A 136,537-nucleotide genomic window follows, 5' to 3' on the forward strand; every position below is an offset into this window, starting at 1 on the left:
ACAGTTAATGGCTCTCAATGGTTACATGGTAACCAGGCTACAGCGTGGGTGACAGTTTTATATCGTTAGATATAATTTAGATAGGATCAACGGTTATTAAGAAACACACAGTTAACCTGTCTAGTGTAGGGTTTAGGTACCTCTTTGCACCTTTGCACGCAGCTCCTCACGTGGTTGCCCCTCTTGCATGTTATAAATGTTAGACGAACACGACTCTCCACAATGGTATGATATTGTCCACTTTGAGCATAAGCTCTCATGGCTTTGCTTTGGGCTTCCCAAAAGGCCTCATACCAATGGAGTTAGTATTCCTCACTTATAAACCCATGATCATTCCCTAAATTAGCCGATGTGGGACTTTCATCATCCAACAATAAATACTTTTAAAAGATGGGTTAGCATCACACGATTAATTATATCAAGCTTTCGTTCATTTCTCCTTACTCGACCGTTCGTAATCGAGTTCACCATTGTTTGAAAACATGAACGAATGTCAATTGTAATTGTACGTCCATTAGCACGTGATTGGTTCTTGAGGCAAAGTAGGGACATCCTGCTTTAAAATATACCATCATGCAACAAAAATGTTAGGGTACGAAAATTTGAACCTCTACTCACCTTCAACCCGGACATATAGAATGGTTTCTATATGAAGAAAAGACATAGGAAAATACAAAACAAGACAGGATCTCAACATAATCTTTATATCCCTATGCTACCTTTTCATGCATGTGAGAGAGAGAGAGAGAGCACGTGTGTGTGACTATGAGAGAGATACACACACGTGTGTATGCTTTTCAACTTTGATTAAAATTAATTAAAAATTACTATTTTATTGTTTATCTTAGAACTCTAATTTCAACATCCATCGGGTATATATTATATTGTCCTCTTTGTCCTCTTTGACTTTTCCCTTCCAGATCCATCGCTAGCATCGCTAGCAGATATTGGGTATATATTATATTGTCCTCTTTGACTTTTCCCTTCCAGATCCATCGCTAGCAGATATTGGGTATATATTACTAGCAGATATTGGGTATATATTATATTGTCCTCTTTGACTTTTCCCTTCCAGATCCATCGCTAGCAGATATTGGGTTTCCATACCCTTATAAATGGGTGGGTATATATTATATTGTCCTCTTTGACTTTTCCCTTTTCAGATTCATCGCTAGCAGATATTGGGTTTCCATACCCTTATAAATGGGATTTTTGTGACTCAGATCCACGGCTATGTCCACTTTGGGGAGCTTTCCCTTTCGGGCTTCACCTCAAAGCTTTAAAACGCATTTTAGGGGAAGATTTCTACTCCCTTATAAAGGGTATTTTGTTCTCCTCCCCAACCAATATGGGACATCACATCTTAGAACCCTAATTTTTTACTCGTTCATGCTACTTTTTTTTAGACCGAAGTTAAGTTGTACGGTCAGAGCAAGAGCATATACTAGTTGTATGTTTATAAGAGCCGAGATAGATCCGAAACTTAGCATATATACATGATTAGTGATGTAATGTTAAAATTTATCGAAACGTTTTAAATTCTGTATAAATAACGATTCGTGACTCGAGATTAAATCTAAACATAATTATTTAGACATTCCAACAAAGTTACAATAATTGTAAAATATTATAAATTACTTCGAAACAATATCTTGGAAAAATAAATTTAAATCCTCTTTTATTATAATATTTTTATAATTTAATTAAAAAATTAATCATAATATCTTAATCAAATCCATAATAAAACGCCAAGGGTTGCAAGTAAAGCATAAAGTATGTTATCGAAATGATTATTAAATTACATTTTAGATGTAATTTCATATTAATCCGCTCATTTTAGCCTCATTTATTCATTACGAGAAGGTCACCTGATATAAAATTGTTTCAAACGTGCACTTTATTGGTATAGATAGATATCACTCTATTTCAAATGTGATATCGGTTCATTCATGTACCCTTCATTTACTCGAACATTATATATATTTCGTCACGTAACAAAATTGTATCATACTCTAAATTTATATTTAATATGTTAGGTCGATTTAATCATTGATTTTCCCTCTTCAAGTAAGGGATCAATGGATTGAAATGAAATGATCCCTAATAAGGCTTGTTTTGGAGAAAAAGAACAACACTTTTTTATTATTATTATTATTATTATTTTCAATTATTCTTGCTTCTAATGTCGTCATTGGAACCATTAATTTTTATGATAAAAAAAATTAAAAATTGTAAAGATGTTTTTGAAATTATTTTATTTTTCTTATTTATGATGTAATAAATTTTATTAATTTATTTTTAAAAAGTAATTAATTAATATGGAGATTTAGGGTATTTTTTTTTTCTTTATTTATTAAGCTTTAGATATGCTTTATTGACCGTTGGTGTGATTAATTATTATTTTAATTAAGGTAAAGAAAGCCTATAATAAGCTTTATTAATTTAATTAAAGCCTTGCGGCATATATGCCTAGAATCTAGCTTTTTTTAATTGGGTGGGAAATGTTTGGGCCACCAGTAAATAAAAAGTACATAAATATATAATATTTTTAATATTTGATTGGGTAGGCCGTTATAGTCCCTGGTGTATCGTCATCAGTCTCACGGTTTTAAAACGTATATGTTTCTAAGAAATGTTCTGTTTCGATGTGAGATTTTATAATTCACCCTCCCATGGGGACCCACTATCCTCGTTGACACGCTGCCGAGTGTCAAACTCTGATACCATTTGTAACAGCCAAAGTATATTGTTTGTAGATATTGTTTGTTTTGGGCAACTATGTATTGTTGTTAGCCTTATAGTTTTAAAACACCCTTTATAAGGGTATGAAAACTTTCTCCTAACAGACGCATTTTAAAGCCTTGAGGAGAAGCCCGAAAGGGAAATCCCAAATATGACAATATTTGCTAGCGGTGGACCTGAGTCATTACAAATGGTATCAGAGTCAGACATCGGACTATATGCTAGCGAAGAGGTTGTTCCTCAAAGAGGATAGACATGAGACGGTGTGCCAATAAGGACGTTAGACCCCAAAGGGGTAGATTTGGTGGAGGTCCTACATCGATTGGAGAAAGGAAAGAGTGTCAACAAGGACAATAGGCCTCGAACGGAGGTGGATTGTGATGTCCCACATTGGTCGGGGAGGAGAACAAAACACCTTTTACAAGTGTATAGAAACCTTCCCGAGCGTTTTAAAACCTTGAGGAGAAGCCCAAAGAGGACAATATCTGCTAGCGGTGGATCTAGGCAGTTACAACCTCTTATTTACTCGGGTGTTACATCATATTTAGCCACATAAATCATTGAAATATTATAAAAATAGTAAGCAAATTGGAAAATAAGCCAAATAAACAACATGCCATATTTTGTAAAGAGATATAAAAAAATAATTATATTCCTTTTCAATATCATGTTCTCCCTCTCAACTAAAATGTGAACTACTTAGCATATTTATATGCAAATAATAATAATAATAATAAAATAAAATAAATGTCTGTCATAGAAACGTCTTCAAAATATATTTTACGAAAACGAAAAAATAAAAATAAAAATAGATAAATTTAAATATTTTAATAATTAAAAGGATAAATTAAATATACTGAAATTTATAATTTTGATTAAATAAAAAATATATAAAGAGAATAAATAGAAACATATATACTCATAGGATTCTTGTTTGTAAAAGGTTGTCACATCGACCAGGTTGGAAAAATAAAACAAGGTCAGTGATGGATAGTGACTCACATCAAATATACATTTAATTTGTTTATGTTTTTAAATCTTGTCTTTACTCTAAAATAAATAAATAAATAAATAAATATTTCAATAAAATTAACATAATTTTAAAATTTATCCAACTTGTTCCAATGCTTCCAAATTTATTTAAATTTTCTAAAAATTGGAGGGAAAATATATATGATGCAAGTGGAAAAATTATATGAATAATTCATTATTATTTGATGTCACGTTATGCAAATGGGTTGAATTATTTTCATGCATGTATCAATCTTTTATTTCTCATAATTTTCACAAAAATGAAAATTTATTTATTTATTTATTATTATTATTATTTTAAATTATATGATATTATTGATAGAGACACCTTAATTATGAGGATATGGATTCTATTATTTATTTTTTTTATGTTTTATTTAATTATTTATCATTTTTTTTATTCATCAAAATCTGTAATTAGGATTTAGAATTCAAATAAAAAATAAAAAATAAATTATTTGATATTATTTGCAATTTTGGGAAGCATGATATTAATAATTTTAAATATTTCAATAAAAATTTACAGAATCTAATAATTTTTTTTTATGTAATTCCTATTTTTTATTAGGTATTTGAATAATTTATATTTAGAAACCAATAATTTACTTTTAATATATATTAATTTTATTTTTCAAATCTTTGTTTTATGTATTTAATTTTTTAATATAATGATTTTTTTAATTAATAATTATTTTATGTCTAATAATTTGTTGTAAATCAAATCATGTGATATATGATTTTTTTTTAATTATTTGTTATGTAAATAGACATGTTCAGCAAATCAAATTAAAACATAAGATATTTTCACTTAATTAATAAAAATAATTATAATTCTAATATTTTGGTGATATTTCTACAATTATTTATATAAATCAAAATATTAAATAAATAGAAATCAACCGTTGATTTGATGACATCAAAACATGGGTATCCGCGAATATCCTTAAAAACATTTATAAGTATTTCAATTAATACAATAAATAATTTACACATATTAAATAAATTATAAATCTCATCAATCATATATGTTTAATTTTAAAAGGGTTTGTATGTGATATTCTGATTTATAAAATCAATTTTTTCCGTTCAACAAAACCTTTCTCGTTTTTAATTTTAACTCACACAAATCTTAGACACCACTGTAATATTTTAGATATTTATCGGATTAATCATTTATGTAATAATTTTATAAATTTTTATCGTAAGTTATAGTTTTGAAACGTTTATAAAAAATAATTTCATAGGAAATTTTGTATTTTTAAAATTATTTTATTATATATAATTTAGTGTTGGGAAGAAGAAGAGAGAGAGAAGGGGGAAGTGGGAACTCCATCATATCCCACTTCTCCCGTAAATCAAACTGTCCACTTTTATTTATTTTGATTAAAAAAAAAAAAAAAACTGTCGTTACTTTTCAGAAAAAATAATAATAATAAATCTAACTGTTTGACCCTCCAATTCCGCCGACATTATCTCCTTTATTCTTATTTTCTATTGCCCTAACTTTTTTTTTTTTTTAATTTCTAAAATTAAAATGACATTTTCTCAAATATTATAAGATTAGAACAGTGAATGATGCTAAAATTTGATTTAAATAATTAAGAAAATTAATTAGAAGAAAAATTAGGCTGCTGGAAAACTAACTTAACTGCAGGGTTAAGATGTGAACCTGAGATGGGTTACATGTTAAAATTAAAAGGAAAATAAATAATAATAACAACATTTTTTTCCTTCCAAAAAAAGAAAAAAATATATTTATAGTCTCTGAACCCTAACGGCCGGAAAGTGGGCTGACGGCGGGGGGATTTTTGCATGGACTCGGCGGCAGGCTGCTCCGCCCTGAAGCCACCAGCCGTTGCACGAAGCTCTCAATTCTCTGACCGTTACTCTCCGTTAGTAACCGCTTCCCGCCAAACGGCAACGTTTCAACGCATCTTTCGTTTAACACCTCACCTTCTTTCACCAAGCCGTTTGCCTGCACGTTATTGTTAACGCGTTATGAAAAGAAGAAAATAAATAAATAACAGATTAAAGAGTATAATTTAATTTGATGATTTTAAAACCAACAAAACACTCAATTTTTGTTTTTTTTTTTTTTTTTTAAACTTAAAATAGATTTATTAGACCAAAAATAGAGAAAAGTAAAAAGAAAGCTAACTCCGTTCCTTACTTTGGGGTCTATTTTCTTGGATTTTCTTAGCAACCAAACAAACAAAATCTTTGCTGTCGGAGAAAGTAGAAATTCAGATAATTCAATTATACCTGAATTCTCACATAGTCCGTTCGATTCCAGCAAAAAGCATTCCCAAGCATCTGATCGACGGTGTCGGAGACGCCGTCGAGAACAATGCCGATTACGGCGGAGGTCGAGCACTCGCCGTTACGGCGGACTTTGCCATTGCAACCGCTTGCTGGTCCGTTACCTAACGACAGCACAACCAAATCCTCGACGCCATTGACGGACGGGAAATCGCGCTTGTTGTGAAGTACGTGCGTCACGGCGGCGGCGGTCGGGTTGTTCATCACCAAACCGCCGTCGACGGCGGTGCAAGAGGTCTTTCCGTCGACGGAAGTGAGATGAAACGGCTTAAACGAACTCGGCGTCGCTGCCGTGGCATGGCAGACCTTCCAGAGATCGAAGTTGAAACTCGCCGATTCAGAAGCATCGGCGCGAGAGAAGACGAACGGCGCTGAACTCTTCAAATCAAAACACGGAACCAAAAGCGGCCTACAAGTATCCTTCAGAGTTAAATCCTTTCCATTCTCGCCTCTAAACAACTCCTTCAACACTCCATCAATAGACCTACCAGAAAACCTCCTCCGTCCGCAAAATCCACTGCCTAATTTCACTTTAAACATCTCCGAATTCCTAAGCGAAATCGCACTCACAGCATCCCTAGCGGAAAACAGAGGGCGTCCAGAGCCATCGTCCGCCACAATCATCGATGCGAGAATCGCTCCGACGCCTGTTCCAGCAATGAGGTCAAAGAAATCTGCAATGCGAGCGTGAGGATCGCCAGTCCTGAATCGGATCTGGTCTTCGAGATGAATTAGCGAGACACCTGCAACGGCAGCAGTGGTTCCGCCGCCGTCGATGCAGAGAATCCGTATCTTTTTGGCGGCATCGCAGTGGTGAGAGAGCCATTGCTGCTCGAGCTTGGTGAAGATCTCCAAGGTTACCTTGCTCAACTCCATAATCAGGAACTAGGATAGAAGGAATTGAAGGCGTTGAGTGAGAAATTGAAGGAAAATAGTGAGAGGAAATGGTGGAATTGAAAGAAGTGGTGGATTAAGGTTCAGGATTTGTAGGTGGAAGCCATTAATGGCGGAAGGAAGAAAGTTTAGTGAGTTTTTGAGTTACAGAGGGGGGGGAAAAACCCTAATGGGAAGCAAGAGAGAGAGACGGGATATTCTCGCTTTTATTGCCTATTTATATATAATTAATTTATTTTTTAATTATATATATTATATAATATTAGGATGCAGTGGCTTAAAACGTACTAATCGGCGTGTGTTTTCTTTGAGCTAACACGGCGCCAATTTCGGCTTTTTAGCCGGCTCGGCTTCTTCCTTTTTTTTTTTCTTTTTTTTTTTTCTTTTAATATATGTAATAACTTTTATTTGAGCTAAATTAAAATAATTATTTGTGTATTTATGCCTCAATTAACTTACAGTGTAGTGATATTGTCATTTCGTTTTCTACGATCGACACTCTCGATATCCTATCATCATGTGATATGGATGTCTCGAGCCAATTGATATTAAAAAAAGCAGCATAGTCACTAACAAATCATTTAAAACTCGAGTACACTGAACTACTATTATGTTATTTACTTATTAGCTCTCTAGGTTTTATTACGCTATAGCGAAATACTTGACTTCATAACATTTTTTCGCTTCTACTCGGTAAGTAAAAATGACATATAATTGAATAATTTAGCATGATGTAATGAACAAAGGACAAAAATAAGAAAGCAAAGGTACAAAACTATACAAATAATTTGATATGTTTCTTCCGAACGAAGCGAAGCGTGTCATTTTCTTCTTGCTGACTTTAATTATTATTTTTAGAACGTAAGTTGAGCGTACAAAAAAAGTTTTTAGAGATGTACACGGGTTGAGTTGGAAAATTATTTTGGACCAATCCGACATTCATGGTTAGCCAGGTTGATAACTAGAGCAACCCACTAAATCCTCGTGTTTAGGGTTTAGTTGGGTTGGAATGTCAATTTTATAATTTAATTATCTAAAAAAAACGTACTTATCTACAATAAATATTACCATAATAACTAGAATCTTGTAAATATCAAATATCAAACATTTACGGGTCACAGTTACAAAAGTCAAATGAGACAGTTACAAAAGTCAAATGGAACAGTGTCGGGTTGAGTTGTAACTCTATTTTTCAATTCCTCAAATTGACATAGTAAAAAAAATGTCAACCCGTGAATAGCGTGGTAAATAATTTTGAAATTAGAGGACTCGGAATTTTATTAGAAATAAAATAAATAATAAATAATAATAAAATGGGCATTAATGTCAATGACGCATTGTATTTAATTAAAAAGAACAACAATGGCTGTAAAATCAGCTTTAAATTTAAGATTTCAATAAGTGAAAAGACCAAAATACCATCACAATAAAGATGGACGAACATAATAAATTTATAATAATTAATGACTTCACTTGTAAAGGCTGAGTAAATAATTGAAAGAGAGAGGAATCGGCTATTAAATTTTAAATACCAAAATAATTAATACGAAAATATAAAATCATTTTATTTATTAATTTATTCACAATATTTATGTCGGTGATACTAATTTTAACGTATGATTTCATATTTATACAGTCAGCATATAAGAAAATTATTTTTAATTTCCATATATATATATATATATATTCAATTATTGATTTATTTACCTTTTTCTTATTTAACAAAAATGGTAATCCCTTTTGATATAGGTCATTTTAAGAACATTTGTGTAAATATATCTTTGTAATAAATTAAATATTTATATTATCAATTTAAGCATAGTTCCACTCATACTTTAAATTAGGGATAACGTATTTATTGATGCGAAAGTTTTTAGGTGGATAATTTCAAAAGCAAAACCACGCGGGTTTACGTCCAAAGTGGATAATTTCATATCATTGTGAAGACGTGTTAGGGTCCGTTGTCTCTCTAACAAATGGTATTAGAATCACGACCTTGACTTAGCCATGTGGGTAGAAGAATCCTTTAGTGTAGACGAAAGAAATTGATGAGTTTAGAAAGAGAAGGCTTAGTATACATCGACTAAAAACTGTGAAGATCACGAGTATATAATTAAAAGACAATTTTGAATAATTCTTAGTTGAACGGTTCGGTAACACGATCAAATCTTTAGTTAGCCGGTAAACACCAAACAAGGAATGAATTTGGATGGGGAAACCCTAAAACTTTTCTTGCTCTTCAATAACCGTTTGACTTTTTCATCCCAAAAATCAAAATTTTGAAATATGAAAATTCTTTGAATCTACGTATATTGTGTTAGAACATCTAAATAATTTGACTCGTAAATATTTGATATTTTAATTTTATGAAATTTTAATTATTGATATAACATGTATCGTGGATAAACAATATTTTAAAAAAAGAACAACTCGACAACTCAACCTAAATCAACCCAAAAAAAAGGGATCGAATAGACCATGATGTGAGCTGGTGGGCTGAGATTGGATAAGATGTTGGGCCTATGGGCCTATGCACAAGTGGGCTTAGTTTAAGACAATAACAAATGAATTATGATATGTTTTTTTTATGCTAAATTATATATATATATATATTTAATTCATTTTTTATTTTTATGTATTATATTGGCACTCACCAATTAAATATTTATTTTTATAAAATAAAATGAATAAATGAGAAGAAAAATAGTGGAATTAGAATTTAGACGTAATTTTAAATTTTGGTGGGGGGCAAAGATGGCCATTTCAATCAAATTATTATTTATTTAATTTTAAAATGAATATTTTAAGGCTACTTGCCCCATCACCCTGTGCCTTTAAATAGTAATTTTTATTTTAATATTAATATATGAAGAATATAATGTAAAATAATACCAATAAAATATATTATTTGAATATGTAATATAGCCCATATCCCAACTCATTGCATACCAACATATTAAAATAATAAATTGCACAATACTTTATTCTTTTATAATTTTTATTACAATATTTTATTTAAATAAAAAATTGTTATTGAATTTAATAATTATTAAAAAAGACTGACACGTTAACATTTATGGTTTAGTTAATTATCACATGAATATTAAAGAATTCATGTCTTTTTTAATTAATTAAATATAATTATAAATTCTATATTATTAATTTATACACCCTAAATTTTGGATTAAAATTATGTTTAATCAAACTATTAATAATATTTACCCTTAACACGATAAATAATTGAGTACACCAATGAACACACGACACATCAACCTTTGATTAAATATCTAACTAATTATAAGAGTTGAAATTAGTGGGGCCCACGTGAAAGAGTAAGAAGTATTCTCTTAAATTTTAAGGAGAGACTTTGCTTGAAATTTATTTTCGAGAGTGATTTATTTTTTTACGAAATGAATACTCAATTAATGTGCGGCAACAAAGAAGACAAGGCTATGGTCCAATTAATAATATTAAAAGAATTTAATAAGCTATGCTATAGTTTCAATTACTTTAATATTTTTTTAATGAATATTATATGATAATGGTGAATTTGTCTCCATTCACTGATATATAAAAATATTTAAATGTCCTTCTAGTCCTATATATATATTAAATAATATGCCAACCAAACTTAGGTCAAAATAAAATAATTGATGATTATATTATTTAAATAATAAACAAAGCAATGACATTTATAAATAACCACGTTTATATGGACTGAAATCTATTATTTAAATATTAAATATGATCAAGATATTTATTTAAAATAATTGGTAATGACTTTTTTTATAAATATTCACCTATTTAAATCTAATCAAGAGGCGTGTATATCTATATATATATATTTATAAAATGAGATTTAAAATAATAAAAGATAAATTAAAAAAATTATAAAATGAGAGGGAATGGATTATTTTGTTATTATTATTTGATAATTAAAAATTATCAAAAAGCGTTATGGATGTTTTTTTATATATATATATATATTATTTAGAGAGGAAATAAGGTAAGAGAAAAGATAATGTTTTTACTTTTAATAATAACTAATCAATAATTTTTTTTAATATTTATATTAAAATAATATTTCTTTGGCCACCATTTTTTATTGCCCAAGAGACAAAAGGAAAAGGATAATATTATTTTAAGATAAATAAATTGTCAAAGCTAATCTTATTGATATTTTTTAGTATTTTAAATATATATATATATATATATATATATATATATATATATATATATAAATTAACTATGACTTTGTTTTCTCCGAGGCATATTTTATGGCGAACAACTCCTTTATTTTATTATATATTTTTTTGAATTTAGTTTAAATAATAAGAAAATAGTTGTTCAATTACTCTTGAATTGTTTTATTTTATTTTAAAATTAATAAATGATTTAAATTAGGAATTTGAATATTTAATATTGGTATCATTCGAGCATATCCCGTATAAATAAATATTGTACTATTTTATAATTAATCTTATTAATATTTAAATTTTAAGGAATATTTATAGTGACGTGGCAAGTTGTATTTGAAGAATTTAAATAAGACAAAAGAAATGGAAGGCGGTTGATTAAATGAATGTGAAGTATGAATAAAAAAAAAAAAAGTAGTTTGAGAAAATTAAATAATATTTACACTCCACTCAAGTAGCTTCCATGCTGGCAAAGCGACACGTCGTGATTGACGCCTCGGTTCCCGTCGCTTCTTCCACAGCGATTCTCTCAACACGTCACGCTCAATCTCAACCGTTCGATTGAGATTGACCAACCGAAAGTCAAAACTGGTACACGGAGCCAAATGTTCACGCCCGCGGTGTATGATTACTCTCTAGCATGTGCCCACGTCAGCATTTGAAGGCGCGTGAGTACAGAGGGTGACCAACCGGGACCCACGGTTTTAATTTGATTCACCGAGGAGGCGGGTGGTTATGGCTGCCAGTTCACAGACCTTTCTTTATTTTATTTTTTTTAATGTTTTGAGATATACCACGTAGGATTCTTATCGTACGGTTTGGAAGTGGGTTATATTAATACGAGCGATCATATCCGTTTATTTAATGGTTCGTCGGTGGTCCCGCTTGCATGTAATTAATATTTGTCGAGTGGGGATTTTGAGAATGGAATTGACTGGCTGGATCGGTCAGCTGGGCCCACTTGATTATCTCTGAGTGGCTTGTAAAAAAACTTGGGCTACAGGCTGCGCCTGTTTCCTATGTCAAGATATTTGTTGGGACTGAGGGTTGATTTTCAAGTCACGGATGTGATTTAAAAAAATAAAAAATAAATAATTTTGACGGCAAATTTAATTGGGTCGATTTTATATATTTGAAATTAAAATTTAATTTCTTTTGAGAAATGCTTGAAAAAATATAATAAGTAGACATTATAATATGATTTACTTTTAAAATAGTAATTGAATCATTTTTAAAATCATAATGTTTAGACTATTGGATTAAATTAATGAAATCAAATCTTAAAATCCATATTTTCTTATTTTTTTAATATATATAAATATTTTAATTATAGATAGGCACTATGAGTGTTTCATGTGGGGCCAAAAAATTCCCAAATTCCTATATATTCCATTGCAATTAGCCATTATTAATTATTAGTTAATTGGGGATATTTTTTAACCACTAATTAATTCACTTAACATTTGACGTCACACAAAGATTAATTTACTTTAAACACACCATTAAAAATTATTAATTACCTAATTAAATAATGTTTATGTACTAAGAAGCAAATATTAATTAGATTTTATTCCGAAACTTTTTGAATTATAAATTTATTTTTAAATATATTTTCTAATATTTGAATACAAAATTCAGCTAGTTATTGACAATGATAATTGATGTCGTATTCGTTAAATTATGTAAATAATTTTTTCATAAATAATTTACGTCACCATTACAACTAAATAATAGTAAATTATTATAACACTTTATAAAAGTTATCACATTACCATTTGAATAATGATATTAATAATAGTAAATTATTAGAAATGTTTTTAACGTTTTAGAATTTTATATAATGATATAAATAAAATGATTATTATGTTGTTTAAAATTTAAAAATTTTCATTAATTGTAGTAATTTAGGCTTAAAGAATATTAAATTTTTAATATAAAAATTTATAATTATATTAATTAAATTTCTATTAATTTATTTGTGAAAGTTTAAAAGGGTTGTTCCGATAATTGTAGTCAAAATTAAATATTTATAGAAATGTTAAATTTTAATTAATTAATTTATTAAAATAAGTTTAATTAATGTAAATTGAAAAAAAAAAGGAATTGGTGGTCTCATCAACTCAGATACACGTCAGCAACTGTGGGACCGTCCTCGGACCGAATTTGATAGGGAAGTGAGAAGTGGAGAGATTATCCGGTCACGCATTTTGAGGCGCGTGGCGAGTGGAGTTGGAAGAAAGAAAAAGAAAATTATTTTTCGATTCGGATAACGAAAAAAATCAATAAAATAAAATAAATTTACACGTGGCTTATGTGTGCGAAGTGGCAATATTCCATCGAAAAACGACCTCTTTGCCTTTGCCTTTGCCTTGCTGGCGCTGGCCAATCATAGCCGTTCGATTCATTTTCGATTTCCATGATTTCACTTAGTTAGGCAGCCCCCTTCGTTGAATCTCAGCCGTCCATTTACCAAGCAGGTTTTGCGTGAAAGTGTAAAATTCTCCCAAGCAATTTTTTTAAAAAATATAATAAATAAAATAAAATAAAATAAAATAGAAAAGTAAAAGAAAGTGATTAGATTAAAAGCACATAAAAGCACACAAAATAAACACCGAAGAACAGAGAGAAAAGAGGCCGAGGATTTTGCTGTGCGTTTCATCATTCGGGAGTTCGCCGGAGTTTATTGTTAGTTCCCGGCGAGGTGGATTTGATTTTACTTCACGAAGTGAAGGGAATCATTGATTCATTTCTGTGAGAGAGTTCGAAATTTCATGATTGAGACGCATGATCATGGAGAAAAGCAGAGAAGCGAGGACTCCGTCCAGTACAGTGGCTGCAAATGGATCCTCACGGCGACGTAGTAGAGCTACGGCCTTCAGAGATTTACCTGGTTTGAACTTTGATTATTTTCGTTTCTCTGACTTTTTTTTGGTTGTGTGATTTCTTTATTGACGGTTGTTGTTTGTTGCAGAGGAAGGTCAGGTGGCGTTGCAGGAGACGGTGAGGTTAAGGGATAAAGGAGGGAAGAGGGATCGGGATCGAGAGTTTGCGAGTCGGAGAAAGCGGAGTAGGGGAGGGGGAAATAGAGAAGAAGAGGTGGACGAAGAAGGAGGAGATACCAGTGCTGAAGATATTGTTGCTGATGGAGATAGTGATGAGGTTGAAGACGGTGGAGGAGTTTCTCGGATTCTTTCTTCTACTACGGCTTCTTCTGCTTCGAATCACAACCTGAGGAGAAACTCTCTTCCGCCGAGAGTTGCGAATCAACAATGGAAGGTTGCTGACGACGCGATGATTGGCGTTCCGGTTCCGAGAAAGGCACGCTCAGGTATAGCATAAAGATAATTAGACGATTGGTTTCTTATGTGTGTATTTTGTTTGGAATCATGATCTGGTTCATTATGGTGAAGTTTGTTTTTAATTCTTTCTCTACAGCTTCTGTCAAAAGATCACATAATTGCACGGTTTCAGGAAATAGTGGTGTTGGTGGAGCCGGAGAAGACATTGCCGACGACCACAGCAATCGGAATCAGTCCGATTCTCCGGCGAGGTCGTCTGCTGAGGTCGTTTCGCCATCGACCTCCATTATTTCGGCTAAGAAGAAAATGGTTAGTTCATTGCCTTTTCTTCATTCTTTTCTTTCTCTCTTATTATCATTATTCAATGCATATGTTTTGGAAATTTTGGTGAGAGTTTTGTCATTTTCTTTTCTCGCGAATTTTCAGAAATCAACTGGACCTAAGACTCGATCGATGAAAGCGTCCAAGAATTCTTCAACCTCTGCGAAGGAGGGGGATATTGAGATTGAGATCGCTGAGGTTCTGTTTGAACTGAAGAAACAATCACAGTGCTCAAGAAAACAAGAAGTTCATGTGAAACCATCATCGAACCAAGAAACAGAGAATTCCAGTGTTCTTTGTGACGGTGCCAAGTCTTCAGTTACATCTACAACGGCGAACTCTTCACATACTGCCTTCCAGAACTCTATTTCGCTTCAGAAGAATGGTGCCACCTCTGATTTGTTGCTTAATGTTGGTGAGTATTCTAAATCCTTGAGATCAAAGCATATATTTCCGATTGGAACTTCTATGCCTTTCTCTATTCCGATCCTGTACTCATAACGTCAATTTCCATTGTAGCTGTGGAGAAGAACAAAGTAGAGAGTTCCTCTTCTCTGGCTCAGAACGATTTGTCAGAAGCTACAGCTGAAGGAGAATCAGAGCAACCTGCATCTGATTTTAGTATGAATATTGGCTCTCATGAACGTAAAACTGAGGAAAGTAAACCAGCGCAGGAGGTCTGCACTGATGGAGATGAAAATAAGAGGATTAAGAAAGGGAATGATCCTGAAAATTCGCCACCAACTAATTTGTAAGCGAAATAACATCTTCATATCCATCAATCGTTCCTGAAACAATCTATTTGAATCTAATTTTGTGTGCATTCTTAGGATTCCAGAGGCTGAGACCCAGAAAGAAGAGAAATTCAAAATTGATTTGATGGTCAGAATCTGCAGTTTTGAATTTCATTTTAGATTTCCTCTGAATTTTTAGTGTGAAATTTCTAAGAACTGCCTTTGTTGAACAGGCTCCTCCGGCTCCAACATCGCCAGAAAGGGATGGGCTGGCTGATATGGTATTGGATGCTAAACCTTTGAATCTGGAAATAGAAATGGTGGATTAGCAGTTTTTTTTTTTTTGAACTTTTGATTAATGGGTTTTTTTTTTTTTTTTTTTTTTTTTTTTTTTTTGCTTCAATAAATCTGGTGTAGGTTGAAAAGGAAGTAGAAGGATTTAAGGAAAAAGAAAAAGTGATCTATGAAGATAAGATGGTGACAAGTGATAAAAAGATTGAATTCCTTAAACTGGATATGGAGAAATCACAATTAATTAGCAATAATAGCATCATAATTCAAGAACAGAGTCACAATCAGCAACCTAATGGAGCCGCCAGCACAGTTGAAAAAAATGGTACCCATCATTTCATCTTGAAATTGTATTCAATATGTTGAACAAAACACAATTATATGGCTAACTGTCCTCTCAACTGTTGTGATGATTGTTCTTTTCCACAGAATCATCCACTTCAGTGCGCTCGCCCATTATTCTGGGTGGCTGGCCAACGACCGAAATTCCTCCTGTCGGGTTAGAAATCACTTTAGAACTTTGTATTGAAAGCAATGGCTTGGTTTATATGTATTTTGTTGAAAGAATTTTCCTGTGCACATTTAAGTGAGATGTGTTCGTTTTTTCCCCATATAATTCAGGTTCAGCCCACATTTCCGGACAGTTCTTCCTTTGGATAGTGTTGACAAATCATCCTCCAAACTACAGGTACTTTTCAGGACTGGTAAAATCTTTGTTCCATCTGTGGATTCATCACTGAATTTGCTATTGTATGTTCAAAACTTGCAGCATCCAAATTTCATCCTATCACACCCTCGGCCGAAACGATGCTCGACTCATTATGACATTGCCCGAAACATTTACTTACACCAGCAGTTTACAAAGACGAACTATTTCCACCTAGCTGGGGATGCTTCTGCATCTCTTACAGAGGCCAAACTCAAAAGCATGTCTTCAAAAGAAGGCATGATTTTGAGTAACCCATTGGGTGGTGCAAATCATTTGGATATGAGCCTAAATTCTGTGCAACAGAGAGAGCAAACTGGAGGTTACTTTTCTGGGAATGTGACTATCGATAAAAGCTCCGTGGCTGCAAATTTTGCTGATATGGCTAAAAGCAAGCAGCTTGTATTTCAGCAGAGACAGGGAGCATCTTTTGGTAACTCAATGGTGGTACGATCTTGTCGACTATTTTCTTGACAGAATTCATGTAATCTATTTAGTTTTCAATTTGTGGATCTGTTCATGACAGCGAAAATTTTATTCTCTTTATTTTCTTTCTACTGCAGCCTGGTTCTGGATTCATATTCCCTATTGGTCAGTTTCAAGCCCCGACAGCAGCCACTGGAAATCAATCTGGGTCCGCCAAATCTAATAAACAATTGACATCACTGTTCAACAATAATCCAGAAGGTGGAACACTCGTGAACTTTCCAGCATTACCTGCAGTATCTAGTAACATGAACTATAATCATCCAAATGTGTTTTCGATTGAAGCTCCGTACTTGGCAAAGCTTCAGAACAATGACTATCCATTCACCTTTCCTACTGCTGCAGGAACTACTGCAACATATAGAGCAAACAGTGGCCAACCCTTGCCTTTTTTCAATGGTTCTTTCTATCCATCTCAGCTGTTCCATCCATCCCAGATTCAGCCAGCACAAACTCAATCTCATCACCAACCAAGTGGCTCCCATAAACAACCACAAACTCAGCAGCACCAATGGAGTGTGCATATACCTGGGAACAATTTAGTGCCATCAAATGGTATGCAAGTAAAGCAGTCGACAGAACAGCATTTGTCACTCTCTAACCAATCTTGCAAGCATGAGAGTGAGGCCAGTGGAGAAGACGCGACATCGCTTTCTGACAAGCGGGCAGCTCCGGTACAGAAAAATGCTCATGAGCAAAACTTCATTTTGCCTGTTCAGGCACTGGGATTCACTTTGATGCCGTCAGCGACATTGAATATTGGCAATGGTGGAAACAGTGGGGACAAGAAACAGTCTCATCCACAGAATTTGAAGAACACGGTTGCCTTGGTTCCTTCCCAGGGACTCACGATGTCCTTTGGTTCATATAATGGAAATGGTACCCATTCGAACCTCAACTTCACGCCGATAGCACAAAATACAACTGTTTTTCAGAATCTTCCTGATGTACAGAGGGCTGCACCACAAGCTACAAAGCACAAGAATCACCAAAGTTCTGATGGAAGGAATGGATTTGTTCTGTCGGGTAATATCGATAGGAACACTGGGAATTCTTCTGCAAAGCCTTCTGCTACTTCAGGGCAGACTCTGGTTTTTGGTAATTCTGCAAGGACCCTTAACTTCATGACATCTTCTGCCTCTGTAAACTGGCCATCCCCTTCCACCAAATCTGCTGCTTTAACAACAAATCGACCTGCTGGTATCCAACAGCAACAAGCAACCATGTTGTCTCGTATGGCACCTCGTACTAAAGTACCAACTGATAGTAGCTTGCCCTCATCAGCTACAACCAAGTTTTCTTGTAATCCCCCTCCTGGCTTCTCAAAACCATTGATACAATGTGACAAATCAATCCAGTTGAACTCGGGAAGAATGGTGGCCTCTGCCGTCCCTACAACATCCCTCCATCTTTCTTCCTCTACTGCAGTCCATAAGAACTCCAGTCAGCCAAAGGGAAGTACTCTTCAAGGCCAGACCCAGATATCGTTTCGGGGAGATTTCAAGCCAGCCTTTACTCAGATGCAACACATTCCTACTAGCAGTCACTCTTCATCTACCAGTGGAAAATTAAGAAACACAAGCAGTAAAACCAGTCCATCAGTTGCTCCTGCGCAATCAAAGCAGGACGAAAGCTCATCGACCGGAGCTGGACAGAAATCATCTCCTGTCTGTGGTAGAAACGTGCCTTCAATCTTGAACACATGCCCCAGTCATCTCTCAGAACTCAAATACTAGACCCTTTTTGTTCCAGCAGTTTTGAAGGATGATCCCAACTCTACAAGTGGTGGGCGCTCAATACCAGTGGAATTGAACCTCGTATGTGGTTGGTTTCTAAGGAGCTCCAACCATGATGCTTTCTAGACTTGCCAAAAGACACGATGCACATTCTCGGGGATCGAGGGCTCAAAAAGTTTGCAACCACCAGGACATTTTGATGCGGGATTCGCCAGAAGCATGTCGAGGAGCATAACGATAAATGGGCATGGATTTTTGACGAAGAAAATCATGAAACTTTGAAGTTTAGGTGTAGTGACTAGAAGTTGGTTAGTTAGGTGATGTATATTTTAAGTCATTGCATATTAGTAGGGCCATTTTTTGGGTTAAATATATATATATATTGTTTAGTGATAGAGATAGAGTTGTGAATATGATATTATTATAGTTGAGAAATCTATTCCTTGACTCAGAATTATTGCATTCAACAGACAAATATCTGAAGGGGAAGAAGAAAAGAAGAAACAATGAAAAGGTGAAACTTTTGCTCTTAAGATTCTTTTATTATTATTATTATTATTATTATTATTTTATAGCATAATAATTATTATTATTATTATGTCTTTATCCTTTTAATTAAAGTTTACCAAAAGTTAGTGTCTTTTATAAAGAATGACAAGAATGGATTAGAATAAATGCTATTTGAATGTGTGTTCATTGTATTTTTAAAGTTTAGCATGTAATAATTTAATTGTATTATTTATTTATTTAGATATAATATATTTTTTTAAATTAGTAAGGGACTTATGTTTATAAAATAAAGTCTATGGAGATTAAATTATTATAAATCGACTTTAAATTTATATATTAAATTGTTATAAAATTTAAATTCCAAAATATTAGAAACTAAATTGTTAATTTCACGGACTATAAGAATTTATTTAATCTTTAATTTTGTCACATTTAATAAAAAAAATTAAAAATGCAATTTGACAAAAATATAAATAATCCAACAATAATTAAAAAAAAAAAAAAAATTAGTTGTGAAGAATAGAAGTTAAAGCTTGTTTGATGTCTTGTTTGGCTTGTTTATCAAATGGATCTTCACCAATATACAGATCTAAAATGGCTCTGCACAGTAGTTCGCTCTCGATGCTTCCCACTTCCTTCCCATCAACTGCAAAAATTTTAAACATAAATGCACAAAATGATAATAAACTTGGTTCATCAGTTGGTTAGCTGATGCATTCAGACATGTTTTTGAAGCAACATTTCAACTAAACGCATGTAGATAAAGTAATGTTAGGAATTACGGCCCTCTACAATGGTATGATATTGTCTACTTTGAGCATAAGCTCTCATGGCTTTGATTTTGGTTTACCCAAAATGTCTCCTACCAATGGAGATGTATTCCTTGCTTATAAACTCATTATCATTCTCTTAATCAGTCAATGTGGGACTACTCCTTTCAATAATCCTCAACATGTAAATCTTCATGGGATGTAATTTATCGTCTAGAATCCTCTATTCCTTTCTCTTATTTTCTCTACTACCTTCTCTTTCACAACAAATAATGTATAGAACAATTCATCATTGCAATAATAAGAATTGAAATCTCACTGATTGTGCGGAGGACATGGCCTCGTTCTTTGGAGAGATCGATCACAGACCCTCGAGGTATTTTGTACTCGTCTTTGAATTGGGAAGTGAATCTGCAAAGAAGCATGGTTTAAGGATCAAGAGTAGGGTATAGAGTGTGTGCCTTTTACATATATTACACTAAGATAATGACTCACTTGTGAAGCAATTCTTTGTTGTCTGAACCCCCAAACTTCTCGAGTCGACTTCCAACCGATTCTTCAAAAGCACTTCGAACGGATCGGATGCTCAGTCTTCCGTAGACTATTTGAAGTCTAACAGTCATGCATATATCAGCTTCCATGATATCTTTATCAAAGTTCTTTTCTTGTAGTTCAGAGACCGAGAGTTTTCCATACTTCTCACTCAGTGATTCTTTTATGTCATTGTTATCAGCATAAACACCTACAGCCAATCATTTGAGTAGCTTAACATGGAAACTTTTTCAATATCACAAAGATAGAAAACATATTTACCCTTCCATCTCGGATTTCAAAACATAACTTTGAGATTCTACATCGGTTGGAGAAGGGAACGAAACATTCTTTATAAGGGTGTGGAAACCTCTACCTAGTAGACGTGTTTTAAAAATCTTGAGGGGAAGCCTGAGAGGGAAAGCCTAAAGAGGACAATATCTGTTAGCAGTGGGCTTGAACCATTACAAATGGTATCAGAGTCAGACATCGGGCGTTGTGCCAACGAGGACACTGGGCCCCGAAGGGGGGTGGATTGTGAGATCCCATATTGGTTGGAGAGGCGAACGAAAAATTCTTTATAAGGGTATGGAAACCTCTCCCTAGCAGACGCGTTCCAAAAACCTTGAGGGGAAGTCCGAAAGGGAAAGCCCAAAGCGGACAATATCTGCTAGCGGTAAGCTTGGGCCGCCGTTTATCTTTTAACAAAGATTGTAGCTCATGAACTAGGGCGAATCTCAACCACCCACTATTACCATCTTCAACCCAACGGAAGTTCATTCCATTGTTTTATCCAAACTAAGTATTAAAATGAACGAATTCCTGGGTAGATTTGGGGCAGAGCTAGAACTATAAGATGTTGAGAATGCTATAATTCATTAAAAGTAAAGGTTAGCATAAATTTGAAGTCTAGGCTGAGTTCATTTCTGATATCAATTGGAAGCCCAAATGAATCCCTTTGAGTTAGAAGCAATCAATCTACAGCTTATCATCATAGTCATCAAGAAGATGATCTGATTGAACTGGAACTTATCACGTTCCACTCTTTTTTGAAACATTCTATCTGTTTTCTTTTGTTCTTCGCTTTGTTTGAACTTTTTTGAGAATTAATGAAGATGCTACACAACTTTCAAATTCAAATCATGACTTCAAGTGGGAAATAACATCAAACTTTGGATGGGCCATCCAGTGCCATTATTAAGAACAGATTTTAACAGTCTCCCAAAGCCCTAGATGATTACTAATCAATACTATTTACAATCTTCCTGATACTGAAAATCCAATACGATTCACAAATGCCGATCTCTTCATTCAATCAGCATAAATTCAACATTCAATCAAAATATAGAAAGCTCGCTTAAAAGTGGAAATGTGGAATGATAACATACCATATGCATAAACATTGATATTCTTCAGCCCCAAAATCGCCTTTCTCCGCAACCCAATTCCGAGAAGCTGCAGAGAGTCTCCGATTACTGACGGAAATGACATTCCAGTCTTCGAGTCAACAACTGAAGAGGTGGCTGAATTTTCCGCCAGAGATAGAGAAGCCCATAGGGGCGATGAATGGCTTCGGAAGAGCAAATCTAATGCACTTTCGAGAAATGGGGATTGTTGGTTCGTCGACTTTATAGTTACAGCGACGAATCCGGCTGCTGCCGCAGCGCCGCCGGCCGCGACGACGGCGTAGGAGGGGCGGAGAAAGCCATGGCGTGGAAGCTTTGGCGGCTGAGGAAACGAGAATGGAAATCGGAGAGATACCATTTTCTTTTTGGCGGCCTGATAGACAACAATGTCTTTTTAGCAGGAAAAAAAAAAAAAAAAAAAAAAAAAAAAAAAAATGAAATTGAAAAAATGCGTTAATTACATATTTTCTCAAGCTCGTATAATTTTAGAATTTTTAGAATTGAAAAGATTTTTAATTTTGTGTTTCAATATTTTAAAAAATTTATGAACCTTATTAGTCTCAAAAATTAAAAAATTTTAAATCCTTATTTGACACTTTATTCAATTTTTTCTAATCACTCAAACCGATATGAAATTGAAAATTTATTAGACAATTTTCAAAATTTATGAGAAGTATTAAAAATTTCTATTAAACACAAAATTTAGCTACAAAAATTTACATGAATATATAAATTAATTAAACAAATATTTAAAATTTCCATAAACGGATTTAATGTGTATTTTCTGACAAGACTCACATTTAACGGGGCTGGCCCATTATGGAGAATCAATGGCCTGATGAAATATGGGCTGGCCCATTTTGGAGAATCCATGGCCTTATGAAATATGGGCTGGCCCATTTTGGAGAATCAATGGCCTGATGAAATATGGGCTGGCCCATTTTGGAGAATACATGGCCTTATGAAATATGGGCTGGCCCATTTTGGAGAATCAGCAACATCTGAGGATATTAAAGTTCTTCTATCTTGTGAAAAAATAGCATTCCGACGACATTAGGTGATCACTAAAAAGGAACTAAATGAAATTTAACATTTTCAAGTTTATCTATATTGCAAGTAAAAGGTTTTAGACAATGTGAGTTCAGAAACATATTTAGGATACACATACATGACACAACCTGTTTTCAAGATGATTATCCCCAACTCATGAGCACTTGATGTTTCTTCTTCGTCAAAACTCCATTTATATGTAGTTAATCGTATTCGAGCTCGTCGGGAGTCACTGGCCTTTTAAGTGGGATGATGGACTTCTTATTGACGTCCCGCGATAATGCTTTCCTCATATCTGAATATAAACCGGAATAGGGTTAATTAAGAGATTACGTAATAACTTTTCGTTCGTTCTTTTAGGTAGGGTGGACTCACCTAATCCATCTTCCTCCCCTGAATAATAACGTAGCACACGCCGATAGATAACGTAGTCAAGCTGGTTGAAGAGGAAAACAACATTAAACATGTCAAGGTAAGTATCACCTTGCTCAATATGAAGATCTAAAAACCATTTCAACAGTGAAATAATTACGAAATTTAATGTAGAAAAGCTACTGAAACATATGACCATATTATCCATGGCAGAAAAGCCAAAAGCTTAAGGCCGGGGGGGCAAGATACCAAAAAGAGCCTAGAAATACGTTTAGTTCCAGGAAGGACTATCTATATTTCTCGGCCCTTAAAATAAACAGAAAAATGTTTTTTCCATTACTAAGCGTTAGAAATTAGGGTATCAGAAACTACAAAACATTCGGAAGAACTCTACGAGGACATTGAAATGCTGGAATAGACCTGATGCCTCTTGCAGAAAGTTCGAATGGAATAGCAGATTATCCTTGAACGAAAGGATACTAGAAGATAGAATGAGGCAATTGGTAAATATCACATTTCTAAATTTACTGATGCTTATTTTGACACTGAAAATCATTGCCAGGCAACTCAAAAAACGTACATCAGTCCACGATTTCCTTGAATGAATACTAGAAGATAGAACAAGTACAATTGAATTGGTAAATTGTTATCACATTTCATTGATCAGTGCTTATTTTGACACTGAAAACCTTTTCCAAGCAATCAAATGCGTGCATCAGTCCACTATTTCCTACTTTCAATCAGTTTTGGTTAAGCAAATCAAGGAGTCAATCCTTGCGGCTAATGAGGTTGTTGATGATTGTAAGAGTTGAGGAAGGGAAATGGTGTTCGAGCTTGATGATAGTAGGAAAGCTTATGAGAAGGTCAACTAGAACTTTTTAGATACTATCACAAGAGTTTGAAGTTATGGAAATAAATGGAAGAAATGGTTTCTCGGTGGTGTTTCAAACACAGAGATCTAGAGGTAAGATCATTGCTTCCAAAGAGCTTAGGCAAGAGAGGCCACTTTTTGCTTTCTAATTTGTGTTTGGGCTAACTACCTCAACTGGTTATTCAAAGAGGGTATAGATGGCTCCCATACTTTACTGACAATACCCTGTTGTTTTTCATTAGTATCAAACCAAGCATTAATTATTATTGATTATATAATAGAGACCGCCCGAATTGGTAAGGGAGGTAAAATTTGGAACTTTGTTGGCCACTAACCAGCAAGACATCGAAGTTTGGAAGTGATTCCTTATTTTCACCAATCAAGACCTTTTTTTCCTGTATTCAACGAAACTCAGAGGCAGGTATCCCTTCAAAGTTATGTCAGATTATATCATATGGAAACATAATTACCTCAAAGGCTAAGGTTTTGACACGGTGTCTTTTGCTAACACTAGCAGGCATCAGTTCTTATAACAAAGCTCAAGCAAGGAATTCTAACTTCCTTCTCCCACATTGGTGTAGCCTGTGTATGGAGGTAGATAAGACTATTGATCCGTTGATCTTTTGGAGCCCTATCAAGCTTGTAACTATTTTCAGCCTAAATATGGCATTCCGTCGGTCGCTTAACAACTTTATTTCTTTGATGCTTTGTGTTAATCTCTGGGGAAGGAAGGCTGAAATGGGTTGGGCAAACACTACTAAACCGACAGTATATGATGTTTGGTCCAGGGGGAGGAGAGAGACAATATATGTTTGGATGTTTACTGCTTTTCTAATCTCTACTCGTAGTAGTGTGAACAGCCTTTTTTATAGTTACGATCTTTCTTTGACTTATGCCACCTGAACCTTTTGTACCCCCCGAACATTTCGTACAGATGAGATACAACTTCGACAGAACTGAAGTATTAATAGACTTATTAACTCTGAAGTATCATAGAATCAATATTTTGCGGTTGGAAAGGAGCCAGAGACTTTTGATTCCTATAGTAGAAATGTACATCTTACTGCTTCTCTTTGGGGTACAACATAGGAAATTCTTTCGTAATTACAACCTTTCTAATATTGTCAACAATTGGAAAGCGTTCTTCTAGGTTGTTTTGGGCTGGGGTTCCCGCAACCCCAATCGTCTAAGTTGTATTTCCCCTTCTCTTTTGAATAAGTTTTGATTCTTATATATATATATATATATATATATATATATATATAAAGTATCAGTATTTTGCAACTCCACTAGCACATTTCTTAAAGAAGCATCAAAGATTGAACAACACTGCAAAATAAAAAAATTTACAAGACCAGCATGGTTGACTGCCCGAAGAGAAATCCTACCTTTTCATACATCTTGATTGCAGGGGTGTTCGATGCCCTCACAAAAAGATCAACAAAATAAGCTTTATCACTGCCAGAAAGCAAAAAGCCTCTCATTAAACATAAAGATCAAGGCGGAGTGAAAAACAATATTAAAAACTAAATTTTAAACCAGAATAAGTGTTTTTTCAAGGTTTAATTGTACTACCACAAGATATATAATCAAGTCCATCTTACATCTTGTCACTAGTATCCTCAAGCAGGTTCATAAGCTTCTTAGCTAATTGTTGCCTACGATATTCCGGAGCAACAGTTACAGCAGTTACATGACCATGCCATGATTCGCCTTGCCCCTCAACTTTTCCCATGACTGCAATGGAAAATCATACAAGAATCAACGAACTTTAAACGGCATGAAATTATGAAATTTGGTTTCCACTGCGATATATCTATCTCGTTGTTTCTTTTATAATTTGGTGTCAACCAAAGAGAATAAAAAATCCGTATAAGGGTGAATTGACAATTCAATGATGAGAATGAACATGATAAGTTAAATAAAATTAACAGGAGTTTTAAAAATCGAATTATTCCATAATGTTTCGGCTAGAGTTGCTGTGTATGTGTGTGCCTTAGATCATTTAATAAACCAACTCCACACCTACACTCCAAACCAAAAAGAAAGTTCCAAACCCATCCTCACAGCCGGTACTCAATAATTCTTCTGTCCTAGCCATTATGCTTCTGATTAGAAACGAACAATTTAAAGAAGCCACCGGCTAAAATTTGAAGCAACGTGTGCTTCGGTTGGTCGATAGTTCAGCCTAAAACAGAGTATCTAACAAAGAAACCAATCCACGCAAGAAGTACAGAAAGAAACAAACAAATAGCGATACTCACTGTATCCCATTATGCGGCTCCCAGGGGCCTCGGCGACATGGAAGTAGTCAGGCCATCTAGCCAAGTAGGTCATGTAGAAGGACATGTTGAACTGAGAAAAATACGAAGAAGATTGCATCAACACTGAATCAACAACAACATTCAGAGTGCGATAAAAATGGAGAACTGTAATGATTTTGAGAATCAGAAGCAAATTAGAATTCAGACAGAGAAACTTACGGTTTCAGTGAGGTGATCAAGATTGACGGAAGTGAATCGAAGAAGATCATTGCAGCAAAATCTGCGCAACGTCGTCATCGCTTTTCTCTCGCTCTGTGTGCGTCTGTCTGCTACCCTTCGCTGCCTTTCTTCTTCTTCACAAGACGGTAGTTTCTTGAAAACGGGCCAAAAGCCCATAAGAAAATGGGCCCTTTTTTGTAGATGAAATTCCTTTCTTGTCCTCGCCTCTAAAAAGTATTAAAATTTGTCGTGCATTATAGAAAAATATTAGATCAATTTCAATTACAAATTTAAATCTGTTTTTAATTAATTTTTAAATGTTTTTATTTTGTCATTAAATCAAACCTATTTTTTATTTTCTTTCTTTTTTTTTTCTATTGGAAAAATTTATTTATATTGTAAAATGAGTATAACTTAAGAATAATTATTCTCTATTTATTTATTTAAAAATTACTTAATTGCATTTACCAAACTTAAATTTATTAAAAGAATTTTACATTTTTTTCTGATAAATTTATTGGATGAATTAACGAAAATTGATTAAAGAATAATAATAATAATTTTAAAGTTTAGTTTAACGAACTTCAAAGTTGTTGAAATAGGATAAATTTAAGGATAAAAATGAATTTTAACAATTTGTTTTAATAAAATATATAAATATCAAGAAATTGATGGCTTATAAATATTAAATTGAATATAAGGACTAAATTGTAATTTCAAACTCATATTTTAAACTCAAGTTAGATCGAAGCGTTCTGAATTTCAATAGAGGTTTCCCTTTCCTTTCTCCTCCCTCTTTGAAATCAGTTCTGAAAGTAAGCCCTAACAGGATTCCGGGGAGGAGAACCAGAGCAGAACCAATGGATCTCCTGAAGCAAGAACTTCTCAAGAAACGTCAATCCCTAGCTACCGCAACCGGTGGCAAACGCTTCTTCAAGCGATCCGAGATTGAACAGAAGCAAATCCAGCAGCTACGCGAGAAAGAGAAGCGCGAATTGGAAACCAAAGCTCTCCGCCAATCCACCAGCTCAGCCGCCACCGCCGAGGCCAACTCCACATCTTCCAAATCCAATTCATTAGCTTCCGCCTCCACTACTTCCTCTACCACTATTAACTCCGCCGCCACCACTTCGAAATCGCTTACGGACGAGCAGAACATCGACAACCTCGTCCTTCCTAGGCAGGAAGTAATCAGAAGGCTCCGGTTTCTGAAGCAGCCCATTACGCTATTCGGGGAAGATGATGATACTCGGCTCGACCGTTTGAAGTATGTGCTGAAAGCGGGACTTTTCGAGGTGGATAGTGATTTGACGGAGGGGCAAACGAACGATTTTCTTCGGGATATTGCAGAGTTGAGGAAGCGGCAGAAGACGGGTATTTTGAGTGAGAGGAAGAGGCAGAAGAAGGAAGACGGCGCTGGAGAAGAGGGCGAAGGGGGTGGGGCTGACGAAGAAAGTGCCGATGGAGGGTCGAGTGGGGTCGACGCTGATAAAGATTTGAAGAGAATGAAAGCGAATTTTGATGAATTATGTCAAGAAGACAAGATACTAGTATTCTTTAAGAGGTTGTTGAATGAGTGGAACCAGGAATTGGATGAAATGCCCGAAGCAGAGAAGCGGACGGCGAAAGGGAAATCTATGGTAGCGACGTTCAAGCAGTGTGCTCGCTATTTGCATCCTCTGTTCAAGTTTTGTAGGAAGAAGGTACAATTTTGTCCCTATATACTTATTCAATTTGGTGAATGTTCCATTTTCCCTTGATTCTGCTTTATGTTATCTTTTGACTTCATGGTAGATTAGAGAATAGCTAGAGCTTCTTTTTCTGTCATTCCTTTCGCTCTGCAAGTGCTCTGATGGAAAAATGGGAAAATGTTGAGGATTATTGGGAGAGGAGTCAACATCGGCTAATTAAGGGGTTGATCATGAGTTTATAAGTAAGAAACACTATCTTCATTGGTATGAAGACTTTTGAGGAAACCAAAAGCAAAACCTATGGAGATCCGTGGTTCCAAACATGGTATCAGAGCCATGTAAATAAAATCCTAAAATGTTAGATCAAAGAAGTTGTGAGTCTCGAAAGTGTAGTCAAAAGTGCTCAAGTGTCGAACAATGTACTTTGTTCGAAGGCTCCAGAACCGGAGTTGAGCCTCGATTAAGGGGAGGTTCTATGGTGTACTTTGTTCAAGGGAAGGATTGTTGAGGATTGTTGAGGATTGTTGGGAGAGGAGTCCCACATCGGCTAATTAAGGGGTTGATCATGAGTTTACAAGTATGGAACACTATCTTCATTGGTATGAGGTATTTTGGGGAAACCAAAAGCAAAACTACGAGAGTTTATGCTCAAAGTGGACAATATGATATCATTGTAGAGGTGGATGTTTTTTAAGAGAAAAAAGTTCCCACATGAGCTTGTAGATTTCCTCTTTAGGTTGATTATCATAGGAAGCAATCTCTAACAAATTACATCCTACGGTTTTCCTCTTTAACTATGATTATCAATCAAGCAGCGAAGAGAGTAGGCTGCTAACTTAAGGGGGAGGACCACTTGCCACTTGAATCTCATGCGCATGTTATTCTGCAGTTCCTCTGCCAATTGGCGCTTGAGTAAGAGATGTCTTTGGGATTCAACGTCTTTCATGCGGAGAAAGCGAGAGGGACCAATTTGGAGGCCCTTTGTTTTATGTCGTGATAATCTTATGAAAGAGCTCCCATTGGAAAAGCTCAACTTGTGAGATCCCACAATAGTTGGAGAGAACGAAACATTACTTATAAGGGTGTGGAAATCTCTTCCTAGAAGACGCGTTTTAAAACCTTGGGGGGAAGCCAAGAAGGGAAAGCCCAAAGAGGACAATGCTAGCTGTGAACTTGAATTGTTACTAATGGTATAAGAGCCAGACACCAGGCGGTATACCAGCGAGGACGCTGGGCCCCAAGAGGGGTGGATTGTGAGATCTCACATTGGTTGGAGAGAAGAACAAAACATTTCTTATAAGAGTGTGGAAACCTCTCCCTAGAAGACACGTTTTAAAATCTTGAGGGGAAGCCAAGAAAGGAAAACCCAAAGAGAACAATATCTACTAGCGGTGGGGTGGGCTTGGGCTTGGGCTGTTACACGACTTTCTTTGAACATATATGAGTGACATATCATCTTGTAAAGATTTGGGTTCTTTGAGAATCCTTTGTTCAAAATATCCTTGAATAGGTAGTTGCATGAACGGACCTCCTGTTAGTCAGACTGCCAAATTCATTTATTTTGGAAGAACAGTAAGTAGAACTTAGAAGTGGGAGATCAAGTTTAGGAAAGAGGCCCGTTTTGTGATTTCATCATCCAGATAAGAAAATCTAGAATCAGGATCCCAATTTCGAGTAGAGGAGTTCCAAATATCTTGGATAGAAGTGGTTCAATCTTCTTGGGAAAGCGCATTCCAAAGCTTGTAGAACTGCCATTCCAATGGAGGTTTTGACCCTCTAGTGGAGTTAAGTTTTCTTAATTGATTTTAGGTCATCGATGGCCTCTCGACGCGTGTAGAGAAGGAGGTACTAACAAAAAGTCACCAAATTTAGCCACCATAACTTTCCTTCATAAAACTTATATTTTTATTATAGAATCTCAAGTAGATCTATATTTTGTTAATGCCAAGTATCATGTTAGATTTTAATATTCTTCTTTTAGATTCTTCCTGACGATATTCGGCAAGCATTGTTGGTGGTCGTTGAATGTTGCATGGAGCGAGACTATCTAGCTGCAATGGATCAATACATTAAGATGGCCATTGGAAATGCCCCCTGGCCTATTGGTGTCACTATGGTTGGTATCCACGAACGTTCAGCTCGTGAGAAGATTTACACCAACAGTGTAGCCCATATCATGAACGATGAGACGACAAGGAAATACTTGCAATCGATCAAGAGATTGATGACGTTCTGTCAACGACGCTATCCAACAATGCCATCCAAGGCAGTAGAATTTAACAGCTTGGCGAACGGTAGCGACCTGCAGTCCCTGCTAGCAGAAGAGAGAGTCTCTGGAGGATGGGGCAAGCAGGGTTCTGATGAAAGGCTTCGCATCATGCACTCCCCGGAAGATAGCTAGCTAGCAAGTAAGAATATACTCTCCTGGCTGCTACTCATTACTCTTCTGCATATTTTGGTAGTCAGTCAGCAACTTCTGAGTACCGTTTGATATCAAAGTCTATAGTATTCGTTCAAGATAGCTACCTGGTAAGAAGATTATCTCTTGGTTACCATTGTTTATGTCTCTTTGTTTGTAATTTGAAGTTTCATCAGCTTAGTTTGGTAGTCAGTAAGTCAATGTCTGGGCATTGATTATGAAGAGACTTAAGGCTCAATCGTTAGAACATATCGTTGGAAACGACGACCTTTTATATTGGGCTTCTCTAGAGCCCTTGAACTTCTCCTTAATTAAGGCTTGACATCTTCTAAGCTTAAGGTCCAATGGTTAGTTCATACGGTTAGAAATGACCCTCCACGTTGGGCTTCTCTAGAGCCCTTGAACAACCTCTCCTTAATTGAGGCTTGACATTTTCGAGGTTCATAAGGATTCTATTGACATGACGAAATTAATATAGCTATACTATCAAAGGAACTATCTTACAAAGGTGGTATGATTTTTTTTTTTTTTTTTATATTTAATTTTTTTAAAAATAATTGTGAAACCAATTAAAAGATTTAAAATAAATTTCTTTTCTAGAAATAGAAATATCAATCTTTAGCTTATGCAATTTATAAAATTGCAGAGGGAAATATCAATAATTAAAATTATATCTATTTTTAAATTTAAAAAACATGTGGTGAAAATTTGGATCTCTAATATTTTAATGGGTAATATTTTAATATACTTGATTTTTTTTTATCCATAAATATGTTATAATAATAATAAAAAAAAAGTAATTTAAGAAAAATAAAAAAATTAAAAGTACATTCAACAACTAAAGCTTACGTGGTGGCGCCAAACCTAATTATATAAAGATCTCTATTTTGTACTTTCGAAACAACAAAAATAGGATGTGATGTCATGTTCTAATTTTTAAAGAATTTTCTTTTTAAAATATTAATTATTTTTTCTTGTTCCCCAAAACAAAAAAAATCTTAATATTAAAATAAAATAAAATAAAGTTCAGAGCCGGTCTTTGATACTCTCACCAAAGTATTTTGCTGCTTCCATGCCACCTACTTTGTGTACTCAAATTTCGCTCCTCACACGGACACGTGGCACTCACTAGCTCGTCGGTATTCCTTCTTCTCCTCCTCCTTTCTTCCCACACTCCTTCTCCCGTGTCCACCCGCTGCTGCTATGGATGCTCTCTTTCAAGTCCAAACCTCGCCTCCATCATCCATGGCGAAGCGCCCATGTCCATCGCAAAACCCTAGAATACCGACCTTCACTCAGATGGACCTTCTTCTCGAAGCCTTTTTAGGCCTTTCCGACTCATCTTCCATCTGTATCGACCTCTCATTCGAGAGGCTCCTCGACTCCTTGCCATCTGACTTGGATCAAACTCGTCTCATTGATCACGCTCTCAAAATGGGCACCTTCTTGCTTGAGGCTGGCAAACGCTCCGCTCGCAAACGAGCTACCAAGCATAACTCCGTCGTTTGGGCTCTTCCTCCTGACCTCACCATCAAAGTATGTTCGTCTTTCCTTCTTGTTTGGTTTTTGAATCATTTGAAATCGGTTTGAGTTGTGTGCTGTGGATTGGGAATTGTTTGGTGCGATTGCATTTAATTTCTCGATTTTGGACATGAGTGCCACTGTTATTGAATGTTGGATTTGAAGTTTCTTTAATTTGTGGTTTTGTTGTGTGGAATGTAAAATGTGCTGAAATTCTAGTGGTTTCTGTGGAAATTTGATCGAACTCGAAGCAAGCTTGCTGTCAGGAATGTGTTTTGAGAGTGAGATGTTAGTTTGGCGATGGATGAGAATAGAATTTTCCAGTCCTAGTTGTTTGTGTTCATAGGCAATAGCAAAGAGAGATTATGAATTTGGTAGTTCATATATTTTTTTATGGGTGTAATCGAGTGGTTAGGTTAAGACTTCGAACGTACTTTCGAGTTTAGGGTATGTCCATGCTCATCTTTCCTACACTTAGAGATTGGATATCACCATTACCAGGTTCCACCTCTTCAATTCATCATACTGTTATTAATGGTTGGTTCCATGTTGTGTTCTAATATTCATAACGGTTGATGGAAAAAATGAGGGGTTTTGCTGGAGTGCATGATGACGTACTGTGGCTTTCCAGGTTTTTTCCATGCTTGACACTCAGAGCCTATGCTATGCAATAGCTACTTGTTCAATGTTTCACAAGTGTGCAAAAGATCCTTCCTGCTATGCCAACATTGACTTAACGACAGTTTCACCAAGGGTTAATAATGCAGTGGTTTCTACTATGATTCACCGAGCTGGAAACTCCCTTCAGTAAGATATTTTCTGTAAAAAATCATCATTGAATTTCCATTATCTGAATTTAAATGTTGTAATATACACGTTGGGGATCTGAAACTGAAGAATGCATACTTGATTAAGCTCATTAGTGATATGGTCTTTGAAGTGTGTCTTTTGGCCAACATAAGTTATAAGTTTGCATGGAACATTTTCACTATTCACTACCCAAGTATTGCTGTGAAATCCAGCTGAACCACAATTCTCATTATGCTTACTGTCTAAGCTGATGTAATGAATATTTTCTTCCTAATCTTGTCTGACGCACCATCTTTGTAATTTAGTGACTGGGGAAGATGGTAAATTATCCCATTTGTGGTCCGACTTTATCCAAATTCTTAAATGAAAAAGAAGTCTGCATCTATCCACCTGCAGAATTGACTTTTAATGTTAGTTTGCTTTATTTACCAACCATGTGTATTCTATACGCCTGCTAAGGCATATGAATTACGTTCATTGAACATCAACTGCATCTGTAATTCTTCTTACCTTTTGTAATGTCAGTCATCCTTCAATGAACAGTCAGTCCTATGTAATCAACTCCTTTGGCTGGAAAGGGTGGTTTTTATGGCAGGCAGGAGTTCGTGCTATTTTGTGGGGTTTTTTTGGGGCGATTGAAATAATCAAATCTTTACAGGTTGAGATAGTTCTTATAGTTTGGTCCCATGTTATATTTTGCGTTTCTCTTTGGTCCTTTGCTTCCAGTCTTTTTGTAACTATCTGCTAGGTCTTATTTTACTTCGTTGGAGCCTATTTTTGTAGTTTAGCTCCCTTTTGGTGGTTTTTTTGGTATGCCAGTGTATTCTTTCAATTTTTCTCAACAAAAACTTGGTTTTTTCATTAAAAAAATCCTTTTACCCTCTAGTAGGAACACTTAGGATTGCATAATCTATATTTTCTGCGCTTTGTTTAACTTGGCTATTCTGTTCCCTTCAACAACTTCAGATCTCTTAAGCTTGGTATAGTTCCTGGCCCAACGGCACCCCTTGGATCTTGCCAACCTTTGGTTTTCAGGAACTCTGTAGATGTTACCAGCTTCTCGTGGAATGACAAAAGATCCAGACAAGGGAAGGAGTCATCAGTGCTCACAAGATCCTGCTTAAGTCCTTTGGGAGGGGGCAGTAGTTCTCCTGGGTATGGACTTACTTTTTAAGTTGAGAATGTGCTCATTGTGAAATAGGAGTTATGTTTCTGATCTGTTAAATTCTACAGGAAGCTCTTAAGAACATTGCATCTTTACAATATTGAAAGAATGGATAGTCAATCACTTCGTGCAGCATTATGTGCTTGCCCGTCTCTCCTTGATCTGGAAATCGTAGGCCTGTAAGTTTCTTTAGTTGACTGATTTGTGGCATTTTAATAGTTTAAACTGGAGCATGATATTTTGAAAAAAATGATGATACTAGTGAACTGTGATTCAGATTCAATCTTTTGTGAAAATCCAGAACTAAGATTTATTCAATCATTTTTCTGACACGTCTCACCTTTCTCATGACATCACTGATTCACCATTTTTGTTCTTGTCATTTTCCAATAATCAATCGCTCCTTTATTAATTCTCCCCAACGAACTCTTTCTGTTTTTTCAATAAACAAATATAGCAATATCATTTGACCTCTCTCAGTGTACGGTGTTTTTAACTGGATGATAGTTTTTTTTTTTTTTTTCCCTTCCTATGATTTAGTGTTCAGTTTTGTTTCTTATATAAAAGATCTAATGTTCAGTTAAGGATATGATAGATGTTAACAGGTTTTGAAGGAAATGCTCTCTCTGAAAATTAAATTCATTATCTGTTTTTTTTTTTTGTCTGCTCCTTTGGGTTACTCCTTTTGTTTAAATATCGTAGTTAATAATACACATCCTTCATTGAACAGTCATGTGGAGTTGAGGCAGACATTGATGTCTGTTATTGAAAACTGCCGATCAATAGAGCGTTTGTTCTTTGAATCCTCAAAAACAGGTTTAATATTTTCCTCATTTGATATCCTCTTTTCAGTCTTTCTAGTCAACTGCTTATTCATCGCTAGTTTGGAAACTACAGGCAGAGATGACAGCTTGAAATCACCGACATGTGCTGATCTAGTTCACAGCTGTCCTCGTTTAGTGTCTTTAGCTCTTAGAGGATTTAAACTCCATGATGATAAAGTTGGCAAACTTGTTAAGGTATTCTCTGCAGTTACAAGGAACTTTGTGATGCACGCATACAAAAACATTTCTCATGCTGATTTTAGATTCTTATATTTCAACAATATCTAAGAACTTAACTATTCTATGCCTGATTATTCTAAATTTTAGGACATTGTCTTTCAGGTACGCCATGTCTAACATTATTATTTTTTTTTTTTTAAGAAAAAACACTTGAATATTCTAAATAAGCTATTTTACTCTTCATTTACCTACTAGTTTTTTTTTTCCCTCGGATATTTGCAATTTACTTGTAGTTCTGAGCCCTGACAATGACTTATAGTATTTTTGCTTGCTTGTACCCACTTATTTGATACTTATCATACTTGGACTTATGTTCTATTGTTGGTGGATTCTTCAACTAGACATTCTATCTTTTCGTTTTCTTACTTGGACTAATGTTCTAGTTTGGGGGCTGTGAAAGAGAAAAACACCTTGAATGGTGAGAGAAAGACATTATCCTTTACTTTCAATTAAAACTGAATACTCATAAGAATAAAAAATTTCATGTTTAGATCTTTAAAAATGTTAGAAATATCTTGTTCAGATCTTTTATTTCTCCTCATTTATCTAATCCTTTTCACTATATCAATGAGAATTCTTTCTTTCTTGAAAAATGGAAGGAACAAAGATAAGGTTTTACATGTTTTATGTTGTGTCCAATCTGTTGTGTGTATTTATGTCAATGCTTTTGGATCGTACTAGTACACTATTCGGGGGCCATGAGGGTTTGAAATGATTGAACTCTTTTCTTTCATGTTAGTCTTATGATTAGATTATTGCTTTTTAATACTTGATTCTGCATTGTTTGATGATTACATTATAAAAATGGTCCCGAATCTTCAATCAGAGAACTGGAGAAGATTTTTTTTTTTTTTTTTTTTTTTTTTAATAAATTAAAGGCAATGGTAAGAAGATCGTTAAAAAACTAGACCTTTTTAAAAAAATATTTTTATAGGAAATGGAATTTGAAAACAAAAATATGGTTTTGTTCATCTGAATTGTTTTGACTAAGAATGCCCCAGTCAGGGTAGAGTGCACAATGGGGAAACCTTCTTTGAAGTTTGAACTATACTTTAGGTGCCTAGCTGATATTGAGCAAAGACTCAAAAGGAAAACTTTCACCTTCTTAGGAACTCTAGCTCAAATTTCCTTGATTAAACATGGACCAGAGGACCCCTGTTCCTCACAAAGCTTGGCCTATGGGAACTAATTCAAGAAAACAGCACTTCCTTCAAAATCCCAATAGGTAGTTGGAACGGCTTATTTGCTCGTGTAGATTGGTTTTTTCATGATCTCTTTGGCCATTGTTGGTGGTGGTTGACTCAAATACTCTTGTATTGTGTAATTTCATGGAGGTTTTAATCTCAATAAACTTATTTCTTTGGAAACTTTGTCCAGGGACTTCGAAAGCTGAAATATGTTGACTTTTCAACGTCTTACTCAATTACCGGAAGCTTTCTTGGGTAACTGTTCTCTTTGGTTGTTTTCTTTGTTATTCCTATTGATATACCATAATAGTGTTTTGATGCTTTGGATAACTAAAAGGACCGTCTATGTTTCCTCAGGAACCTTGGCAACAGTGGTGGTAATTTATTGGAGGTCTTGATTTTAAGAGATTGTATGCATCTCAAAGAGGTCATTATCATTTATTATTTTGATACCTCATTTCTCGAACATTGCTGTAAGAGCCTTTGATTTTTTCATATGCAGGTTGAAGTTGCTCGTTTCATGACATCATTACTTGCTGGAGATTTCAAGTTTCTTCGACATCTAGTGAGTAGATGGAAATTGACAATTATTTTCTTCTAAGTATCTAGTAAGGTTCAATTGAATAATTACGATATTCATGAAACAGGATATATCCAATAGGGAAGGGTTGGCATCTGAGGGTGATTGGTACGAGAGATGCTACAATTCAAGGTGATATTTCATTGAAAAAATCTTACTGTAGTGCTCAATATTTGCTTGGATATTCCCAGAAAGTTCAACTTTCATACCTATTTTTGGTTGTATTTTTAACTAATTATTTATCTTCATCCTCTTAATTAAGAAAAAGTAGGTCTAGGTATCTACAGAACTTTGAGATTCCATCAACTAATTTTTATTGACTATTTTAACGGACAGGATCATTCCAATTGAGCAAGTAATGAAGGAAAGGCCTGATGTATGCTTGCTGGCTGATTTTCCATCAGAAGGAAGGTAATCACTGGTTAGGATGCATATAGAGTCAGTGGAATTGGGTTAAGGCAGATTTTGTTAACGTTTTGGTAGAGAGATGAGTTTCTACTATTTACCAACTTTTTTTGTTTTTATTATTTTAAACAAAGAACAGACTTTTCAATCTCAAAGAAAGGAAACAAAAATTGTTCAGGATACAATCCTCCATTCGGGAAGAAAGAAACCAGAAAATGAAACTGTCAAGAGAAAATGAATTCAAGCCAAACAAGCATATATAGTTAAAAGCATTATTATCAAACAAAGAACACAAATAAGAAGACTTAAGCTTGGCCGAAACAAAATTCTCCCTCCAAGAAAAGAGTTTCTAGATTTCAGAATAGTTTTGGACAGGCTTCTGGGTTTCATAGAGATGAAATTAATGATTTGAGCAGCTAGGTCTTACTGATACATATAAAAGTAAAGCAGACTATGGAAATAGTATTTGGAGAGAACGAAACCCTATAAATGCGTAAGAAATCGTTGTAATTTTCCTCTTCCCATGTTAATTTGAATCAACATTTCTTTTTTCATAATTTTCTTTTAATATTTTGGCTCCTATGGTCTCTCCTACAGGAAATTCGTGGTTGACATCCTTAAAGCATTTCTAACCGTGTATTTTCCCTTTTTGTTTTGCATTGGGATCTCTTTGCAGTTACTTTGAAATTGAGCAGATGCTGGAAAGTGAAATAAACAGTGATGTTAGTCTGCCATCACAGCTGAGCGGTCACACATCTGATTCCATGTTTATGAGCTCTTCAGAAGGCAGCTATAACAGCGATCAAGGTAGCGGCAATGAGGATGGTCGAGAGGCCAGCTATGTAATATATGAGGAGAGCTCAGATGAGGTGGATTTTCTTATCCTGTAGGAGGAGAAGTTTTAAGCAAGAGCTGGTAGTTGCAGCAACCAAATGAATTCGGTAAAGACTCTCTCTTCCACCCAAATACACAGAGACACACTTGAATATAAGTATAGTAGGATTATATTTTTCCAAAATGCATCCAAAAGTCTAGTTTGCGATTGGGTCGCAGTAAACATATTAGTCAAAGTGATACTGAACTGCGGACGAACTTTTGAACTTTGTCTGCTTTCCTTCACCATAAAAACAAGGAAAACTACTAGCCATTTTATCATTACCTGTTGGAATTTGCAAAAGCAAGCCACAGATGGGTGACTAACACTTATTCTCAATTGTAATTGGAATATGCGTTAACGTACACTATTCAGTTGTGAAATTGATGCCACCTGCAAACAAACAAAAACACATACGTGCACGCACAAAGTAGAAGAGAAAGGAATGACAGAGAAGGGATAGGAACCTACGTTTCCAACCCAAAACTCAACACACACACACATATATATATATTTTAGAAATATGAATAGGAAAATGTTAAGATATATTATTAGGCAACGGTATTAACATTTGGGTCTACACTAAATCATAAAAGTCACAGGAAATATTTGAATCTTTTTCAAGTTTATCTAACCTTCTTTTCTTGAAATGTTTGCTAAAGATACTTAGCATTAGTGGTGGTTTTCCTTGTAGGGAGGATGCTTCGACGCATTACAATATGTGGGAGGCATTGGGTGCCGGCATGAGTGATTTGATGCTTCGATTTACCGAAGATTGGACCAGTAGCCTGGTTGACTTGACATCCCCATTTAATTACTGAGATACAACCAAAAGCTATATCCAGGTAGCATCCTTCCTTACAACCCTTTCTTTAGAAGAGGAAATACAAAAATAAGAGTAGAGAAGAGTGGAGATGTAGTACCCCCTATCCCCTTCCCTCGTTATTATATCGTAGATGATCATTCGCATTGTTATCGTCGTTTCATAGTGAGCTCTAGATCCTGATGATGTTAATCTGCCATGAATGTAAATTTTGTTATACCTGGCTTTTGTAGCGCATTTGTATGCTGATCCAACTCAGTAGGAGTTGGAAGTTACTCGTCTAATTGAATAGCATTTTGTATGAATCAGCAATTCAAATTATAGCCATTGGCTGATGAGTGCAGTTATTGCTCTCCTTGTATCCTTTGGTTTAAGCAAATCTTGGTAAGATGGTTGCTGGCTGGTATTGCCTTTTTCCTCTCTTTTCCCTTTCTTGATTGGTACCTTCATTTCGCCCAATTATGACTGAAAATAGGGAATTTCTTCTTAGCTGATTAATTACTTAAATCTCTCTCTATATGGAGCATTCTTGTGATTTTAACTTCTGACTTGCAATGAAAGAAAAGTTTATTATCTTCTAACCTCTCTCTAAATGTTGACGAGTGGTCTAATTACACAATTAATCGTGTACTTAAGATTTTTAACTATTGAGTTGGGTTCATATTGGCATTATTGGATAAACTATGTGTTAGAATGAATTTTAATGTTATTTTGTAGCTGGAGTGTGAATCTTTTACATACTTTTGATTTTGTGATTAAATTTGAGTATTTTTATGATTGAGTTTAAACGTTTTTTTTTTTTTTTTTTTTTTTTTTTTTTTTTTTTTTTTTTTTTTTTTTTTTTTTTTTTTTTTTTTTTTTTTTTTTTGTTGATTCTAAGCATTTATAGCTAACAACCGTATATATGTATTTATAAAAATAAATAACGAGATATCAATACGTTTTTTCGAGGATTCGAAAACAGCTACCCGTTTGGATTATAAAACCATGCTTGAAATCAATCTCTATAAATGTCAAAATTAGGTTCGTTTTTAGCTTTTCTCACCATTTTTTTTACTATAATTTTCATCTTTATTAGATTTTTTGCTAAATATTATTAAAAAGAACTATATATTTTTTTGTTTTCGAAACTATCTTGGTTTTTGAAAACATTAATAAAAAGTAAATAACAAAATAGACCTCAAAAAACAGGAAAAAAGAAAAAGTTATGGATCAAATTTAGAAAAAAAAAAAAAAAACTAAATTTAGTTTAAATAATTGTAAAAAAAAAAGTTTGAATTGATTAAAGCATGTATTAAGAAATTAAAGGTTAAAATATTTGTTTAAATAATTATTAAAAAAAAAACTTTTAACTGATTAAAGTATGTATTAAAAAATTATTGGTTAAAATATCCCTTCGAGAAACTGATTTATTTACAATAAATTTTATTTGGTTTAAAAGTTTATTTGAATTTTAGTCCAATTTAAAACTATTTTTTAGTTTTAAAAAAAAATTATCTTAGTTTTTAAAAATATTGGTCTAGAAAGTAAATCAAAAAGAAAAATAACTCACAAATTCATAAATTATATATATATATATATATCATTATAAAAAGTATAAATAGGAGGGGGAGGGTCAGAGATTAAAAAGTTGACTTAAAAAAACCATACAAGTAGTGCCGAAATTTTGCAGCAACTTTCTCGCCGACTCTCTTCCATGGCAAGCGGCGGCGGGAATCAACAGCAAGCGTACAAACCCTACCGGCATCTGAAAACCTTGACGGCACACACACGCGCCGTCTCCTGTGTCAAATTCTCCAACGATGGAACTCTCTTAGCTTCTGCCTCTCTCGACAAAACCCTAATCATCTGGTCCTCTTCCTCCCTCACCCTTCGCCACCGCCTCGTTGGCCACTCCGAAGGCATCTCTGATCTCGCCTGGTCTTCCGATTCCCATTACATTTGCTCCGCCTCCGACGATCGCACTCTCCGCATTTGGGACGCCCGTTCTTCCACCGGCGAGTGCGTCAAAACCCTACGAGGTCATTCCGATTTTGTATTCTGCGTCAATTTCAATCCTCAATCTAATCTTATTGTTTCGGGTTCCTTTGATGAGACGATTCGGATTTGGGAGGTGAAGACGGGCAAGTGCCTTCATGTTATAAGGGCTCACTCTATGCCTGTTACTTCCGTTCATTTTAATCGTGATGGTTCGCTTATTGTTTCTGGTAGTCATGATGGTTCCTGTAAGATTTGGGACGCTTCTACTGGGACGTGCTTGAAGACTCTAATTGATGATAAGGTCCCTGCTGTATCCTTTGCTAAGTTCTCGCCCAATGGCAAGTTTATACTTGTTGCTACTCTCAATGACACTCTTGTAAGTTTTCAGACTGAGGTCTTGTGCTTATTAGTTTTTTGAGTTTTGAAATTGATTTCTTGATGATATGATGCTGGTTGGCTGTTGATTATTGAAACCATTGAGATTGCTGGAAATATCGCAATGCTATTTTCAGAATGGAATTTTTTAAGGAAAGAGGAAACTGCGAGCTAATCTTGTTGAGGGTTGTTGGGAGGGTAGTACCACGTTGACTAAGGAGGAAGATCATGGGTTTATAAGTAAGGAACACTATCTACATAGGTATGAGATCTTTAGGAGGAAGATAATGAGTTTATAAGTAAGGAACACTATCTCCATTGGTATGAGGTCTTTTGGGGAAATCAAAAGCAAAGCCATGAGAGCTTATGCTCAAAGTGGACAGTACCATACTATTGTGGTGGTTCGTGATTTCCAACAAATGTGACGGATTTTCTGGATCATAAACGTTCCTACTGTTTTTTCCATCTAGAATAAGAATGTACTATCAATTCATGCTCGCACGGTCTTCTCGTTTACCTATTTTTCCTTTTACTTTGCTCCTTCAAACAGCTGTCCTACTCTGAAACTAGCTTAAGCCCCAATCACCCACCAAATTGTTCAAGATATTTCATTTCCTAATGCCTGCCCACCCCTTTGGCATGGTCCGATAATCCACGTTTGGATTAGAAAACTGAAGGCATTTGCAGGAAACCCTTATTTGAATACCGAAGGAGGAACCTTTTTGGGTTGTTTAAGTTTCTAGCAATGGTGCACTACCAGTCTTCTTAATGTTTCTAACTTCTTAGTGAAATTAGATGAAGATTGATTTCTTAAATTTTCTACTTGATGAAATTTAGATGAGGATTGATTAAAATATGTATTGTGGTGTGGTTTCTTAAACCAGTTGAGTCATATGGTGACATTCCAGGATCAGGGGTTTTAACTTAGCACAGACGAAGTTCGGAATGATTAATCCCGTTGTATCCTTGATTACATTCCAGTCGATTAAAAGCATAGGATATTGAGCTTCAGGACATTTGAAAATCCTGAATTATTAAGATTCTGAAATTATTCCGAACTGCTTATTATATTATGTCTGTAGGATATAAGAACATTAAAATTTATGGTCAATTTTTGGTATATATAGATCTGTCAACTCCCCAAAATTTAGCGTAATCATATCTCGTCTATAGTCAATTTGAAGATTTCCAGTTCTTGTCTTCTTAATTTGTGCTACAAGTCTATGAACTATGTGCAGTATGTAGCTCCAACTTGTCTGGTTTTTTTACGAGAAAGCCAGCCTTCATTGAGATAAAATGAATGAATAGAAGAACAAGCTCGAGTAACTAGCTCAAGTATGACAATGTCTGAAGGATTGGCTTTCTCTTAAGTATAAGAAGAACAAGCTCGAGTATTTAGTTTTGGAGACTAACAACCAACTAAGTTCACCTACTTCGAATTTTTTATTTAGAATGTTCTGTTGGCTAGATCAAATTTAGTCCTTCGCAACTTGGTATTCAAAAAACTACGGAATTTTGTTGGAGAGAAGTAGCAATTGTGATTTTGTATTCATATGATTAAGTGCAGCTTTATACCGGTAGTTGACACAATTAGTTTATAGCTTTTGTGATGCACACATCTTTTAACTTATATTTTGTATTTGGGGTTGCAGAAGCTATGGAACTACTCAGCTGGGAAGTTTTTGAAGATATATACGGGACACGTGAATAGAGTCCATTGCATCGTGTCCACGTTTTCTGTCACGAATGGAAAATACATCGTCAGTGGATCGGAGGATAAATGTGTGTACATATGGGATCTACAGCAGAAAACCATGATTCAGAAACTTGAAGGCCACACTGATGTTGTCATTTCTGTATCCTGTCACCCAACTGAGAACAAGATTGCATCTGCAGGACTTGATGGGGATAGATCAGTGAGGGTGTGGATTCAAGATTCATGACACGCTGATTGTTCGACATCTTTACATCGTTAACCAGAGGCAAGTTAAGGAAACAAGACATGAGGAGAAGCTGTACAATCTACAATGATTTCTGAATAATGTTCTCTACATATACGGTGCAACCAGGCACGATTTCTCTGGTTCGTGAATCGATTTCTCTGGAAGTTGTATATATGGACTCAGGTACGGAGTATCGTCATCTTTTTTCCTGTGACAATTGATCCCCTATTATTACATAGAATAATTGCATTCTTATATGTGGAACTGGGAATCTGATTATATTTGGTGAGGAAATGGAATGAGTTTTCACTAGAGATAGTAAAATAGTTTTCAATAATTCTTAGCTCAACATCAGACATAGCAATTCTCTTCTTTGGCATCGTGTGTGCTTTTTTAGAGAAAATTACAAACTGGGAATGGTAAAGAACATTTAATGTATCACAATTATGTAGGTGCTGAAGCATGTGGTCTTTAAGTTTGTTGGAACTTTTAGGTGAGCCTGATAAGAAAAAATGATTCCTGATGTCTCCTCGGTTCGGGTTTTGGTAGAGCACGGGTTTTTTTTTTCTTTCTTTTTTTCGCTTTTTCTTTGGTGACTTCCACACACATTAACGAAGTAAGCAACAAGGAATGCAAATGGTGAATTATAGCCCTCCGATTGGACGCGAAGGTCTTCCCTCATCCCGCTCTCTCTCTTTGTAGGGGGAGGTAAATTGTAATATATCACTCTAGCTTAACGAGTGGACTTTGGAGAATCCAGCTACAGAAAATTACGAACGCAGAGCTTTTCTCCCTTTTTTTTGCTCGTTTTTTTATGTTTTAAGAATGAGTGATTGTCCTTTCACTTCCACGCTCAGTGTTATTCAAAGCTTTTCTCCCTTTTTTTTGCTCGCTTTTTTATGTTTTAAGAATGAGTGATTGTCCTTTCACTTCCACGCTCAGTGTTATTTCTGTCTTTGCATCTTTCTCCAGAGAAGTAAAGCAATCTGCTCACTCGAAATCTATCCAATATTGAATAGAAAAAATGATCAACAACCATCCAACATTGAAAATTTAAATTTCAAAGAGATCCCACAAGAAAAAAGAAAAAAGAAAAAGTGGAATGTAGAATGTAGCTTAAGATGTTGTGCAATTGATAGCCAAATAAGAACAAAGGCAAGGTAGATTTCTATATCATGTGTGGAAAAATAAATAAAATAAAATAAAATACCTTTTGAACTCCAAAAGAAAGAGAAAAAATTAAAGCTAAGGTTGGTTCGAATCTTTATAAGAAAAAGTAAACGCTTTGTTTAATTTTCTTAATTTAATAGTGTGCTTGATTCTCCATGAATTTTAGAGAAGGAAAAAAAAAACTATTTTCTCTATTCATTCATTTCTCCAAGCATATAACATCAAGGAGAAATCCAAACCCTGCAACTTCGAATCTTTACTCTGTTGACAGTAAGAAGAAGAAGTAGTAGAAGAAGAAGAAGAAGAATCAAAACTGGATTGGCTATGGCTTCCACTGCTCTTATGCGTTTGAAACATGAACACAGCACTACTCATGGCGGAGCTTCCAAAGAGCCAATTATGAACATCCCACATGACCTGCACCGGAATTCCGTCCACCATAATTGTATGATTCCCTCTGAACTTCCATTTCAGCCTCTTGATCTGCATCGCCGTCTTGCTGTCGATTCGAATCACTAAACTCGGCTCCTTCAATCCTCCACTAGTATCGCATTCGATCCACAGATTGTGCGTTTCTCCTTTCTCGCTGAATTGAGCCTTCGCGTAGTACGATTTCTTCCCGAACACGTGCTCTCTCCTCGCCACAAACACCGCCGCCGTGGCCGTGGTAGTGGAGACGCCGGTGATCTTCTTGGAAGCTTCCGTCGGTAAATCACCGACGAGGAATACGAGCTCTCGATCGAATACCACAGCAACGAAGAATCCTTCCTCCGGCTCCGGTCCGCAGCCGAATTTGGCGTTTGCTAAATCCCAGTATATCTCCATTTTATTGAAATCAACGTCGACGATCTTCGATCCTCTCTTTTTGGAGAACAGCCACGGCTTAATTTCTACCTTACAGAGGTATTGATTAGCAGAGTTTTCGATTTGAAGCGAGAGACCTTGTCCCATCAAATGCTTGGTCCATGTTAGAACGATGAAGCTCAATCGGCCGCGTAACTTACACTGGTAGACGCAGGTGACTAGGTTTTGAGCGGCTTTACTGATACTCGAAGACGACGAAGAAGAAGAAGACGAAGAATCTGCAATTTGGACGCCATTTTCGCCGAAACAAGAAGGAAAATCCTTCATAATAGCAAAATTTCCTTGGATTATTCAAAATGCACACACACTTCAAGCTGTAGCTGTGATGAAATTGGAGATGAAATCAACTGAAACTGACGAAGACAATCTGATTTGGGGTTTCAGCCATGAGAGAGAGAACGTATGAAATTGGGATTTGGGGGTAAAACACAGATTTATATGAAGTGAAAGGCAAATGGAATGAATTTATTATTATTATTTTTGGGGATTAAGAGAATAATTAATGGAATGATTATGGGCATTCTTTTACTGACATTAACACATGAAATTTCAAAGCTTCAAAATCACTGCTTCAAAGCGTGCCTAACAACTCATAAATCACTATTTCTTTCCACATACATACATATATATATATATATATATATATATATATATATATAATAAAGCTAGAAATCTTCGATTAAACGAAGAACAAAAGAATGAATCGAAAAAATATATATTTATGTGTTACCCAAACATGTTTATATTTAGATTATAAATCTAAAGTTTTATTATTCAATAATTTATAAAACATTGTAAGTTGTGGATTATTGGTAGAGAGTCCACATCCACTAATTAAGAAAATGATCATGAGTTTATAAGTAAAGAATATATCACCATTGCTACGAGAGCAAAGTCATGAGATTATATACTCAAAGTGACGATATCATATTATTAGGATCGCACAACAACACACACACTTAATCTAGATGAACACAAAGAACATGATAGAGAAAATACATGAGAATATTGGCTAAATGATTTGTATTGATGACATCAGTTCTGTACCATAAGAGAGAATGTAAAGAATATTTCAAGTACATTTACAAAAGTCTGCTCGGTGGATATATATAATTGTGGGATATTTAACCTAATATAATTGTGGATAGTCGCGTGGTCCAAGTCTAAGCCACTAGTGGGGGCGACTCCACCTAATTAGCTTGCCTCATTAAATTCTCTGGCATGATTGAACTTAGTCATATATCAATGCAACTAGACGTGATTCATTAAGCGTGGGATATTTTTTACGTGTTTGATATTTTTTTTTGTCGGATCAACTCAATCCACTCGAATACAGGGTTACAATCCGACCCTACTTTAAAAAAAAAATTAAGAATATTTAATGTTTGTAACCGATGTTAGTAATGTAAGATTTTATTTATTAATGTAACATACATTAGAGATAAATAGAGTTGAATTTTGGCTGGATGGTAACCTTTATTTAGATTGTTCGAGTCACGATTTCATGACTAAAACACGTGAAAACAAATATTGTGTTTCATTTAAAAACATATGGATACTCGAAGCACGAACAAACATATTTCCGAACATAATTTATGAACATTAAATTTTGAAGTTGAATCAAATACGAAGGACCTATGTCTTGACGGACAACGGTGTAATAATTCTCTAAACTTTTAATTTTATATCTACTTGGTCATTCATACTCCTCCCTAGGACCCGAACTTGACTCTGATATCACTTCTCCCTACTCAATAGTTATATGTCGTAAGCCAATTTCAATTTCTCAAATCTTGCTTTTAAAACTCTATTTCGAAATCTCTGTGTCTCCGTTTTTTAAAACTTTCTTCTTGAACCGGGATCAGAGGCTCGAGCATACATCACTTGGCCGTAGGTGATGCAAGATGAATCGACTTAACTCACTCTCGATGTACGTGATCATTTTTTTAAAAATTATCAAGAAAAAAAAAATTAAAAAATTAATTTTGGGAGTTAGTTGAATCTTTTAACATCATCTCTCATAAAGTCATGAACACACTTGAAATTCAAGAAAGTTTTTCCATCATTCACATTCATGAAGATCCCCATTTTCTTCAAATTCAAGCAACACTCTCTTTTTCAATAATAAATAACCTTTTACTATTATTGTTCATACTAACTTCATCGCTAGCAGTTATTGTCAGCTTTCACCCGTTACGTATTGTTGTTAACCTGACGATTTTAAAACTCGTCTATTAGGAAGAAGTTTCCACACTCTTATAAGAAATGATTTGTTTTCCTCTCCAATCGATGTGTGATCTCACAATTTACTGTCTTGAGGGCCAACATCCTTACTGGCACACCATGGTATCTGAAGATCTCACATTTCTTATAAGAGTGTAGAAGCCTCTCCCTAGTAGACGCGTTTTAAAATCGTATGACTAACGACGATACGTAACATGTGAAAACTGACAATATCTGCTAGTAGTGGCCTTGGGGTTCGCATCGTGTAACAGATATCTCATACCTGAATAGATATTAGTGTTGTAAACACGTGCAATCAAACGAGGTTGGAGCTAAAATCACGAGAAATTATTAAACAAAAAAGAAAAAAAAAAGTATAATAAAACCCCCCACACACAAACAAACACAGCTCATATCACATCTGGCTATGCCATGTGAATGAAAGCTCCAACTCGTCTATCTCACTTCAACATATCATGTGCCATTCAATTTCTTCAATTAATAATCTTTCTTTATTATTATTATTATTATTATTCATTTTACATTATTTCCTCTTTCGGATTTTTGTCATATCTAATCGGATGTCACGTATCAGCTATGTCATGTGGAGTAATCAATGTTAGACGAACACGACTCTCTACAATGGTAATGAGTTTATAATCTAAGAATACACTCTCCATTGGTATGAGGTCTTTTGGGAAGCCCAAAGCAAAGCCATGAGAGCTTATGCTCAAAGTGGATAATATCATACCATTGTGGAGAGTCGTGTTCGTCTATCATGGTATCAGAGCCATGCCCTAAATTTAGTCGTGCCAAAAGATTGGCAAATCCTCGAATGTCGAACAAATGACTCCAAAAAGAAAAAAGGAGTCAAGCCTCCTCGAAGGTACGAAGGCAGTTAAAAATGACTAAGACTCCAAAGGAGTGGAGCCTCGATTAAGGGGAGACGTCCTTTGTTCGAGGGGAGGTGTTAGATGAAAGTGTCCCACATTGGTTAATTTAGGGAATGGTCATGGGTTTAAGCAAAGTCACAAGACCATATGTCGAGAAGGAAATTTTTGGGCTTTCACACGGCCCATAGCCCAATCAAGTGGAACCCATAGGCCCAAGAAGGAAATTTTTGGGCTTTCACACGGCCCATAGCCCAATCAAGTGGAACCCATAGGCCCAAGAAGGAAATTTTTGGGCTTTCACACGGCCCATAGCCCAATCAAGTGGAACCCATAGGCCCAAGAAGGAAATTTTTGGGCTTTCACACGGCCCATAGCCCAATCAAGTGGAACCCATAGGCCCAAGAAGGAATTTTTTAAACTTTTTTTTAACATTTTTTTGTCCTATAAAATTAAAATTATATTAGATATTATTTAAAAAATTTTAAATAATAAAATTGTGTGTTCGCCAAAACAAATATATTTTAGTAAGAACAAATAGGTGGGTTGGGCTATTTGGGCCCAAATTCCAATAATGGGCTGTTAAACAGGCCCACTTTTAATACTTGGCAAGCACGTTTGAGGTTTCCAAAGTAAGGAGTTCATAGCCTCCCGCGCCCACGAATTAAACTTCTTCCGCCGCCCGCCTCCAGTTTTCTTCCCGCGGACCGCCGCCCGCCTCCAGTTTTCTTCCCGCGGACCGCCGCCGTCCTTACGAGCTACCTCCCCCTCTCTCTCATACGCCGGCGACTGCTCCGTTCATCTCTCTCGCTTCTATTCGTTGTTTCGTCTGGGTGAGAATTTCTTAAGCTCAGTGATTACAGCCATAATCTTCAATAAAAAGAACATGTTCTTTAATTACCTTAAATTTTTATTTTTATTATTAAACTTTCAAATTAATAGTTAATACCACCTCTCCACCTTCACTTCTCAAGCTTTCATCGCCTGTTAAGCTTAATGTTTTAAAATTTTAATTTCTTTGATTGTGTTCTACTGATTCTTGCAATTTCTAGCTTCAATCTGTCATCCCTTCCATTTATTTGGTTACATCTTCGTTGTTTATCACTTTTACAACTTACCAATTTCTTCATTGTAGAGAAAAAATCTCCCAACGAATTGTTGAGCTCTCGTGGAGTTATCGAGGAGGAAGTGGCTGCATCTGGTTTGTATGTTGTGGAACAACTCTGCTTTAGATGTCACTCCCCCTTATTTGGTTTCTGGAGTTATAACAGAGAAGGTAATCTTCTAATTCTTCCTTGAAGTCTGTTTATACAAGGTGAAATGTGTTCTTTATGATAGAACCCTAAAATGAAATTAGTTCCAAATGTTTTTGTTCTTCTTTAATTTGATGTATTACTGAATATAGTTTTACTGTAGGAGTAATTCTTTTGGTCTGAATTGATGGAACAGAACTTCATTGCGATGAGAATTCATGGTACTCCTCTTGGGTTCCAAAATCTGTTGATATCTAGTTGGTTACATAGTTCCTCTCAATGCCCAAACAAGTTTCAAATTACTACTAGGTCTTCGTTGTTTTCGATTCGACGGAGTAGTTTCAAAATACCACCAAAGCCCAGGTACCCTTCTGACTCTATTGGAATTTCAATGTCAAAAGATCAATTTGGTCATAAATTTAAGAATAGAGTACAGAATGTCCCACATAGATATAGCTTGGAACACCAAAAGACTGAAGATGTTATGGAAAATCGAGTATGCTTGAGTAGCAAGGAGAAGTTGAAATATTATTCATGGATGTTGCATGAATGTGCATCGAATCGATCTTTAGGTGCTGCAAAAGCGATCCATGGGCTTGTCGTCAAGGATGTGATTAATCCAGATTCCCATTTGTGGGTTTCGTTGGTGAATGTATATGCGAAGTGTAGGTACTCTGCATATGCTCGATTAGTGCTAGCTAAAATGCCTGATCGTGATGTTGTTTCTTGGACGGCGTTAATTCAAGGCCTTGTGGCAGAAGGATTTGTTAATGATAGTATTTATTTATTTCAGGAGATGCAAAATGAAGGAATCATGCCCAATGAGTTCACTCTAGCTACTGGATTAAAAGCATGTTCTTTGTGTATGGCCTTAGATCTTGGAAAACAGATGCATGCTCAAGCTTTTAAACTTGGATTATTACTAGATTTGTTTGTTGGATCTGCTCTTGTTGACCTTTATTCTAAATGTGGAGAGATGGAACTTGCGTCTAGAATGTTCTTTGGTATACCTGAGCAAAATGAAGTGACATGGAATGTGCTACTCAATGGTTATGCTCAAGCGGGCGATGGGATTGGAGTCTTGAAGTTATTTTGTTGTATGATGGAATCAGATGTGAAGTCTAGCAAGTTCACGTTAACTACGGTACTAAAGGGTTGTGCAAACTCCAAAAATTTACGACAGGGGCAGGTAATCCATTCCCTGATTATCAAATATGGGTATGAAGGCGATGAATTCTTAGGTTGTGGTTTGGTCGATACGTACTCGAAGTGTGGGATGGCAATTGATGCATTAGAAGTTTTCAAAAAGATTAAAAAGCCTGATATAGTTGTTTGGAGTGCCATGATTACATGCCTTGATCAGCAAGGACAAAGCGGCGAATCAATTAAGTTATTCCACTTAATGCGATCGAGTAGTACTAGACCAAACCATTATACTATTTGCAGCCTCGTAAGTGCCGCTACAAATATGGAAGATTATCGATATGGGCGAAGCATTCATGCTTGTGTTTGGAAATATGGATTTGAAACTGATATTTCAATCAACAATGCATTAGTCACAATGTACATGAAAAGTGGATGTGTGAATGAGGGTGCAAGGTTGTTTGAATCGATGATCGAACGAGATTTGGTTTCGTGGAATACATATTTATCTGGATTTCATGACTCTGGAATGTACGATCGTTCACTTACTATCTTTGGTCACCTGTTAGAGGACGGTTTTATACCGAACATGTATACTTTTATCGGTATTTTAAGATCGTGTTCTTGTTTTTTAGATGTGCACTTTGGGAGGCAAGTACATACCCATATCATCAAAAATGATCTGGATGATAACGATTTTGTTCAAACAGCTCTGATTGACATGTACGCCAAGTGTATGTGCATGGAAGATGCTGATGTAGCTTTCAACAGGTTAAGTTCTAGAGATCTTTTTACTTGGACAGTTATCATTACGAGTCATGCACAGACGAACCAGGGGGAAAAGGCTCTTAGTTATTTCAGGCAGATGCAACAGGAAGGTGTGAAGCCGAATGAGTTCACGCTTGCTGGCTGTTTGAGTGGTTGCTCGTCCCTCGCTTCTCTAGAAGGTGGACAACAACTACATTCCATGGCTTTTAAGAGTGGACACTTAAGTGATATGTTTGTTGGTAGTGCCCTTGTCGACATGTACGCAAAATGTGGTTGCATGGAAGAGGCTGAGATGTTATTCGAAGCTTTGATTTGTCGAGATACAGTCGCATGGAACACTATTATATGTGGATATTCACAAAACGGGCAAGGAAATAAAGCTCTCGAGGCGTTTCAGATGATGTTAGACGAAGGCATATCGCCCGACGAGGTCACCTTCATAGGCATTCTTTCTGCATGCAGTCACCAAGGCTTAGTTGAAGAGGGCAAAAAACATTTTAACTCTATGTATAGAGATTTTGGTATTTCTCTGACCGTGAACCACTGTGCTTGTATGGTTGATATTCTAGGCCGTGTGGGAAAATTCGATGAGCTCGAAGATTTCATTAAAAAAATGCAACTATCACAACATGCACTGATATGGGAGACTGTCCTTGGAGCTTGTAAAATGCATGGCAATTTGGCTTTGGGTGAGAAAGCTGGAAACAAACTCATTGACCTTCAACCGGAGAAGGAGACTAATTATATATTACTCTCGAATATTTTTGCGACAAAAGGAAAGTGGGACGATGTCAAAAGAGTTCGAACTTTGATGTCTAGTAAAGGAGTTAAAAAGGAGCCAGGGTGTAGCTGGGTCGAGGCTAATGGTCAAGCTCACACGTTCGTGTCTCATGATTGTTCACATCCACAAATTCAGGAAATACATCTAAAGCTAGAGGAGCTTGATAAAGAACTTACTGCCATAGGATATGTGCCCAAAACTGAATACGTGCTTCATAATGTAGAAGAAACTGAAAAAAGGGAATACCTTCGATTTCACAGTGAAAGATTGGCCCTTGCTTTTGCTCTTATAAATACCAGCGCAACAAAAAAAATTCGTATCTTAAAAAATCTACGTATTTGTGGAGATTGCCATGATGTTATGAAGTTTTTATCGAGTATCACCGATCGGGAAATAGTTATTCGTGATGTTCATAGGTTCCACCATTTTAAGAGTGGTGCTTGCTCATGTAATGATTTTTGGTAACGTGGCTTCGCCGTGGTATCTATTATGGAGTCGGTTTATTGCATTTGATACCAAGGAAGCTTGCTCCGGATATCACAGCTTCTGGACTAAAGAAACTTGGTTTCGTTTAAGGGTTTTGCCTATCCAGGTATGGTCTTGTATGGATTCATTTTTCTCGTACTATTTGCATTTGAATTCTCATCCATTTTTTCTTGTACTATTTGCATTTGAATTCTCATCCATAGAACGCGTCTGCTAGGGAGAGGTTTTCACACCCTTATAAAGAATGTTTCATTCCTCTCTCCAATCAATGTGGGATCTCACAATCCACCCCTCTTCAGGGCCCAGCGTTCTCGCTAGCACTCGTTCTCCTCTCCAATCGATATGGGTCCCCCCAATTCACTCTTCTTCGATGCGTAGCGTCCTTGCTGGCACATCGCCTCGTCTCCACCCCATCTTTCAGGCTCAACCTCCTCGCTGGCACATCACCCAGTGTCTGGCTCTGATACCATTTGTAGCGGCCCAAGCCCACCACTAACAAATATTGTCCTCTTTAGGTTAGAAAAAGGTTTTCATACCCTTATAAAGAATGTTCCGTTCCCCTTTCCAACCAATGTGGAATCTCACATGTTCAATATTTGCTCGCCTCTTGTTTCATCGGTCCCTTCCTCTTTGCCCATGGTTGTAATCTTATCCTCTCTTTACTCTCTTAGATTCCGAATTCACTGAATCCTACTTCTTTTGCAGCTTCAACTTGCTAGCATCACCGGGAGGATTGTAAATGTTGCAGGCTGTTTGGACGTGCTGTTGCAAACTGCCATCATACCCTTTCTCAACCTCTGCAACATATGCTTTTGCTCTTAACGTTAATATTAGTTTCCATGTTAGATTCGAGATTCTTGATTCAATGAGGTAGACATGTATACTGATGGGTTCGCAAGCATGTGTAGGCAAATCCGAGCACGGTCTATCACAAAGCTTAGAGGCTTCTTGCTAGGAATCCTATGCATACCATGACCATTCCCTGTAGAACCAGACTGGGTCGTTCCATTGTTAAAATCTTCTTTGAGCTGGTATGTTCTTGGATCATGCCTCAATACATCTTGTTCTTGCTGCTTATATGTCATTTTCCTAATTCTTTGCTGTTCTAACCACTACTTAGAGCCTCATTTTTGGTGTTGAGCCTGTGGTCTGTCTCTGATACCTTCTAAAATCAGAATTTCCATGACTTGGATAGAACACTCCCATCTCACTCACCATGAATAGATATGAATCCGAAACAGTAAGGTATGGTTCTTGTATTCAATCTGTTTGCCTTTTATTGTTTTATAAATGTTATGAATGTCCTTCATGCTTTGAGGCTGAGAAATTGACTTGGATGTAGTTTGTGTGTTTTGCAGTCCAAGATGTTTTCGTATGGCTATGTTCGTATTTGCACAATAGATTATAATCGTAGGATGTGATGATTTACGAGTCGTTGGTTGATCTGATCCTGACCCAAATTTGCAACTCGGGAGGGTGGAAAGGACAAGATATAAAACAATATAGCTTACTCTTAGGGTCGATCTCCCATTGCATACCAGATATCTCATATCTACTTGAGAAAGAGTCTTCGATATCACATATTGAAGCCACATGCCCCTCAAGCCCAAGTCTATCGCTAGAAAATATTGTCCGCTTTAGCTCGTTACGTATCGCCATCAGCCTCACGATTGTAAAATACATCTACTAGGGAAAGATTTTTACACCCTTGTAAGGAATATTGCCTTCCCTTGTAAGTTTGTTATAGCATGCATAGCTCGATATTACACAAAATTGAAGCCATAATCGATAATTTTGCTTTAAAATGAAAAATTATATCAGTTTAAGTTCGAGTTTGACGGAAGTTGAATAATAAACGCTTCTTAAATATAAATTTTTAAAAAAATCCATATCAAATTGACATTTTAAATTGGACCAAATTGCCAGCTTGAAGTTTATTAGCATTTGAAAAGTTAGTGTACTTTTTGACGTTAATGTTTTATAAAAAAGCATCTCCAAAGCACTTTTATAAATATAATTTTCTTAACTTTTATTTTTTAAAAAAACATCCATTTGAAATTAAAAAATTGGAGAGGATAAGAAAATTATAATTTTGGATATTTACTTAAAATTAATTTTAAAATTAAAAAAAAAAAAGTTTATGTAACTATTAACGAATTAATTTTTCAACCCAACAGAATCATTACTAAATATAATTTCTAAATAAAATGAAATGATTCCCAAACTTATTTTTGTTCTTTTAAAAAAAGTATATATATTTTTCTTTAAATTTTTAAAATGAAAATTATCATTAAATTTAAATTTAAAATGGGATTTTGCTAATCGGCCCCCCAAAAAGCCCTAATTGTTTATCTTGCCCCAATTCGTTGGGGGGTATACGTATATATATATATTTTTAATTTGGAAATACTTTATGGAGGGAAAATTAGAAATTGTAAAGCGGAATGACGATTGTACCCCTCTTTAGCTCCATTAATTACTTGCGAACCTACCCTTCTATGCTGATTTTAATGAAAAGCCACCCAACGACTCTAACCCTCTTTCTGTAGACTAAACCCGTCTTCTTTGTTTCACCTTTTTAAACCCAAAATAACAAAATCAATTTTTCATTCCCAAATATGCAGAGTTTTGTCACCGAATCACACGCCAGTCAACATCGTTCTTCAACTCCTACGATTCTGCAATTTCTTGGAATTTGCTGCATTGGAAGGATGTTCTTCGCTGTTGCCATGGCCGGGATTTAATCTGGTTTTTGTTTTCTCAGCAATTTCTTTGTTCCTTTTGTTTCTAATGTGATATTTTAATTTGTGGTTGAATCATTTTTTTCTTTCTGGGGTTTTGGCTGCGCTGAGTGGGAGTGTGGAGGTTGTGTTGTTGTTCGTTGTTGTGTGGCGGGAATTTGGTTAGGTTCAGGGGGTTCTGTTTGAGCATTTTGGAATTTTGGGTGTTCTTGGGGTATGGAGGAGGAGTTGAGTGCTGAGAAGCTGTTAGGGAAGGCGAAAGAGGACGATTATGATTTTGATCGAGTTTTGGATGAGGAAGGCAATGAAGCAGCGTTGAGGAATCTTCATGTAAATGGTGAGGAAAATCTGCCGTCGGTTTCTATCAGCTGTGATTCTGAGAGAGAGTCGTTGGAGATGGAATTTGAGAAGGGATGTCAGGCGAGGGTTGAGGAAGTAATGGTGGATGTTTACAAGGGTAGCGGGGAAAGTGCTGAAGTGGAAAATAGTAGTAAAAGGTGGAAGGTGGATGATGAAAGTACAAAGGTAGTGGAGAACGTGAGAAGAAAACTTATGGCTGATAAACTAAGGGGTAGTGATCGAGTTTTGCGGTCGAGTTTTGCAGTAACGATAGAGTGCAGTAGTGTAGCTGATAGTGAAGAGAATAACAGTACTATGGCAGTGCAGAATTGTAGGAGCAGTAGATATGGCAAGAAATTAGTGAAGTTGGAGGAAAGTGATAATGAATTGTTCTCTGGGGATCAGAAGGTACAAAGAAAGCGTGGAAGACCACCAAAGGTGGAAAAGGAAGCGGAGGAAGTAGTCGTTAGCCCTAGGAAGAAGTTGAAACGAAAGCCTGGAAGACCACCCAAGTTGGAGAGTGAAAACAACCATCAATTTGTCTGTGGGTCAGAGAATAAGTCGAAAAAGAAGCGTGGAAGACCACCCAAGACTGAAAAGGAAAATGATAATCTTTTGTCTAGTGGATTGAATACCTTGAAACCTAGGCGTGGAAGACCACCCAAGACTGAAAAGGAAAAGGATAATCCATTGTCTGGTGGATTGAATGCCTTGAAACCTAGGCGTGGAAGACCACCCACGACTGAAAAGGAAGGTTATAATCCATTATCCGGTGGATTGAATACCTTGAAATCTAGGCGTGGGAGACCACCCAAGGTGCAACAAAGCTATGAAGCCCTGAAGGTTGAGCATGAGGGAAGAAAGGTCAGATTGGCAAGAAAATTAAGCATGAAGTTGAGAAATAGGATGCGGAATTACGTGCAAACTGAAAAATATTTATCTCAGGAATTCGAGCCAGAGGCAGCAAATGAAGTGAAGAACGGAGAAAATTCCAAGATCAAAGTAGATGACTGCAGTAAATCTACAGTAAAAAATTTATTGAGAGAGAGGATTACTGAAATATTAAAAACTGCTGGTTGGACAATTGAGTATAGGCCTAGATTTAATCGAGAGTACAACGATGCAGTTTATGTAAGTCCAGAGGGACGAACTCACTGGTCAATAACCTTGGCATATAATGTGCTTAAAAAGCATTATGAAGTAGGTGACGGTGATTCTAAAGTTTATAAGACTGGTTTTATATTTACTCCAATACCAGAGGAAGAAATCATGACACTAACAAGGGTTACTAGAGCAAGTAGGAACAGAGAATTGAAGAAGCAAAAGAGAAGTGGAAAACTCAAAATGAGAGGGTTCATTGAAAAGGAAAGGACAAGGAGTCCAGTTTCTAAGTCAATGAAGAGGAAAAGGAAAAATGATACTTCGCATCACGAGCTCAATAGTTTAGATCATAACGTAGAAAAGGAGTTCCCTAGTTCATTCCGGACAAAAAATAGAAAGCGATGTGCTTTGTTGGTCAGAAATACAGAGGAAAGCGCTAATTCATGCAATGATGGGTATTTACTTTATAATGGGAAGCGGACACTACTTGCTTGGATGATAGATTTGGGGGTTTTGTCAGTTGATGAGAAGGTGCGGTACATGAACAAAAGAAAGACACAGGTAAAGCTTGAGGGTAGACTTACAAGAGATGGAATTCATTGTAACTGCTGTGATGAAGTTATTACAGTTTCAAAATTTGAAATGCATTCAGGAAGCAAACTTGGTCAGCCGCTTGAAAATATATGTGTACAGACTGGTTCTTCCCTCCTCCAATGCCTGTTGGAATCATGGAATAAACAAAATGAACCACAATGTAAAGGGTATAATTTTGTAGACGTTGATATCGAAGATCCAAATGATGATACTTGTGGAATTTGTGGAGATGGGGGAGATTTGATTTGTTGTGATAGTTGTCCATCTACGTTTCATCAAAGTTGCTTGGATATTAAGGTAAGTGTTCACCATAATATTGGTGTGTGTGAGTTACATCCAAATGCAATCAAGTGATCCTTTTGAGGTCATGCCCTTCCTCTTGGTTACCTAACTCTCCTTAAGTTGAAACATTTTTTTGGTCTACTATTTAACTATTAATTAATGTGTCAGCATTTAGGATGTTAAGGTACTCTTGTCAATGAACTAAGTTTAATCCTTTTTGCATAAATCAATGTATCTGGAGGTCTGGATGAATTTTCAGTCTGGCACTTTGCATCAAATTATGAGGGATTATTTAGTGAAATTCTCCAGATCTTTCTGGGACATGAATATTGTTGTAATTATTAATTGGCATTTGAATTTTTTTTGGAGTTTCTAATGTTTTGTTTATTTCAGAAGTTTCCTTCTGGTCACTGGCACTGTTTGTATTGTTCATGCAAATCATGTGGACAAGTCTCAACTGGTTTACATCCAAGGGATGATGATCATGAAGCAGATGCAGCTGTGTTATGTAAATGCCATCTCTGTGAGGAAAAATGTAATGAATCTAACACATCTTTTGCCTGTAGAACTGTGGCTACTTCACTTTTATAATTTTGCAATGCTTATATTGTTATATTACCTTTTTCTTACACCACTGCTATACTTGACACAGTAAGATAACATCAGATAATCATTATTTTAACGATTCAATGAATTTGTTTAATTTGTATTCTGATGACGGTAAACTGAATGGTTAATAAGTAATCATTTTTTGCAGATCATCCCGTATGTGTTCAGACAAATGATGCTTCTGGCGATGATGTGAATAACCCATTGTTTTGTGGGAAGGAATGTCAAATGGTAATATTTCAGTTGTTATAATAATCAGACTTGGAAACATTTAACTTTTTTAATGAGTTCATAGTTCGGTTGTTTATCCCTGACATCATGATGCTGAAAATCCTCTGGTATTCTTAATTTGAGTAAAGTATGCCGCAGTTCTTCAGCTTTAAGTTAATGATACTTTGAAATGGCTGTATTTTCCTCAAATTGGAACAAAGCTAAGGTTCCTGGTCATGTAAAATGGCTTATTTCTTTTCTCCATGAATGATTTTATTTTATTTTATTTTTTTCTGAACTCTTTCCTTTCAAATTAAAAAAAGAAAAAGAAAAAGAACCTTTTAGTTTCCCCGAACATTAAACCTGATGGTAATTTCACATACTCAGTTGAACTATATGATGTTGTTCAGTTACATGAAGGGCTACAAAAGCTTCTTGGGGTTAAGCAGGATATGGAAGACGGATTCTCATGGACTCTTATTCGTAGAAGTGATGTCGGCTCAGATGTTAGTCTCTGCAGTGAAGTAGCTCAGAAGGTTCAATGTAATTCCAAGCTTGCAGTTGCTTTGTTTGTTATGGATGAGTGCTTTTTACCTATCATTGACCAAAGAAGTGGCATCAATTTGATTCATAACATTCTCTATAATTGTGGGTAAGTATCTTTTGAATTTGAATTACTAATTACTTGTTTTTTCTTTTGTCTGCATACAAATTTGCACTACTTTTTTAACTACCTCTGTTGAATATTTCCCTCAGCAGCTAGTTCATGAGGTTATAAGATATTAAAATATACACATTTTCATCCATTACTTGGTTTCTGTATATGCAATTTATGTAGCAAATACCAATTTATTAGAATGATGACTGTCCATGAACTTGTTTTCGCTCTTTCTTTACAAGTTTATTCTCAGAGGAGTTGCTGGTCCCATGACCAGTGAATGTACAATTATAGTTGAGTGGTAACTTAATATTACATTTCAGCTTTTCAAAATTTAGTAGTTGTTAGGTGCTTAAAATGATAGGTATATTATAAGAAACTGGGTAATGCATTGATGTGAAGATAAATACAAGTAGGGGAGCTTATGTAAGTGCTCGCCAGTTGATTAGAAGTAAGAAAAGGGACAGATACAAAGTACTTCTGATTTGAGAGCCCACAAAGCCGTAAAGTACTTGACATCATCCATGAGTTGGTCGGGAGTGCTCTAGTCCTCAAAAAATGCGTCTGTTTCTTTCTTGCCAATAGTCTAGTGAATTGCGGGAGTAGAAGGGGACTATCCTGATGGGAATGTGGCTTTGCTCTTTTTTTTGAGTTAGTGTAAACCAGTTGGATACTTCTGGGCAAGCTGCATGTTGGTCAATGATGCTTTTATTTGCAGCACGTCTAAATTCTAAGCTGATGTTTAAAATGGGAACCAAGGTTGTGCATTGGCATTTCTTCACGTTGATGTTCAAATGGAAATGGCAGCTTTAGTTTTGAAAAGGAAGATGGAAGTAATAATTCTATTATTATCTTTTCCATCTTTTTAGCTTACTAGCTCATTTTTGTCTTGGTTTCTTCTTCTCCTGTTTTATGATGGGACACAGTCATTTGTTCCACTACCATTGGAAATCAGGTAACCCCATTGCATCTTAATTTTGTTAGTTTAAGACATCTATCCTTCATCAGATAAGTTGCCATTTTTTCTTGTTCTCTATGACATGTCCGGATATAAATATGGTGAAATGTGGCAGAATAACTGGCGTCAAAATCATTTAAGAATGGCATGTCAACTAACCTTTAAGTCCAATAACACCTGTAGCTGTCTTGGACATGCACTTTAGCTTCTGAATAACTTCAATGTCCTTCAATTTCTGTGTCTTCCGTACCATTTACTTAATCAATCAAAGCAACACACGTGTACTTAAAAGCGCTAAATTACTTTTCCAGGTCAAATTTTACTCGCCTGAACTTTAGTGGCTTTTACACTGCAATTCTTGAAAAGGATGATGAGATTATCTGTGCTGCATCTTTAAGGTATGCTTCTTGTTTTTCATGGCAAACTCTATTGAATTTATCTTACTTGGAGAATGAGTTTGGATAGCTTGTAAAATATCTTATTATGTTTTCTGAGTTAACTTATACTATTTGAGTGTACATTTTAATTTGAAGCAACTTACCTTTGTAGTAGTATCTGTGGACTATCAAGACCTTCTTATTAATTTTTTATATTCAACAAAAATGAACACGGTGAAATGCCAAACAAAGGATAACAACTAGAAAAAAGCTCCAGCGGTTAAAAACAAGAAACAAAGGATAATTACTGAGATTCAAAGGGAGGTACTAATATAGCTGACTAAACCTCCCCCATAGTCTCTTCTCCTCCTAAATGTCCTCTTATTCATCTCAAGCCAAATGTTCCATAACATTGCTAAAAAACCTGATCTCTACGAAACTCCCCTCCTTTGAACGGGGCTAAAGTAGCACCTCCTCAGCCATTGCATAACAAGAACAATTACAGACTAAGGACGCATGAAAAGGCCCCAACAATGCATCCCAAATTGAGAAAACAAAGCTACATCTCCAAAGCAGGTGCTCCAAGTTCTTTAAGGCATTCTTGCACAAAACACACCATTGGTGACTTGACGTTATTCTGGATGTTTTGTTGGTTAAACTTCTTTAAGCATGTTGGATATGCAAACGCTTGCAGTACAAATTTAAAATAGGTGCCTAACTCGAATCTTCTTTAAAATGATCAAACTCTCCTGCTGTTGTTTCTCACATTGAATTGTCTTTCCCTTGAATGCCAGCTCTCCCTACATAAAGGCATATGGAGTTAAGTTTGTTTGCTGAAAATATGAATTTTTTTCGACTTAGATAAGCTTCTTTGTTTTTTTGTTTTTTTTTTTTTTTTTTTTTTTTTTTTTTTTGGGGGGGGGGGGGTTATTGGTATTTCTCTTGGATTTCCACTATGTGAGTCCGGCCTTTATTTATCATATGAAGATATCATTGAAGTAAACCACCAGGAATTGTCCAAAACACAGTTGCAGCATTCTGTTCATAGGACATATTTTTGCTTGAAGCATAATTATTAAGGTCAAATGGGATCTCCAACCAGCTGAATAAGCCTCACAAGTTCTTATGAGAGAGAACCAAAAATGAAGGGAAGTTTATTGAAGCTCCTTTCGATTTATTCTAGGGTAGATGATTTTCTTTCCTAACCTATTGATTATGACATTCTTTGGCCGTGCCCTTATGCAAAGTTTATAGAACTAATTGCCAGGGCCTCTCCAACCATATTTCATGTACGCTGCAAACTACCTGTTATTAGTAATCCCTTCAAATGGATAAAGGAAGAATGCAAAATCACTCACCCTCCTTTGTTTTACCCAACCTATTTTATTTGGATTTGGGTATTTTTCTACCCAAAGGCTAGGCTTTGTCCAATGCCTTGGATGTTGTGTTTACGTAGCTCCCACTGTTCTATAAACTTTATTAATCATGCAACGACTTTTATTATTTTGTATGTGCTACATTATTGAGTGTATATATATATATATATATATATATATATATATTTATTTATTTATTTTCAGACCCATTTTGAAAGCTTGGCATTAATAATTTTGTTAATAGTTTAACCTTTCTTTTACTCCTTGCTGTTCCTAAGTTGCATAGCTTAATAAATTAGCCCTTAGTTTCAGGTTTGTTAGTCTTGTTAACTATTCGATGGCTGTGGAGTTTTATTTTGGATCCTATCAAAAAGGCTGACACCTGTCAAAAGTTGTATGGAATAATATGAACTCTTCATTTACAATACATGTTTTTAGTTATGGAAGGGGATAATTCTCTCTTCTTCTTTTTTTTTTTTTTTTTTTTTANTTTTTTTTTTTTTTTTTTTTTGTCATTTTTATTAAATTTACTCGTATGAATTTATTAAACACTAACATTGAAATTCTCTCCTGAATGATGAAAATAGGATCCATGGAAATGAATTAGCGGAGATGCCATTCATTGGAACTCGTTATATGCATAGGCGCCAAGGAATGTGCCGTCGTTTTCTTAGCGTGATTGAATCGGTAGGTCATAATCTATGTCGTATTGTATCGTCATGTTATCGTGTATACACAATAAATTACGAGTGTATAGCAGGATGGGGAGTAGGCAGAGTGGCATAGCAGTACATAGCACTTAGATTTAGCTAAGTGCCCATGAGTCAAAATCAGTAGCCAGTTTTCCGAATTCCAAGCTGTGTTAGGATAGAACTTGGTGAATATTGAAAGCATTTAAATATATTGAGTTGGGTCATATAGGTGAAGGATCTTGTATATTGACTTGCCATCTTGATCAAGAATTCTCAAGTTCACTACACCCGTTGCCCACAGTAACTTATATTCTACTCATTTAATCTGTCATAGTCGAATGTAAATGTTTCCTTGTGTTATTAGTTTCTTCTCCTTCTGCGGAGGCTTGACGACATTTGGTAATTTTAGAGAGAAGGAACTTAGTATTGTGCTAAAGTCAACATGCAAATGTGTATTAATTGATATCTGACTTTTTTGGGTCCTGGCTGACTTGTATTAAGTTTATTTAAAATTTGCATCGTTGTGCTATTTGATTTACTGATTACCGGTCTATTTTTCTTCTGTTATCCCTTTCTCTGTCAGGCCTTGGCTTCTCTAAATGTTGAGAAGTTGATCATTCCCGCAATATCTGAACTACAAGGGACATGGACATCTGTCTTTGGTTTCAATCCCCTTGAAGAAGCTAGCAAGCAAAGGATGAGGAGAATGAGTCTGTTGGTCTTTCCCGGTGTAGAAATGTTGCAGAAAGCATTATTGAAGGATCAGCTTCCGATGGAATGTACACCTGTTGCAGATGGTTAGCTATTTGGGATTAATGCTCATTGTGCACACATCTTATTCTTGGTGGGGCTGCATATGACTTATTTTTTCCTTCTTGTAGATTCTGAGTCCCCTCAACTTGCAGAACAACAAAAGTTGGCGGTCGTTGCAACATCTCCTGAAGAGAGTCATTCTCAAGGGCCTTGTTCAAATTCGTGCATCGAGCGCACTGCAAATGATGGATTTGGGACTTCTGGTGATCCTGCAGTTGTTGAATCTACTGTTGAACCAAATGATAAGTTCTTGAATGATGATCTAGATAATCCTACTAACAATCTCGAAGCTCATAATGCGGAGGTTATTGATAATAATTTGGAGGAAAGAAACCAAAATTTTGAGGACTCATTGTACTCTACGTGCCTTACATATGAGGAAGCTAAAGTGGCTGGCCAATATCAAACTACCTCTCTTGGTTCTACCATTTCAGACCTTGAAGAACGGACGTCTGAACTAAATGGACAATTGGATGGAAACTCAGCAATTGATCAAAAGTCTAGCCTGGAATGCCTCAAAGTTGCTGCAAGTTTTGAATGCCAGGAGACTGCAGAAGTTGGTACTCCCAACGACAAACTCAAGTGTACTCATGACGTGCATGTAAATCAGACAGACATAATCAGCTCGAGTAACCCGCAAGAGATTGCTTCGGTTCACGATGGACAAGAGATTGCTTCAGTTCACGATGGACAAAAGGTTCTCTTTGATTCAGAAATTGCAAATGGTTGCCATGCCACATTGCAGATGGATGATAAAACTAGTTCTCCCTCTGGATGTGATAGTCTTAATCCACATTCTTCCTCTGCTAGAGTTTCTTCTAATTGTCATCCATCCGAGGACGTCGTTGTAGGCTGATGACCTGCATCACTAGGATTTCAGCAAGTGCCCGGGAGGACAATGCTGAGCAGAAAGAAGTAACGGCTGGATGATAGTCTAATCACCATCTCTGAAGCAGATTAGTTCGTTAGAGAATTCAGATGAACAGTTCACCAAATCTGTAGGAGTCTGGTTCACAGAATAGCACATGCCACACTGTATAATAGATCACCCTTCTAAAACTTTGCTTCTGCTTTGGCTTTTCTTTGCGCCATTGCTCGGATGAAGGTGGTTTTCTTGCGGTAACCCTCGGATATTATTCTATCAAACCTGGCTACTCATATGCTTGGTCTAGCAACCACGAATCCTCAGTGGCTACCGTTATAGGAGAACAGAAGTCATTTTGTTGGTATTACTAACCAATTGTGCCATATTTTTTGGGATGGATGATGATATCCCGCCCCCCAATCCCCCCTCAACAAGAACAAGTTTTTGTGGTGCATTTTGAGCAAGTGTTTGGGCGAAGTTTGATCTTATCATGCCCATCTAACCTGGGGTAAAAGGGTTTTTACATCCCGTTTTTGTTTCTGGCATACAGTTCTGGAGAGCACTGTAAGTTCTCTTCTTCCGAAAGGGCTGTACATTTTAAGGCCTCCTTTGTTTACTGTAAATGAAAACTTTAATTGGCTTACTATTGAAATGTTACTGCCTTTGTACAGCTTTTCTTCGCAGTGTATTATCACTATGCTTTGTTGAGGCAGATAAGACCTGGGAACAGAGAACTTTATCAGGTAGCTATGGATAAGCGTACTTTTAAGAATTATAAACTCGGTTCTCTTATTTTACCTGAATATGGCTCCAGCTCTAGGTAGTTGTTGCCAAACCAGTCCTTCATGTTAGTAGCTAGCTGTTTAATCAAGTTCTCCGTGTTTACTTCTCTAGAACATCCCGATATTCGGTTCAGTAAGCTTGAGAGGTAGTCATCCTTAGACATCATAGGACTCGAAAGGATAGAACGACAACATCTAAAAAATCAGTAAGCTTGAGAGGTTTCCACACTCTTATAAAAAATGCTTCGTTTTCCTCCCCAACTGATATGGGATCTCACAATCCACCTCCCTTTTGGGGCTCAATGTTCTCACTGGCATTCGTTCCCTTCTCCAATCAATGTGGGACCCCCAATCTACCCCCTTCGAGACCTATCGTTCTTGTTGGCACACCGCCTTGTGTCCACCTCCCTTCGAAGCTCAGTCTTCTTATTGGCACATCGTCTGGTGTCTAGCTCTAATACCATTTGTAACGGCCCAAGCCCTACCGCTACAAATATTGTCTTCTTTGGGGTTTTTCTTTCGGGCTTCCCCTCAAGGTTTTTAAAATGCATATGTTAGGGAGAGGTTTCCACACCCTTGTAAATAATGCTTCATTAACTATGAACTCTTAACTAAATGCTTATAAATCATAGATTTGAATCTCGACTTAGTATCGATTTGAAATGAAATAAAAAATCAAAGGAACCACCTGATGAGAACTGGTGTGGAAGATTGATAAGAACTACTCATGAGCTGAACTATCCACCCACTCAGAAACTTGGAACAAATACAAAATGGAAGACAAAATAATGAAGATTCCTCCAAGTTGGAAGCATTAAGAAATTATTAAAACTTATAGAATTCAAAGATTCCCATTTGGCCCAATGCAAAGCTATTAAGAACAGCCATCATTTGTCTCCACAGCATTGGACAGCCTTCCTCAAAAAACATTAATATATCATTCTTGTTCCTGTGAACTGTACTTTAAATCACTGTAACATATCTCATTGTTTATTGTCTTTTTCATGGTGGTGAGGACTGAGGAAGAAGACATTTGGGAGTGGATCCATTAAAATTAGGGTTCTTAGGGGTTTTTTTCTTTGTGCTGAACAAATAGGAATTGGGTTTTGTTTGGGAGTGGGAAAGGAGGACAAAAGTGAGAGAGAAAAAGCCATTATTTCTTCCCTAAATATGTGACTTGACAGAGTGAGTGCTTCCTTTCCTGCGTTGCTTCACATCATATTTCACAGAAATTTATGGTGCTTTTCTGGTTGCTCATTTCATTTGCAAATTGGCTTCATCATTGTCCTCTTACTCCCTTTTACTCCCTTTTCCTTAATAATGAGTACATATTTTGGTTCCAAGTCTTTTACTTAATGCTTTTAGTAGTTATCCGTTCTATACTAGCTATCTAGAGGTGTGTCCTTCACGATTCTCTCGTACTAGGGAAAGGTTCTCTCAATGTTCTAACGCCCACATCGGATATTGACTGAATTGTCTCACGATGTTTTAAACCCAGCTTACGTACCACTTTAATGAGTGAACAACCCAACCCTTGGCACATACTATAGCCCTAGGTAGTGAAGAGCTGACATCGAGCTGCCAAACCTTACTGTCGATGGGATCTCTTGGGAAGATCAGCCTAAGGTTTCATTAGTACCCTTAAAACTATTTTTAAAAGTTAAAAAATACTCTTATGGTTAGTATATGAATGAAACTGTCAGCACCACCTTCATGAACTTCATGAACTTTCAAAAACAGCATTGATACACTTGACCAAAATCTTTTATCTACCCCTTGTAGATTATCTTTTTCATCGATTTCCTCTCTCTTCTATGTTTTAACCTATAACTAGACAATTACTCATTCCTTTTTTTTTTCTTTTTTTTTTTAAGGAGCTCTCTTCTTTCTAAGCATTTTCAAATATAATTATACAAAATTTTAAACGTCAATTGATTTTCAAGTTGGTTCTTTCTCGACTCGAGGAACTCTCTCTTAACTATCATGAAGACGTGACAGGTCTTAATGGGTACACATATATTGGTAGATATGACAAGAAGGAACTGATACAAGAAAAATAGAAATTCTGGGTATGTGACAGAGTAAAATGATATTTTGTACTATCCTTTTTTTAGAGGATTTGGATATCTAATAACTTGAATAAACCATCGTGTACCACTCTCTTTTGTCGCTCTCCCAACTTCATTCTATCGTAAAACCAAACATATGGTAATTATGAAGTAAGATGTTAAATTACCAATAGATTTGTACAATTTAGGTAATACTAATAGGTGAAGAACAATAAAAGTAAATAAAAAAAAAGATGAATAGAACCAAAGATAAGGATTTGATCTGATAATTAAGGTTACAAAAACCAAAGTCTTGAGGGACTAATTTATAAATGAATAATTCATCAATCTCCATCATTTTGTTGGTCGGAAATCTCAGCTGACTCAGCTTCCCGGCCTCTGCTGCCGCCTTCCTCGGCCGCTTCTGGCGGCGGCAATGGCGGTTTTGTCACCTTGGCCAGGTCGGCAAAAGCTTTAAGAATATGTTTGTGGGTGGTCTTAGGATTGAGTGCGAGGTAACATAAAAGAAGCTCATGCAAGAATTCCCAACTCGATTTCACCACCTCCATTTCCTCACGCGCCTCCACCATCTCCTCCATTGACCGCCGGAAGTCTATGTACGGGTCCGGCGAGTAAGTGGGTATCGCAAAGCTGTTGTTCAAGAGCAAGTCGTCGGAAGATAATGAATTTGTGGATTTGGTGGCGGTGGTGGTCGCGGTGGCGGTGGTGGTGGAGGATTCTATAATTGAATTGGATCGGCCAGGGGAGGAGAAGAAGAAGCGGTGGGAGGTGAATGCAGTGATGAAGTCAACGGCGACATGGGTGTCGGAATCGCCACCGTCGTTGGTGGGGACGAAAAACGGATTGGAATCGAGAGTGGCGATCTCATAGAGGGAGTTGTAATTTGTGATAAAAGTGGCGGCGGCGGCGGAGGAGGAGGAGGAGGAGGGTAACGGGCAGGTGGGACGGTGGGGATCCGGCGCGTGGGTGATCGGAGAAGAGTGAGCCGCAAGTGGGTTCTTGATCTTTGTAAAACAGAGATTCAAATAGTTTCTTCCAAGCTTGGTCGGCATTTTCTCGAGTGATTTTAAAATGGCCAACGCCCAAACCTCATCTCTTTATATTATTGTGAGAAAAGGGATATTGTTTTATTTATTTAAAAATTATTTAATTTTTTTAATTACCCAAACAATTACTATATGCACGTGGTTTCCCGTTAAAAATTCAAAATTAAATCAAATTTTATTCTGACCATTCGAGTAAAGAGATACATAAATGAACTAAAACCATATACAAACTATAACGATTTTAATAATAGGACGATTAAGAAAAACTAGAACGATTTTAGTTTATGTTCAAAGTGGACATGTTCGTCTAACCTGTTCAATCATAGGAACAAACCGTAGTTAATTAATTAATTAATTAATTAAAAAAAAAAAAAAAAAAAAAAAAAAAAAAAAAAAAAAAAAAAAAAAAAAAAAAAAAAAAAAAAAAAAAAAAAAAAAACAGATATGGACTCAGATCCGATGAGACGGTCAACGACCGAACTCATGATGGTACAAACCAAGTACCATTGGCTGAGGCACGCTCACTACGAGGGTTTGTTTGAGCACGCGCCAATGTGCGAGTGGGATAAAGCAAAAGATAACCTACTTCTCTCCAATCTCTATAATGGAAGCAAGGCGCACATGCAGAGACCGATGGTTGGAGCCTTGTTTTTCCTTTTTCGCTCTCTCCAACCTAATTTTTTTTATTATTTTAAATCATTAATTCTTACTCTCTTCGTTATAAACACGACTCTTCACAATAGTATGCATGAGCTCTCGTAACTTTACTTTAGATTTCTCCCGTGAGAGATAATAGTTTTTTATTATAAACTCATGATCATTCTCTAAATTAACCGATGTGGAACTTTCATCATCCACTAGAAATCATACCTACGTAGATCAATAAACCACAAATTGTATCAACCATATTCTTGCTCGTTTTACACGAGCTACCGACCTTTATTGTTGTTTGGTTGCTTACACTACCTAATGGGTTCAAGACCTTCGAGGCTAACTACAATAGCATATGTATGCTACCAGCTCGGTTTTTTTTATTTGGACTTCATTCTCTTAACTCAATGGCTCGAGTTTAGTCTAAATAACTCTTTTTTTTTTTTAAATAGGTTTAAAATAATACAATAATTTGATGATGAAAGGACCACTAAGTGGCAAGAGCAAGATGAAATGGACAAGCAAAAGCAATTTTTTCATTATTTAATTTGTCGTTTTTCTAATTATTGATCTTTTTTTTTTAATTATGTTCATAAAAAGAAGTAAATTTTGTAGCTTTAATCCTCATTATTATTATTATGGTCTCTATTATTATATAGAATATCTTAAATATATGGAAAAAAAAGGATTAGTTATGTAAATAAACGATGAATTTCTGTGATATATCTCAAAATTAAATGTGTCAGCTTAAAGTAATCCTATGTTAAATGGACTCAGATTTCAACCATTGTTATTCATATGCCGCCCGTCAACTTAGTGAAGGTTAGGAGTGGGGCTGCTGGGGTACGATCTAAAACGACTTCACATTCCAGAAAGAACCCGACAATGGAGAATATGAGTAAGAAAAAAAGCATGCTCAAATGATACGTGTTGATCTATGGAGATAGTTTTCGATTATGTCGCAAAGGAACATTGGAGTGAACCCAGATTTCAAATCTTGATCTGAATCTTGAATATCAAGCTTGGTCGGTCGTGGCACATGGCTCAACCCAAACATGTATATATCTCTATGAAGTAATCTAGAAAACGGTTTCTCGAGAATTGTTTAACTCGAACATGTACCGATTAAGATATAAACAACGTTTTGTTAGTCAGATAATTATTAGGTCGATTGTAATTGATCATATCAAGGCGATGAACAAAGGAAAGTAAAAAGTGTTAGACGAACACAACTCTCCACAATGGTATGATATTGTCCACTAAGCTCTCATGGTTTCCTTTTGGGCTTCCCAAAAGGCCTCATACCAATGAAATTAGTATTGCTCACTTATAAACTCATGATCATTCCCTAAATTAGCCAATGTGGGACTTTCATCGTCCAACAAAAAGGACAGTCATTTATACATACAATTTTCAATACCGACACTGTATAATATTGAAAAGATAAATGAAATACAAAATTTTATCAGATCGACGTGAACCTCAAAATATCAGAGTCGGGTGATCAACAATGATACTCATAAAAAGAAGGTATAGTTAAGTACAAGCTAATGATGTGATAAGTCGATGTCACAAAATATCTGTCCCATTATTGTCCTTCCTCTCCATTAATATTATAACCTATCATTATGGATATTTTCAAATTATTTATATAAATTAATATATATTTTTTATTAAAATATCGACACTACCACGTGTTATTATTAAGCTATCTTAGGTTTGCTTAAAAATTTTAATCATATTAATTCTATTAAACAAAATTATAAAATTAAAAGATATTTTATAGAGTAAAAATACTTTTTAAACTTTAAATAAAATTACATTAATACCCTTCCATTAAAAAAATAATCGAAGGATATAATTGGAAATTAACCAAAGACAAAAAAATATTATTAAATAAAAAAAAGCAAGAACAAAAACAAAAAAATGGGACCAAATCTTATCTCCAATTATACGGACTGTTTTTCTCTATTTTCAAGTTATAAGCAACACGTTACAAAATTGTTTTATTATATATATTATTTAAAAAAATTGAAATTATCAAAGAACAAAATCTCATCATATTTCCAAATCCATATAATAAAAAATATGAATTATTTCTAATCCCGACCAGCTAACACGAGTTTTTTTTTAAGGATGTTTTGTCTTCCCAACATTTTTCTTAAAAAAATTACAAAAAATCGCTCAAACTAAATATGTTTAACTTTGAAATTCTTGATGATTGAGCGATGTGTCTTGTTGATATAGATAATAACTATAAATTATTTTAATCATTTATTAGCGGTCAAACAAAATGATTAAGATTTGATTAGTTAGCCACACGTGAGTAATAACAACAAAGCAAAGAAGTTTCGGAGGAAGTTATGTATCAATCCATTGAAACACATGAAAAGATAATGAGATTTTTGTATGCTTCAAGATCTTAGGTCTCAGCTGTTGGCCTTTCTCATTGGAGTTGTAGTGCTCGATATTATATATGAGCACGTGTTATTACGAGCCGATCAGAAGAAGCAAGATTTTGGTTACTATATCTTGAACACGATTTTTAGACCAATGTGAATCTTCGGATAAACCAGATTGGCTACTCAAATGAACTAAATAGTACAACTCAGCTACGTATCTTTTGGGTTGGGTTCGGTTCTGTCTCTAATTTGGGATGGAGAGTCCAGAATCTAGGAGATGACGAGACTTTATAGTACGGAAAAGTGGAGATAAACGAAGAGAGTGCAAGAAATTAGAGATGGAGAAAGCACAAGAGAATGTGAGGGACGAACAGTGACCCAAGGGACAGAGATAGAGAGAGTTTGAGAGTCAAAGAGAATCGAGAGGGACGAAGATGGTCAAGAAAGGCGTGACAACAATACCTTATTAATATATTTATTTAACTTTTAATTTTGGGTATATTTTTAAATTTATAAATACTTTTGTTTAAAAAAAAAGTTTATGAATTAAATTTATAATTTGTTACACTAAATCAATTACTTTTATAAATTAACTCCTAAAAATTAATATTATAAACAAACTTCCAATTCAAATTTAAAGTTTCCAACTGAATTCAGCTGAAAAGACAAAAATATCCCTCAAATCCTGCCACGTCAATGAGTCAATTCAGGGACAAATACCGTAAACTTCATAAAGAGCCAAGGCCGGGTACCGTTTCTTAAAGCCCCCCGGGAAGACGAAAAAGATGAAGAACAAACCCCCCGATTCACTCAACTTCCAGTTCAATCGCTCAAAGAAAGATCACTTCATCGATGAAAATTTCATATTCACTATCTCATACATGATCGTTCGCTGAGGATTTGTACTTGTTCAACTTCCAGGTCAGTTCGTGTTCAATCTCGTCCGTTTTCTGTGTTCTTAAGCAGCGATTTGTTTCTTTCTTGTTGTTATTGGTTCATTAGACTGAGGATTTCGCGATTTCGTCGTTGATTTTGATGCTCTTGTTTAGTGAGGTTATGAGTTGTGAATCTTTAAATGAATTAGGAGTTTTATTCTGTCATGAAAACCTTGATGATTGTAGAACAGTACAGATATGAGTTCTTCACTCTGTTCAAGAATCTAGGTATGAGTCGATTTGGGAATTTTACGATTAAAGAAGACAGAGAGGAAAATCAAAATCGATTAAGTAATCAATCGGGGACAGGATTTCGCCCTGTTCCATTGGAGATTTCTTCGATTCCTGTTTATCGTCCTTCTTCCCCAAAGATTCAACCCCCTTCGACTGATTGTAACCCTAAACCGATTTCACCAACTCCAAGAAGTGATCCAATTCCGATTAATTCTGAAATTTGTGATGATTTTGATGAACATTGCTGTTATAGTAAGAGTTCATCCTACCCTGAGCTTTGGGCTGGACCAACTTACTCAAATTCACCCCCTGCAAGTTCATTGCCAATGCCCAATTTCTCAATTCGAAGAAATATAATTTTGTCACTCCAATTGCCCACCGGTTCAACCGCTCAAGCAATCAGAAGAACTCAACCAATTGTGAAATCTGCACCACCATCCCCAACGCGGGGCCATAACCATCGTCCTTCTTCTTCTAGAGAGCTATTTCATGGTGTTGATGCTGCAACAAGAACACTTAAACAAATTCTTCACCTTGATATTGACTCTGAATGATATGAGTGATGTTTGAGGGAGCATCAAGCTCACTTGTTTGTAGGACACATTCTTTTTGATGCGGGGTTAGTGTGTATGAATGATTGTAAATATAGTGAAGAATCATGGTTGATATGTGTTTTTGGGAAGTGGGATTTGTAGCTGATGGTAAATATTCTCAGCTTTGTTAATTCTACCCTTTGAGAGCTATGATATTACGTGAATGAAATGAAATTTAGCTTAAAGAAACACGTATAGATTTAATCTTGTTGAGTCTCTTAGATCAGTTAAGTCAAGTCAAGCATGTTCATCTTATTTTATTCTAACCGAACTATCTATGTTCTTAAAATGTCAATTTTAGACACGTGTCATCCATTCATTAGTCAAACGAATAACCCTCGAAATTATATTACGTTAGTGTGAGTTGATTGATCTAAACCCCTAGTCGACCCATTATTTCGAGGAACTTCTACTAACCCCCCCTCCTTCCTATCATATGAATTGCACTATAATAGAATGAGCTTTCTCATCTACTTGAGGGAGTTTTAATCGAATACATTCATTCTATCTTATTTTACTCAACGACCCATCTAGATTCATAAGTTCATGTGGGTAAAATGTTTTGAATTACAGCCCCCACTTAATCTTTGTAGCATTTTTCAATTTAAAGAATCTTTAAAGAACTTTTTTTTTTTTGTCACGTTATGTTGAAATAAAATAATAATAACAATAAAGGCCTAAGATTTAGTAAAAGCCAAAGCAGCAATCATTTCAGTAAACATATTGAACATATTTTATAATTTATCTCTCTACAAACACTTCTCTCTCTTATCTATATCTTCGTGAGAGAGCCCCAAAAAAACCAAAAATTATTATTAAAAAAAAAAAAAAAAAAAAAAAAAAAGATCCTATGAATTTTATGTGAAAATTTATTGGAAGAAGAACCAGAAAACCAGAGGTTGAAGATGATGATGGAAGAATCAAGATGATTGTTGTTGTTGTTCTTCATCCAAAAGCATTTCTTGGTAGCGACATTCATGGCTGCAAAAAGCTTTCTCACCTCTGCAATGAACACAACAATGGACCAAAATTAGTACTCTTCCAGACCAACAATGAACCAGAAAAAAAATGGGCGCACCTGTAAATATAGATGTCCTTTGTGAGCTCAAGATTTCTGTTGCAGGTGTAGCAGAAGCTAAGAAAATCATTCTTCTTGTTCTTCTTGTTCTTCTTGTTCTTGTTCTTCAAATCCGCCATGGAAATTCTCTCAGGTCCAGAATCTACAGAGCTTTTCACCACAAAGTTATCAAAAATATGAGTAATTTTAGCATCAGGTCCATGAGTTCTCACACAAGTATACTCTTCACAAACCTCCATCTCCTTCACCGTCATCATCCCCCCATCACCAATCCCAGAAGGAAACAAATCTCCACCGCCGTCGTCTACGGCGGAATCCGGCAGCAGAGGAGGAGGGATTTTGACACGAAGTTTCGCTCTAAAAATTACACTTTTACTGAGCGTGGAATCGTATTTCTCCTCAATTAAAGCAAGCCCAATTGGGTTTCTGCCAGAGATTTTGTGTTTGTTTACTGGGAAAATTGGTTTCTTGGGGGAATTGGGTTTTGTGTTGGGATCATAAGAGAAGGGATTTTGAAGAGAAAAAAATGGTTTGGAATCAAGAACAGAAGTGGGACTAATCACAGAGTGATCAATTGATTGTGTTGTTGGTGTAAAAGGTTTGAATCTTGGAGAACCAAACAGAGAATTTGAAACTGGTGAAGCTTGATCCGCCATTAAAGCTCTAGATCTGTTCCTCAACATCTTGAGAAACCAGTTTCTGGACTTGGATTTGGATTTGGATTCAATAAACAAAAGGGTATCAGAAACCCAAAGGAAAAACGGATCTAAATGAGAAGAAGCCCTCGAAAATGAGTGCTAAACTTCGGTTGCTTCCATGGCAGTTGGGTGGAACAAGAACAAGAACAATAACAGAACAACAAACCACCGCTGATGAAGGCCAATTAGAGGCATTTACAGAGGAAAAACAGATGAAGATGATGATGAAGAAGAAGACATGGATGATGGGTTGAACTCAACTTAATAACACAATCCTACAAAACCTCCAAAAATCGCTCCTTTTTTCACTCCAAAAGTTGTCATTAGTTTGATATAATTAGTGGAAATGTAATGACTCATTCAAGTTAAAAAAAAACAAACCTTATCTTCTTATCCTACTTCTGTTTACTTTCCAACCTACTTAATCTATTCATACCTTCCCGTTCCTTAAAACGTTTAAATTTCATTTCAATCTCGAGCACTTAAGGTTCGAATTATTAAAAAGTGATTGTTTCAATCAACATTTGGTTAATATTTGACGTATAGATTTGTGTATTGGTGTAAAAATACTTTAAACCTATATCGTGAGAGATCAATCTTTAATATTTTTTAAAATATTGGACTGTAACGCCTCATGCTCTAGATGCGAATGAAAAAGAATTTAGATTCAATACTTGATGACTCATGTGAGGTCTCACGTTGATATGAGAGGGGAACGAGTGCCAACAAAGACATTGGGCTCTGAAGTAGGCGAATTGTGAGATCTCACGTCAATCGGAAATTATAAGGGTATGAAAACTTATGAAAAAAAACAATATCTGCTAACAGTGAGTTTGCGCTGTTACAACTCATCTATTTTCACGTATCTTTGATGACATGACCATATTATTTACTTGTCTTGTAGGACGGGGACGAGTTATCTTTCAATTATTTTTATTTTTAAAATCACTCTTAATACTTTTTTTCTTTAAATAATAATTTGTTTCTTTAATATATTTATTTATTTTTTTCTTCTTTTAATGGTGGGGTTTGTCGTGTAGTGTGACAGTTTATTCTCATGCTGATATCACGTGAAGCCTTGTCCTGACTCGCTTTTTAGACTAGGCCATATTTGGGTTTGGACAAATTATATATATATATATATATATATATATATATATAATATTTTATTATTTTCAAAGTGAAAATTATGAGAAGTTACAAAATAATGTGAATTATTAGAGCATAACAAAATTAAATAAATTATTTATATTAATCTTTTTGTCAAACAAAAACAAATTATTGCCCCCATTTGATCGGTTCGTAATTTTTAAAATTTTTTATTTTTAACAAAAATAAAATTAGAATATATAAAATATCTATTTATGAATTATAACTAATTTTAATATATATTTTAAAAAAATAAGAGTTGCTTGAGAATATATAATTGGAAATAATATTCATAAAAATTAATTAAAATTAAATTCCATAATTAATCTATAAAATTTTTATTTATTTGAACTCAATCCGACCTACATCAAGTAATCCATCTTAAATTGTATGTGTATTGTTGTGAGAACGGAGTGTGAAAATCTCTCCATAGTAGACACATTTTAAAACTGTGAGACTGATGACAATGTGTAACTGGCTAAAAGCATACAATATTTATTAGCGGTTAGCTTAAACTGTTACAAACACGAGATAACATGCTAATCGAAACGTTGGACTCTCAAAAGGGGTGAATTGTGAGATCTTACGTTGGTTAGTAGTGAGCTTAGACTGTTATTGGAAATATAATTAAATTAATATAAATTAGAAAATGTTAGAGAAAATAAATTATATTTATTACTCTAGCCCAATAAATCAGCCCGCTTCTTTGTAACGGAACCGAGCCCACTTTGTAAAATAAAAATAAAAATGAATAAAAGAGCGACCAAAACCTAACTCTTTCATAAGTGCTCCACCCTTCTTCTTCCCGCCGTCTCCACCTTCGTTTCAGCAGCTCTGTGTCGCCGCCATTTTCTCCTCCGGTTCTTCATTGCTTCTCCCGTTGTTGTCCTTTTCCTCTCGTGCCACTTCCACCACCGTTTTCGTTGAATTTCCTCTACTCCCTTGCTGGTACTGGTATTATTCCAATATCCATCTATGTCTTTCTTCTCGTTTGAAAAACGGAAATTAGAACTTGTCTAATGATAAAACGGAGCTGTTCGTTTTTTTTTTCTTTCAAATGATTTTCAACAATAACAGTACTAGCCGAAGAAAAACAGCTCTGCGGCAAATTGAAAAGCTGTTTGTGTCCGGATGTTCTGATTCGAACATGGTTTAGTCATCCAATTTTCTTTTAATTTATAGCTTGAATGATTGACTTAACAACTTCAACCTTATTCATTAGGAGCAATCGTTCAATTGAATGGTAATGAACCAATAGCTTGTTCTATGAATGTGGATTGTTTTTGTTTCTTAATGTAAAATTCAACTACTTAATTTCAGAAATTTAGACTGAAGAATACATAAAAAGAAAAAAAAAATCTCACGTGAATTTCATATATACTGATAGTAGAGATTTAGTAATATGGACCGTAAGGCATGTATTTTTCGGAAGAATATTTTGCTGAGTTAATCTCTTGTGTTGACAGTGAAATCCATTTGCACAAAAACCTCGTCTTCTGAAACTTAAAGATGGTTAAGAGGAGTAAAAGTAAGTGGGTGCTATTTATAATTTTGGAAGCCAATAAATGCTTTTTTTTTTCTGCAGCATCTGGGACGTGCTTGTATGGTTTCTTTTTTAAAATGTTCTCTTTCTTGTAGAGAGCAAAAGCAAGAGGGTTACACTAAAGAAGAAGTACAAGATCATTAGAAAGGTGAAGGAGCATCACAAGAAGAAGGCAAAGGAAGCCAAGAAGCTAACCGTCAAGGGCAAGAGCAAGATTGAGAAGGACCCAGGTATTCCCAATGACTGGCCCTTCAAGGAAGAAGAGCTCAAGGCTCTTGAAGCCCGTCGTGCCCGTGCGCTTGATGAGATGGAACAAAAGAAAGCAGCTCGGAAGGAGAGGGTAATACAATTTAATACTTTTTATCATGGATGGTTTTAGATTTTTATGTATATATTTACGTGCCTGTGAATGTGTGTGTGCATTCTGTTACTCCATTCATATTAAAACCGCTGTTGTGGCAATTTACTGGTGGTATAACTGTTTAATATTGTCCAGGCTCAAAAGAGGAAGCTAGGGCTGCTAGAAGATGATAATATGGCTTCAGCAGAACAAAGATTAGGAGGAGTAAAGGATGTAGACAACTCTTTAGGGCCACGGAATCGTGGTGGTAGGTTGTTTTCTATGTGAAGTTTTGGATAAAAAGTGGAATAAACAAATTGTGGTCTTCACATTTTGCGTTGGGTTTCTGACTATAAATATAAAATGTGCAGATCACTCAGACAGGGCTTTCTACAAGGAATTGGTCAAAGTTATTGAGGCGTCAGATGTTATTTTAGAGGTTTTGGATGCACGAGATCCCCTTGGCACCCGTTGTATTGACATGGAAAAGATGGTGATGAAGGCGGGTCCTGATAAGCATCTTGTACTACTTCTGAATAAAATTGGTAAATTCCTTCCCCCTTTACCAAAATGCTGTTAATTAATGAAGATGAACGTAAGCATAGAAAATAGATGCCATACATCATGGTTATCTTTGTTCATAATTTCCTAAAGAGTTAGGCCATGGACAAGTTTAAAACATTTTACAATTTAGTTATATTTTAAGATCGATTTCAATAATTTCATGCTCATTTCAAAGCATTTTAAAGTATGAAATCTGCTTATAAAAGTTCAATTAGGAAAGAATGGATAATGAATGGACATTTTAGGAAACAATAGGTAATGAATGGAAATATATTAGGAAAGAATAGAATCTCTTTTCTTAATGATGCAATCTTTACTTCATCTCCATAAAAAAATCATGTGTTGTGGATGGATTAGTCATGTGAGACCCAAGGAGATCTGTAGCTATCACAGTTTTTTCATGTGATTATATATTTTTTGTAACAGATCTTGTCCCTCGAGAGGCTGTTGAGAAATGGCTTAATTATCTGAGAGAAGAATTGCCTGCTGTTGCCTTCAAGTGTAGCACGCAAGAACAAAGGGCCAACTTAGGTTGGAAATCTGCAAAGGCATCCAAAACGAAAACAAGCAATTTATTGCAGAGAAGTGATTGCCTTGGAGCTGAAACTCTCATTAAACTGTTGAAGAATTATTCAAGAAGTTATGAGGTACTTCTAAGGTTTCTGGAAGGTCTATAGAATTTTTTTACACTTTATTCAAGAATTGATGATTCTTTTTTGTTTTCTTTAGTGCTGCTTTTTGTGTATTCGCCTGATTTGTTTAATCATCCCACTGATTTTGATGATTATTTATCGATATATGTGCACGGGATTGTCGTATACTCTTTTGCTCCACGCGATTAGTTTTCAAGCATGTGTTTATTATTCTATTAAGTTGTCTCTGATCAATTTCTGGAATTTTCCTTTCCAATTTTGGGTAATTGATGCGGTCAACTGTGTATTTCCATTTGGCAGATTAAAAAAACAATTACTGTGGGTATCATCGGCTTGCCTAATGTTGGCAAGAGTAGTCTTATTAATAGTTTGAAGCGATCCCATGTTGTTGGCGTTGGTGCTACGCCAGGATTAACAAGATCGATGCAAGAGGTCCATCTAGACAAAAATGTCAAATTGTTGGATTGCCCAGGTGTTGTAATGCTCAGAGCCAAAGAAAATGAGCCATCTATAGCTCTGCGGAATTGCAAAAGAATAGAGAAGTTGGAAGATCCCGTTGCTCCTGGTAAATTGAATTGGGAATATTGTATCTTCTTTTTGTGGACCTTGAGTTTTGGTGTTCTAAAGCTTATTTACTACTTTTGGATATCATAGTTAAGGAGATCTTGAAGCTTTGCCCTTCCAAAACCCTGGTAACTCTGTATAAGCTTTCAAGCTTCGATACGGTTGATGATTTTCTGCAGAAGGTAGCTGTGATTCGGGGAAAACTTAAGAAGGGGGGTATTGTGGATATTGGAGCTGCTGCTAGAATTGTTCTGCATGACTGGAACGAAGGTATTTTCTGTTTTTCTTTAATTGTGTTTTATTATTTAAGAAACACATTCTAAACTTTCATTGATTTATGAAAAGTGCTAAATAAGTTGGACCTTCTCCCACCTACTCCTGTTAACATTATTTAATGAAAGTCACCAATGCAAAATGAACTCAACAGATCAAACCAAGGAGACGAAGTGTTCCTTTTGCTATGACAGAAAATGTTCATTTTTTCCATTTGAAACATAAAAAGTTATCCAGAATCTGGTTTTAAATGCTTGCTCGCTTGCTCGATGTCATAGGTAAAATTCCATATTACACGATGCCTCCGGTTAGGGGTCAGGTAGATCCTTCCGAGGCAAGGATCGTCACAGAACTCGGGAAAGAGTTCAATGTGGATGAAGTTTATAGCGGTGAATCTTCATTCATTGGAAGCCTGAAATCCGTGGACGATTTCAATCCTGTTGAAGTTCCCGCAAGTTGTCCACTGAATTTTGATGAGAGTAGCATGCAAGAAGAGCAAGAGGTATGCCTGTTTTCCTCTTTCTCCTCTAAATCTGTCTTATAGTTCAGTCACACATACGCGACACTTGCCAGTTCTCTTGCAACCAGTTTAGGGTTGAGCTTCTAACTTTAGTCTCTGTTGTATGATTTATTTCATATCTAAGCTTTTAGAGATTCTCAACATGTACCAAGTTCTGTCTTCTTGTAACTTCTGTTATTATTTACATGTGGGGTTTAGGACTATATATATATTTACTATTTTTGCAATGTAGAATGCGAATGACGAACCATCTATGCAAGACGACGAAGTCCAGGAGAATAGTGAGGACGAGTCCATGGAGCAGGAAGAAGACAACAACGGCGAGGAGGACAAAGCCAAGGGACAAGATGCAACTAGCAGACAAAATGAGAAGCTGTATGCAGCAGAAGGTATTCTAAATCCAAAACTGAGGAGAGCGGAGAAGAAGCAAAGGAAAAAAGCCAACAATAATAGTAAATCTTCAGTATCCACGGATGCCATGAAAGATGATGACTATGATTTTAAAGTGGATTTCAAGAAGTGATCAAATTCCCTAATAGATAAAGAAGAATCACAATTACAAGACGATGGGGGGGGGGGGACAAGATTCGTGGTTGCCATGGAAATCAAGCCTCATGCGCGCTAGAGTGCAAGTATATTCAAGGTTTTGTGATGATTTAACATTTAAGTTGCTTTTCCATAAGAGTTTTTGTGCTTTTAGATTCCTAGTCGTAATGGAAGGAAATTTTGGTTAGTGTATGTGTCCGTCTTGAATTTGTTCATCTGTACGAGTGAAGAAGCATGTTAGGAACAGCTTGTACTGGATTGGACTGGAATTACAGAATCTCAATTTTGGCTTTGATATCTATTATTTTGATTAGAAAGAAGAGAGGGATGGAGACGTGAAGATTGTAACAGACACGAACGTCTCCGAACCTCATTCTCGACTCTACATCATATGCGATTATATGAAACTTTTAGGCAGGGTGGTTTGTTTTTGCTGTGTTTTTTTGGGAGGCTTCAATGATGGTTCCTCTTTATTGCTCAAAATTCATCTTCTAGCAAATGTGGACGTGTCTATGGTCGGAGTGGGAGCGAGAACGAAAGTAGGGTTAAGAGGGTTAGAGCGAAAGTAGAAAAATGATATGAATCTATCAATTCTTTTTTTCACATTTTTTTAAATGATTTAAAATGATATGAACCTAACCAAATTGACGAGCACAATTTCTCATGAATATTTAACACGTGGATTCGTGACTAGCACGAAAGCATTGAGAGAAAGACAGACGACCCCACAATTTCATTTTTTTAGTTGACAAAATAAAAAAATGGGAGCAAAAATGGAATAACAATCTTAAAATTGGAGAAAAGATGAAATTTTTATAAAAATGTAATGAAATTTTACCCAAGTAAGAATAGGGTTGTCTTCTACAAGGCTTCAACAAGCGAAGCTTTAAAAGCTTAATACCAGTACGGCTGTAGGCTGCAACAGAGGCTCAATCGGGAGCACGTCAAAGGCTTGTCGAAGTGGAACAAGCAGCCATTATTTTGCTTATCTTCCTATTTTCCCCCCTGTAAGTATGGTTTTAGCGCCCTCTCCAATTTTCTTTCATGTCCACCGCCTCTCTTAGAATGGTTGATGCTGGAATCCGTCTTCATCTGCTTGGCTTTTGACCTCATTGCCGCGTTATTTACATGTGTTCATGATTATATTCCAGAATATTAGGCCTTCTTTTTATGTATCCCTTAATTTGTGTAGCATTCTGGTTGATATATATGAATTTTGGTTTGTTCGTGGAGCGGTGAATCGTGAGACTCAGCCGCTGCTTTTTGGGTTTTGGCTTTACTCTTACAATACAAAATTTTTGGGTTTTTACACGTTGTTATCATTTGGCTTAGTTTAGTTTTTTATTTGTTTGAAGTTTGAACTCACTTATGTGAAAAAGAAAAAGAGTTTAAACTATTTTTCTTCCTTCTCTCGTTATCGCAGTCTATTTTTCTTCCTGCTATCTGACAAGAATTTCCATTTTTCTTATGAAAATGAAACTTGTATGAACTTTTAAGAGTTCAAACTATTGAACCGGTGCTTTGACATTGAAGCAAACTTGATATATAAAGTGTATATTTTGATAATCATATTATTATGACAAAATAAGAACAAAAAGTACCTAATTTGTAGTTATCATCCTCATTTGCAAATTATAATAAAATGGTCTGTTCTTGTTCTGAACTTTTACTACCAAGCACTGAAGAACTTAGTCTTGCTCTTGCACGCTGCAGATGGGAAGAATTGATGCAAATGTCGGTAAACCTATTCGTTGCGAAGTCTAATCATTGTTGGTACATTTGAACTTTGGATGATGTGTTGGCTCCGTGGTTGGAACTGTAAGATGTCGCATCTGATCATGAAGTCGAGTTGCAGGGCTTCTGTGTATTCGCCTTCTGCTTTGTCCCTCTTATTTCATGGCACTAGTCACAACATCTTTGGGGTCTGTAAATGCTCACTCAATTCAAATTGCCAGTCTTTGAGAGGATTTGTTTCCTCACCATCAAGCTCAAATGCAGAACCCATTGTGCTCGGTCTTAAGAGTAGATGTATCTTTGATATCAAGTTGCTATCTACTATGTCTGAAAGAATTTTGGTTCAGGCTCGAGATCCTGCAAAACTAAGTATGGACATACAAACTGCTATTGAAGAGCATAGATTGAACGATATGTGGAAGTTGTACCAACAGCATATGCAGATGGAAGGGTTTCCTAGAAAATCTATTGTTAATAAAATATTAGCAGGTTTTGCAGAAAGTCTTGACATTCAATGGCTTGAGAAGGCCTATGATTTGGTAGAACAGGCATTTACAGAAGGGAAACAGAACTTGTTAGAGAAGGACACTCTAATCTATTTGTCTTTTAGTCTTGCGAAATCGGGGCTAACAATTCCAGCATCAACTATTCTAAGAAAGTTGATAAAAATAGAACAATTTTTCTCTGTTGCTGTTTGGTCTGCAATATTGGCTCACATGTCTCAGACTGGTCCTGGGGCTTACCTTGCTGCAGAATTGGTTCTTGAAATAGGCTACTTGTTTCAAGATGGCAGGGTGGATCCACGTAAAAAATGTAATGCCCCTTTGATCGCTATGAAGCCTAATTCTACTGCCTTTAACATTGCTCTGGCGGGTTGTGTCTTGTTTGGGACAACTAGAAAGGCAGAAGAACTCCTTGATATGATGCCTAGAATTGGTGTCAAAGTAGATACCAACTTATTGATGGTAATGGTTCATATACATGAGAGAAATGGGCGGAGAGAAGAATTAAGGAAATTACAGAGACACATAGATGAAGCCCATAACCTAAGTGATGTTCAATTTCGGCAGTTTTATAGTTGCTTACTAACATGTCATCTGAAATTTGGAGATCTTGAATCTGCCTCTAACATGGTTTTGGACATGCTGAGGAAAGCAAAGATAGCCAAAAATTCGGTTGCTACAGCCACCTTAGCATGTGGAACTGCTGAAAATCACATAAGGCCATCTTCTGGACAAGGTTCTGAGAGAACTTTTATCTGCCAACATGATGGATTGAAAGATAAGATATCAACTAGGAATTCCATTTCTTATGAAGAATTTATTGTAGACCGAAATTTTCTGAAACTTGATGTTGAAGCAAAGGAAATTCTTCGCACCCTGCTTATGAAGCTGCAGTTGCAAGTTGAATTAGTTACAACGGAACGTGGTATTCTCCAGCCAACTGAAGCTATTCTTGTGAAATTAGTTAGGGCTTTTCTGGAAGCTGGTAAGATCAAGGATTTAGCTCAGTTTCTTATCAAGGCAGAGAAGGAAGAAGCACCAGTGTCTAATGATGATTCAGTGTTAGTTCATGTCATTAATGCATGCATTTCACTTGGGTGGTTGGACCAAGCACACGACCTTCTTGATGAGATGCATCTAGCTGGTGCTAGACCTGGTTCGTCAGTATATGGTTCTCTCTTAAAGGCTTATTGTAAAACTAATCGAACTGGTGAGGTTGCATCTCTTTTGCGAGATGCTCGCAAGGCTGGCATACAGCTTGACTCAAGCTGTTATGATGCACTGATCAATTCTAGAGTGCTTCAGAGTGACAACAAGGGGGCACTCAGACTGTTTCAGGAGATGAAAGAAGCTAAAATACCAAGATCTGGGCATAAAGAATTTAAAAGATTAGTTGAGAGTAGTGCAGAGAATGGTGAAGCTGGATTGATGGCAAAACTTTTACAGGAAATAAAAGATGGGCAAAGAGTGGATTATGGACTTCATGATTGGAACAACGTTATACATTTCTTCTGTAAGAAGAGGCTAATGCAAGATGCTGAGAAGGCTCTGAAGAGAATGAGAAGCCTTGGACATTGTCCAAATGCTCAGACCTTCCATTCTATGGTAACTGGATATGCTGCCATTGGTGGAAAATATATAGAAGTAACAGAATTGTGGGGGGAAATGAAAAGTATTGCATCAGCTTCATTCTTGAAGTTTGATCAAGAACTCCTTGATTCTGTTCTCTATACATTTGTGAGGGGTGGATTTTTTGCTCGAGCAAATGAAGTTGTAGAGATGATGGAGAAAGATAATATGTTCGTTGACAAGTACAAATATAGAACCCTGTTCTTGAAGTACCATAAAACACTATACAAGGGCAAGGCTTCCAAGATCCAAACAGAAGCCCAACTAAGGAAAAGAGAGTCAGCCCTGGCTTTTAAGAAATGGGTTGGTTTGTATTGATTTACTTAAAAATGTGTATTTTTTCTGTCAAATGCCCATGCATCGTCGGTCCTCAAGTTTTTTAGTCCAATACTGATAGACATGCACTCAACAATCCCCTGTTGATGTCATTCAGCTCCACCACATGATTGGATTGATTTTCTCAGCTATATTGTTGTATCTATCTCCAAGAAGCTGATTGCATTAATGAAAAATCTCTGAAGACATCAAATGTGGACGTGGTAGGGCAAGATTGAAACCGGTAGGAATTCAGACTTCGGAGTTGCTGGAGAACAAGTAGCATTGCAAGGAACCGATCATCAAAGTCACTGACGAATGTTACTGGTGTAAGAAAGAAGATTTGTTAAACAGACTATGCATTGTATGGACTACGGTTTGCATCTCCAATTCTCTTCCTCTTTTGTCCATTTTCATTTTCTATGTTACATACCTGCTCATTGTGGTGATGACATTTGACCACAGTTTTATATTTATTTGTAAGGAAATAACTGATCAGTTCAATCGTGAAGTCAAATTTTTAATCAAGTTCTATTTGAAAATAACTCACTGGAACTAACTTGGTTTCTATATTTTGATTTATGTTTTGTGAACTTCAGAGGTTCTTATGATCCTACTTGTTAATCTAGAGTTAAATACGTATACTTTTCTTCTCTTTCAGTGTTTCTAATCAGAGTTGATTACAGTAAAAGTATTGCTTATTGGCTATTGTTGTCTTTCAGTTTCTGCATGTGGTGATTATGTTTCGACATGTACTGTACTGTACTACTAATTTATTCCTTGTTACAAAAATGATAAACACTACTTTGGTGGCATCATGCAGTATTTGAACTTTGGAGGCTCTCTTTGCTTCCCCTCGGCACAATGGTCAAACGGGAAAGTTCGGGGTCGAGAGACATGAGTATTCCTCCATCAGCCGCAATTTTGCAATCAAATCTATTATCGTTGTATAATCATTCCACTTCCTGAATGGTCCTATAACTATTGCTTCTCCATGGTGATTAAGAAGACTGTAACAAGGTACTGATTTGCAGTTTTTTCAGTCATCTACTATTACGTGTGCAGCTACTTATACCGAGATTCTAGGATGGTCACTTGACATTGTCATGCAGTTTTGTGAAAAAATGAGCATTGCCTGCTTTTAGATTCTCATGGTTGAGAGAGAATATGTTCTGTTTTGTGCACATGATTGTTTTAGAATCGTAGCTTTTGTCAAATTGTGATGTGGGATTTAGGGGCAGTTTGAAGAACTTTTTTAATTTTGATTGAATAACATGTAATAGTTAAGATTATTGTTCTGTTGAAATTTTACTTTAGATGCTGTAATATCCTACATAATAGAGACTTTTTTCTCTTTGGCCTTTTAGGATTCTTCTCTGTATAGGGCTTATCATCATGCTTCCCCTACTTGTTCAGATTCAAAGACAAATCTTGCAGTATTCTCCTTAACTCTATACGACTCTCCCCTTAAACCTGTTTCATAGAGTTCACTATGGAGAGCCTTTATTAGTGACCTTGTCCAACTTAGGTCTCTATCTTAAACGTGGATCTAGAGTGCATATTGCCTTAACGCTCACCTTAATGGTGTTCATCTGCTCAGCCTTTCACTTGTAGAGAGTCTATTGGACCTGGACTTGGTCATTCTAATACACATCCGAGCTTCAACTCTTTATCATTACTTTGCATAAGTCATTTTCCATCTCTAGCTTGAGGATTGGGGCTTCTTCAGCCAACACTCCACCAGTATATGTTAATCTAGACCTCCTTGTTTTGTTGGGTACCTTATATTTGGCACCATATGTGGTTACACCACTCAACTTTTCACGAACTGGCCCAATTTTTGCTAACGTTATGGCCTCGACACCACGCATTGTCTAAGTTTGTTTTTAGTTCTCTGGGGTTTGGCTTTAACTTAGTTCAATGGATTCAAAAATAACCATCGAAAACTTCCCTGAATTTAACAAATCATCACCTGATAATCTTCCGTTATTGAGTTCCCTGCTTGAGGGACTTTTGGACCACATTGATGTGGAAGTCCCTTGAGATTATATCAAGCTATTCAAACTAAAAGCATTGAAAAATGAAGAGGATATTCAGATTCAGCCACGTATTAATAAAAATATGGTACGTAGTAGAAGAAGAATTGTTTAGTCGTAGTCAGGTTCATTCCTTTCTCGAAAATCTAAAAAACACTCTCAGAGGGCAAAAAAACAGGAAAAGGGAGTGTGACATACAACTTTGGAATCTTAAGGTTGCCTTGCCATAGTCACCATCCCAAGAAAACAAAGAAAAGAAAAACATTGTAAATGAAATAACGAGTGGATTGGACTGAATCACTGAACCAAATCAAGCACCTCCCTGCTTTAGTACTCTTTTACTCCATGCTTAAGCTGGCAAACAAAGACATACAAACAAAACCCCATTGATTTCTTGGCAGTGTTTACGCTTAGAGTGAGGTCATTTATCCCCAAAACCAGACCCCTTTTGTGTTTTGACTCATTATTGGTTGTCCGTCCCCACAGCTCCTCATTTTCTTCTCTCTCTCTCTCTCTCTCTCTTTACTCAGCTTCTGACATCCCTTGCTTCACAAGTTAAATCCACTGATATACTGAATGCTGATAACCTCTTGACATGGTTAAACTTAATTAATTACCCACCACCGCCACACTGCTTATTTCTGCTATCTACATGGTTTTGCTTCTATAATACAGATTGTTCTTAGTTATACACCACTTTATTTGCATCAGATCTCAACAGCTTTAAAGTTGAGAGAAAAATCAAATGGGGTTTTGGTTTTGAATGCAAAAGATGTGGGGATCTTTTGCTGTTGTTGTTGCATGAGAGAGAGAGAGAGAGAGGGAATAGCATTGATGATGAGTGTGATTGGTGTAATTTTGTAGCGTGCGTTAACAGTGTCAGAATGGGCTGAGCACCAAAGCCAGCATCAGCTCATTTCCATATAGATATACATATTGATATTGCAGTGTCTTCTGTGCGTCTCTTCTGCTGTGTTAAAATGGGCCTTCTTTTTGTCTCTTTTTACTGAACAAAACTTGCAGTAGTGAGTGAATTCATACGTTATGATCATGCATTCCCCAAAAAATGTGCCTGCTGCTTTGAATTTCAGCATATCCAAACCTAACCAATCCCCATTATTGCCAAATTTAATACATTTGGAGCTGTAAGCACAGTTCAGTGACAGAGTTTTAGTACTCTGCACTGCTCTGTTCTGCTCTGTTCTGCTCTGTTCTGCTCTGCCCTCCCTTAACCATAAAAGACTATTGCTATTTATTGGATATTCAACCCCCTCTCTAATTCCATCTTTTTCTCATACCGTTTCTTTTCTTTTCATATCATATGTGGGTCCTATCATGTATCTTTGCCCTATATCATACCTAATACTACTAGGAAACCAAAGGGCTAAATTGTAAATTTGCTAAAACTCTCGAACCAACATGATTTTATCCCAACTTGATTGAATTAGGGACTCAGTCTAACCACCTTATTGAAAGATGAGACTAATCAACTTAATGGAAAGTAAGATTCAAATTACCTTGTTGATCAGAGAAGATAGGAAAGCTTGTTTGAGATTCGAGAAGTTATGAATTAACTATGATTGAAAGTATACTATTAAAACGGAGATATTATTGGAAGGGAAATAAGTATATGGGACGAAACAGTAAATTCAGTTAGTTAAATGTTGACATAAAAGCCCCTACTTCTGATAGGTACTTGTTTGACCCAATGTGTTTGCTTTGGACAAAATGGTATTTTCCATTGTTATTTATTGTTTGTGTGGCAGCACTACAAGTACATCACTTTATTATTGCCTAATAATTAAGTCAATTAATTCCTAAAATTTATTTTTACCTTTTGAATTTTATTCCCTTCTAATTTTTGTATTTTTAAATATTTAATTTTAATTTCTCTGTTCTCAATAAAAATTTAAAAGCACTTACTTTTCTTATTACCCCTCCGTCTAGGGTATAAAAAAAATCTACCTACCGAACAATTAGCTGAGCAAATATGTTAAGCAAGCAATGTTCGTGAGCTACTTAGCCATCAATGTTGTTTTACGGGAGACAACGTTTCGTTATGTGAGATCCCACATCGGATGGAGAAGAGAACGAATCATTCAAATATGTGGAAACTTCCTCTTACATATACGTTTAGGGAACGAAACAAACATTCTTGATAAAGTGTGGAAACCTCTCTTTACGGGTGCATTTTAAAACTTTGAGGAAAAGTTCAAAAGAACAATATCTACTAGTGGTGGATTTGAAGTCTTCCACGTTAAATTACACGACATGCACGTCTAGACAGTGCTATAGTAATTAAAATCAGAATGAATCCAAAAGAAAAGAAGGAAAGAAGGGTAAAGGACAAAGGTGGGTCAAACAAATAGTTTGAATTTTGGGAACTGAACTTCTTCTTCTTCTTCAGAGCTGTTGCAGGCCATTCCCCTTGTTTCTTTGCTGCATAAAATGGCTAACCTTAACCCTAACCCGAGGTTAACCCCAACTCCACTAGTTATAAGCTCTAATGACTTTATTTTGAGCTTTTCAAAAGGTTTCGTACTAATAAAAATGTATTCTTTACTAATAAACTCATGATCATTCCCGAAATTAGTCTCACTCTCGACCATACTCAATCGTTCATTCCAATTTTCAAATTTTTTCAAGTTTTAACGAACAAAGAAAGCATAAAGTTTAAAACGAAATTCCAAAAGCTGGTGGAAAAATTTGTTTAAGGTGGTAAGAGGGAACAAGATGGGATCTAGTGAGAGAAAAAATGAGAGAGAAAGAGAGACAAGATCTATTAAGAACACTACAAAAGCTGAGGAACACTGCTAATATCCTAAACCCTGTCTCTTTTTTTTTTTTTTTTTTTTTTTTTTTTTTTTTTTTTTTTTTTTTTTTTTAATTACAAACCTCAAAATCCTCCCTTGAGATTTGTGCTCCTTTTCTTTTCATTCTTCCTCTTTTACTATATAAAAAAAATAACATTATTTATTTTATTCAATCAAATCCCACACCATTTTATCAATATTACGTTAATAATACAGAGCTGGAACGAGTAAGATCTTAAAAATAAGATAAATAAACGGAGAATAAAAAATAAAATAAAAACAAAGGATTCTAGAAGGAATTATTCATCTTATTTTTCTTATTCGTGTGTCGAAATAATAAAATAATTAATAATTCTTGATCTCGTTCGTCAAAGATCCCTATTCTTTGTTTCAATTTTTCCCGATTTATCACAATTGTTTTTCGAAGTTTGGATGAGTTCATTGTAAGTAATCATCATTATTAACATTATCCAAATAACACTTTTTACTTTAATTCTTTCCAACAAATCAACCTTAACACATGCTTCTTCTTTTAAAGAACATTGCCTTTTCCTCTCTTTTTTTTAAACCCGACTCTTATTTCGGTTGAATATTATAAATTTATGTGTCTCTAATCGATTACGTTTTAAACTTCTAAAACATTCCTTAACGTCCCATGCAACAGTTATCCAACATAGAATTGCTCGAAACAAAATTCAGCATAATTAAGTCTTATGACTGAGTCAACAAAAACGAAAGTGCACTGAATTGTTTTCTTAGTTAGTTTATCATCCTGTACCTATTTTTTACTCGACCGTCACATTATTATAAATAATTATAATATATTATTATATTTCTTTTAAATAAATAAAAAATGTTCATTTTTTTTGAGTTTGAGATGAATTTGGATGCATGCTGACGTGGAAATAATTAAAATATTATTAAAAAAAGTATCCGAAATCTTGGAGAGATCAGAACTTTATTAAGCTAGCTGGTCCAATATTTATTATATTCCGTTGAAAATAGAGAAAGGCAAAAATAAATTATTATTCTAAAAATTAATTTTATTATTATTATTATTATTATTATTTCTTTGACGGTGTTGGTCGGTCTGTTTTAGATTTTTTTAACGGTCAACCGACCGGGAAAACATTACCCATCTCGAGGAATACGACTTTTTCAAACATTTTTTAAGGAAATATTATTTATTTATTTTTTAAATATTATCTCTATTTCTAAAATCGTAATTAAAAAAATTTAATTACTTGTTAATAGTTATTATTGTTTTAAAAAACTATTAATATATTTTTTGTAATTCTTTTTCATGTGAACATCAATTTCATTTTCACTCTTAAATTTTAAAATATCTGTTAAAAAATATTAATTTTTATGGATTAAAAATAATTAAATTGTTGCTTTTATTAAAAAGAGAAGAAATTAAAATAAATATTTTAAAGGTTAAAAAAGAAAAGAAAAGAAATAATGTGTGATTTAATTAATAGATATTTTATTTTGAAAATTGTGGTTGTAATTAAATTATTATACAACCTTTTTAAGTGGGCCCGACAGAATCCCAATACATTTGGTGGAATAAAGACATGAACTTTAATTTCAAACATTAAAAAAAATAAGGATAAAGTTTTACGTTTGTCATTCCGAATTGAATTGGATTGGATTGGATTATGCCTTTATATTTAGAATTGAAAAGTTTATATGAGGACAAAATCGAGCGAATCAAACAGAAAGTAGACATTTGTATTGAATCTAGGTTCAAGTTGAATGGATGAATTCGAGCTCAGCAAACCCGAGCTTAACAATTTTAACTCGATTTGAAAAGTAATAATAATATGATGTAAGATCTCACGTGGGTTGAAGAAAAGAACGAAACATTTGGTTATAAGGATGAAGAAACCTCTCCCTAATAGATACGTTTTGAAACTGTGAGGCTCACGACAATACATAAGCGGCCAATGAGAATAATATCCATTAACGGTAAATTTGGGCTATTACAAATCGCATTAGAGCCAAGCATCAAGCAGTGTGCTAGCAAGAACATTGGGCCCAAGGGAGTTAACTGATGACAATAAGTAACAGGTCAAAACAAGTAATATCTGCTACTAACAGTAACTTTAGGCGGTTACATATGACATGTCATTTAAACGATCCAAAATTTGAACCCAAAACCCTAAAATCTCTCAAAAGCTGCCTATGTTTTTTGTTTTGCTTTTATTTCCCAAAAATCTCTCAAAAGAATCATCACCAAAAACTAAAATACATTAACAATCCTAAACATTTGAACCCAAAACCCTAAAAAATGATACTTATTTTGTCCAACATATCAGTTTGAATCTTAACTGATGAAAAAAATTTGCAGTGTGTAGGTACCACCACCACCACCACCATCACCACCACCACCACCATCACCACCACCACCACCACCTGCACAGTGACAAGCTCATAATGGACCTTCTTCTCCTTCACCTTCCAGGCCTTCAGAAGGTCGCCATGGTTGTGTCAAACAACCAACTTTTTCTTGTTCTTTTTCTTGTTCTAGCCTGCAACATTGTTTTTGAAACAAGACAACCTTTTCAGCTGTGGGTTTCATAATAAATGCTTGGTTTTTGTGTTCTGTTTTCTAAGGCCACCCGAACCGAGTAGATCGAAAACAAACACAGATGCTTCAGCATTCCCAAAACTAATTGCTCTAGATTTTCACAGAAGTCATACAACTATATAGAGACAATGAGATTACCTTAATTGAGAGGGCGAGTTTTAGTAGGATTGGTGAGGAAGTCGATACGATGATCGAACGATGAATGAGCCCTGATGATAGCATCAATGGAAGTATGGTAAGTTTGTTATATATATATATATATATATATATATAGATAAACTTGGGATTTGGCTGATTACCTTCTTGTAGAGTAAGTGATTTGATCACAAGTTGTTGGCTTAGAAAAGCTTGGAGTGGCAAGAATATCCCTCAGTAGAAGTTCATTTCAGGATGTCTATACATACACGGCAACAGCTCTTCGACTTCGATGCGGGAACTCGAATAGCTCATACTTTTCTTGATTCGGCTATGGTTTATAGATTCAACTTCAGCTAAGAATATGCTGTAAACAGGTCGATGATCTGAAAATCTCGATTCTCCACGTACATACGACAGTTGATGAAGGCCTCTTCCATACCATAGTATGCGATCGCACCTTCATATATAACCGAAGTTAGAATCAACTTTTTCTTAACAATGGTATGATATGTTTATATAATATTGTTTTACCAAGCCGGAGTTCTTCTCTTCTCCTTTGGGTGCCTCATCTCTCCTGCATATCGATCGGAATTATTCGAATACTTGTACGTGGGAGGAAAGTATATTTTTCCTTCATTCCATCCTTCGAAGATATGGCCCCGTCTCTGCTCGAGTCGTAACTGAAAAAACAGATTGTTTCAAGCTTAGATAAACTGGTCATCATTATAAGTAAGAACATGACATTTGATGGATTAAGGTTTGTAGCATGCCTGATCATTCTCTAACAATGCCTTCCAGTTTTGCATCTCCACAAGAGCCTTTGCCGATCGATACGACAATGCAATCCGATAGTTCAAGTCCCCAAGCCAAATAATTCGACTGAGACAGGACAATCACAATGACAGACTTTTAGAGAAAGCTAATAACGTTGAACCAACAGCCAAAGTTCATGCATTGTAAGAATAGTTTGTTTGCTAAATGATCGGTATTCTTACTCGTGCTCTAAGATCGTCTGAGGAGAGTTCTCGTCCCCCATGCCGTGAACTCGGGGAAACCGTGTTTTTCTGAGAATCTCCATGACGTCGGAGTTTCTCCGAAGTTCATCTCCCTCCTTCTGGCCAGAGGTTAGATGAGTACAGATGAAGCAAAAACTTGTTTGGTGTAAAGACATGCTTATTGAAATTGATCCCTGCAAATCCATATAGAGTTAGATTACTGTTTACTTCCTTCAGTTTGAATAAGAACTTAAGAACTTATTACCTTATTCCCAAGATAACCCATTAATCCTCTACCAACACAAGATACTTTCATGTTTCGAATGTCGTCTCGGAGATCGTTCCTCACCCAAACAGTTAAAAAGATCCCAACCATTTGTTTGCTCGCAACTAAACAGTACCTCGAGTGACCGGATTGTCGATTATCTCTATCCTCCATGGGAAGAAAACCATTATAAGAGAAAGGTGAATAATGTGAGGCAATGGGTGAATCTCCATTCTCATCATCGGAGGAACCCCATCTGTAACTTGGCTCATGATGATCACTCGGTTGATGTCCAAACATAACTCGATCACACACACTAAACCGTCGATCGAGTCGTGGTTGTGGCATGGATATGTCATTGTCCATTCTCATGCTACGGCTCAGTGATTGAAATGATCTTCGATGGAAGAACGACGAAGCCTTCTGCCTTGTCGATCCTTCGAAATCTGCGTCCAATTCCACAACCGGATCGGGAATAGGAGAAGGCGTGTAACACGTCCCACTAGTGCCGGGAAGACTGTTGAGAGTCTTCCTAATTAGAGCAAGCCATTTCTTTGCTGGGCCATTGTCTTCAGTCCCCAAAACGTTACCAGCATTCAAAGGAACAATTTCTTGAAACCTACGAAGTAAGCAACATTAAGAATCTCCTTTAATGAACCCTTTCGTAATAAGAGCAGCAAGAGAAAGAGCATAGATATCAGCATATTAGATTTGAGTATCTACCCAAGAACATAGATATCAGCTGGAGGGGAAGCATGAAGCCAATCTTCAAGATTCAAACAGTTAGGAGGGGCCTTTCCAGCAACATTCCAAGTAGAAACAAAAACCCTGTCCAGACAGAACAGATAAAGCTAAGGAGACAACAAATCCAACATAACAATCAAAGAACACAATAAAAACAACAGAACAGAACATACCTGTAGTTTTGCACTTCAGTAACCAGCGTACCATCAAGGTCAATCTTGCCTCGTCGAGTTCGATCCGAATGTCGTTTGTTGGATCTGTCTGGTGGAAGTAATTTGGGAGATGTTGAAAGGGATTAGTGAAGATAATTGAGGAACAGAAAACGATGAATGATTAAAGCATGTTAGTTTGTTCATTGTTTTGGAGTTTTTAAGGCTGCTGTCTGTGGTCCAAAGGAAAGCAATGGAGAGATATGTCTGAAAAAACCGACCTGTTTTGCTTTTCTTGACTGTGCACGTCTCCCGCTTTGAACAGTTTTTCCGCCACTCTTCATCACCACCTGAAAAAGAAACACCAACAAACAAAAGAATGTTTAAAGCTATGCATTCAAATCCATCCACAATGAAAAACAGAACATAATTTTCCTTCTTTCGTTTTTCTCTGTCCCCAACAGGAAACAAACAAATTATAGATCTCTTGTTGAGCTACAACCAAACAGAAGCCCCCCATTAATGGCCATAAACAACAAATTATAGGCTAAATAATGCAAGCAAGCTACAAGAAATGGGAAAATTCCAGTTTTCTTAGGCTGTTCCTGAACTAGAAAACGAATTGAGATATCCAAATCATGAAGAAATTTGATCAATCACCTCTATAAGCGATATCATCCGATACAAAATCATCGGATTTGTTCTTCAAGTTGAACCACTTCTTAACCAGTGTTTTAGGCCATGAAAGCTTGAGCAAGAACAGCAGCAGCATATCAGAAATTTACAAAGAACAGAAGAACACAAACACATAAGAACAACATAACACAGCGTTTCTTCTAACCTTGCTTTTCTTTGAGTTCTCATCTCTCATTGTTCCACCAAATTCATATAGACACCAGATTCACAACAGTAACTAGAAGAATCAAAGACAAAAATGGTGAAGATGATCGATCAAGTAAAAAGAAACGAAACCAAATAATGAAATGGGGAATCCTCTGTTCTATCAAGGGAGCAAGAGAGAGAGAAGAAAAGGGGTGAACAAGGAAAATCTCTATTTCTCGGCATTCTGATTTTCCCAGCTCCCAAACAGGTACACATAACCCAAAAAACCGCCCAGAAAGGGAATCGCCCAAGTGGGGCTTCAAAATTTCCCAATGCTCACACAAATAATGGGGGGAAAACAGAGTCAAAAGAGGCGAAGAAAGGAGATACGAAATAGAAACCCAAATGGAGCAACGATGAAAGGGAAGAACGAGAATCAAATACAGTAGAAATGAAGAAGATGAAGAACAGAATCCAGTTGTGGATACAGAGTAAAATGAGGAATTTGAAGGCAATAAAGGGAGAAGGGGAAGTGTTTTTTAATCGCTCTCTCTAAAGTTCTTGTGCTCAAAATCCAAGGGGAGACTCCATTTGGGGACTTGGTGAAGGGCTGTGGATCTAAAGGGTATCCGCCCAACCCAGCATTGCCCCAACCCATCTGACTCACTGTATCATGAACCCATATCCCTCTCTCTCTCTCCCCCTTCTTCTCTCTCTAAAAAGCTGCCCGCGTTCAGGATCTGGGGTTAGTGTAAAACATGCTCATTCTCTGCCCCATAAGACTGAGTATCGTGTAAATCCACCATTCGTCAAAAACCCAAGGAGCTGTGGAAAAGAGCAACAGAGTAAGAATAACAAAGAAAAAGCCAATGCCTGCGTTTGTTCCCTTCCCCTGTTTTCTAATTTTTATACCCAAATTTTAAAAAAGTATTAAATTATAAATTTAGTCTTTAAAATTTTAAATTTTTACCTATTTTATCTTTAAACTTTTAATTTTAAATTATACTAGTGCTAGGTTCGTGTTTGGCCAAGGTCAAATTTATATTTTTTTTTTAAAATAAAAATGTACCTTTCGACTTTAAATTTTTATTGATGGTTCGAGCCCAATTATTTTACTCCTAGTTCATAAAAATAGATATTTTTAAAGTTTTGTGACCGAAAAAAAGTAATTTTTATTTATTTATTTACTCGTAGGAGAAGAGAAATATAGCTCTTCAAAACAAAAACATTTTGTTTTTACTTTTTGAATAAAACACAATGCCACGTCTTGTAAGTTGCAATTCACTTTAGGACATGTGGGCTCAAATTTAAGACGGATGTCGAGCCGAGCCAATGCAATGAGTCCTAATTCAAGGGTCGTTGTTTTTTAACGATTAAAAAAGAAAACCCATATGGGTAAAAGTGAAGTTTGTTGTTTGTTTAGAATAAATTGTTAACATAGATGTAGGATCTTGTTTAGGGCACTAATTAGGGTTCCCTACCCTTAACCCTTCACACTCCCCCACAAATGCTTCCTTCTAGGGGTTTTTCATATTAGAATATAGTTTGAAGTATTCAAGTGGGGTATAATAAAACTATATAAAATTTGATTTTCAAGGGCTTTTATGTGTATATAATATGGTTTCTTTTAAAGCTCGATCTTAATTGACTATTCCAAAAATACACATGCTACATGTGGGAGACTGTGTCCTGGTCTCTTTCGTAACTAATTAGCATGCTTAATTCTTTAATATTAAACAAATTGATTTTCTTTTTTGGGTCGAACTCATTAAAGAAAGAAAATTTATGTTATTTTAACTAAGGTCACTTTTGAAGATGATCTAAGTCTGTTAGGACACGTGAACAGTCAAATATTGAAGATATGTTTGTAGTGAAAGTGAAAATGTGAGATTTCTTGTCGATTGGAGAGGAGAATAAAGCATTCGTTATAAGGGTGTGAAAGCTTCTCCTTAGTAAATACGTTTTAGAACTTTGAGAAAAGTGTGCCAGCAAGAGCTCTGAGCCCTAGAAAGGAGAACGAAATCTTTTATTACAAGGGTGTGGAAACGTGAGGGGAAGTTCATAAAATAAAAGTCTAAAGATGACAATATTTGGTAGCGGTGAGTAAAACATGTAAGAGTTTAGATGCACGTGAGAGTAAGAAGTCCGAAAAGAGAATAAAATTTAGGGGAGATTAAGGAAGGCAGTGAACAAAATTAAGGTTGTTGTTCATCCTCCCTCTCCCTCCTATTATTTTGGGAGTAGGAATTTTGTATTCTTTTTGTTCCCTTTTGCTTTTCAGCTTTAATGTCACTTTCACACCCCCTATCATCTCTCCCCTTCGACTCCGTAATTTTCAATTTTTTTAAATATTTTTTAATCATTCTATTCTGGTCTAGATATGATCTAGATTTATTTATGCATCCATTTTTTACTCGGGTGTCATATATCAGCTCACCAACATCCACTACGACTATATTCTTAAACTATATTTGTAAAATCGGATATATATTTATTTTTTACTCGGGTGTCATATATCAGCCCACCAACATCCACTACGACTATATTCTTAAAATATATTTATAAAATCGGATATATATATATATATTTTTTTTGGTGTTTGTGAATGGGGTTTGCGCTCACGTCCCTTTCATGACCATCAAGCATGGGGATATATTTAGGGTTTTGGTTTTGATGTTGCTTTTCATGTATTCTTCTCTCAAATTCCAATTATTTTATTTTATATTATTATTATTTTTCCTCAATAAACTTAAAATATTTTATTTCATTACTAGTTATTAAATATTGACCAAGCTTTTTCAACTAATATTAGGTTTAATAACTTTCTTTACTTCATATATATATATATATATTATTTATAAATAAAGAAAAAAGAAAAAAAGTAATGTAAAGCTCTTTCAAGACGCCACGTGTTAAAACAGATTAATTATTATTTATACTCAATTATTGGACCTCATTTTATTTACACATTCGGCCCAATGGACCGTACAGTTACCGTACTTATTCCATTTCACCACAGTAAATGAACGCCGATGTACGCAATTACCCCTCGGCTCAAGTAACTCTGCCAGAATTCACACATAAAGGTAAATATTATAAATTTTAATTAAAAATGATTATAATTTATATTTAATGATTATTTATAAATATTTGTATTGATTGTATTGATGTGAGAGGTTTCACTTGGAGAGGAAATGTAATATAAAGTTTTTTTTTTTAATTAATTATTTTATTAGATATAGAAAAAAATGCATTGACCATAGGAATGATAATAATAATAATAATAATAATTAAATGTGAATTAAATGTCATAAAAGCTGCATCATCACCCATGTCCCCTATCAAATCAAAACAGGTATTGTCCTCCTCCTTCATTTAATGCCCATTTATTTACCTTCCTCTTATCATTTTTGTAACCCCGTCTATGCTTTTTTACCCTAAGCTTATCTCTTCAAATTTACCTTTTACCTTTTACATTATTTTCTCTCTTTTTCTTTTTCTTTTTCTTTTTCTTTTTTGTTTATATAAAACAAACATATTTTCCTCTCTATTTTTATGCAAAGAGGAGACACAAAGAGGGGAAATTATGTGGGCCTGTCCAATAGGAGTGAGGTCAAAGTCAAATATTATATTCTTCTTTATTTATTTTTTTTTTTTATAAATTTTGTTGTCAAATGTTGGACTATCTTATGAGCTGGTTAATGTATCAATGTCAGCATCATCACAATTTTAAAACGTGTCTTTCAGAATTACAATGCCGAATTGGTACTCATTTAGATACGGTTCTCTTTGAGCCTTTTCTTCTAGGCTCCCCCATTACACGTTTACTAGGAGAGATGTTTTCACACATTTATAAGAAAACATCTTATTTTAGCCTGTTATATATCATCGTCAGTCTTACGGTTTTAAAACGTGTCTTTCAGAGTTACGCAACGAAACCAGTATTCATCCAAATATTGTCCTCTTTGAGCTATCCTTCTAGGTTCCCCCATTACGCGTATGCTAGGGAGAGGTGTTTCCCTCTCTATTCGATGTGGGATCTCATGGTCCACCCTCTTGGGGCCTAGCGTTCTCGCTAGCACATTGTCTAGTGTCTGACTCTGATACCATTTATAACAGCCCCGAGCGCACCGTTAGTAGATATTGTCTATTTTAGTCCATTACGTATCGTCGTCAGCCTCACAATTTTAAAATTAGTCCGTCTCTATTCTTAATACATACATAGTATATAATATATATATTAATTGAAAAATATTTTGAAAGTAGGTTAGGGAAAATGGGCTTATGGTTAAAGGCTAGTTGAAATAGGCCCAATACAAAAAGTATCATATTAATGAATTCAATCTAAAACATAGGATAATATTATTTTTTAAACTTTTTAAATTTTAGATTTATTATTAAAACTATATATTTATTTATGATATTTTTAAGCGAATTTCTGGCTGACATGAATCATGAATGTTTGGAATTGGATTTAATTTTTATGAAAAACCCTAAGCCCCTCTGGACCTGTCGGGAAAAGCAGAGCTTCATTTTCTATTTTCCAGATTTCTGGAAGCCCGATCTCCCGATCAAAGCACACTCGCCAGCTTCGTGCTTCTGATTTTTGCTCGGTAATGCTCTCTCTTTCTCCAATCCTTACTTCTCTGCTACTCATACTATTTCCTGGATTTTGCGTTTCAATTTTAGGAATGTACTCGATTTTGGCAAGTTCTGACGTTGTTTGAGCAAGGAAATCATTGCGTTGTTTGATATGGAGTTGAGTTGATACGTAGACCTTCAATTGTGTGTCTGATTTGTGATGAATTGATGAATTTTCTCCCGTTTTTTCTTATCTGTTGTTGTGATAGAGGGGAGTTTGTCATTTTTTTCCTCTTTGGATTCTGGTTGATTGATTTTAAAGGTCTTTGTTGGTTAATTTGCTTCAGATTGGAGTTGCTTTGTGATGAAAAAGGCTATGAAATGGAGTGATGAAGAGGACAAGTCGTCATCTATAGAGTCGTCTTTATCACAGTCGGATTCAGACGCTGATGAGGATAGTGGCGAGAATAAAAGCAAACTTTCGAGTTAAAGCTGGTTGGTCCTCTAAAGAAAAAGACACTGGAGGTTATAATTGCTTTCCTGGGAATATTTCTAGTACTCCTCAATTTGACATTTTAATCTTAAAGCTTCTTGGAATCCATTTAATCGTTTGTCTCTCTGTTTTGCGTTTTCAGTAAATAAAGCAAATCGTATTATGTCAGAAAGTAATGTAAAAAGTAATCCATGCACTGATACTAGGGTCTTCCCTACATGCTACATTTTGTTTGAAAAGCATATCGTAGCTGTTGGTCTGAGTATATACTCAACTGTTGGCTTGATAGAATATAAGATGGAAGTCATTGGTTATGTCTTACAGCTATGAGTATGTTAAGTTTTCCCGAGTTCATTTATGTTGAATTGATCGGATTAAGCTCGCTTAAACGAATATACAAATGCATAACTTGTTTTGGTTTATTTACTAATATAGAAGAAACTCTCTTCAAATAGAAAGAAGACTTTTGTGTGGCCTTTTGACTAATATGGGAAGAGTTGGGATTTTAAATGTATCTGTGGCCTTTTGACTTTCCTGTAAGGCTGGTAAATATTCTCAATCTTCAAGTCTTATGAACATGGAGGGGCTAGTGGCTTGGATGTGAACAAAAGAAAACAACCAATTAAATGTAGTTCAATGCGGTGTAGTATTTGCAACATCTCTGTATTCTAAATATGATAAAGAAGGCAATTTGCTTCATCATTTCTCTGTTGATGTTATTACGTGTTTACAGGCAAATCTGGAAAGCGGAAGAGCATTGCTGTGGACTTTGATACACTGAAACGCCACGGCTACAAAGGCGGTCCATCAATCTTGTAGGTGCCTATAACAACAGCCCAAGCCCATCGCTAGTAGATATTGTCCACTTTAACTTGTTACGTATTGCCATTAGCCTCACGGTTTTAAAACGTATCTACTAGGGAGAGATTTCTACACCCGTATAAAGAGTGCTTCATTCTACTCTCCAATCGATATGGAATCTTAGGGTGCCACCCCCAGAAGAGAATGAGAAGCAAGATTGGTCACGGTCTACTGGTAGGAAGACTCGGGAAAACAGAGACACTGAAGAATCGTATGAAGAGAGACAGAAAACAAGAGCTGCATTAGAATATGGAGAGCAGCTGCTAACCGTGCAAACTCGGGAGGAGAAGAATAATATTTCCTTCTCCCAGAAGGAAAAGAGGAAAAGAGAGCCCGGTCGAGCAAGCAGGGGGAAAGGCTATGTGGAGAAAGAAAAGAGAATGTTGAGGGAATGCAAATCCATGCAATCAGCTGTTCTAACAAAGCATTCATATGAATGCAAATCCATGCAACAAACAAAATATAATTACAGGTTCACATTTCATTATTCAGTATTTGATTCAAGTTCAGACTATAAAACCTTGAGAATTGTATTCTGTGAATCAATGAATTCTTATACAATGGATCATCTGTTTGCCAATGCCTTCTCCCAGTCCCAATCATCTTCATCTGCAAGTAAATGGCAGGCATAGTGAATGACGTCGAGAAACTAAGGACCACGAGGCTTGCCGAAGCAGAAACAACGAGATGCCTGGTCTTCAGGTATCATGCCACCTCCCTTACTTGTATCAATGGCTTCCAACAATTTTACAACCTCATCCATGTCAGGTCGCCTTTCTGGATTTGCATCCCAACACCTTCTCATGATATTTGCTAAGGAACTCGGGCAACATCGAGGGATTTCTGGTCGTAAATTCTGTTGCAAAGAGTGTTTATATTTTTAGTGTGAAGAATGAAAAGTCAACCTTTAGAAGGAATCAACATACCTGCTGCACAACTGCAGATGAGACTTCAGCAAAACTGAGATCTGGGTAAGGCATATCGCAACAATATGTTTCCCACAAACATATACCAAAACTATACACATCACATTTACGATTATAAGGCTTGCCATCAAGGACCTGTAGAAGAAATTTTGTCAAAATTACAATTGAAATGAGAATTGGATCCGTTAAGGTCAAGCATTCTATGACTAAGAAACCTCTGGGGCCATGTAACCGAGGGTGCCAGTCTCTCCAGTCATATCCCTTGGATTCTGTGCTTCGACTCGGGCGACGCCAAAATCAACGATTTTCAGAGTCCTCTGAGCATCTAGCAGCACATTTTCTGTTTTGATATCACGGTGTACAATCTTTTTGGAGTGTAGATAGCTCAAACTGCAAGATCAAAATATGCAATAGCCTCAAAACTCAAATCCAAAACATTGGCATATTGGAATGATTTGTAAATGTTTACTTACCCTCTAGAAAGATCCAAAACAAGTTGAATTACAACCTTAAGTGCAAGTTTCTTTTTCCTATTTTTTATTAAAAATCCCTTTAGTGTTCCTCCTGGAAGATACTCAACAACAACGCAGCAAGCCCTTGAAGGAAAAGATTGGTTACCATCACTTGATGAGTTTTGGGAAGGGATTTTAAGGTTGTACGTCCCCATTGATGCTCCAAAAAACTGCATGAGAAACGTTATGTTATTATTTGATCTTCACATATCAAGCACCGTGAATAAATAAAGTGAAAACTTCTCTCTAGTAGACGTGTTTTAAAACCTTAAGGGGAAGCTCAAGAGAGAAAATCCAAAGAGGATAATATCTGATAGTGGTGGCTTGGGCAGTTACAAATGGTATCAAAGTCAGCCATCAGGCGATATGCCAGCGAGGAGACTATACCTCGAAGAGGGGTGGACACCATGCGATGTGCCAGCGAGGACGCTGAGCCTGAAGGAGGTGGATTGTGAGATTCTACGTCGATCGGAGAGGGGAACAAAACATTTTTTATAAGGGTGTGAAAACCCCTCTCCAATAGACGGGTTTTAAAACTTTGAGGGAAAGTTCGAAAGGAAAATCCCAAAAAAGACAAAATCCGCTACAGTGGGCTTGAACTGTTACATAAAGTTAATAACACAAGAGTTCCAAAGAACGAAAAAAGAAAAAAAAAATGGGAAATTTTCAGCAAGAGCCACTTGAATGGATTCTTATTCTGAACGTTAAGTTAGAGATCGAATCATGAAAAATGAAACTTATACTTTGAAGCATCTAAACATTTAGAATAGTGTAAGAATCAATCATAAAGAATCACATCCATCTCTGTTAGCATAATCTCTAAGCTGTTTAATGAAAAAGTAGAGAACAGCATCACAATAAGAATGAATGGTTTGATTTGTTTGACATAGTATAATACCATAATCTGCATGTAAACGTCTTCAGAAGTCGTACCTTTGCAACATTGGGATGGTCAAGCTTATGCCAAACAGCAACTTCCTGGCGAAAAGATGTACGAAGAGCAGCAATTTCAGCGACTGAGGAGACACCGTCCTCCCCCCAATCAAGCACTTTCACTGCAATATTCAGAATATCACCATAAAAGCTATATAGAAAGCAAGAACTCTTGCTATAGTCTTTTATGCGTGGAGCTGAAATTACTTCCAAATTGTTATCAATTCTATTGTATCTTGATCAGATTTAAGGTAAACTAGAATCTAAACTAGCTACCGTATCGGTTGGGGAGGAGAACTAAGCATTATTTAGACGGGTGTGGAAACCTTTTCCTAGCTCTGAAAAGAAAAGTTCAAAGAAAATAATATATATGCTAGTAGTAGGCTTGGACTGTTACAAATGATATCAAAGTCATACACTAGGCGATGTGCCAACGTTAAGGCTAAGCTTCGAAAGGGGTAGACACGAGGCAGTGTGCCAGCAAGGACACTGAGCTCCGAAGGGGGTAGATTTGGGGGGTCCCAATTGATTGGAGAAGAGAACGAGTGTCAGCAAGAACACTAGGCTCTGGAGGGGGCGGATTGTGAAATCTCACATTGGTTGGGGAGGAGAACAAAACATTCTTTATAAGCGTGTGGAAACCTCTTTCTAGCATAGAGATTTTAAAAACCTTGAGAGGAAGCCTAAAAGGGAATGTCCAAAGAGACAATAACTTCTAGCGGTGGGCTTGAGCCGTTATACTCGTTGCATATGTGAATATAATACAACCTGCATGGATGATTGGGCTAATAGGTACATGCAAACAAGAGGAGGGGAAGAAGAAAAAGGCATCATTCACAACTAAATCGAACAACGATAGACCCTCTTCATCAATTGAGAGCTGTTCATATCTAATGTTCATCTACACAGCGAAAAATACACTAAAAAGAGGCTGAAATTACCTGCAACATCATTGCCATCATAATTTCCTCTGTAAATGGTACCAAAAGTTCCATGAGCTTTGACGTATCTGATATCAAGTTTAGACAAGTCAATCTCCCATTCTTCCTTTTTGTCTGGCACTTCCCTGTCCCTCGACCAAGCCCTGCTCAAGTGCTTGTCCAGCTGAATATCCCAATTCTTGAAATCAATCTTATCCGCTCGAAAAACCATATCCTTGCTGCTTTTGCTTCCTGTCTCCAATTTTGAACCCAGATCCTTCTCTCCGGGATTACTAGACTTACCGGAAACAATGTCCGCCACTTGATTACCGGAGTTCTTACCCGCCGGGGCATCACTGGCCTCGCCCGCATTTACTAAATCCATGTTTCAATACTTATGGACAGATAGCTTGAAAGTAAAGAGGAAAAAAGAAAACAAAGGAAGTCTAAAACCACTGGGGACTTTTCACAAACACATAGAAGGCATAAAAACCAGACCAAGAAATTTGTTCAAATAACTTGATGAAGATGAGAAGAAGAAGAAAATCAATGAGTACATATATATATATATATAAGAATCAACTACAGAATTCAAACGCTAAGTAAAATAATTGGGAGCTGGAAGATCAAATCTCGATAAACTACGAACTGTTCGAGGCAGCCCACGAACCAGAGAGGTGAAAACTGCAAAATTTGATAATCTTCGATCAGTTTCTGCAAATTTAGGCGATAAAACAGCCCGGAGAATCCGACCCAGATGAAGAATTGCAAAGAATCGTAAAGAAAACAATGATAATCAGAAGAAACAAAGCAAAAACATCGACGGAAGTCAAAACTAATACCGAAAACAAAAGAAACAGAGAGAACAGAGAGACAATAGTGATGAAATGAATTGGTGGAAGAAAAGGAGGGAGCGTGGTGGGTTTTGTGGACAGCAATTTATAGAGGAAAGAATTGGAAAGTACATCGAGAGAATCAGAAACAAAGTAGATTGATGGGGCATCGCAAAATCGATTAAATGGAAAATTGGGGCAAAAAAAATGGAGATTTTTAATTAATTATTATTATTTTGTCTGAAAAAGATGAATAATTAATGGAAATTCTTTCAGATTTTTGAATGCCAAAACAAAAGAACAACGAAGAACGAGGCCGTTTGATACGCCACGCTTTGCCCTCAACGGATTTAACGGTATTTGATTTTATTTTGGTTTATTGATTAATTTTGTATGTTTCGTACAAAATTCGGTTTGTTTTGTGAAATTCCGAAAATGACCCTATTGTTACACTCATCTTTATTATTACAAATATTTTTTTAAAAGTAAATATTGTATTAATAATAAAATGCCCAATTATAATTTTTTAAATAAAAATATATATTCTTTCTTACTTTGAAAAAACTATTTTGTGGGTTTTTAATAATTGGTTATGAGAAATTAAAATTAATTACGAACATTCATTCAAATTGAATTACTTAATTGTCCCTTTTTATTTAAATAATTGGTTGAATAAGAAATTTTGGTCAATTTCATTAAACCAAAATGGAAGCTTTAGTCATCGGGTATAAAAGTCAAGTTTGAGATGAGGCTTTTGTTCTTTGACCTGTTTCTTTCAGCTCGTTTGCAATCGTTTCGCGTGTTATAATGCTAGTACCATCGTTCTTTGCCAAAACCTTTAGAGCAATCGCTGGCGTGCAGCATGGGAAACTTCGTTGTTATTGTCTTAAATTTATATCACTAGAGCGTAGCACTGGGTGCGATGATCTTTGTTGACATAGTGATCTTTATTACTGTAATTTCGAGTAGTCTTGTTGTTGCTTGTTCTTCGTGCAAATCGCGAGGAGGTCATCACAAGGGTTGCATTAAAGTTTCGATTTATTTCGTTTTTGAATGATTTTATGTTCCTGAATGACACACATTGAAAATTAACTTTGCAAAGTGGGTGAGGGGTATAAATGGAATTTGACTTAAAAAAATGGATCCTAAGCATTTTTTTTTTTTTTTTGACAAAATTTGGATTATTCAAGCATAATGCCTCTCTATGCAAAATTCAAATTCTTTTAAAATCTTTTATTAACTTTTTCTTTTCTTTTTAGAGAATTTTTTAAAACCTTTTCTAGAAGCAGAACGCTCAAAATTTTATTCTAAAAAATTATATTTATCCAATTAAATCAGTTATAATTTCACGTTACGTTAAACTTTTATGAAATTTATCCGCTTCGAAGAATTCATTCAAGGATTGATCTTGTTTGTTTATTTATTAAGGGTTCGATTTATGTGAAAATTATTCGACTTTGGACAATTTTTAAGTTACATGTCTAGATGAATGTATAGAAAGTCTAATATAAGTTAAAATTGTAACGCTTATCCAAATTTAAAGTTCAGATTTGATGAAATAGAAAAATTTTGGGAAACAAAATAAAGGTGACCTACCTACAAAAATTGATTTTTTTTAAAATATAAAAAAGGTTTAAAATGCAAACAAATAAACAACACATCTCCTACCACTAATAGCAAAGATGTTGTAACGACCCGATATTGTCCTCATTAGACTTTTCCTTTCAGGCTTCTCCTCAAGATTTTTAAAATATTTGTACTAGGGAAAAGGTTTTCACACACCTTTATAAAGAACCCTTAATTAATGATGTCATTTTCATTCATGGATTATATTTAATAATGGTCAAAAAGTAACAACTTTCATGTGTGGAATATGATAAAAGAAAGTTCAAATAGAATAATATTTGTTAACGGTGGACTTGGGCCGACATGAGTAATTCATAATATTGTTGAAAAAATAGGTAAATTTTGGATGAAAATGAAATTCATTAATTTCCACAATATTCTAATTATTCAAGAAATGGGATGAATTCAAAGAACAAGTTTATCAAATAAATGATCTAAAACGAAGAACCGAACAACTCAAACCAGCTCAACTCTATACCAAAGTCAGCAAATTCCAGAATCTAATCCATTGGGTCTGTTTTAAAATCTCTTTTTTAAGCAAAAAAAAAAAAAAAAAAAAAAAAAAAAAAAAAAAAAAAAAAAAAAAAAAAAAAAAAAAAGTATGAAGACATTTTGATGAACTTAGCAAAGCCAAAAGTGTTGACCTTTCCTCACAAACTCTTTAAGAATCTCCAATCTTCTCAAACTCTTTCCATCAATGCTTTCAATTTTGGTATTGATGCTCTATTCTTTTGACTGCCTAACCTTTGGCCAAGTTCATCATAACTTCCTTCTTACTACCTCAATAAAGCCACACACCAACAAAAAAAAAAAAAACGACCACTTTAAAACCCCAAAGAAAAAAAAAAACCTTTTTTGGGTTCGACCATGAATTTTTATACATATTTCGTTTTGGTTCTTAAACTTTTCCCGTTTTAGTCCTCAAGGTCTAAGTCTAAAAAATATGATTCTAGATTTGAAAGAAATATGAACAAACTAAGACTACATTCAAACGAGAGAGTGATCATGAAAAAATGAAATCATGACTAAAAAAGTCTTAAAAGAATCAATATTTACTACCTATACAAACAAAATGCAATTTTTTTTTTGGTAGCTCAATCATAGAAGTAAAGTTCAACGTATTTCAGTATAATGTTACAATAAAACATATACTAGAAAGATTTATGGGAATATCTCTAAATTTAATAGGAAATTTTGTAAGGTTGAAGAACAACATGGTGATAAAAAAAATAAAATAAAATAAAATATTTTTCCTTCAATTTTAACATGCATCTCTCCATCTTCAGTAAGTTCAGACACCATTGAAACACAAATCTAGTAGAAAAGTACAGTACTGTTTCTTGAATGTTAATTCTTTAGAGAAAAAATTGAATGTTAATTCTGTAGAGAAAAAATTGACAAATGGAAGAGAATGAACAATCGTACACAATGATAGTAAAAAAAGATTATCGCAGGTCTTACCGATCTAAGAGAGAGACTAGATTCCTCTTATAGATGATAAGATAAAACTCGATCTAATTTCTTTAAGGTATGTTGTTAACTCCATTAATTTAATATCCAAAATTAACTTATCACATAATCCTTATATAACTACAAAATAGAATCATTAACAAGAAGTTATTCAACACAAAATTGAAAGAAACTTTGTTTTAACTATCTATTTAGAACCTTTGGAAATATAAAAACTAAATAAACAATTTTGAAAGTTTAAAGACTTACGAGGCTAAAAATTCCAAACGCCTAGGTCAAAGCATCATGTCATGCAAAAACCTGCCACGACTGATTAGAATCACAATCATGCGTAATAATATTATAAGTGGGAAAAGTAGCCAGGGGAGAGGGAGAGATAATGTATTAAATTAACAAGTGATGTTTTTTTATTGAGTCACAATGATCATATACAACATTTATTTTAATTGATCAGAGGTGACAGCACAACAACCCCTTCAATGGTCGTCATAGCATGAAGAAGCTAAAATGAGCCGTACCTTGCCATTGTCAGGAAAGAAGACGTTCCATTATTTCTAGTTTTTCTGCAGAAACCACAATTTATTTCAACTTCTGATCAAACTCAGTCTAATAATTCAAGAAATGATATTACAAGCCAATTCTAAAGTGGTACTAACATTTGAAGACAATTAAAAGCCACAGTTAAGATGACAGATGTGGTCAATATACCAATCAAAGAGAGATGCCACTCTTCTGAGAAATGATCTCAGGCTAAATTCTTCTCAGTTAGCAACTATATTTTATCTACAAAACTATATCGATGAACTCTCTCATTAAAAGAATTTAGATACAGGTTGATGGTTTAGGCATTTATGTAAAAGAAAATTATTTAATTTGAGTTGTTAAATACGTGTACCTCAATATCCATGCTATTAAGCCCACCAGCTGTGCAAGTAAAAGAAAAGAAAAAGGCAAGAAAATGCCCCCTTTTTTTTCTTTTTCTCTATTCTCTCCTCCTATCATCTCTCCAACAAAAAGATCGAGTAAACAGAGTTTTGTTTGTACCTCCCTTTTCAAGGAGAAAATGGGATTTTGTTGGATTTACTTTCTTTTTCTCCGGAGGGTGGAGTGGATATAATGACAGTTCTACTAGCACTGCACTTGGAACATGTAAAACAATACTAAAGAAAGTGCTAATCTCCTTTACAGCCCCTTCAATAAACCTTCTATGACTACGGATCCAAAGGAGCCGGAATAATCCCTAGTAGTATTACACCAGACTGTTCTTCCACACGCAAACAGGAAACCGATTTGACACAGACGATCATCTCTATTCACAGGACACAATGACGGAGAGATCACAAAAAGAACTTGCAACTCCAGGAATGGGGGATCTGCAAAGGTTCTTACAGAAGACTAGTCTAGTAAAGAGACTTGATTTCTTCTTAGTGAGATTTCTGGAGTAAGATTTTCATTTGACAGTTGAGTTGTGGAGTCGTCAAGGAAAAAAATTCTACCTAAATGGGTGTAGAAGAACCACTCCCCAAGATTTGACCAACTGAAGAGTCCATATCAGCATTGGAATGTCCTAAAGAAGGAAGGTGAAATGAAGTAACTAAAATGGAGTTCAATCGCTGGAGAGCAGTTTCAGCTTTTGAAAGTAACTCCTACGATCACTGAAAATCAAACCCACCTTGTACCAGATAATAATCCTAGCTTTGATAACCTAGATTTTCCCATTGCCAATTATGAGGTAAGAACTGCACTCAACAAGACTCCAATACCCTATGAACAATTTCGTTTCCTATAAAGTATTGTCCCCAGACTTTTCAAGTTTCCACAACGAATCTAGACAGCATTCAAATATCCGAAGTATTCACGATGCCTTGCAACATTCAATATGAAGCCTCAAGCTAATCCTAACTTTGATCACCAAGACTTGCCACTTGCCAAACCTAGGAGTTGAGAACTTGCAGTCAACAACAGCCCATAAACAACTTCATTTCCTATAAAATATTCTCCCAAATTTTTCAAGTTTCCGCAACAGAGAGTAACACCAACTTACCTATAGGAAATAAATTTGAAAAAATTAATCCGACTTTAACCATTAAACATTAAATACAGAGGTGATGGGAACCTTGAGGGTACAAAATTAGGCTGGTTGCAAAATCAGTTATGATATGCTTATTGCTTATTATGTTTCATTATAATCTACATGCATTCATCTAAGTCTCCCACAAAAAAGATAATCAATATAGTCCATAAAATAGTTCTAAAGGTAAATAGCTTACCTTGACACTAAACAAAATACTCCCGTCAGAAACCTGCTGACCTGCTGCAACATGTAGGCCATGGATTTGTCCAGCAATGGGAGCTTTCACAACGTGCTGAAAATTCAAGAGCGGAATATTAGAACTGCAATTGGTGGAAAGAGAGTTACTGAACATTAAAATACACACGGGTCAGTTGCAAACCTCCATTTTCATTGCTTCAAGGACCAACACAGATTGCCCTTCTCCAACTTGATCACCATTTTTCACTAGAACCTTGACCACCAAACCAGCCATGGGAGCAACAACAGTTCCTTCGGGGTGGTGGGATGCTGCCTCAAAACCAGGCTTATGTTGTGATTCATCTTCTTCTGATAAATTTACCCCCAACTTCTGTTTGAAGTGATGATGATGTGACCCATGCCATATATGTATATGCTTTGTCTGATCCTGAACTCAAAATAGTTCCAATGAAGAATACAGAAGGAGAGTGGGTGGGGCGAACTTATTAATACAGGAATAGATTCTTCATTTACCTTCGAGTAAATAGCCAAGCGAACTTCCATGATAATACCATCAACTTCAACTCTGAACTTATATTTTCCAAGGTGAGTAACTTTAACCTCAACTGCAGAAGAACCATGTTCTCCAGTCTGTATACATGTTGAGAACACTCGGTATCATGAATCAAATCAATATACTTTCTTTTTTCTTTCATTTACAAGAGAGCTGCTTTCATTAAGAAGGAATGAAGGATAAATGAGAAAACAGGCCATATATGAACAAGTTGAAACCAAACAAAAGAGCCAACGAAAAGAAAAATTGTAAGAATGTGTTCTGATTGTCAAAAAATTAAAACAATGAAACCATGAAAGATTTGGTTGCATGAACCTCTAGGAAGTGTTGAACTACGCCGAATCCAAATATTACTCTCCACTCTTGAACACCCACATTTTACTGTCTAACCAAATATTTCATAAAATAGAAAAGACTAGCCTGCCAAAGAAAAAGTTCCCCTTCCGTCACCAAAAGAGAAGCAAAATGAGTTTCCCCATTATAGCATAACAGTCTTGTCTAATAATCATCAGACCATTTATAACTTCACAAAGTGGGTCTTATAAGCAACGTCACCAAAACCAGGCATTCAATCCTAACCATACCCGACCACTTGAACTAAATTTTCTCCTGATTGTAGAATGCTCTTCTTCCTGAAATTTCTAAAATCGATCCCACCCAAAACCTTAGAAAGGCACGCCAATACCTCTTTGGTCTTTCCTACTAAAAGCCATGCAGGTGGTCATGAATGGCCTGTATGAAGGTCCAATTTTTTGTGGTTGTTCTCATTTACTCAAGAAAAGTATTTTGTTTCCAAACAAATAACTGTAATGATAAGACAAACAAAAACATAAATGCCGCTAAATGACTACTTGCATGTCTTTTAAAGGCCGAGATGTACCTCAATTAACAAGCCCCCATCTTGCTGGTAGGTAATTGTAAGTGCAAATGGCTTTGAGACACTGCTATCATATGGATTCTCCCACTCATATTCTATTGTGCGCCTAGCACAATGATGGACTCTAAACGGAGGAGGAGAGTACCATATTGAATGTATACCCTTCCCTGGAAACATAAATAATTTTAACTTTAAAAAACGATTTCTAAAGCAATTAACTTCACAGAACTAGATAAAAACTTGCATACCAGAAGATTTTTCATTAAGTTTAGAGAGTTCCAAGCTGACGAGACATGCAGCTGCTAGACGGGCATTAAGCCAAGCAGCATCATATGCTTCTTTTGCCATCACAAGATTAGAAGGATCAACAAAAAGGTCATCTTTATAGTGCTCAATAAAATGAGTTTCCACATCCCCCCGTTCAAATGCATGATGATTTGCAAGCTTTAGTAGAAAGTTTATGTTGGTTGGAACACCTGCAACCTTATGAAAGAACAATTGCCTCAATGATTCAATATGAATTTAGATTTGTGAAATGTTGAAAATTAACTACAGAATGTTAACTCAAGACAATCTTAGCTAGCAACTGTCAATTAAAAACATAAGCCAAGGTCAGAAACCTTTTGGACATCATACCTATAACCAGTACGATCCATATTCACTAGATGCTCACACAAGATAACTGCTTTGAAATAAATGAAAGTAGTGTAAATTTGGCCATGAAGGGAAGTTCCTGGATCAATAGCTGCTATAAAATAACTGTAGTTGCCGTTGAAACAGCCAAGTTTACCACCTTCACTATTTCTAGTTCCAAATTTGTTCTTATTTTCTATAACAGGCCAATTACTAGGGACGTTATCCAAATATCTCAGTGAAATACCGATTTTGAGGTTTCAACTAGACAATTTATTTTTTCAGCTTAAATCAAGTTGAATGCTAAATTCTGCAGAGCAAACTAATTCTGATTAGATTTACCTCAAACTTTGTTAGGCAGTCTTTTAGTTTGACTAATGCTGCAGCACGATTTTCTCCCCAAACAACGAGCTTAGCAATCATTGGATCATAATGCACACTAACAGCATCTCCTTGTTCAACCCCAGTTTCAACTCGAACTGTTAAAGTAGAATTATTGATTTCAAAAAGGAAAAAGTGAAAAGGAAAGATGGAAATCAAAGTGAACGTGAAACTTCAAAGTAAGGCAGTAAACAGTCAGACATGGCTAATGGTTAGAATGTTCCAATAAAACGTGTTTCTAGTTGCAGAAACTGAAGATTGAATTGCTGTACTAATGAAGTAAAGCATCTTACTAGACTGTGAAACGGGAACAGGGCAGTAATGGTGAAGACTTCCAGTAGCTGGAAGAAACCCTTTTGGCACATTTTCTGCATATATGCGGGCTTCAAAAGCATGACCTAACAACAAGTCAAATTAACTTCAGCAGAGTCCGGAATGTGAGCACACATGCAATATCAAATAGAAAAGACTGGAAACTTGAGAGTAAACAATCTCATGGTAAAGAAAGACCATAGTAGGTCACTCTTAAAGGAATAATAAATCTTGCTACTAAATCCCTCCATTTCCACATACATAAATGAGCAACATATTAAATATTTTTTTTAATATTATTACTTTAGTTTACGTATTTAAGTAGCTACAGTACATACACACTAATTGCAACATCTAGGGAAGGTCTCGTGCATCATTATTTCAAGATAACGCAGATTACCAAATAAAGGCACTTGTGACTGGATTATGGGAAGAGATTCTCCATTTGCAACACGGATTTGCCACTCGACAAGATCTTGACCTACTATCATCTCAGTAACAGGATGTTCAACCTGTTTGTAAGAGCCAACTGGCATCAAATAATATCCGTTATAATTTACAACAGGAACTCAAGAAGCTTAATCAAGGAACCTGAAGGCGAGTATTCATCTCCATGAAATAAAATTGACCAGAGATGGTATCAACTATGAACTCCACTGTGCCAGCATTGTAATAACCAACTGCCTTTATGCACCAAATTGAAAACTCAAATTAGTACACTTCAAATCCCTAGAAAGGAGGAAAGAATTGTAAACTTACCTACTGTAATCTAATGAGAAACTTGACTGTTAAAAGGAAAAAGAGAATAAAAATATGCTCTACACCTGGGAAAATAATAACTATCAGCCTCTGCCTAAATAAGTACTAAAAGCACTGGATATGCATCTCTTTACATATACTAATGAATGGGTGTTCATGGTTCACTCAACCTTTCTATAATCACCTCATAATTTTATCACGCCAGGGGAGCTTTGAGGATAGGGATTTCTCAACACCCAAGTATTAAATCAATCAAACATGGAGAGCCACTAATATGCTCGCATGAATTACACATAAAAAACATGCCATGCTTAAGTAACAAGAATAAGGATGCAAACCAAAACCAAAACCAAAAACGCTAGTGAAACCACCAGTACAAAGCTGTTGAGTTGGTTCGAGCAATAGGTATTGTTTAGTTTAGTTTCATAAAATGTAAAACTGAAAATCAATCGATCAATTCAATTTGGATAGATTTTGCCAAATTTAGTAGTCTAGTCAGTTTTTGTTTGGAAGTAGTTTCGATTTTCAATACATATAATTTTTAGCATCAGTTTTTATTTTCTTAGGCCAACATCTGGCTCATTGTTTATCTTGATCGAAAACTGAGCTAAACCAACCTACTTACACCCCAAAAAAGACCCAAAAAAATGTATTCCAATTTGAGGAAAGGATAAATCACGTTATCTTTTACATGAATTTGAAGCATCCAATTCCAATAGTCAACATATGTAGTCTGAGTTAATGTGAGAAATGAGTTATTTTCCAAGTTCAATTACTAACCATTAGATTACATGAAAATTAAGTAGACCTCACCTTAGCTGCAGAGACAGCTGCTTGACCCAAGTGTGATCGGAAGTCGTCCAAAATATTAGGCTGCACCAAAGCAAGTTTAGTTATAGTTGAAATAAAATTATACAGTAAAAAACATATTTAGTAAGAAAAACGCTCATTACAGCTGGAGCTTCTTCAATTATCTTCTGGTGTCTTCTTTGCACACTGCAATCCCTCTCATATAGATGCAGAATGTTCCCGTGTGTGTCCCCAAAAATCTACAGCTTCAACATAATAGGACTAAAGATCAATGCATAAACAAAAAAACGAAAAAATGTGAGCATTAAGTAGTGTCCTTACGTGAAGAAATGCCTAAGGCATTTCGTGATGTTATTGATATTGAATTGTGCCTATCCGAAGCTTATCATTCTTGATATCCTCTCATTTTCAGTGAAGGATCGACCAGAATTATATTTTGGTTTACCACTTCAAAGCGTGTATATAACATTAATTAAAAAAACTAAATTAAAATAAGAAAATAAATGAACTCTATTCAGATCTGGGCAGAATGATCTTCACAAATTGAGCTGTGCTGGTTAGGTTAAGGAAGACTTACTCTTCTATTTGACAAACGGGCTCACCAAATATTCTCATTAATTACGTAGATAAGGTTGTGAGAACCTCCTCAAGACTTCCCAATCCTAAACATCCTTTCGTCTCTTTCCAACATGCTTGATCCTCTTCCCCATCGTTCCTAAACTAGTTACCAACTCCAACTACCATCCATGCATGACTCATACAATATTTGACCAGCTGCCCATCCTACCTCCTCTAAATTCTTGACAAATCATTTTTGTCCCTAAAGAGCATAGAAGAACCAGTCTCCCACAACAACCTTCCACTGTTACAAAAAGTGGGACGTGGAGGAACTCCTCGAGTATACAACAACAGTCTCAACTTGTGGGCCAATGAAACTCCAAACTGATGCAAAAAGCTCTCGTAGATCATTTCTGAAAAAATAAAGGTTCAGAGTTGGACAAGGGTTTAGATCCTATTTTGGTCTAGTGTAATTTTGCTTTCTTTTAAATCTCCATTTTTCTTCCTAAGCTTTTGAGAAGTGTCTGCTTTGGTCCCTGCCATTAATTTTCTTCATAGTCTTAAATGTCATGTATTTGTGAGTGGACTTTACATAGACTTTCGTACATTGCAGGAGACAAAATACCAACATAAGTATTATTTAAAACAATCAAAGCAAAGAAAAATACCTGGACTTCTATGTGCCTTGGCTGGGTGATATATTTTTCTAGCAATATTGTGCTTATGCCAAAAGAAGCTGCAGCCTCACGTTGAGCTCCCAAGAAAGCATCGACAAATTCATTTGGACTATGTACAATCCTCATACCCTAAAAAAATATTTCGAGTAAGAAATCTCACATAACAACAGGGTTAAAAAGATGGCTGTACTTTCATCTGGAAATGAAAATGGAAGGGACATGCCGTTTGGATGATTGATCACCAGCCATTCATATAACTTGGTCCGTAGTTTGAACTTGCATAAATATTTCCCCTCATATAGCTGTTTCTAATTATAATTTCATGATCAAAAAAAGTATACTAATTGCTAGATTTGATATCAGAGGCAGATGGAGCACTCTTCTGCCTCATGCTTGTTGAATCTTTCCAACTCCTGATCAAACACTCAAAAACGAATGGACCAGAAATCTTCTATAAATTTCTGTTCTTATAGACTCTAAAACTTTATAATGCCTAGGCATAAAGAGACTGCCCACCTTTCCCCCACCTCCATGAGTTGGCTTTATTAATATTGGATACCCAATTTTGTCTGCTTCTAACTTCATAGTATCAATATCTTGTTCAGTACCATGGTACCCAGGCACAAGAGGTACGCCAGCTGCACCCATTATTCGCTTTGATGCACTGAAAAAGATTGGTAAAATAACATATTGATTGGCAAGTGGAACAATTACGTCTCAAGAATAGAGAAGCGAAAATTAGTTCTAAGCAAGCAGCTACCCCTTCGCATGCTCAAAAAAGGATGCATATTTGCACACATTACAGATTTATTTGGAAAAAATATACAAAAAAATTAAAGATTAAAAAAAAAAGAAAAATTAAACAAAAACAATAAAGTAAATGAACAGGATAATGTTGTGTCCTGCAGACAATTACCTAAAGAACTTTCTACTACTGCACGTACACAGTGGAAAATCATGAAATGCAGATAGTTTCAATTTCTCATACCTTTTGTCACCCATATGTCGAATTGCAGATGTCGGTGGGCCTATAAATGTAAGGCCCTTGTCTTCACAATGTTGAGCAAAATCAGCACTTTCAGATAAAAACCCATAGCCAGGGTGGATAGCCTATAAACCAAAACAATATACTCACTCTAAAAACCATGCCTTATGTAACCAGAACAAGGATATGACCATCAAATTGAGAAATCTGAGTTAAGTAAATGGTCAGCATCAATAATCAATGAAGAACCCTGGGATGGTGTTGATGTAACGAAAATAATGTCAACTGAGTAATAAACATAAGACAAAACATGCGGATAATTTTGTGCTTTTTTAGTTTAGGATTTTATCTACTTTTTTGTTTTGTACTCCTTTAGGTATGTCTTAAGATTTCGTTTAGGGTAAAATATTTTTTTTCTTTTATGAGAGTTGTCGTACGATGTATTATTTTGTATAATTGACATATGTGTAAAATACCATAAACTTCAATATACAATATCACTATAAGGAAACATTCGTTGCTTTCAATAAAATGACATCTCTAGGTAACATTCATTGCTGACATTGTATACAGCCTTGCATCAAAAGTAGGCATGAAATTTTTTGTTATTAAGTTACCAATTCCAAATCCTCCACATTTTACGGTGTAGGAAACACTACATGCCATCCAAGCAGAGAAGATTTTGCCTATCAGTAGCCAAAAATTAACTACATTGAGAAAAAAAATTAAACTACTATATAATCCCTCAATCAATCACAGAAAATCGATAGAACGATGGACCAAACATCACTAGGATCCCTCACAACCTCCCTAAGGGTTCTACTATTTATTTCTCCCCATAAGATCCACAGCGTAACACAAATCTGCTTGCCAAAAAAATCTCCCCTTCTCACGAAAAGGGGGTGTTCAATAGTGTACTCTCTCCTACGACATCACAACGGAATCCTATCACATCCCGAAAGAAAGGATGGCAACGAGACATCATTGGCCTAGAAAATTTCCACAAAAGGGAGCTTGAAAGAAGATAGGTGTGCCAATCAAAAACAGGGTGCAGTAGGCTCCACACTTCTAGTCACCAAGTCCTCGCCTTCTGGCAGGAGGATGTTCCCACGCAGAGTTTTTCCCAATGTATATTTACCTGGCAATTCAGTATAGCCTTCCATGCAATGAATATCTAATCACCAAAAATAATCATGACTGCATTTCTACTCCCACCCCGGATCAGAGAACCTTCTCCGATAAGTGAATATCCGGTTACCAGGAACATCATTCTCTGTGTAATAGCTATATCAGTAGCTTCTAATAAAACACATTCTCCACATTGGGTTCGAATACGACTTAACATCAAAATAGCATGTTAAATTCAAGTATAATTCAACAGCTGCAAGCATTTAAACAAAATTCAGTACATAAAAAAAACAGAAAATAAACTAAAAAAACATTGCAGTTAGCTAAGAATTTGAGCATTTCCGATGTTTCCATCAATGAAAAAAAAAAAAAAACGAACATAGCTCCATTCTCACCTGTGCACCAGTCCTTGACGCAGCCTCAATAATCGTCGCAGCATTCAGATAACTCAACCGCGCCGGCGAGGGGCCAATATGCACAGCCTCATCAGCCAACTTGACATGAAGCGAATTCCGATCAGCGTCACTAAAAACAGCCACAGTTTGAATCCCCAACCTCCTAGCAGTCCTAGCGATCCGACATGCAATCTCACCTCGATTCGCAATCAAAATCTTCTCGATACGCCGAGCAGGCTCAGTGTAGGAGTTGGACTGCGAGAAGAGTCTTACACGGAGAAGGAAAGGTTTGTTGGGGAGCTTCCGACGGAAAACAATGGACGCCATCGACGCTCCACGGCCTGAAACTGCGCGAACGACAGAGAATTGAACGATGGAAATGGGAATTTACGTATGAAGATTGAGAACTAACGACATTGCATTCGCACAAAATCGTCGATTATTATCTCGGAGATTACAGTTCCGTAGCAAAACAAATTAGTTCGATCTTATCCCGATGAAGGCAACTGTCTTTACCAAAAGTATATTAATTATAAATATAACTTGAAAATAAAGGTATTTGTATATTTATATATATTTTTTATTTTCTATAAGTATAGATTAAAAAAATTAGAAACTAAAAATAAGGAAATAATATATTTTATATTTATTATTATTATTATTATTATTATTAATTAAATAATAAGGAAGAATGAGGATTTTCCAGTAATTGTAGAGGGCGAATTAAATATGAGATATATGGCGTGGCAGATAATGATTTGTTGATTTGTGGGACCAGGAGATGGACGTGGAGTCTTCGTGCAGGGGATAGGGACGAAAGTGACGTGGCAGTGAGTGTGCTGTCGGATTATTCTCACCGGATGAGATTTGGAAGCCCACGCGCCACGCCATTCCATTACCCATTACGCCTTATCCTTCTCAATTATTTTTAAATTATATTTTTTTTTATAAATGTTAAAAGTATTTTTCTTATTTACCTAATTTCTTTTCCTAAAATTTTAATTTTAATTTTAAAAATTATATCTAATTAAGATTATAGCTCCTTCAACACATTTTCTTATAATAAAATGTCATATTTATGGTAAATCGTAATTAAAATATTTGTCTGTAATAAAATATCTATTTAAATATAGTAAAGATCAAAATAATTAATGTTTTGATATATATATATATATAAAAGACCGATCCACTTCATTGGTCTTAGTATAATTTAAAATGGGTTATTTTCAGAAAGAAATTTTTGGCATAGGAAAATCGAGATTTGTGATTGTGGAACTCGAGCACGAAACAAAAGAGTGAGGAATCAACCAAAAAACTCGTGCTTGAAAAATAAATATACATATAAAATGAACCACGCTCTATTCACATCGGAGGAATAACATATGGACAATAATTTCAATAATATAGAAAATATCTTGAGATACAGTTTTAATATCCGTATAAAAACGTTAGTTTATCAGCCATATGTAAATATTTAAATTTACAAATGAGTGAACTTTTTTTAATAAATTGAAAATTTATACTAAACTAATTAATTATATTGCTATTATATTTTTAATGAGAATATTTCAGTATTGGAAAGAATTAAAATTAAGATTTAAAAAAGAAGTGAAAAAAAAAAAAAAAAGGCGCACGTGTGTTGTGTGCACACGTGGCGAGTGTGAAGGGGAGAGAAATGATTAGTGGTGGTGACGAATGAGGACCGCCCACGCCCGCCGTCTCGGACTCTCTGCCAGCTATTATATTATTATAAATTTGGTATTATCTATTATTTAAAATTTTTAAATTTCAACTTTATAATTTAAAAATTCTCATAAATAGTTTAAATTATTAAAAACATTACGATAAAATATTTTTCTCATACTTAATATCAATTAACAATATGATTTGGTTTTTTATATTTTAAGTATGATAAATATAACTAAAACTATAAAGTTTAGGGTTAATAATAAACTAAAATAATGAAATTTGGACATTATTGATAAATGATGATGGAGTTAATAATTATATGGTTACATATTATTATTCTATTATGCAAAGAGCATATTAAATAGCTTACTTATTTTTTATAGGCTTAAAGGATCTCATAAATAATATTAAACTTACCAAATAATTCAACTACATGTAAAATGTAAAAACCATAAAATCAATAATTTCGTTTTTATTTTAAATGAGCAAAACTCGTTCAAATTATTTTTATTTAGATTAATATTTCCGTATCAATAAAAAAAAATGACGCATTATTTTTTTTATCAACACAAAAACAAATTATTATTTTTGTTTCATTTATTTGTTTTTGTATATTTCAATACTAGGTTAAAAGTAACAAAATTGTTATGGGTAATAAAATTAAAAAAATGAATTTTTTTATAATTTCTAAGAATAATTAATAAAAAAATTCGAAAGTCATGAAACACGTGGACATGAGCCAACACAAAATGATGTGGGTCTTGAAACCCTAGAAATAGGGAAGTCAAATTTGGAGAAGCACAAGGAAAAAACATTTTTTTTTTATGCCCTAATCAAAAGGGTAATTTAGTCAAATCAAAATTTCTCATTTAAAAAAAAAATAATAAAAATTCCACATAGACTTTTCACCCCCAACCCACCAAAATATTCTAACATAAATAATTTAACCAAACAATTTTTTATTAAAAAATAATTTTGTCATATTATTAAAAAAAAAAATGCGATGGTCCGTTTACTTTTTTTGGTCGGGTTTTTGGTTTGGTTTGCATTCTGTAAGCCGTAATCGTCCTCTGAGGCAGGTTTTTCTTGGCAAGACTACACCAACAAGGCAATAATAACAGCACTGAACGGAAGAGAGTAGCAGAATTCGAGAGCAATACACAGAAGAAGCAGAGCAAGAACACGAAGAACAAGAATCGATATTAAGATCTGTTAGTTTCTGCGATGGGGTGAGACAGATGCAAAAGCAGCTGAAGCTGATATCTAGTCACAGCTGCTGATCCAACACCCATATGCCAAGTTTTGTTTCTTTTCCTGTTTGATTTCCCATCTGGTAACTTCTAGCTTCTGTTCTTATTCGCCATAGGGTTTCTTTTTGTTCTTCTGGAATCGGATTTTACTTTCGAATTATGTACTTTCATTGATCAAACTGTGGAACCCATCTCGTTTTTTGGTCGTCATGTTCTTGATCTGGGTGTTTCGTGGTCCGATGTTTGATTTTACCGATGACCCTGTTTGAGATTCTTCGTTTCTTCGTTTCTTCTAATTCTTACTTATCTGGGTTTTTTCTGTTGTTGGTTTCTGTCAGCTCACGAACTGCCATTTTCTTCCTCTTTTGTAGCTTCTGGACCTGAGTTTTGTTGATCAGGTACTTCTTTCACTGTTTCTTAGATATGCTCATCTTGATTTTGAGATTCATTTCTCAGTTCATAGGAAAAATTGTATCCAACTGTTATTGTTTTGGGTTCCTGAAGTTGATTATGTAGAAGAGGCCAAAGAATCGAACACTTGGACTTATTTGGCTGAAGTTATGATGACTAGTTCACGTACAAATTCTAGGCGTATGTATTCTTGGTGGTGGGATAGTCATATTAGCCCAAAAAATTCTAGATGGCTTCAAGAAAATCTTACAGGTAAGTTCTTGATCTCTTTCAGCCATTGATTTTTTTTTCAATAGGCTATGGATTGAGTATTACTTGGCTGTCCTGCTTGGAACAGATATGGATGTCAAAGTGAAACAGATGATCAAGCTTCTTGAAGAGGATGCAGATTCCTTTGCAAGGAGGGCTGAGATGTACTACAAGAAGCGCCCCGAGCTTATGAAGTTGGTTGAAGAATTCTACCGTGCATACCGTGCGTTGGCAGAAAGATACGATAATGCAACTGGGGTGCTTCGCCAGGCTCATCGGACGATGGCTGAAGCGTTTCCTAATCAGGTTCCATTTGATGATTCGCCTGCTGGTTTGAGTAATGAGGGTGATCCACGGACACCTGAGATGCCACCCCCTATGCGTGCTCTTTTTGACGCAGATGAGTTGCAAAAGGATGGCTTGGGGTTTTCACCCCAATCCAATGCTGGCAGAAGAAATGGAGCTTTGACGGAAGAATCGAACATCGTTACAGGTCGAAGGGGTTTGAAGCAGTTCAATGATATTTTTGGTTCCGGGGAAGGAAGGGCAAAGAAAGGGCTCAATTTTCAAGTTTTCGAGGAGAATGAACAAAATGGGGGGAACGATATCAAGGTTTCAGCTACTGAGGCCGAGATTTCAGTGTTAAAGGAGGCTCTGGCTAAACTAGAAGCTGAGAAGGAAGCTGGTCTACTTCAATATCAACAGAGTCTTGATAAGCTGTCTAATCTTCAGTTAGAAGTCTCTCGTGCACAAGAGGATTCTACAGAACTTAATGATCGAGCCTCTAAAGCTGAAACTGAGGCTCAGAATTTGAGGGAAGCCCTCAGCAAACTAGAGAGTGAGCAGGAAGCTAGTCTGCTTAAATATCAACAGTGCCTAGACAAAGTATCTCTTCTGGAGAGCAATATCTTCGACGTTCAAAGGGGTGCTGAAGAACTTACTGAGAGAACAAGTAAAGCCGAGAACGAAGCTGAAAGTTTGAGGCAAGGCCTTGCAGAAGTAGGAGCAGAAAAGGAAGCTGCACTTGCTCGATATCGAGAGAGTTTAGAAAGGATAGTGAAACTAGAGGAGAAACTTCTTCATGCAGAGGAGAGTTCCAGACGATACAACGAACAAGCTGAAAAAGCTGAAAGTGAACTGATAATCCTTAAGCAAGCAGTCGAAAAATTAACAGAAGAAATCGAAGCTGCTGCTGTTCAGTACCTGCAGTGCTTGGAGAAGATTTCTAGTCTTGAATATAGACTTTCTTGTGCTGAAGAAGAGGCTGAAAGGCTGCATGGTCAAATCAATGAAGGAGTTTTGAAGTTAAGAAGTGCTGAAGAAAAGTGTCATTTATTGGAGACATCAAACCTAGCTCTGCAATCTGAGTTAGAGTCTTTGGTACTGAAAATGGGGTCTCAAAAAGAAGAACTCACCGAGAATCAAAAAGAACTGGGAAGACTATGGAATTGCATGCAGGACGAGCACTTGCGGTTCGTCGAAGCCGAGACTGCTTTCCAAACATTGCAGGATATGCATTCTCGGACCAAAGAAGAATTGCGTTCGCTTGCTGCTGAGCATAAGAACAGGACACAAATTTTAAAGAATCTGGAAATCCAAAATCAGAGTTTGGTTACAGAAGTCCAGGAGGCTAAGAATGAAGGCAGGAAACTTGATGAACTCAATATGTCTTCAGCTCTGTCAATAAAAAATCTACAAGATGAACTGTCGAGATTGAAGGAGAAGATAAGTAAACTCGAAGCAGAGGTCGAACATCGAACAGACGAAAGAAACGCCCTGCAGCAAGAAATCTACTGTCTGAAAGAAGAGATTAATGAATTGAATAAGAAAAATGTAGCCATAATGGAGCAGGTGGAATCTACTGGCTACAATCTAGACTGCTTTGGAACATCTGTGAAGGAACTGCAAGATGAATATTCAAGGATGAAGGGGAGCTATGAGACAGAGAAAAGTGAGAAAGCAGCTCTCTTGGAGAAGCTAATTATTCTAGAGAAACTGGTCGAGAAAAATGCCTTTTTAGAAAATTCCATTTCTGATATGAGCGTCGACTTGGAAGAAACGAAGGAGAGGGTAAAGATGTTAGAAGAATCTTATCAATCTTTATTGGGAGAGAAATCAACTCTTTCTTCTGAGAAAGTTGTTCTGACCTCTCTACTACAAGTTACAACTAAAAATCTGGAAGAACTCTCAGAAAAAAGTACAGTTCTTGAGAATTCCCTTTCAGATGCAATGGCTGAACTTGAAGCATTAAGGGTGAAATCAAAGGATCTTGAGGACTCCTGCCAATTGCTTGATCAACAGAAGTCTGGGCTCATTACAGAGAGAGAAAGCTTACTATATCAGTTGGATACCTCCCATAACACTCTTGAAGATCTGAATAAAAGATACTGTGAATCATTAGAGAAGCATTTGGTGCTTGCCAACGAAAGAGAATCTGCATTTTGTGAAATAGAAAAGCTAAAGGCTGATTTGGATGCTGAAAAACAAGTTCATTCTAGTTTTACTGAAATCAGCGAAAAACGGCTAGCTGATATGGAGTTGCAAATGCGTCGATTGCAAGAAGAATGCGATCACTGGAAGAAAGATTACGAGGGAGAAACGGAAAAGGCTATAAATTCCCAGTTTATGATCTTCGTCTTACGGAATTGCATGCAAGATATGAAGGATCATAATATCTCTTTAGTTCTAGAGTCTCGAAAACTTTTCGAGGAATCAGAGAGGTCAAAAGAAGCTATCTCTGAATTAGAGCGCGAAAATCTTAATGCTCAGGGGCAGATTAAATCCTTCATTGCGAAAAATAAAATCCTGAGGACAGGGCTTCAACAGGTATTGACAGCTCTTGAAATTCATGCATATCATGGGTTTGATAATGAGGGTGAGCAAGATCAAACGTTTCTGAAGAACATATTTAGCAAACTTGAGGAAAAACAAAATTCCATAAAGGAAATTTATGATGAATACTATCAGTTAGTGATTGAGAAATCTATTACTGAAAAGTTACTTGTGCAACTGAAAAACGAAGCTGCAAACATTTTGATGGAAAGGAATGCATTTGATCAAGAGCACAGAATCCAATCTGAGCAGATATTGATTCTCCAGAGTAGGATTCTGGAGTTGAGTGAAGAGCTGAAGTTGAATGTTATAAAGGGAAACCATAAAGAACAAGTGTTCAAGACAGAAATGGAAAATGTATGCAGGAATCTGCATAATGTGCAGGAAGCTTACCAGATTTTACGAGTATCGAATTCCGAGGCTCTTGATGAGAAATCATCTTTGACAAAAGAAGTCCTCGACTTGGGAAAACAGAGGTATCAACTGGAAGAAGAGAACAATGATATGTTCAATGAAACAATATTTCAAAGTCAACTTTTCCTCATTTGTAAGGATATTATCAATGAAATTCTTGAAGAAATGAGAAAGCTTGCTGAGTGTAGGGATGAACTTCAGATTAGAAACAACGACCTTGACGAGAGAGTAAAGGAACTAGAGAGAAAGTTTGGATATGAAAAAACGATGAACTTAGAACTCACAATGTTCTTGGAGAAGTCGCGTAGCAAGGCTGAAAATTATTTGACCGAGAAGAACACACTTGATCAGGAGTATCAGAACCAATCGGAACGGTATTCGATACTCCAGGTTGAGATGGAGAAACTTCTAGAATTGAATGAGGAAATGAGGTTAAAAATAGTGGAGGGCAGCCGTAAAGAAGAAGCGCTAACGACCGAAATGTCGAATGTATGTAAAAAGCTGCAGAATTTGGAAGGGGCTTATCAGATATTACAAACTGAGAATTGCAAGGCCACTGAAGAGGAGAAGTTCTTGACAAATGAAATCTTAGGCTTGAGGAAGGAGAAACATGAATTAGAGGACACGAACATCGATATGTTCGGTGAAACAATATTTCGAAGTCAACTTTCTTTAATTTACAAGGATATTGTGTCTGAAAATCTTCAAGAACTGAGAAAGCTTGTTGAGTGCATGGATAAACTTCAGTCCACAAACAAAAACCTTGAAGAGAGTTTAAAAATAATGGAAGGGAAGTTGGAGGAAGAACAAACCAAGAACTCTGAGCTCATTATGTCCTTGGCAACGTCGGAACATGTGATTGAGGAAATACGAACATTGCTAAGCTTGAAGGAAGATGAAAAGTTGGAGCTCCTCCGAGCGGTGGAAGAGTTGGAGGAGATGAATGAAGAACAAAAGAAGCACATGGAGTTGGAGCTTCAGATGAGAGACAATGAAGTAGAATCATGGGAGAGTCAAGCTGCAACTTTGTTTGGTGAGCTGCAGATTTCTGCTATTCATCAATCAATTTATGAAGACAAGATTCATGAGCTAACAGAAGCATGCGAGATTCTTCAAGATAGAAATTCTTCAAAAGATTTGGAGATCAAATTGCTGAAGAACAAAATTGTTAGTTCAGAAGGAGAAAATGGCAGAATGAAAACAGAGTTGGCTGCTTATGCGCCGGCTATTCAAACCTTGAAGGATTCTATAAGTTCTCTTGAAAAGCATGCAATTCCTTCAACAAAAAAGCAAAAAATCGACAAACAAGAAGTGAAGGTGATACCAATATCCCTTTATCTGAATATCAATTCTTATTCTCTCTTATAGTTTTTGTTTTCTTACACTAAAATCTGCATGACATTGATACTGAGTCTTCTGAGCCAAGATTAGTTGACTTCTATCTCTACGAGTTTGGTCCGAAAGTTAAAATTCAGCCCCAATAGTTTTAAACGTTAGAATTAGACAGAGGTGCCAGTACTCATGTATCAACAAGTTGTTGCATTTGAAAGGTCTCTGAGTTTTTAATGATCTCATGGCCTTTAACCTTACTTTCTGCAGGAATCTGATTCCGCAACTTCCCAGCAGCCACATAGTGATCAAGTTCACCTTGATGGTTTGGTTGAGCTGCAAGGTTTGAATAGAAGGATTCAAGCAATTGAAGTAGCATTTGAAGAATATGAGGGCCAGACTACACTAGAAAAGTTTAATGCCAGTGCCAAGCTAGAGAAAGCACTGAAGGAGATTGAGGAGGTAAAATCTGGCCAAGAAAGTGGCCATCTGACAAACGACAAATCAGCACTTCGAGGACAGGAGCGTTATAATCAGTCACATTCGAAGTCTGAAATATCTGAAAAAGGAAATGAAGTTCTGACAAAAGACATCCTACTAGATCGGGTTTCTGACCGTTCATCATATGGAAACAGCCAGAGAGAAACTGCAACACCTGGTGATCGGATGCTTCAGCTGTGGGAATCAACTGATCAAGATGGCAGCTATGATTGGGCAGATGGCAAGGCTCCTATGGTGGCAAGCTCATCTATGGAGTATCGTCGGGTTGGATCGACTAGGAGACAAAGTAGCAAGCACCCTTCAAGCGAATCATTGGTCGAGAAGGAGTTGGGTGTGGATAAACTAGAGATCTCCAAGAGGCTCTCTGATCTCCCCCATGAAGGAAACAAGAGAAGGATTCTAGAAAGACTTGATTCTGATGTTCAGAAATTGGCAAATCTTCAGATAACCGTACAAGATTTGAAGAAGAAGATGGATGCTACAGAGAAGAGCAAGATAGAAAAAGGTCTTGAATATGATACAGTGAAGGAGCAAGTAGAAGAAGCTGAAGAAGCCATCACCAAATTGTATGAGATGAACCTTAAACTCACAAAGAATGTTCAAGATAGTTTTCTGGTTGCTGATGGATCATCCACACTGGAACCAGAGGAAAACGACAGTGTCCAAAGTAGGCGAATTTCAGAACAAGCACGGAAGGGATCAGAGAAGATCGGGCGATTGCAGTTGGAGTTAAAGAAGCTACAGTTTCTAATAATGAAACTAGATGGTGAAAGGGAGGCCAGGGGCAAAAGTAAAGTACTCGAGCGGAGTCCAAGAGTTCTTCTAAGAGACTATCTATATGGCGGGACGAGAACGAAGCAGAAGCAAAAGAAGAAGACACCATTTTGTGCTTGTATGAAACCTCCAACAAAGGGTTGAATGAGAGATTGAGTTTATCTGGGAAATAGTTATATTCTAGCTTAATGAACAGGATATTAATTGGTTCGTCATCATCTATTAATTTTTCTTTGTATAGAGGTTCTTATGTTACTTCTAGGTTTGAGATTATGCTGCACATGAAAGGCTGCATCTAATCAGAGAAAGCTGCTCTTTTTAGAGGCTCTTCATTGTTCATATTATATTGTTTCAACTCTTCAATAAATGAGTTCTTAGTTGATCCATATGGTATACAGGGCTTTTCAATGAAGAACATTAATTAAAGAACAAACAATGGCATGGTAGCTAAAATAATCATCTTCATAATGGGAAAATTTTGAACATAATATGCATTAATTCATCGGTGTACATACAACATCAGGTCTTACCAGATCGCCGACAATTTTTGGGGGTCCGAGCAATGTCGAAGTGTTAAGAAGAACAGATTTTCTCTTTGTTTTGATGCCAATGGTTGGCCAAGTTCTCCCTTGAAGTGTTTCCCAATGGATCAATCTGCTTACAACAATGCTCCTGATATCCCAAATCATGATGACCAGATAAAGCAACATCTGGTTGTAACTCATCTCCATTGTCAATTATAATGTTTTGAAGTAAACAGCATACCAATATAATGCTCGGCAACTTCCGCTTGTCGGGTCTCCACATAACCTTGTTGAGGATTCTCCAGCTGCCCTTCAACTGAGAGAATGCCCTCACAGCGAGCGATTTCGCAGCTCCGTGCACAGTATTGAAGTTGAGCTTCAATGGCGGTAGGTCATCGCTTTCATAAGGAGTAATTAACCAAGGAAGAAGAGGATAGCCAACTCCGCCAACTAAGTATTCTCTGATTTCTGATCCTCCAGACAACTTTCTTGCATTTCCGTTCAAACGCTCACCGACATTGCATAGTTTGAAAAACTTTGAGCACTTCAATAATCTACTAGTCGTCATGCCCCCGGGCCAACCAGTTACAATGTCAAGAAATCTCATCTGGTGATCAACGATTCCCTGCAAGAACATACTGTAATTTTTGTTGGTATCACACCAATCATCTGATGTTTGTACTGCAGGAAGGGTCATAATGATGTGTGTTGCATCTATGGCTCCACAACAATTAGGCAGCCCAAAGGAAGCTTCAAACTGTGATTTGATTTCCTCCAACCTGGAGGAACTCGGCCACCGAAGATGGTGCTTCGCACGTTGTTCCAAAGCTTCGACGAATCTCCAAGTAACCTGAGAGACGGTAGACTGACCAACTCCAAAGGAAGCTCCCACAGAAACTTGTGACTCACCAGATGCCAATCTTCTCATAGCAATAGCAACCTGCTTCTCCACACTAAGAAGTCTCCCCTCAATGTTGATAAGCCCGGATGGAGGCCTTGACACGAGATCTTCTCGTACGAGGGAACAAATGTAATCGAAAGTTTTCTTTGAAGTTCGAAAGAAGTACTTGAATACTTCTGCTTCATCATTAGGTCCAGAAGAACCTGCACATACTTAGAAGGCTCCCTGAGATGTTAGAAAATGCCTCAATTATGAAAGTTGTACTGAAAATGAAATGAGCAACAGATCATAATATACCAAAAACCCTTGCAACCAAATTCCCAACAATTCAGACTAACCCAGAATCACAAAATGCCACTTATTTAACATTCCAATTACAGATAAAATTCTCTTACATTCTCAGAAATTATCTAAATGGCTCAAAAATCCCCAACAAAATATCTACTAAGGCTAAAATGACGATTTCCAATTAATCCAGGCAAAAGAAATGTGAAGCATTTGAATTCAGCTCAGGCCAGAAAACCCAAGAACAAAATTGAAAAAAATTTGAAGTAGAATATTGAGATTTGGGGAGGGGGCAAGAGGGGAACCTGAAGTTGAACAGTTCTTGTGCCAGAAAATTTCCCACCAATCGGGCTCTGAGACTCTGGGTTCCATAGGAACGACGCTTAGGTTTTTACATTTCTTCAATTTCTTGGAATCCCTTTTGCGCTTCTTCGATTTCTTAGTGGGCGCCATTCTGGTTAGACGAGGAATCGATCGTCCACCCACCGATAATGGTTCGAGAGGAGAGGTCGGCTCTAATGTGAAAGAAGAAGAACAACAAAAGGAGATCAAGTTGATTGCGATTGACCTGAAAATATTTGGAAATTGAGAAGACGAAGGCACGCACGGGAGAATGAAGCTTCACATTGCACTTCCTCTATTTCTATTTCATTTTTTCATTTTTTTTAAATAATTTCTCTCTATTTTCTCATTGGAATTTATAATTATTAAATACTAAAATAAGTTAATGGCTAACATTGCTGTGGCAAATATCACATATTTTTAATACTCATAATAATCTTAAAATTATGATGAGATAGGACAGGATTTGTCAATTAATTCGATAAAAAAATGACTCGTGAACTGACCCACAACCCAATGCAAACAGTAAAAAAATCTAACTCATAGTTTGGGTTGGATAGTTCAAATTCATCTCTGGTTCTTGAGTCATATGAACCCTTGAACGGGTTATAATCAAAGAATACTTTTTCCATTCGTATGAGGCCTCTTAGAGAAGCTCAAAGCAAAGCCATGAGAGTTTATGCTTGGATAATATCATACCATTGTGGAGAGTCTGTTCATCTAACATGGTATCAGAGTCATGTCCCTAAACTTAGTCATGCCAATAGAATCCTCAAATATCGAACAAAAGTATTGTGAGCCTCGAAGACATAGTAAAAAATGACTAAGACTCCAAAAGAAAAGGAGTCGAGTCTCGATTAAGGAGAGGCGTACTTTGTTTAAGGGGAGGTGTTGGATGAAAGTCCAACCTCGGTTAATTTAGGGAATGATGGATTTATAATAAAAAAATACCAACTATTTTGGGATGGGGCATTTTGGGGAGCTCAAAGCAAAGCCATAAGAGCTTATTCTCAAAGTGGACAATATCTACCATTATGGAGAGTCTTGTTCGTCTAACATGAACATCCCCACTAATTCTTTCAAACTATGCATTTTGCTTAACTTAAAATAACATTAGAGTGCGTCGGTTACCACTGTATGAATCTGCAGTTCTTATTTCAAGCACTAGTTTGTGAGAGTAACGCCAATTAAGGGCAAGAATCGTAATTTCTCCCACTATACTACACAAATTTAATCCCCACATCCTCAACTCTTTTGAGCCTTGTGGATGAATTTCCAATTCATGGGTCCTAAAGTCTTTAATATCACATCTGGGTCGTAATCCATACTACAAAAATGGACAGTAATGGTGGATCCAACCATAAGCCAACAAGTCGAATTTTGATTTTGGGTCCGGGCTGTGCCACATATCCTTCGAGCTATGGCCTATGGGTGTAATGAACAGACCAAATTGGCTGAGCATACTGAACTTGTTCTAACAAAACAATCCTTTCTGCAGTTTTGTTTTTCAAATGCGTCCCTTACAGACTGAAGGATGAGCATTATTTCCAGCTAAAACTTAACAATTACTAATTCGATTGAGAAAACAGGGGATAACATTACAAGCATTTCCTCACTACCATATCATCTCTCCCTCACAAATACATATATAGATATATATAGATATATATATATATGATACTATATTGACCAGTAAGTGTACTACTATCCAGAGGGGGAAAAAATTACCCCGGAGGTTAACTTCATCAGCTTGAGACTTCACAGAGATTGTTCCATGGTCTGCTTGCTTTCCTTGTAAGTTAAAAGATTCCATGTCTTACACACTGTTCCATGCCTCTGTTTTCTCATCAGTTTCAGGGTTTGGTTTGCAAGAGTGAAGCATATAGTTGCAGGCTGCTACAGCTTCAGCCACCGTAAGATAGATCCATTCGTGTCCCAGGTTCTCAATGAACTTCCCCTTGTCCAGCTTCTTCATCACCTCAGCTCCCGGGTTCGCCAAAACTATCTACATAGATGGGAAAACGAAAGGAACTTTGAGTCGAGACGAAGTTTGTGGTTAAAAATGTTTGGTGGACTTCATATGTAATAGCTCAAGCCCACTGTTTGTAGATATTGTACTCTTTGGATTTTCCCCTCAAAGTTTTTAAAACACGTCTGCTAGAGAGAAGTTTCCACACCCTTATAAAGAATGTTTCGTTCTCATCTTCAACCAATGTGAAATCTCACCTCATAAATTCAGTAACTATTTCAGAATTGAAAGAGAGAGATTTTGTGAACTACATATGTAACAGCTCAAGTCCAGCCCACCGCTAGCCGATATTGTTCTTTTTGGGCTTCCTCTCAAAGTTTTAAAACGAGTATGTTAGGGAGAGATTTACACTCTTACAAAAAAAAAAAAAAAAAATTGTACTCCTCAACATAGGTGAGATCTCACGTCATAACTTCAGTAACTACTTTAGAATTGAAAGAGAGAGAAAGCATGCAGATGGAAAAAAAAATGGAAGTTTTGATAGTGAAATAATGTACCTTCAACCCCCTTCTGTCTAAAATCTTCTTGATCTCTTCAAACATGCTTATTCCACTCGTATCAATGTTTCCAACAGCTGAAAAGAAACAAAGATTAATTTTGAGAGATCTGTATCACACGATAACAAACACATTTGTGCACTTCAACATTTGAAGATGAAGATCCAATAATTACCACTCATGTCTAATACGACATATTGTAAGGTACTATCTCCTGAAACCTTTATCCTGTCTTCCTCTTCATCAACCCACCTTATAATCCTAAAACATAGTATTTAATGAATCACTCAGTACTTAAAGTCAACAATGAAATGTTTGTCAATGACATGCGCCATTGTGATAGATAGGTGGGATACCTTTCTCTCAAGTAGCTGGAATTAGCAAAGTAAATGGGAGCGTCGATCTCAAGTATGAGAATGCCGGGAACATTTCCAGCATTTGGGTATTGCTCGACATTCCTGTAAACAGTGGAATTAGGAAGGTTTCCGAGCACAAGCGTCCTCGGCCTTGCGACGAACAAAAGTAGTCTGAGCAGCGATATAGCCACCTGCAACAAGTAGTCCCCAATGTTGTCAATAGTGATAACAAATGTAGCTAAAAGTGAGTAGTAATGGGTTGTTGTAGGACACTAAAAATGACATAACATAGGAGGAAATTCAGCTAGGCATTTTCACAAACACCTTACGAGCACACCCAAATGCAAAAAGGAAGAAATCAGAACATACCGCAATGACCAAGCCAATTTCAACACTGGCGAAGACGACACCAGCATAAGCACCAATACAGACAAGGAAATCGAACTTATCGACTTTCCACAAGTGAATGGCGGCGTCGTAATCGATGAGGCCAAGCATGGCGGAAATGATAATGGAAGAAAGGACGACGAGAGGTGTGTAGTGAAACAGAGGAGTCAAAAAGAGGAGCGTCAACATGACTGCAATGGCCATTACGACGTTGGAAACCGCGGTTTTGCATCCGGCATTGAAGTTGACTGCCGATCGGGAAAATGGGCCTGGAAATAAAGCGATTTTGAATGGGGTTTGTTAGAAATGGAAGCAGAAATGATTAAGAACAGAGGGAGGGGTTTGTCTTACCAGTGGTGAGATAGCAAGAGAAGCAAGAGCCGACCATGTTCATGGTGCCAATGGCTACCATTTCCTTGTTGCCATCGATATTGTAATGCTTGAACATTGCAAAGCTTCTTCCAACTGCAATTCCTTCCTGCTCATCATCACCAAACATCATTTCAATTAAAATTAATGAAAATTTATTAGAAAACTAATATGATAAACTCTAACAAAACAAATTATTTTAAAATTAAACAATAAAAACTAAATATTTTTCTATTTTAATTATTTAATTAAACGAAAATAAATAGTTTAATGAATTATTAAAATAGATGAAATAAAATAAAATAAAATAATTACCGCGAGAGCAATGACACCCGTGATGATGCCGGTTTTAATAGCGATAGAAAGATGAGGTGACACCATCACTAAATCGGTAATCGATACCGGATTTAGCCCTTTCTTCAATTCACCAATCTGTCAAATAATAATCATAATAATAATAAATTTATTTTATTTTTTAAAAAAATAAAATATTAAAATATTATTTGCTGAAAGAATATAAGACAGTATCTTTTGTACAGACAGTTTTTCTAAAATACGCACATTGAATCCTAAACTAAAATACACTTTAGATTCTTAATATTTATTTCTTTATAATTAAAAAAAATGTCCAATCAAACAAAAAAGAAAATGGGTCCAAACCAATGAAACAGATTCTATTATTAGTGGGACCCACTTCCCTTTTCTTTTTCAAGTGGACAAAAACAAAATAATAAACACAATTATCCCTTTTTTTAATTCTTTTTTCCTTCCAAAATTACCTTTAAATTCTATTTATTTATGACATTGTCCTCTTTGAGTATAAGCTCTCATGGCTTTGCTTTGAGCTTCTCTAAAATGTCTTATACCAATAGAGAGTATATTCTTAGATTATAAACTCATGATCATTCTCTAACTTAACCAATGTGGGACAGTACTAAATCAAAATATTAAAAAAAGTATAAATTCTATTCACAATGGGTATACAACAGTTCAAAACAAAGCTTACCACTTCAATACCGTGTTTTTCTGCATGAGTGAGAAACACGAGAAGGCTTCCCAAAATTACCGACGTCAAAGGTGCCATTGCTGATATCCAAAAGAACTTCGGCTTTTTCTTGCTCTGCAACCATACCATAATCCAACAAAATCAATTTTTTTATTTTCAAAAATTATAAATAAATTTGCATAAAATAAAATAAAATAAAATAAAATAAAATAAAATAAAATAAAATAATGGAAGTTGGTTGTTTATTATTCTTATCTATCTAAAAAATATATAAATAAATAAGCAAATTAGAAATTAGAAAAATAATAATTGTAATAATGAGATGATTCCTGACTACTTCCACCAACCTTATATTCTTAAATTCTTTATTTTTTTTTTCCTTATAAAAGAAAAACGCATAAATATAAGATTAAAAATAAATTTTAATTAATTAAGGTGGCGTGCATATTTAAGCCAGTGGGTAAGATGTGACACGTCATCTAATTAATTAATTACTTAATTTAATTCATTGGAATATTATTTAAAATAAAATATAAAATTGGTAAATTAATTAATTTCTACTTACAAAGTATCTGGTGACCAGCAGGAAGAAGAGAAAACAGCATCCCAATACTCCACTTTCCCATCTCCACTGCAATCCAATCAACATAATTATTATTTTATAATTATTTTAATTTAATTATACCAAACTAGTAAAAATAAATGAAAAATAATTCTAGACAAGCCACGTGGTGTAGGGCTC

At 35.8% G+C, this 136,537-nt stretch overlaps 21 protein-coding genes and 1 pseudogene across 39 annotated transcripts in view; 11 read left to right on the forward strand and 11 right to left on the reverse strand.

The window, feature by feature from the left end:
• Window positions 1–5,401: 5,401 nt before the first annotated feature.
• LOC111497561 (probable inactive patatin-like protein 9) lies at window positions 5,402–7,172 on the reverse strand. The gene is made up of 2 exons (XM_023148371.1): window positions 6,037–7,172; window positions 5,402–5,749 (listed from the first exon to the last, which is right to left on the reverse strand). Exons 1-2 carry the CDS (start codon window positions 6,967–6,969, stop codon window positions 5,546–5,548), a joined length of 1,137 nt encoding a protein of 378 aa, XP_023004139.1. The 5' UTR covers window positions 6,970–7,172; the 3' UTR covers window positions 5,402–5,545.
• Window positions 7,173–13,764: 6,592 nt separating this feature from the next.
• Window positions 13,765–19,223, forward strand: LOC111497559 (protein TIME FOR COFFEE-like). Of its 5 annotated transcripts, XM_023148369.1 has the most exons (13): window positions 13,765–14,073; window positions 14,155–14,511; window positions 14,619–14,791; window positions 14,909–15,218; window positions 15,323–15,554; window positions 15,634–15,685; window positions 15,771–15,818; window positions 15,955–16,153; window positions 16,258–16,327; window positions 16,450–16,516; window positions 16,598–16,981; window positions 17,098–17,221; window positions 17,366–19,223. In XM_023148369.1, exons 1-13 carry the CDS (start codon window positions 13,968–13,970, stop codon window positions 18,754–18,756), a joined length of 3,513 nt encoding a protein of 1,170 aa, XP_023004137.1. In that variant the 5' UTR covers window positions 13,765–13,967; the 3' UTR covers window positions 18,757–19,223. The 5 variants fall into 5 exon arrangements, with proteins under 5 accessions (XP_023004137.1, XP_023004134.1, XP_023004135.1 ...); XM_023148366.1 differs by having other exon boundaries at window positions 17,098–19,223; XM_023148367.1 differs by having other exon boundaries at window positions 16,456–16,516; window positions 17,098–19,223.
• A 440-nt stretch (window positions 19,224–19,663) lies between these two features.
• On the reverse strand, window positions 19,664–22,364 carry LOC111497562 (fatty-acid-binding protein 1). Its single transcript, XM_023148372.1, has 4 exons — window positions 21,956–22,364; window positions 20,532–20,778; window positions 20,356–20,447; window positions 19,664–19,912 (listed from the first exon to the last, which is right to left on the reverse strand). Exons 1-4 carry the CDS (start codon window positions 22,329–22,331, stop codon window positions 19,773–19,775), a joined length of 855 nt encoding a protein of 284 aa, XP_023004140.1. The 5' UTR covers window positions 22,332–22,364; the 3' UTR covers window positions 19,664–19,772.
• Window positions 22,365–23,038: 674 nt separating this feature from the next.
• On the reverse strand, window positions 23,039–26,879 carry LOC111497993 (N-terminal acetyltransferase B complex catalytic subunit NAA20-like). Its single transcript, XM_023149034.1, has 6 exons — window positions 26,750–26,879; window positions 26,531–26,621; window positions 25,871–26,003; window positions 25,655–25,724; window positions 23,399–23,459; window positions 23,039–23,318 (listed from the first exon to the last, which is right to left on the reverse strand). Exons 1-6 carry the CDS (start codon window positions 26,825–26,827, stop codon window positions 23,227–23,229), a joined length of 525 nt encoding a protein of 174 aa, XP_023004802.1. The 5' UTR covers window positions 26,828–26,879; the 3' UTR covers window positions 23,039–23,226.
• Window positions 26,880–27,513: 634 nt separating this feature from the next.
• On the forward strand, window positions 27,514–31,197 carry LOC111497714 (pre-mRNA-splicing factor 18-like). Its single transcript, XM_023148605.1, has 2 exons — window positions 27,514–28,452; window positions 30,422–31,197. Exons 1-2 carry the CDS (start codon window positions 27,610–27,612, stop codon window positions 30,839–30,841), a joined length of 1,263 nt encoding a protein of 420 aa, XP_023004373.1. The 5' UTR covers window positions 27,514–27,609; the 3' UTR covers window positions 30,842–31,197.
• Window positions 31,198–31,984: 787 nt separating this feature from the next.
• On the forward strand, window positions 31,985–39,710 carry LOC111497723 (F-box protein At4g02760-like). 3 transcript variants are annotated; one of them, XM_023148620.1, is made up of 14 exons: window positions 31,987–32,395; window positions 33,012–33,187; window positions 34,157–34,345; window positions 34,424–34,534; window positions 35,086–35,171; window positions 35,253–35,374; window positions 36,797–36,861; window positions 36,964–37,033; window positions 37,109–37,171; window positions 37,254–37,318; window positions 37,523–37,597; window positions 38,268–38,532; window positions 39,160–39,310; window positions 39,598–39,710. In XM_023148620.1, exons 1-12 carry the CDS (start codon window positions 32,063–32,065, stop codon window positions 38,479–38,481), a joined length of 1,569 nt encoding a protein of 522 aa, XP_023004388.1. In that variant the 5' UTR covers window positions 31,987–32,062; the 3' UTR covers window positions 38,482–38,532; window positions 39,160–39,310; window positions 39,598–39,710. The 3 variants fall into 3 exon arrangements, with proteins under 3 accessions (XP_023004387.1, XP_023004388.1, XP_023004386.1); XM_023148619.1 differs by having other exon boundaries at window positions 31,985–32,395; window positions 39,142–39,706; XM_023148618.1 differs by having other exon boundaries at window positions 39,160–39,706.
• Window positions 39,711–40,914: 1,204 nt separating this feature from the next.
• On the forward strand, window positions 40,915–43,935 carry LOC111497951 (COMPASS-like H3K4 histone methylase component WDR5B). Its single transcript, XM_023148968.1, has 2 exons — window positions 40,915–41,644; window positions 43,296–43,935. Exons 1-2 carry the CDS (start codon window positions 40,985–40,987, stop codon window positions 43,584–43,586), a joined length of 951 nt encoding a protein of 316 aa, XP_023004736.1. The 5' UTR covers window positions 40,915–40,984; the 3' UTR covers window positions 43,587–43,935.
• A 914-nt stretch (window positions 43,936–44,849) lies between these two features.
• LOC111497994 lies at window positions 44,850–46,083 on the reverse strand. The gene has a single exon (XM_023149035.1). It carries the CDS (start codon window positions 45,885–45,887, stop codon window positions 44,952–44,954), a length of 936 nt encoding a protein of 311 aa, XP_023004803.1. The 5' UTR covers window positions 45,888–46,083; the 3' UTR covers window positions 44,850–44,951.
• A 3,344-nt stretch (window positions 46,084–49,427) lies between these two features.
• LOC111497601 (pentatricopeptide repeat-containing protein At2g03880, mitochondrial-like) lies at window positions 49,428–54,024 on the forward strand. Of its 3 annotated transcripts, none has more exons than XM_023148434.1 (4): window positions 49,428–49,566; window positions 49,869–50,009; window positions 50,183–53,270; window positions 53,870–54,024. In XM_023148434.1, the coding sequence occupies exons 2-3, from the start codon at window positions 49,941–49,943 to the stop codon at window positions 53,141–53,143; spliced, it is 3,030 nt and encodes a 1,009-aa protein (XP_023004202.1). In that variant the 5' UTR covers window positions 49,428–49,566; window positions 49,869–49,940; the 3' UTR covers window positions 53,144–53,270; window positions 53,870–54,024. The 3 variants fall into 3 exon arrangements, with proteins under 3 accessions (XP_023004202.1, XP_023004203.1, XP_023004204.1); XM_023148436.1 differs by lacking the exons at window positions 49,428–49,566; window positions 49,869–50,009 and having other exon boundaries at window positions 50,258–50,349; window positions 50,559–50,651; window positions 50,780–53,270; XM_023148435.1 differs by lacking the exon at window positions 49,428–49,566 and having other exon boundaries at window positions 49,920–50,009; window positions 50,150–53,270.
• A 1,696-nt stretch (window positions 54,025–55,720) lies between these two features.
• LOC111497600 (increased DNA methylation 1-like) lies at window positions 55,721–65,449 on the forward strand. Of its 2 annotated transcripts, none has more exons than XM_023148431.1 (8): window positions 55,721–58,236; window positions 58,615–58,756; window positions 58,979–59,061; window positions 59,451–59,692; window positions 60,968–61,054; window positions 62,997–63,096; window positions 63,685–63,898; window positions 63,983–65,449. In XM_023148431.1, exons 1-8 carry the CDS (start codon window positions 56,122–56,124, stop codon window positions 64,768–64,770), a joined length of 3,771 nt encoding a protein of 1,256 aa, XP_023004199.1. In that variant the 5' UTR covers window positions 55,721–56,121; the 3' UTR covers window positions 64,771–65,449. The 2 variants fall into 2 exon arrangements, with proteins under 2 accessions (XP_023004199.1, XP_023004201.1); XM_023148433.1 differs by having other exon boundaries at window positions 58,618–58,756.
• A 2,415-nt stretch (window positions 65,450–67,864) lies between these two features.
• Window positions 67,865–68,725, reverse strand: LOC111497693 (transcription repressor OFP11-like). Its single transcript, XM_023148583.1, has one exon. The coding sequence runs from the start codon at window positions 68,680–68,682 to the stop codon at window positions 67,954–67,956; it is 729 nt and encodes a 242-aa protein (XP_023004351.1). The 5' UTR covers window positions 68,683–68,725; the 3' UTR covers window positions 67,865–67,953.
• Window positions 68,726–72,479: 3,754 nt separating this feature from the next.
• LOC111497628 lies at window positions 72,480–73,620 on the forward strand. The gene is made up of 2 exons (XM_023148465.1): window positions 72,480–72,650; window positions 72,893–73,620. Exon 2 carries the CDS (start codon window positions 72,895–72,897, stop codon window positions 73,450–73,452), a length of 558 nt encoding a protein of 185 aa, XP_023004233.1. The 5' UTR covers window positions 72,480–72,650; window positions 72,893–72,894; the 3' UTR covers window positions 73,453–73,620.
• A 554-nt stretch (window positions 73,621–74,174) lies between these two features.
• LOC111497627 (protein MARD1) lies at window positions 74,175–75,633 on the reverse strand. The gene is made up of 2 exons (XM_023148464.1): window positions 74,570–75,633; window positions 74,175–74,493 (listed from the first exon to the last, which is right to left on the reverse strand). The coding sequence occupies exons 1-2, from the start codon at window positions 75,250–75,252 to the stop codon at window positions 74,412–74,414; spliced, it is 765 nt and encodes a 254-aa protein (XP_023004232.1). The 5' UTR covers window positions 75,253–75,633; the 3' UTR covers window positions 74,175–74,411.
• A 1,535-nt stretch (window positions 75,634–77,168) lies between these two features.
• LOC111497625 (guanine nucleotide-binding protein-like NSN1) lies at window positions 77,169–81,720 on the forward strand. Of its 2 annotated transcripts, none has more exons than XM_023148462.1 (10): window positions 77,169–77,364; window positions 77,883–77,944; window positions 78,055–78,299; window positions 78,456–78,567; window positions 78,671–78,844; window positions 79,290–79,510; window positions 79,817–80,081; window positions 80,171–80,350; window positions 80,632–80,855; window positions 81,106–81,720. In XM_023148462.1, exons 2-10 carry the CDS (start codon window positions 77,926–77,928, stop codon window positions 81,394–81,396), a joined length of 1,731 nt encoding a protein of 576 aa, XP_023004230.1. In that variant the 5' UTR covers window positions 77,169–77,364; window positions 77,883–77,925; the 3' UTR covers window positions 81,397–81,720. The 2 variants fall into 2 exon arrangements, with proteins under 2 accessions (XP_023004230.1, XP_023004231.1); XM_023148463.1 differs by having other exon boundaries at window positions 77,183–77,370.
• Window positions 81,721–82,252: 532 nt separating this feature from the next.
• On the forward strand, window positions 82,253–86,972 carry LOC111497956 (pentatricopeptide repeat-containing protein At1g03100, mitochondrial). 2 transcript variants are annotated; one of them, XM_023148977.1, is made up of 3 exons: window positions 82,253–82,426; window positions 83,133–85,976; window positions 86,424–86,972. In XM_023148977.1, exon 2 carries the CDS (start codon window positions 83,210–83,212, stop codon window positions 85,601–85,603), a length of 2,394 nt encoding a protein of 797 aa, XP_023004745.1. In that variant the 5' UTR covers window positions 82,253–82,426; window positions 83,133–83,209; the 3' UTR covers window positions 85,604–85,976; window positions 86,424–86,972. The 2 variants fall into 2 exon arrangements, with proteins under 2 accessions (XP_023004745.1, XP_023004746.1); XM_023148978.1 differs by having other exon boundaries at window positions 83,133–85,964.
• Window positions 86,973–92,619: 5,647 nt separating this feature from the next.
• Window positions 92,620–96,983, reverse strand: LOC111497602 (type I inositol polyphosphate 5-phosphatase 4-like). Its single transcript, XM_023148437.1, has 13 exons — window positions 96,309–96,983; window positions 96,175–96,267; window positions 95,994–96,081; window positions 95,615–95,683; window positions 95,358–95,445; window positions 95,164–95,268; window positions 94,441–95,059; window positions 94,176–94,369; window positions 93,951–94,059; window positions 93,712–93,860; window positions 93,342–93,637; window positions 93,181–93,251; window positions 92,620–92,983 (listed from the first exon to the last, which is right to left on the reverse strand). The coding sequence occupies exons 2-11, from the start codon at window positions 96,202–96,204 to the stop codon at window positions 93,412–93,414; spliced, it is 1,677 nt and encodes a 558-aa protein (XP_023004205.1). The 5' UTR covers window positions 96,205–96,267; window positions 96,309–96,983; the 3' UTR covers window positions 92,620–92,983; window positions 93,181–93,251; window positions 93,342–93,411.
• Window positions 96,984–100,607: 3,624 nt separating this feature from the next.
• LOC111497604 lies at window positions 100,608–103,000 on the forward strand (annotated as a pseudogene).
• Window positions 102,508–106,380, reverse strand: LOC111497603 (serine/threonine-protein kinase HT1-like). Of its 2 annotated transcripts, none has more exons than XM_023148438.1 (7): window positions 105,403–106,380; window positions 104,462–104,583; window positions 103,490–103,698; window positions 103,232–103,406; window positions 103,017–103,151; window positions 102,714–102,946; window positions 102,508–102,654 (listed from the first exon to the last, which is right to left on the reverse strand). In XM_023148438.1, exons 1-6 carry the CDS (start codon window positions 105,764–105,766, stop codon window positions 102,740–102,742), a joined length of 1,212 nt encoding a protein of 403 aa, XP_023004206.1. In that variant the 5' UTR covers window positions 105,767–106,380; the 3' UTR covers window positions 102,508–102,654; window positions 102,714–102,739. The 2 variants fall into 2 exon arrangements, with proteins under 2 accessions (XP_023004206.1, XP_023004207.1); XM_023148439.1 differs by lacking the exon at window positions 102,508–102,654 and having other exon boundaries at window positions 105,403–106,065; window positions 106,224–106,380.
• A 3,290-nt stretch (window positions 106,381–109,670) lies between these two features.
• Window positions 109,671–120,157, reverse strand: LOC111497679 (methylcrotonoyl-CoA carboxylase subunit alpha, mitochondrial). The gene is made up of 16 exons (XM_023148559.1): window positions 119,651–120,157; window positions 118,131–118,252; window positions 117,659–117,806; window positions 117,134–117,271; window positions 116,051–116,146; window positions 115,911–115,970; window positions 114,930–115,022; window positions 114,739–114,850; window positions 114,320–114,424; window positions 113,988–114,124; window positions 113,261–113,495; window positions 113,016–113,179; window positions 112,096–112,212; window positions 111,764–112,009; window positions 111,581–111,676; window positions 109,671–109,873 (listed from the first exon to the last, which is right to left on the reverse strand). The coding sequence occupies exons 1-16, from the start codon at window positions 119,975–119,977 to the stop codon at window positions 109,865–109,867; spliced, it is 2,205 nt and encodes a 734-aa protein (XP_023004327.1). The 5' UTR covers window positions 119,978–120,157; the 3' UTR covers window positions 109,671–109,864.
• A 2,180-nt stretch (window positions 120,158–122,337) lies between these two features.
• On the forward strand, window positions 122,338–129,480 carry LOC111497678 (protein NETWORKED 1D). 3 transcript variants are annotated; one of them, XM_023148558.1, is made up of 6 exons: window positions 122,338–122,672; window positions 122,928–122,987; window positions 123,094–123,252; window positions 123,338–127,390; window positions 127,424–127,812; window positions 128,095–129,480. In XM_023148558.1, the coding sequence occupies exons 3-6, from the start codon at window positions 123,150–123,152 to the stop codon at window positions 129,241–129,243; spliced, it is 5,694 nt and encodes a 1,897-aa protein (XP_023004326.1). In that variant the 5' UTR covers window positions 122,338–122,672; window positions 122,928–122,987; window positions 123,094–123,149; the 3' UTR covers window positions 129,244–129,480. The 3 variants fall into 3 exon arrangements, with proteins under 3 accessions (XP_023004326.1, XP_023004324.1, XP_023004325.1); XM_023148556.1 differs by having other exon boundaries at window positions 123,338–127,812; XM_023148557.1 differs by having other exon boundaries at window positions 122,961–122,987; window positions 123,338–127,812.
• On the reverse strand, window positions 129,480–131,450 carry LOC111497682 (protein ANTAGONIST OF LIKE HETEROCHROMATIN PROTEIN 1). Of its 4 annotated transcripts, XM_023148563.1 has the most exons (3): window positions 131,378–131,445; window positions 131,115–131,263; window positions 129,480–130,736 (listed from the first exon to the last, which is right to left on the reverse strand). In XM_023148563.1, the coding sequence occupies exons 2-3, from the start codon at window positions 131,260–131,262 to the stop codon at window positions 129,673–129,675; spliced, it is 1,212 nt and encodes a 403-aa protein (XP_023004331.1). In that variant the 5' UTR covers window position 131,263; window positions 131,378–131,445; the 3' UTR covers window positions 129,480–129,672. The 4 variants fall into 4 exon arrangements, 3 of the variants coding, with proteins under 3 accessions (XP_023004331.1, XP_023004332.1, XP_023004330.1); XM_023148564.1 differs by having other exon boundaries at window positions 129,480–130,727; window positions 131,115–131,450; XM_023148562.1 differs by having other exon boundaries at window positions 131,115–131,450.
• Window positions 131,451–132,644: 1,194 nt separating this feature from the next.
• The window catches only part of LOC111497680 (sulfate transporter 3.1-like), a 4,871-nt gene continuing 978 nt past the window's right edge, over window positions 132,645–136,537 (reverse strand). The window contains exons 4-12 of one of the 2 annotated variants that reach the window (XM_023148560.1): window positions 136,361–136,426; window positions 135,796–135,909; window positions 135,105–135,221; window positions 134,772–134,898; window positions 134,403–134,689; window positions 134,034–134,224; window positions 133,853–133,938; window positions 133,678–133,754; window positions 132,645–133,156 (exon numbers count right to left, since the gene is read on the reverse strand). In XM_023148560.1, coding sequence (XP_023004328.1) covers window positions 132,968–133,156; window positions 133,678–133,754; window positions 133,853–133,938; window positions 134,034–134,224; window positions 134,403–134,689; window positions 134,772–134,898; window positions 135,105–135,221; window positions 135,796–135,909; window positions 136,361–136,426 — 1,254 coding nt within the window. In that variant the 3' untranslated portion in view covers window positions 132,645–132,967. The remainder of the gene's footprint in view (window positions 133,157–133,677; window positions 133,755–133,852; window positions 133,939–134,033; window positions 134,225–134,402; window positions 134,690–134,771; window positions 134,899–135,104; window positions 135,222–135,795; window positions 135,910–136,360; window positions 136,427–136,537) is intronic. The other variant, XM_023148561.1, reaches the window with a different exon arrangement.

The sequence above is a fragment of the Cucurbita maxima genome, unplaced genomic scaffold (genome assembly GCF_002738345.1).
Source record: "Cucurbita maxima cultivar Rimu unplaced genomic scaffold, Cmax_1.0 Cma_Scf00024, whole genome shotgun sequence".
In the NCBI taxonomy this organism is placed as follows: Eukaryota; Viridiplantae; Streptophyta; class Magnoliopsida; order Cucurbitales; family Cucurbitaceae; genus Cucurbita; species Cucurbita maxima.

Bases quoted from the DNA above. Each gene is read 5' to 3' on its own strand.
- LOC111497628 (XM_023148465.1), top strand. From the start codon at position 72,895: ATGAGTCGATTTGGGAATTTTACGATTAAAGAAGACAGAGAGGAAAAT.
- LOC111497951 (XM_023148968.1), top strand. From the start codon at position 40,985: ATGGCAAGCGGCGGCGGGAATCAACAGCAAGCGTACAAACCCTACCGG. The intron at 41,645-43,295 runs GTAAGTTTTCAG...TTGGGGTTGCAG, and splicing joins CTACTCTCAATGACACTCTT to AAGCTATGGAACTACTCAGC.
- LOC111497693 (XM_023148583.1), bottom strand. From the start codon at position 68,682: ATGCCGACCAAGCTTGGAAGAAACTATTTGAATCTCTGTTTTACAAAG.
- LOC111497562 (XM_023148372.1), bottom strand. From the start codon at position 22,331: ATGGTATCTCTCCGATTTCCATTCTCGTTTCCTCAGCCGCCAAAGCTT. The intron at 20,448-20,531 runs GTGAGTCATTAT...GCTTCTTTGCAG, and splicing joins AACAAAGAATTGCTTCACAA to ATTCACTTCCCAATTCAAAG. The intron at 19,913-20,355 runs GTGAGATTTCAA...AAATTTTTGCAG, and splicing joins CCATGTCCTCCGCACAATCA to TTGATGGGAAGGAAGTGGGA.
- LOC111497600 (XM_023148431.1), top strand. From the start codon at position 56,122: ATGGAGGAGGAGTTGAGTGCTGAGAAGCTGTTAGGGAAGGCGAAAGAG. The intron at 59,693-60,967 runs GTAAGTATCTTT...TTACTTTTCCAG, and splicing joins AACATTCTCTATAATTGTGG to GTCAAATTTTACTCGCCTGA. The intron at 63,899-63,982 runs GTTAGCTATTTG...TCCTTCTTGTAG, and splicing joins ATGTACACCTGTTGCAGATG to ATTCTGAGTCCCCTCAACTT.
- LOC111497561 (XM_023148371.1), bottom strand. From the start codon at position 6,969: ATGGAGTTGAGCAAGGTAACCTTGGAGATCTTCACCAAGCTCGAGCAG. The intron at 5,750-6,036 runs GTATAATTGAAT...AATAACGTGCAG, and splicing joins CGGACTATGTGAGAATTCAG to GCAAACGGCTTGGTGAAAGA.
- LOC111497723 (XM_023148619.1), top strand. From the start codon at position 32,063: ATGGATGCTCTCTTTCAAGTCCAAACCTCGCCTCCATCATCCATGGCG. The intron at 33,188-34,156 runs GTAAGATATTTT...CAACAACTTCAG, and splicing joins CGAGCTGGAAACTCCCTTCA to ATCTCTTAAGCTTGGTATAG. The intron at 37,319-37,522 runs GTGATATTTCAT...TTTAACGGACAG, and splicing joins GAGAGATGCTACAATTCAAG to GATCATTCCAATTGAGCAAG.
- LOC111497993 (XM_023149034.1), bottom strand. From the start codon at position 26,827: ATGACGACGTTGCGCAGATTTTGCTGCAATGATCTTCTTCGATTCACT. The intron at 26,004-26,530 runs GTGAGTATCGCT...TTTCCATTGCAG, and splicing joins GAGCCGCATAATGGGATACA to TCATGGGAAAAGTTGAGGGG. The intron at 25,725-25,870 runs GTAAGATGGACT...GCTTTCTGGCAG, and splicing joins GAGGATACTAGTGACAAGAT to TGATAAAGCTTATTTTGTTG.
- LOC111497678 (XM_023148556.1), top strand. From the start codon at position 123,150: ATGATGACTAGTTCACGTACAAATTCTAGGCGTATGTATTCTTGGTGG. The intron at 123,253-123,337 runs GTAAGTTCTTGA...TGCTTGGAACAG, and splicing joins GCTTCAAGAAAATCTTACAG to ATATGGATGTCAAAGTGAAA. The intron at 127,813-128,094 runs GTGATACCAATA...TACTTTCTGCAG, and splicing joins TCGACAAACAAGAAGTGAAG to GAATCTGATTCCGCAACTTC.
- LOC111497714 (XM_023148605.1), top strand. From the start codon at position 27,610: ATGGATCTCCTGAAGCAAGAACTTCTCAAGAAACGTCAATCCCTAGCT. The intron at 28,453-30,421 runs GTACAATTTTGT...TTCTTCTTTTAG, and splicing joins TCAAGTTTTGTAGGAAGAAG to ATTCTTCCTGACGATATTCG.
- LOC111497603 (XM_023148438.1), bottom strand. From the start codon at position 105,766: ATGGATTTAGTAAATGCGGGCGAGGCCAGTGATGCCCCGGCGGGTAAG. The intron at 103,699-104,461 runs GTACGACTTCTG...TTTCTCATGCAG, and splicing joins ACCATCCCAATGTTGCAAAG to TTTTTTGGAGCATCAATGGG. The intron at 103,152-103,231 runs GTTTCTTAGTCA...TTTCTTCTACAG, and splicing joins TCGGTTACATGGCCCCAGAG to GTCCTTGATGGCAAGCCTTA.
- LOC111497682 (XM_023148562.1), bottom strand. From the start codon at position 131,262: ATGGCGCCCACTAAGAAATCGAAGAAGCGCAAAAGGGATTCCAAGAAA. The intron at 130,737-131,114 runs GTTCCCCTCTTG...GAGCCTTCTAAG, and splicing joins CAAGAACTGTTCAACTTCAG to TATGTGCAGGTTCTTCTGGA.
- LOC111497625 (XM_023148462.1), top strand. The intron at 79,511-79,816 runs GTACTTCTAAGG...TCCATTTGGCAG, and splicing joins ATTATTCAAGAAGTTATGAG to ATTAAAAAAACAATTACTGT. The intron at 80,082-80,170 runs GTAAATTGAATT...TGGATATCATAG, and splicing joins GGAAGATCCCGTTGCTCCTG to TTAAGGAGATCTTGAAGCTT.
- LOC111497994 (XM_023149035.1), bottom strand. From the start codon at position 45,887: ATGAAGGATTTTCCTTCTTGTTTCGGCGAAAATGGCGTCCAAATTGCA.
- LOC111497627 (XM_023148464.1), bottom strand. From the start codon at position 75,252: ATGTTGAGGAACAGATCTAGAGCTTTAATGGCGGATCAAGCTTCACCA. The intron at 74,494-74,569 runs GTGCGCCCATTT...TGTTCATTGCAG, and splicing joins AAGGACATCTATATTTACAG to AGGTGAGAAAGCTTTTTGCA.
- LOC111497601 (XM_023148434.1), top strand. From the start codon at position 49,941: ATGTTGTGGAACAACTCTGCTTTAGATGTCACTCCCCCTTATTTGGTT. The intron at 50,010-50,182 runs GTAATCTTCTAA...TTGATGGAACAG, and splicing joins CTGGAGTTATAACAGAGAAG to AACTTCATTGCGATGAGAAT.
- LOC111497956 (XM_023148977.1), top strand. From the start codon at position 83,210: ATGATGTGTTGGCTCCGTGGTTGGAACTGTAAGATGTCGCATCTGATC.
- LOC111497679 (XM_023148559.1), bottom strand. From the start codon at position 119,977: ATGGCGTCCATTGTTTTCCGTCGGAAGCTCCCCAACAAACCTTTCCTT. The intron at 113,496-113,987 runs GTAAATCTAATC...TTCTTTCATAAG, and splicing joins ACTGCCTAACAAAGTTTGAG to GTTGCAGGTGTTCCAACCAA. The intron at 112,213-113,015 runs GTACATCTCGGC...ACATGTATACAG, and splicing joins ATGGGGGCTTGTTAATTGAG to ACTGGAGAACATGGTTCTTC.
- LOC111497602 (XM_023148437.1), bottom strand. From the start codon at position 96,204: ATGAGAGATGAGAACTCAAAGAAAAGCAAG. The intron at 96,082-96,174 runs GTTAGAAGAAAC...TTCTTGCTCAAG, and splicing joins AGAACTCAAAGAAAAGCAAG to CTTTCATGGCCTAAAACACT. The intron at 95,446-95,614 runs GTCGGTTTTTTC...TACTTCCACCAG, and splicing joins AGTCAAGAAAAGCAAAACAG to ACAGATCCAACAAACGACAT.
- LOC111497559 (XM_023148366.1), top strand. From the start codon at position 13,968: ATGATCATGGAGAAAAGCAGAGAAGCGAGGACTCCGTCCAGTACAGTG. The intron at 15,819-15,954 runs GTATTGGATGCT...AATCTGGTGTAG, and splicing joins GGGATGGGCTGGCTGATATG to GTTGAAAAGGAAGTAGAAGG. The intron at 16,517-16,597 runs GTACTTTTCAGG...CAAAACTTGCAG, and splicing joins AATCATCCTCCAAACTACAG to CATCCAAATTTCATCCTATC.